This window comes from Neovison vison, chromosome 7, assembly GCF_020171115.1.
Source record: "Neovison vison isolate M4711 chromosome 7, ASM_NN_V1, whole genome shotgun sequence".
Taxonomy (NCBI): Eukaryota; Metazoa; Chordata; class Mammalia; order Carnivora; family Mustelidae; genus Neogale; species Neogale vison.
In genome coordinates this window covers 17,035,369-17,142,705 of record NC_058097.1, presented here as the reverse complement: position 1 = coordinate 17,142,705, position 107,337 = coordinate 17,035,369, and the positions used below count along the sequence as shown (strand labels likewise).

The window sequence follows — 107,337 nt, the reverse complement described above, 5'->3', positions numbered from 1 at the left end:
GTAGAAAATAGAAAGGAGCGCTACCTTGTGAACATACTGCAGATAAATTTGGACATTCAGAAACCTTGATGATGGAGGGGCACCTGGAGGCACTCGGTTAAATATCTGACTCTTGATCTCAGCTCAGGTCTTGATCTCAGGGTCATGAGTTCAAGCCCCAAGTTTGGCTCCATGCTGGATGGGGAGCCTACTTAAAAAAAAAAAAGAAGAAGAAGAAGAAGGAGGGGCACCTGGGTGGCTCAGTCATTAAGCATCTGCCTTCAGCTCAGGTCCTGATCCTAGGGTCCTGGGATCGAGCCCCGCGTCGGGCTCCCTGCCCTGTAGCAAGTCTGCTTCTCCTTCTCCCACACCCCCTGCTGGTGTTCCCTCTCTCACTGTGTCTCTCTCTGTCAAATAAATAAATAAAATCTTAAAAAAAAGAAAAGAAAGAAACCTGAATAATGAAGGTACTTCCCCACTGAACGAACAGTCAGTTGGAGAATAGTACTTTGGGAAAATAGGTCCTTTTTTTTTTTTAAGATTTTACTTATTTATTTAATAGATCACAAGTAGGCAGAGAGGCAGGCGAAGAGAGAGGAGGAAGCGGGCTTACTGCAAAGCAGAGAGCCCAATGCGGGGCTCCATCCCAGGACCCTAAGATCATGACCTGAGCTGAAGGCAGAGGCTTTAACCCACTGAGCCACCCAGGCGCCCCTCCTTTTTTTTTTTTTTTTTTTTTAAACATGTAATGTATTATTTGTTTCAGCGGCACAGGTCTGTGATTCATCAGTCTTAACACAATTCATTGTGCTCAGCATAGCACAGACCCTCCCCAATATCCATCACCCAGCACCCCATCCCTCCCACCCCACCTCACTCTAGCAACCCTCAGTTTGTTTCCTGAGATTAAGAATCTCTTATGGTTTTTCTCCCTCTCTCATTTTATCTTATTTCATTTTTCCCTCCCTATGATCCTCTTGTTTTAGTTCCTCAAATTCTCCATATCAGTGAGATCATATAATTGTCTTTCTCTGATTTATTTCACTTAACATAATACCCTCTAGTTCCATCCACGTTGTTGCAAATGTCAAGATTTCACTTTTTGATGTCTGCATAATATTCCTTTGTGTATATATACCACATTTTTTTATCCATTCATCTGTTGATGGACATCTAGGCTCTTTCCTTAGTTTAGCTATTGTGGACATTGCTGCTATAAACCTTTGGGTGCGTGTGCCCTTTCAGATCACTACATTTATATCTTTGGGATAAATACCCGATAGTGTAATTGCTGGGTTGTAGGGTAGCTCTATTTTCAACTTTTTGAGGAACCTCCGTGTTGTTTTACAGAGTGGCTGCACCAGCTTGCATTCCCACCAGCAGTGTAGGAGGGTTCCCCTTTCTTTGCATCCTCGTCCACACCTGCCGTTTCCTGACTTGCTAATTTTAGCCATTCTGACTGGTGTGAAGTGGTATCTCACTGTGGTTTTGATTTGTATTTCCCTGATGCTGAGTGATGTTGGGCACTTTTTCATATGTCTGTTAGCCATCTGGAGGTCTTCTTTGCAGAAATGTCTGTTCGTGTCTTCTGTCCATTTCTTTTTTTTTTTTTTTTAAGATTTTTTTTATTTATTTGACAGACAGAGATCACAGTAGGCAGAGAGGCAGGCAGAGAGAGAGAGATGGAAGCAGTCTCCCCACTGAGCAGAGACCCCGATGCGGGACTTGATCCCAGGACCGTGGGATCATGACCTGAGCCAAAGGCAGCGGCTTAACCAACTGAGCCACCCAGGCACCTTGTGCTGTTTCTTTAAAGGCTCAGGTGCCCCTCTTCTGTCCATTTCTTGATTAGATTATTTGTTCTTTGGGTGTTGAGTTTGATAAATTCTTTATAGATTTTGGATACTAGCCCTTTATCTGATATGTTGTTTGCAAATATCTTCTCCCATTCTGTCGGTTGTCTTTTGGTTTTGTTGACTTTTTGCTGTGCAAAAAGCTTTTTGGTCTCGATGAAGTCCCAATAGTTCATTTTTGCCCTTGCTTCCCTTGCCTTTGGCGATGTTTCTAGGAAGAAGCTGCTGCTGCTGAGGTTGAAGAGGTTGCTGCCTGTGTTCTCTTCAAGGATTTTGATGGATTCCTGTCTCACATTGAGGTCTTTCATCCATTTTGAGTCTATTTTTGTGTGTGGTGTAAGGAAATGGTCCAGTTTAATTCTTCTGCATGTGGCTGGCCAATTTTCCCAACACCATTTGTTGAAGAGACTTTTTTCCATTGAACATTCTTTCCTGCTTTGTCTAAGATTCGTTGACCACAGACTTGAGGGTCCATTTCTGGGCTCTCTGTTCTGTTCCATTGATCTACGTTTTTGTGCGACTACCATACTGCCTTGATGATTACAGCTTTGTAATAGAGCTTGAAGTCCGGAATTGTGATGCCACTAGCGTTGGTTTCCTTTTTCTTTTTTATAACTATTTTCTTAAGATTTTATTTATTTATTTGAGAGAGCAAGAGAGAACACAAACAGGGGAACAACACGCAGAGGGAAAAGCAGGCTTCCCACTGAGCAAGGAGCCCAACACGGGGCTCAATCCTAGAATCCTGGGATCATGACCCGAACTGAAGGCAGACGCTTAACCCACTGAGCCACCCAAGGTGCCCCTGGTTTCCTTTTTCAATATTCCTCTGGCTATTTGGAGTCTTTTTTTTGGTTCTATACAAGGGGAAATGGGTTCTTAAGAGAATAATAATTCAATTTATAAATATTGTGTATTTGAAAAAATATTGTCTATTTATTAAATTTTTTATTTATTAAATAAATAAGAATCTCTTTAGAGACCAATGAGTAGAAACAGACAGGGCATGCAGTTAGATACTGTCATAGTCAAGGTTCTTCAGAGAAATTGAACTAATTGGATGTGAATATGCATAGAAAGAGATTTCCCTTAAGGAATTGGCTCACACAATAGCAAAGGCTTGTTGACTCCAAAATCTGTTGGGAGAACCAGCTGGCTGGAGACACAGGAAAGATTTGCAGTTCAAGTCCAAAGGCAGTCTGCTGGCAAACCAGGAGGAGCCATTGTTGTGCATGAAATCCAAAGGCAGTCTGATGGCAGAATTTCCTCTTGCTCAGGAGAGGTCAACCATTTGTTTTATTCAGGCCTTTAACTGCTGGGATGAGGGGCACCTAAATTATGGAGAGCAATCTGCTTTACTCAGAGTCCGCTGATTTACAGGTAACGCTCATCCAAAACCATTCTGACAGAAACATCCAGAATAATGTTTGGTCAAATATCTGGGTACTGTCGGCCTAGCCAAGTTAACTCATAAAATCCACCATTACAGATGCCAAGAAAGGTTAATGCCACTGAGAAGCAAAGTCAGAGCTAACAGAGAAGTGACCTCTGGGTGGGCGGCATGGTGGTTGTTGGTTGCCAGAGGGGATTCAATGCAACAGAGAAGTCAACGTTAGCCAGTGCAGAGTGAAGAAAGAAGGAGGAGAGAGGGACTTCCCTGTGGGCAGAAGCTCTTTTGTGAAAGGGAAGCATGCTATGAGCCAGGAGCTCAAGGAAAAAGTGAGGTTGAAGGAGGACTACTTAGTTCACTTTTCCTGATGGGGATACTAGAGTAGTGTGTGTTTCAAAGTGTGGGTTTTGATTCTCTATCAGGTCAATTCAGTGGGTGATGACCAGCACTTAAAGAAGAAGGAAAGAAATAGAACCAAAAAGAAACAATAGAACACATCACACATAATGAGAGTAAGCACTGTTCCGTGAAACTTTTGTATCCTTACTTCTAACACCATAGATTAGTTTTGCCTATACTTAGATTTATGTAAATGGAATCATAAGGCTATGTACCCTTCCGCATCTGGCTTGTGTCACTCAACATTAGGTCTGTGAGATTCATCCATGTTACTACACGGCCTTGTAACCCATTCATCTCGCTGCCCTGCAGTGTTCCACAGACTGACTGAATCTATTGATTTATCCATTCTACTATGGATGCCCTTGAAGAGATGCAGTCTTGGCGGTGGCCCAAAAAATGAATGGAATAATGTGCAGCAGCTGTTACTACCTGAGTCACCAGGCCCTACCCACCTGAGGGTAAAGACAGAGTCTCCAGGATATGTGTGGGATGTAGACTAGAGAGGATTTGGATGAGAGGGGATGAGGACGTGGCCAGGAAGGTGGATGCTTCCTGAAGATCCTATAGTTCCCTGGGATTACCTTTATCCTACTATTTACCATGTATCATAGGAAATGTCTGTTAGGGGCGCCTGGGTGGCTCAGTGGGTTAAGCCTCTGCCTTCGGCTCAGGTCATGATCCCAGGGTCCTGGGATTGAGCCCCACATCGGGCTCTCTCCTTTGCAGGGAGCCTGCTTCCTCCTCTCTCTCTCTGCCTGCCTCTCTGCCTGCCTCTCTGCCTACTTGTGATCTCTCTCTGCAAATAAATAAATAAAATCTTTTTTTTTTTTTAAAGACCCTATTTATTTATTTGTCAGAGAGAGAGGGAGAGAGAGCGAGCACAGGCAGGCAGACAGGCAGGCAGAGGCAGAGGGAGAAGCAGGCTCCCCGCCGAGCAAGGAGCCCGATGTGGGACTCAATCCCAGGACGCTGAGATCATGACCTGAGCCGAAGGCAGCTGCTCAACCAACTGAGCCACCCAGGCGTCCCAATAAATAAAATCTTTAAAAAAAAAAAAAAAGAAAGAAAGAAAGAAAGGAAAGAAAAAGAAAATGGCTGTTGACCCGTCTGACCTCCCTCTAGGTGGTGGAGGAGACTGTGGCTTATTCATTGCTGCATCTCCATCCCTGAGCCAAGCCTGAGCCTGGTGCACAGTGGGCACTAGGGAGATGCCTGCTGAGCCCTCCAGTTTTGGGCCGATTTAGGGAGCCTTTGTTGCCAGGAGTTGGGACTTGATACTCAAGGGCAATGGGAGCTGTAGGTTTCTGAGCATGAACGGGTCATAATCTGAAGAGTGTTTTATTAAAATTAACCTGAGCAGCAGCAGTGAGAAGGAGGATTTTGTTGTTGTTGTTGTTGTTGTTGTTTTTAAAGATTTTATTTATTTATTTGACAGACAGAGATCACAAGTAGGCAGAGAGGCAGGCAGAGAGAGAGAGGAAAAGAAGCAGGCCTCCTGCTGAGCAGAGAGCCCGATGCGGGGCTTGATCCCAGGGATCCCTGGGACCATGACCTGAGCCCAAAGCAGAGGCTTTAACCACTGAGCCACCCAGGCGCCCCAAAGGAGGATGTTTTGAAGAAAGGAAAACTGCAAGTAGGGTTGCAGGCAGGGAGCTGGTTAAGAAGTTTAAGAAGCTGTCACAGAAATGAATAAGGACCTGAATTGGGATCGTGGAGGAGGGAACAGAAAGGAAAAGGACCAGCTTGGGCCACGCCGCTTTTTTAAAAATATGGAATATGATCTCATTTTTATAAAACCATGTATTATCTGTGTGTGTGTTTTAAAAAGATATACAAAGAATCTTATAAATCTCTAAGCTTGACAATAGTCAGTCAGAGAGGCTTCTGGGGAAATGGTGTTGTGTGTGGGCATGTATGTTTTCTTTAAATAACCATGTATTATTTTAACCTTTACAAAAGGCCCTGTAAGGGAGGATATTGCCAGCTTTACTTTATAGGTGAAGAAACTAAGGTTCAGAGAGAGTTGGAATCACTTGCTCAAGGTTATACAACCAGTACTCTTACCACTCCAGTAGTAGGCCTTCCCCAGAAACACTCTGAAGGAATAACTGAGGAGCCTTCATGATTAATTAGATGAGGGAAGGGAGGAAGGGAAAAGACAGGATGGGACTAAAAATGACTAGGACAGGGGCACCTGGGTAGCTCAGTTGGTTAAGTGGCTGCCTTCGGCTCAGGTCATGATTCCAGGGTCCTGGGATTGAGCCCCGTATCAGGGTCCCTGCTTAGCAGAGGGCCTGCTTCTCTCTCTCCCTCTGCCTATTGCTCTGCTTACTTGTGCTCTCTATCTCTCTGTCAAATAAATAAATAAAATCTTTTTTAAAAAAATGACTAGGACACTTTGAGCCTGACCAAGTAGAAAATAATAACTAAGTCAGGAGGCAATACTTGGTTTCTGGGGGAAGGTTTAAGCCAAAGGAATGAATAACTAATGATGGAATTTGGTAAAAAAAAAATATATATATATATATATATATATATATATATGGAATTTGGTACATCAGATCAGAACTTAGAGGAAAGCCCTAAGTATACTTCTTATTAGCTGGTGCTACTACTGAGCACCTGAGCCCCCCTAGGAACTGGGCATTTTCAAGAGAAGAAAAAAAAATTCAGCCCCATACTTCCAGGCAGGCAGTATGTTCCTCTGAGTACTTGGGTCCTTCTGCATCAGCAGCTTGTACTTTCTGTGTCTCTATGTGGCCTGATTGATTGACCAGGCTTAAAAGGCCTGCTGTTGAATTGGAGATCTCAGGCTTCCAACCTCTATAGGTCATCAGCAAAGACCTAAAGGCCTGGCATGAACACGAGGTTATTATTCACCCAAGAAGACATTATAAACCGCAAGAACACAAGCCCAGCAGGCAGGAATGGCCGCCCAGCTCACTGGGCACATTGTGTCCTCATCCATCCGTCCAGCATGATTCATAATTAAATCTGCAGCAGGCAGGAGGCAAACTAGACTTTGTATAAACTGGTGCTGGGGAAGCACTTTGACTACAATTTAACTTCAAAGTTCTAGAGTTCCAGAACTTGAAATGCTTGTGACATTCTAAGTTGAAGCTATTCCTCCCTACTCTTCCCTGGGAACATCCCTTTGCGGGGAGATGACCCAAAGGGGGAAAAATGTTGTCCGGTCGTTTCATTTATTAGTTAAAATTCTCTGGAGAAACATACCCAATAGAATGAGGTGTGTTTTTGTTTTTGTTTTTTGTTTTTTGTTTTTAAGTAGGCTCTATGCTGGGCATGTAGCCCAGTGCAGGGCTTGAACTCATGACCCTGAGAGCAAGCCCTGAGCTGAGCTCAAGAGTCCGATGCTTAACTGACTGAGCCACCCAAGTGCCCCTAGAATGAGATTTATTATGAGGAATTGGCTCATGTATTTATGGAAGCTGAGAAGTCCCATGGTCTGCCGTCTGTACTCTGGGGCTCAGGAAAGCTGGTGATGTGGTTCCAGTTCTGAACCCAAAGGTCTGAGAAGTGGGAAGGGGCAATGGTGTAAGTCCCAGTTTGAGTGCAGAGGCCTGAGAACCAGGAGGGCAGATACCTGAAGGCAGGAGAAGAGGGAGGTCTCCAGCTCAAGTAGAAAGCCAATTCACCCTTTCTCTGTATTTTGCTCTAGTCAGGCCCTCGGTGAATTCCATGATACCCACCAGCACTGGTGGGGACAGTCTTCCTTACTCAGTCTGTTGATTCAAATGCTAATCCCTTCCAGAAACACACTCAGAAACACGTCTAGAAGTAATATTTTACTAGTTCTTCGGACATCCTTCGCCAAGTTGACAAAATTAACCATCACACTGGGTAAGATTTAGATTTGGAAAACTGTGGTACTGGGATGCCACATACTCACGCCCCATGTGTTTCCTGTTAAATATATTGTGAAAAAAGGAAGCCAGGATGTGGGCAAAGTACATGAAGAATTCACAAAAGGAAATGCAAATGGTATGTAACCATATTACACAACTCCAGGGGGCAGCATTCACGAGGAATTCTATTGACAGAGATGCACATTGTGATGGTCTATCAGAGAGGACAGTCAGCCTCTCCCATAAATAAGAGAAATGCCAATTAAAACAACAAGGTACTGGGACGCCTGGGTGGCTCAGTTGGTTGGACGACTGTTTTCAGCTCAGGTCATGATCCTGGAGTCCCGGGATCGAGTCCCACATCGGGCTCCCAGCTCCATGGGGAGTCTGCTTCTCCCTCTGACCTTCTCCTCGCTCATGCTCTCTCTCAAATAAATAAATTTAAAAAATTAAAAACAACAACAACAACAAGGTACTGTTTTTCATGTGTTAGATCGGTAAAGCTCAAAGAGGTAATGGGTTCTCTGTTGCTGGGAGTGAGATACCATGTCCTGTCTACGGAGGGTGTAGTGGATTGGCTCTCCAAATGACTCGTCCACCCACTTCTAGTTGGAGATGTAGGAAAGCGAAACCCTACTCTTCCCAAACTCTCTCTCTCTCTCTCTTTTTTTTTAAAGATCTTATTTATTTGATGGAAAGGGAACACAATGCGGGGAAGCGGGAGAGGGAGAAGCAAGCTTCCCACGGAGCAGGGAGCCTGCTGATGTGGGGGCTCGATCCCAGAATCCTGGGATCATGACCTGAGCCAAAGGCAGACACTTAACGACTAAGCCACCTGCTTGCCAAACTCTTGCAGTCAGGGTTCTATCCTCACGAATGAGACATCCTTCTGTGGCTCCATATCCTTGTCGGCCTTTGGTGTTATCAGCATTCTGCCTGCGGGCCATACTGATAGATGTGTAGTGTTATCTTGTTTTTAATTTGCATTTCCAGGGTACCTGGGTGGCTCAGTCTGTTAAGCATCTGCCTTCAGGTCAGGTCAAAATCCCAGGACCCCAGCTCAGTGACAAGTCTGCTTCTCCCCCTCCCTCTGCCCCTCCCCCCAACTAGTGCTTTCTCTCTCTCAATCTCTCTCTCTCACTGTCAAATAAATAAATAAATTTTTTTAAAGATTTTATTTATTTATTTGACAGACAGAGATTACAAGTAGGCAGAGAGAGAGAGGAGGAAGCAGGCTCCCCAGTGAGCAGAGAGCCCAATGCGGGGCCCGATCCCAGGACCCTGGGATGATGACCTGAGCCAAAGGCAGAGGCTTTAACCCTCTGAGCCACCCAGGCGCCCCGCTTGTACAAATCTTGTACATATTGTGTTAGATTTATATCTAAGTATTTTATTTTGGGGAGGGCTAACTTAAAGAGTATTGTGTTTTTAATTTCAAATTCCACATGTTCATTGCTGATAACATAGGAAAGCAAACTGACTTTTATATGTATATATAATATATATTTATATATCATATATATTTGTATATTATATGTGTGTGTATATATATGTATTTATATATATTATATATGTGTGTGTGTATGTGTGTATATATAATTAACCTTATGTCCTGAGGCTTTGCTATTAATCAGGGGGTTCCCGGAAATTTTTTGTTGATTCTTTCTGATTTTCTCCATAGATAATCATGTCCTTTGCGAATAAACACAGTATTATTTCTCTCTTTCCAACCTGTATCCTTTTTATTTCCTTTTCTCATCTTATTGCATTTGTTAGGACTTTCAGTGTGATGTTGAAAAGCAGTAGTAGAAGGGGAAATCTTGCCTTGTTCCTCGTCTTAGTGGTGAAGCTTTAAGTTTCTTACCACTATGATGTTAGCTGCAGATGTTTTATAAATACTATTTACCCAGTTGAGGAAGTTCCCCCCTATTCCTAGTTTACTGAGAACTTTTTTTTAAGTTTTATTTATTTATTTGACACAGAGAGAGAGAGAGAGAGATCACAAGTAGGCAGAGAAGCAGGCAGAGAGAGGGGGGGAAGCAGGCTCCCTGCTGAGCAGAGCTCCATCACTAGACCTGAGATCGTGACCTGAGCCTAAGGCAGAGGCTTAACCCACTGAGCCACCCAGGTGCCCCAAGAATTTTTATCATTAATGGGTGTTGAATATTTTTTGAAGATTTTATTTATTTATCTGAGAGAGAGAGCACACATGCATACAAGAGAGAGAGCATGAGCAGGGGAAATGGCAGAAGAGGGAGAAGCAGACTCCCCACTGGGCAGGGAGCCCAATGAGGGACTCAATCCCAGGATCCTGGGATCATGACCTGAGCTGATGGCAGACACTTAACCAACTGAGCCACCCAGGTGCAATGAGAGTTGAATTTTGTTAAATGCTTTTTCTGCATTTATTGATGCAACTATGTAATTTTTCTTCTTCAGCCTGTTATGATGGATTACATTAATTGATTCTTGAATTTTTATTTATGATTTTATTTACCTATTTGTCAAAGACAGAGCATAGGCAGGGGGAGTGGCAGGTAGAGGGAGAAGCAGCCTTCTCACGGAGCAGGGAGCCTCATGTGGGGCTTGATACCAGGACCCTAGGATCATGACTTGAGCCAAAGGCAGATGCTTAACTGACTAGCCACCCAGGCGTCCCAATTCTTGAATGTTGAACCAGCTTTGCATACCTGGGATAAATCCCAATTGCTCATGATGTATAATTGTAACACATTGTTGAATTTGACTTCCAAATGTTTTGTTGAGGATTTTGCATCTATGTCCATGAGAGATACTTGTCTTTAGTTTCCTTTTCTTGTATCTTTGTCTGGTTTTGGTATTAATATTGGCTTCACAGAATGAGGTAGGAAGTATTCTCTCTGCTACTGTCTTCCTCTGGAAAAGCTTGTGGTGAATTATTTATTTGACAGACAGAGAGAGATCACAAGTAGGCAGAGAAGCAGGCAGAGAGAGAGAGGAGGAAGCAGGCTCCCCATCGAGCAGAGAGCCCGATTCGGGGCTTGATCCCAGGTGGGATCATGACCTGAGCCGAAGGCAGAGGCTGTAACCCACTGAGCCACCCAGGTGCCCCTAGATTCTTTCTTTTTTTTTTTTTTAAGATTTTATTTATTCATTTGACAGAGAGAGCACAAGGAGGAGGAGCAGCAGGCAGAGGGGGATGGAGAAGCAGGCTCCCCACAGAATGGGGAGCCCTATGGGAGACTTGATCCCAGGACTCTGGGATCATGATCTGGGCACAACGCTGTCACTGAAAAGACTGAGCCACCCAGGTGCTCCTTTAAATTAGAGTCTATCATTATCTCCAACTTATGAGAAAACTGAAACACAAAGCCGTTATTTGCCCAAAGTTACAAAGCTGGGAAGTAATGGAGTCTGTCCCCAGAGTCTATGGTCTTAATTAATATATTAATAAAGCTCATTCATAAAAGCACAGATCCTTTTCTTAAAATATTTTCTTTAACACTTCTTATAGTTTGGGTTGACTGGTGATGAATTCTTTCAACTTTTGTATGCCTGAAAATATTTTTATTTTGCCTTCATTTTTTTCCAGGTACATTCACTAGGTACAGAATTCTGTAATATCAGCTTTTTTTGTTTGTATTCTCCAGTACTTTTTTTTTTTTAAGTTTTAGTGTTTCTTTCCTTCCAAGATTTGTTTAAATTCAAGTTAGTTAACATATAGTATAGTATTGATTTTAGGAGTAGAATTTAGTGATCATGGGGCACTTGAATGGCTCAGTCAGTTGGGTATCCGACTCTTAATTTTGGCTCAGGTCATAATCTTGGGGTTGTGGGTTTGAGCCCTGCATTGGGCTGCACGCTCAGCTCAGAGTCTGTTAGAAATGCTCCCTCTCCTCTGCCTTTCCCTCTCTCAGTCTCATGTGTACTCTCTAAATACATACATACATTCATACATAAAATCTTTTTTTAAAAGCTAGTGATTCATTACTTATGTATAACAGCTAGTATTCATCACAATACATACCATCCTTAATGCCCATCACCCATTTAGTTCAACCCCCCACACCTCTCCTACAGCAACCCTCAGTTTGTTCTCTATAGTTGAGTCTCATGGTTGGCCTTGCTCTCTGTTTTTATCTTTTTTTTTTTTTCTTTCCCTTCTCCTTTGCATCTGTTTTGTTCCTTAAATTCTTTTTTTTTTTTTTACGATTTTTTAAAAATTTATTTATTTGATAGACAGAGATCACAAGTAGGCAGAGAGGCAGGCGGGGGTGGGGAGGGGAAGCAGGCTCCCTGCTGAGCAGAGAGCCAGATGCAGGGCTTGATCCCAGGACCTGAGCCAAAGGCAGAGGCTTAACCCACTGAGCCACCCAGGTGCCCCTTGTTCCTTAAATCCTACATTAGTCTTTCTCTGACTGATATATTTCACTTAGCATAATACACTCATTCCAGTCACTTTATTGCAAATAGCAAGAAAGGGCAGGAGGGGAGGGAGAGGAAGAGAGAGAACCCCAAGCAGATTCCGTGCTGAGTGCAGAGCCCAACACGGGGCTGAGTAATATCCCATTGTGTGTGTGTGTATGTATATATATGTGTATATATATGCATGTTTGAGTGTGTGTATACCACATCTTCATCCATTTATCAGTTCATGGACATTTGGGCTCTTTCCATAATTTGGCTGTTATTGATAGTGCTGCTATAAACATTGGAATGCATGTGCCCCTTTGTATCAGTATTTTTGTATCCTTTGGATAAAATACCTAGTAGTGCAATTACTGGGTTGTAAGGTAGTTCTATTTTAAACTTTTTGAGAACCTCCATGCTGTTTTCCAGAGTGGCTGCACCATCCCTGAACAATTTCTTTGCTCTTATGTCTATTCTGTCTAAAGCTAATATAGCTACTCTTGCTTTCTTTTAATTAGTGTTAGTGTGGTATACAGTTCTCCATCCATTTACTTTTAATCTATATATATCTTTATATTTAATAAAGAGGAGGGTTCTCATAGATGACTATAGTTGCATCTTGTTTTTTTGATCTTCCCAGACAATCTGTCTTTTTTTTTTTTTGACAATCTGTCTTTTAATTGGTACATTTAGACCATTGATGTTCAATGTAATTATTGATGTTGTTGGAATAATATCTGCCATATTTGCTACTGTTTTATATTTTCTCTCCTTGTTCTTATTTTTGTCTTCCACTCTTTTTCTGCCTTTGTGGGTTTTATTGGGCTTTTTATTTATTTATTTATTTATTTTTATAAAAGATTTTATTTATTTATTTGACAGACAGAGATCACAAGTAGGCAGAGAGGCAGACAGAGAGAGAGAGGAGGAAGCAGGCTCCCTGCTGAGCAGAGAGCCCGATGCGGGACTCAATCCTAGGATCTTGAGATCATGACCTGAGCCAAAGGCAGAGGCTTTAACACACTGAGCCACCCGGGCGCCCTATTGGGCTTTTTATATAATTCCATTTTCTTTCCTTTTTTAGCATAATAGTTTTCTTCTTTTTTTTTTAAGATTTTATTTATTTATTGGACAGACAGAGATCACAAGTAGGCAGAGAGGCAGGCAGAGAGAGAGGAGGAAGCAGGCTCCCTGCTGAGCAGAGAGCCCAATGTGGGACTCAATCCTAGGACCTTGAGATCATGACCTGAGCCAAAGGAAGAGGCTTTAACCCACTGAGCCACCCAGGCGCCCTTAGTTTACTTCTTTTTTTTTTTAACCTTTTTTAGTAGTTGCTCTTGAGTTTGCAATACACATTTATACCTAATCCAAGTTTACCGTCAAATAACAGCATACTGCTCTACAGGTTGTGCCTTATAATAATAAAATAATCTTTTTAAAAAATCACTAGTTTTTAATTTTTTTACTTAAAATGTAGGTAGTTAGGGGCACTTGGGTGGCTCAGTGGGTTAAAGCCTCTGCCTTTGGCTCAGGTCATGATCCCAGTGTCCTGGGATCAAGCCCTGCATCTGGCTCTCTGCTTGGCAGGGAGTCTGCTTCCCTTCCTCTCTCCCTTCCTCTCTGCCTACTTGTGATTTGTCAAATAAATAAATAAATAAATTTTTTTTAAATGTAGGTAGTTAATGTGCAGTACAATACTGGTTTCTAGAATAGAATTCAGTGCTTCATCACTTATATACAACACGCAGTGCTCATAACAAGTGCCCTCCTTAACACCCATCACCCATGTAGACCATACCCCATAACAAAATAATCTTAATCTTCCTTCTTGTTCCTTGTGTCACTGATGTGATTTATTTGACATATACATAAGCATACACAATTGAATACATTGTTGTTATTTATTATTTTGAACAAACTCTTATCTGTAGATCAATTAAGAATAAGAAAAACAAAAGTTTTTATTTTACTTTCACTGATTCCTTCTTTGATGTTCTTTCTTTCTTTACATAAATCTGGGCTTCTGACCTATATAATTTTCCTTCCTTACTTAAAATATTTTTTATAGATTTTATTTATTCATGTATAAGAAATAAATCTAAATAAATAGATTTTATTTAATTATATTTATGTATTTATGGAGCCCTGCATCTGGCTCCATGCTCATTGGGGAGTCTGCTTAAGATTCTCTCTCCTTCTCTACTTCTTTGGAGGCTCATGCACGTGCACTCTCTCTCTTTTTTAAAAGATTTTATTTATTTATTTGACAGACAGAGATCACAAGTAGGCAGAGAGGCAGGCAGAGAGAGAGGAGGAAGCAGGCTCCCCACTGAGCAGAGAACCTGATGCAGAGCTCAATCCCAAGACCATGGGATCATGACCTGAGCTGAAGGCTTAACCCACTGAGCCACCCAGACGCCCCTATACTCTCTCTTATTAAGAAAGTGTGTGCATGAGAACAAGTGACAAAAGGGCAGGAGGGGAGGGAGAGGAAGAGAGAGAACCCCAAGCAGATTCCGTGCTGAGTGCAGAGCCCAACACGGGGCTCTCGCTCACGACCGCAAGATAATGACCCAATCCGAAACCGAGTCTGACATGTAATTGACTGAGGCACCCAGGCACACCTATAGTATTCCTTCTCTCTAAAGAAACTCTTTTAACATTTCTTGCAAAGCAGGCTCTACCGGCAGCAAATTCTCAATTTTTGTTTGTCAGAGAAAAACCTTATTTTTCCTTTACTTTTGAAAGATAATTTCAGAGGGTATAGAATTCTACACTGGTGGAGTTTTTCCCTCAACTCTGTAACTATTTCACTACTCTCTTCTTGTTTGAATGGAAATGTTGAGGAAATGTTGAATTTAGTTCTTAACTTTGATCTTGTATAAATAAGGTATTTTTCCCCCCTCTGGCTACTTTTAGAATTTGTCTGCTTATTTTTTAGTTTTTATTCTTTAACTTTGGCTTTCTATAGTTTGAAAATGATATTTCTTGATGTAAACTTTTTGGGGGCATTTATTCTTTGTGGTCTCCTATTAAGACTATACTCAGTAATGCATTACATAGTAGATCATATGCAAAAATGTTCACAATCAGGGCGCCTGGGTGGCTCAGTGGGTTAAGCCGCTGCCTTCAGCTCAGGTCATGATCTCAGGGTCCTGGGATCAAGTCCCACATCGGGCTCTCTGCTCAGCAGGGAGCCTGCTTCCTCCTCTCTCTCTGCCTGCCTCTCTGCCTACTTATGATCTCTCTCTGTCAAATAAATAAATAAAATCTTAAAAAAAAATGTTCACAATCATTCTTCCCATCATTGCACAAATGCCTTTTGCAATATGACATTGTTGCTTTTCCCATCAAGCTGTGTAGTCTGTCCACACCTCTTGAAGCTGGGATGGCCTTGTGATATGCTTTGAGTAATAGAATACAGGAGAAGTGAAGCAGGAGTTCCAAGTCCAGAACTCAAGGAGCCATGTAGCTTCTGCTCTTGGCCTTTCCCATCTAAGCAAGCTCTTACAGGGTGCCTGGGTGACACAGTTGGTTAACCAACCAGCTCTTGGTTTCAGCTGAGGTCATGATCTCAGGTTTGTGATATTGAGCCCTGCATCTGGCTCCGTGCTCATTGGGGAGTCTGCTTAAGATTCTCTCTCCTTCTCCCTCTGCTTCTTTGGAGGCTTGTGCACGTGCACTCTCTCTCAAATAAATTAATTAACTAAGGAAAAAGAAGTCCTGGGGCACCTGGGTGGCTCAGTAGTTAGGGGTCTGCCTTCAACTCAGGTAATGATCCCAGGGTCCTGGGATCAAGGCTTGTGTGGGGCTCCCTGCTTGGCAGGAAGCCTGCTTCTCCCTTTCCCATTCCCCCTGCTTGTGTTCCCTCTCTTGCTGTTTCTCTGTCAAATACATTAATTAATTAAATCTTTTTTTTTTTAAGATTTTATTTATTTATTTGACAGACAGAGATCACAAGTAGGCAGAGAGGCAGGCAGAGAGAGAGAGAGAGGAGGAAGCAGGCTCCCTGCTGAGCAGAGAGCCCAATGTGGGACTCGATCCCAGGACCCTGAGATCATGACCTGAGCCGAAGGCAGCGGCTTAACCCACTGAGCCACCCAGGCGCCCCTAATTAATTAAATCTTAAAGAAAAAAAAAAAAAAAGAAGTTTTTCCATTGCTATGTAAAGAATCCCAGGCCAGCCTTCCTGAAAATTAGAGATCTTTGGGAGAGAGGGTCCCAGCCAATAGCTAGCACCAACCACCAGACATGTGGATGAAGCCATCTTAGGTCCTATAGTTCCTTTCCAGTCACTAAGTAACTGTAACTGCCTGACCAATGCCAGGTGATACTGACAGAAGAATCACCCGGCTGATGGCAGCCTAAATTGCTGTCCCACAGAAGCATAAGTTAATAAAATGATTATTGTTTTAAGAACTGAATTTTGGGAGTGCCTGGGTGGCTCAGTCGATTAAGCATCTGACTCTTGAATCTGGATCAGGTCATGATCTGAAGGTCATAGGATCAAGCCCCATATGGGGTTCCACGCTCAGTGGGGAGTCTTTTTGAGATTCTTTCTCTCTCCCTGTCCCTCTGTCCCTATCCTCCCAACACATTCTCTTCAAATAAATAAATCAATAAATCTTTTAAAAAATCCCTTAATTTGGAGGTGGTTTGTTATAATAACTAATTGATACGTAGCATATACACACAAATGTACTATACACTTCTCTTTTTTATGAGAATCTGGTGAAATAAAATTTATCAGAATGCTTGTGTTTAAATCCCTTGCTATTTGATACAATAGGCAGGCATTGTTGAAAATAACCTAAAACTTGGAACATGCCATTCCTATCACTTCAAAGATTAGTGACTACACAAGCAAAATTCAAAACACCCTGAAATTATTTAGTTTGTATATGAAAGAAATTTAGTAAAGTTGTCCCAAATTGGAAAATCCAAAAATTTACTCATTTTTAATACAAAAGTATTAAAAATTTTTGATATATGAAATAACAAAAATTGACTTATTAAAAATGAGCAGGAAACCTTCTTAAACTGTTAATGATAATTAACAATTTTTGATCAACCATTCTAGAAGAAGACTAAAGTATCTTTCTATTCTCTCAATAGAGAATATTACAAAATGGCCATCATATGAAGAGGTGAATGAAGAGTTTGCAACCAAAAACTGCATGAGAAAAGGTGAGAGAAAGGTGTCAACACCATTAATTAATAAAAATCACATTTTGAGGTGCCTGGGTGGCTCAGCGGGTTAAGCCTCTGCCTTCGGCTCAGGTCATGATCTCAGGGTCCTGGGATCGAGCCCCACATCAGGCTCCCTGCTCATCAGGGAGCCTGCTCCTCCTCTGCCTGCTCTGCCTGCCACTCCCACCTCTTGTGCTCCCTCTCAAATAAGTAAATAAAAATCTTTTTTTAAAAAATTACATTTTCTAAAATGTTGTAATGTTTATGGTATACATTTTTTCTAAGTTTGTGATTGGTAGTGGTTTATTTTCTCATTCTGAATAAATGCAAAGTTAGGTACCTACTTTTGTACTTGTAATTTTGGGGCAATGATTTAAAGAGGAGCTCCCCAGTTATAGATTCTTCAGGCTTCTAAACCCCAGATCTGTCTGTGAATGAATGAATGAACCCAAGTTTTTTGTTTATAGAAATGTATGTGGGAAGAACCCCAGGGCCTCTTCCTCAGAAGGTGGCCCTGGGTATGATAGTTTTACTCTCCCCTGTGCAGTTGGCATGCCCAGAGGGCAGGCAGATGGTAAACACAAATGTGAGACTTCCTGTATGAAAACGTTAAACCATTAAAAGGAGGTTTCAGGCGCTGCCCGCAGGTGGGAAATTAGCCGGTCTGAGAGTGGGGAGCTGAAAACGAAGGACCTGAGAGTGTCCTTAAGACAGGTTTGTATCAGGAGAGAGAAACGGAGGAAAGAGAGCAACCTGGAATGGGCTGATCCCACCAACGGACTTGGTCATTCAGTCAACAGTGCCAGACCTGTTCCAGAGTCTGGGAAAAAAAAAAACACTCAAAAATCTCAGCCTTGACAAACCATAAGTGACTCTTAATCTCACAAAACAATCTGAGGGTTGCTGGGGGGAGGGGGTTTGGGAGAAGGAGGGTGGGATTATGGACATTGGGGAGGGTATGTGCTATGGTGAGTGCTGTGAAGTGTGTAAACCTGGCGATTCACAGACCTGTACCCCCTGGGGATAAAAATATATTATATGTTTATAAAAAATTTAAAAAAAAATCTCAGCCTTCCCTGGGCTGACTTGGCAAGAGTGCAGAGGGCAGAGTGGGAGGAGGGGAAAACAATGAACATAATAAAAGGTAAATGATATTATATTAGCAAGTGAGATGTGCCAAAGAGAAACTAAGGCAGGAAAGTAGCAAATGATGTGATGAGGGCACCGTGTTCAATAGGGAAGTCAAGGAAGTCCTCAGTGGAAGGAAGTCAAAACTTAAAGGATGTCCTCAGAGGAAGGGAGTGTTATGGCTATCTGAAAGAAGAGTGTGACAAGGGGACAGCATGGGCAAAGGCCCTGTGGCAGGGGTATACTCCGCCTTGCTTGAGGAACAGTTCTGAGGCCCATGTATGAAAAGGAGTGAATGAGAAGGAAGTAGAAGAACCCTGACAGATAACAGAGATGAGATCTCATAAGACCTTGTAACCATTGCAAGGATTTGGGCTTTTGCACCAAGGATAGAAGCCATAGGAGGGACTTGAGCAGAGCAGTGACATGATCTGGCCATTGTGGGGAGAACAGACTAGGCATCAGAAACAGGAAGACCGTTGGAGACCATTGTCATAATCCAGGGTGAAAGGGGCTTGACTTCTGGTTGTATTTTGAAGATAGAACCAACAGGATTTGCTTGGATTAGGATGTGAAGGAAAGAAAAGAGGGGAGTGGGAACCACCTCAAGGTTTGTGGCCTGAACAATAGTACTGAATTGCCATTGCTGAGATGGGGAAGACCACAGTGGGAACAGAAACAAGGCTAAATTTGGAACAGCTGGGGTTAGCTACAAGGGCCACTCGAGGTAACTGAAAGATAACTGGGCCGCTGGTGTGCCAGGGGCTGACACAGTCAGGGTATAATCAGTGGAGAATGGGTGACTCCTTGCCCGAGGAAACCATTTCTACCTCAGCCTTCCACTTGTAGTTTGTGAATGAACCCACTGCCAAAACATTTTCCAGCTATTTGTTAAAGGAAATGCTTTTGAACGTTTTTGAATTGTAAAAGGTTGAATTGGACATGGACAAAGATTGTCTTAGAAGAAGTAATGCTTATATACCATATAAAAAATCAAACACAGGTCTGCATTAGGACCTGGTATATAAATACTCATAGCAGCATTATTTTTAATAGCCAAAAACAACCCAAATGTCAATCAACGGATGAATGGGAGAATAAAGGTGGTATATCCATACAATGGAATATGACTTGAAAATAAAAAGAAATAAGAAAGTACTGGTATATGCTACAACATGGGTAATTATGCCTTCAGATGGTATTTAAAGTGAAAGAAGATGGCCTGTAAAGGCCACATGTTGTATGATTCCATTTAGATGAAATATCCAGAAAAGGTGAAATATGAAATATGAAAATATTCCAAAATCAATTATGGTGATGGTTGTTCAAGTCTGTGAATACACAGAAAATTCTGACTTGTGCACTTTAAATTGGGCAATTATATGGTAGATTAATTACATCACAGATAAAGCTGCTATTTCTTAGAAACTTAAAAAGAAAAGCGCATACCATTTTCCCTAAGGGAGCTGTTACAGCAGAACAGCTCACGTGAGCATGTGTCACGTCCTGACAACGAGACCAATCAGACCACAAGTGACTCCAGCCAATCACGCTTGACAATGCTTGGTCAAGCTCTGGTCACACGGAGCTGTTGGTACTTAATACTGATCATGGGAGTTTGGGCTGACGGAACTAATTATGCATAGCATGTACAATAGTGGCTAAAGGCATAGGCTCTGCAATGAGACGAACCTGATTTTGAACCTCGGCTCTGTCTTAACGACCACCAGCAACTCAACCTCTCTCAACCTTCATTTCCTCTTCTGCAAACTAGAGATGATAATACCTCCCCATAGCATGGGTAAGGGGATTAAATGAAATACTATTGTAGAACAATTAAAACGGTGCCTACAGCTGGCTAAAGGTTCAGTAAATGGTAGCTAATGGTAGCATCATTAATAACGTAAATAAATCACAGAGCACAGTGCCTGGCTTATAGGAAGTGCTCAGAATGTAAAATGAGAAAAGTTATACTTTTCACCAGAAAATGTTTATAAGACAGAATAAACTTTACAGATAAGGACAGAGAATTTGAATTCTGCTGCTTAACGACCAAAGTAGGTGACTTTGGAAGGCTGCTTCTTGCTCTGCCCCTGACTTTCATCTGGCTCCTCTGGAAAATACATAGTCTAAAGCCCTGGGCTCTGCCCTGGAGCCTCTCAGCCACCCCCACCACATCACTAATGAGCAAATCCAAGCTTCCGGAAACTTCTAAGAGAACATTTCAACTAAGAAACTGGAATTTTTGATGAGGACGTAGAACAGGAAACAACATTGACCCTCCAAAGCATGATTGGAGACAGGGAGATAGAAAAGGAACTCAGAATAAAAAATAATTGCAATTAGTTGTCCCAGGATTGCAGAAGCCTTTCAAAACAGATAATCTATTAATGTAATACACCACATGGTATGGTTAAAAGAGAAAAATCTGATCACCTCAATAACCCCAGAAAAAAGTAGGTGATAAAATTCAATAGTCATTTATGATTAAGCATTAATAAATCCAAATTAAAGAGAAATTCTTGTGCCTGATAATACACATATCAAACAGCATACATAATAGTGAAATAATAGAATTATTCCCAGAGTAGGAACAAGGCAAGGATGCTGGCTGATACTTGTAATGTTTGATATTGTAATGGTACCCATTGTTGATTTTCAACAATGATTCCAAGACAATCCGATAGGGAAAGAGGAGTCTTTTCAGCAAATGGTATTGGATATCCAAGGAAATGAGGCTGGACACTTACCTCACAACATATTTAAGAACGAACTAAAATTGGATCAAAGACCTACATGTAAGAGCTAAAATTATAAAACTTTTAGAAGAAAACATGGGTGTAACTTTTTATAACCTAGGTTTAAGTAATAATTTCTTGGATATGACACTAAAAGCATGAGCAATCAAAGAAAAAATAGATAAATTGGACTTCATGAAAATAAAAACTTCTGTGTTTTAAAGGATACTGTTGAGAAAGTGAAAAGACAACCCACAAAATGGGAAAAAAAGTATCTGCACATTATATATTTGACTGGGGTCTAATACCCAGAATATAGAAAGAACTCTTACAGGGGCCCCTGGTTGGCTCAGTTGGTTAAGCATCTGCCCTCAGCTCAGAACATGATCCCAGAGTCCTGGGATCGAGCCCCACATCGGGCTCCTTGCTCAGTGGGGAGACTGCTTCTCCCTCTTCCTGCTTCTGCTTCTCCCTTTGCCTCTGCCTGCTGCTCCCCCTGCTTGTGCTCTCTCTCTGTCAAATAAATAAATAAAATTGTAAAGGAAAAAAGAACTCTTAAAATTCAACAATAAAAAGATAACCCATTCTAAAAGTGGACAAAGGATTTCAGTAGAACTTTCTCCAAAGAAGATATGCCAATGGCCAATAAACGCATGAAAAAATGCTCCACATCATTAATCATTAGAGAATGCAAATCCAAATCACAACAAAATATCACTTTACACTCACTAGAATGGCTATGATTTTTTTAATGGAAAATAGCAAGTGTTGGCAAAGATTTGGAGAAATTGAAAACCTCATGAATTGTTGGTAGAAACGTAAAATGGTTCAGCCACTGTGGAAACTAGTTTGGCACTTCCTCAAAAAGTTAAACATAGAATTACTGTATGACCCAGCAATTTTACTCTAAGGTATATATCCCAGAGAAGAGAAAATGTGTGTTTGTACAAAAACTTGTACATGAACATTCATAATAGTATTATTCATAGCAGCTAAAAAGCAGAAACAACATAAATGTCTATCAGCTGATGAATAGATAAACAAATTGTGGTTAATCAATACAGTGGAATATTATTCAGCCATAAAAAAGGAATGAAGTAATGATACATGCTACAATGTAGATGAACCTGAAAACATTATGCCAAGTTTAAGTAGCCAGATACAGAACATCACATATTATATGATTCCATTTATATGAAATGCTCAAAATAGTTAAATCTATAGGTGTTTGCCAGGGGCTAAGGAGGAAGGAAGTGAAGATTGACTACTAATGAGTTAGGAGGTTCCTTTTGGGTCAAAGAAATGTCCTGGAATTAGATAATAGTGATGGTTGCACAACCTAAAAAGTCTTGAATACACCCTTTTAAAATGGTGAATTTTATGATATATGGATTATATTGCAATAAAAAATTTTTTGAGTAACTAAAAATCTCAAGTTGGAAAACCCAATTCTGACAATTCTACTTCTTGGTACACACTTTAGAGACACACACACTGCCTATATACCAGGGGTATATATAAGGATGGTTACTTTAGTAGATTTTTTTTTAAGATTTTATTTATTTATCTGGCAGAGTCACAGCAAGAGAGGGAACACAAGCAGGGGGAGTAGGAGAGGGAGAAGCAGGTTTCCCACTGAGCAAGGAACCTGATGCAGGGCTCAATCTCAGGACCTTGGGATCACAACCTGAGCCGAAGGCAGACCCTTAATGACTGAGCCACCCAGGCGCCCTAACTTTAATAGATTAAAGGTGGCCACAAATTCTTTGCATTCCCTCCCATCTAAGATGGGGTCTGTTTTCCCACCCTTTGAATCGAAGCTGGTTTTGTGACTTTCTTTAACAGAAAGAATGCAGCAGAAGGGGCTGTTGCCAAGACCTTACCGCTTCTGCTCTCACTCTCTTGGAACATTTCCACCACCTTCTGAAGAAGTCCAGCTGGAAGAGAAGGCCAGAAATCCCAGCTGAGGCTCCAATCATATGAATGAAGCCATCGTAGGCCAACCAGCCAAGCTGCCAGCTGACCACAGCTACTGAGTGAGTCCAGGTAAGATCAGAAGAACCATCTTATCAACCCACAGAATCATGAGAAATAACAGTTATTGTTTTAAGCCACTACATTTTGGGGATGGTTTGTTACCAGCAATAGTTAATTTATACAGTACTGGGGCCACTTGCCTGAAACATTAAAGCTTGGAAAGCCACCCAAGGAGAGGCTGGATGGTGCAGTAGAGAGGACTGTGAACTTTGGTCGCAGACTTGGGCCCCAGATCCTACCCTGTCACTTAGCAGCTATGTGACGATGAGAAATTTGATTTATCCCTATGTCCTCCTAGGTGAAGAATTCAAGGGGACTTGTGGACCCTTTCTGAAGACTCGGGATCCTTTCTGGTCGAGAGGCATGCTATTAAGTGTTGGCTCTTGGTACCACATAGCCACCAGCAAAATGTGGTCTATGCATGTGCTGGAGGAGGAGTAAGTTCATGTATATCAAATTGGACAATTCTTAAAAATAAGATTGTATAGAAAAAGCAAGTTGTCATGCTGGTACAATTATGTAAAAGTATTTTTAAATGTAGGGAGGAGCACATAAACCACCTCGGAGCGTTTGCCTCTTTGAAGGTAAAGATAGGAATGGATTTCTAAGTAGAAATCAAGTTTTTTTTTTTTTTTTTTTACTTTTATCACAATGTTCTTATTTCTTATACAAAAACGACACTGGTTGCATCCTTTTGGGAGCAAAAGTTAAAACTCTCAACATTGGTTAATTTGGCTCGGTGGAATGTTTTCTTCTTCCTTGTCTTTTACTTCCACCCCCTACGCCACAAATTCCTGTAATTAATTTAATTACAATGGTTCCAAATTCTTCCTTCCTGCATTCAGCTTGGGGACCTGGCCTTCTCCAGCCAGCCCTGACACCTGTCTGGTCGCAGGCAAGCCCAACTGGGTGTCCACAGCCCCTGGTAGTGCTCTCCAGGGCCTCCCAGCTTGGGCCCACCCATGCCCACAGATGTCTGTATCTTTGCCAGAGTTTCAGATCTCTGACTTTGATCCTCAACTTGCTTGGGGAATATCAACTCATTAGTTGCACTTGTCTGAATATAAAGGGCTTTTCCATTCTACAACTCCTCCTGCAAAAGGTCCTGACACCCTCCTACCAGCAGCTGAGGGTAAACCTCAGGGAGGGGCGTTTGTACAGAAGGTGTCTGGAAGAGGGAAAACAACAGAGGCACAGGCCCCAGGCGATTTCCTTTCGTGACAGATGCCAAATGGAGGACTCTATCAGACTCTTTAAATTTTTAAAGACTTATGGGTGATGTTTTGTCTTGCCGTCCCTGTTTTAGTGAATTGGTTCTGGTGTCCTTAACTATTGTGTATGAGGGTGTGAGAGCAAAGACCCACAAAATACAGATTAGTAGCTAGGGGGAGGCTTGGATTCAGGATACCCACTCCTGGATGCTCCATTTGGACACGTCTGTCTTCTCAGACTAGGGCTTAACATCCAAAGGGAGATCCTGATGTTCTTTCTGGTTTTCATTGATAAGTTCTGGATTAGACACTCTGGAAAATTGGAATTCAGATTAGACTTTTTTTTTCCCCCAAAAGACTTAATTTTTAAGTAATCTCTATCCCTAATGTGGGGTTTAAATTCACAACCCCAAGATCAAGAACCAACTGGACCAGACAGGTGCCCTGGATAGGACTTTTTTTTTTTTTTTAAGATTTTTAAAAATTTACCTGAGAGAGAATGAAAGAACAAGTATGAAGGGGGAAGGTCAAATGGAGAAGCAGACCCCCTGCTGAGATGGGAGGCCCATGTGGGACTTGATCCCTGGGCTCCAGGATCATGACCTGAGCTGAAGGCAGTCGCTCAACTAACGAGCCACCCAGGGGCCCTAGGACTTGGTTTTTTAACTCACAAATAACACATGTTCTTTGTAGAAAACTAATAAGGAAAAAAGAGAGAGTACCTATGACGTACTAGCACTGTGCTAGGCACTAGGAATATTATCTGGGTGGCTCCATGGGTTAAGCATCTGCCTTCAGGGAGGTGGGGACCCTGCTTCTCCTTCTGCCTATTTGTGCATGCTCGCTCTCTCTCTCTCTCTCTCTGACAAATAAATAAATAAAATCTTAAAGGAAGGAAGGAAGGAAGAAAAAGAGAAAGAAAACTCTTGAGCTTAAACTGTGTGATACACTGGTATATACCTATGCAAAAATTATTCGAGCTCTACATTTAAGATTTGCTCACTCAACCAAGCATAAGTTATTTCTCAACGACAAAAAAAAAAAGAAATGTTCTAGGAAGTATTTCTCAGAATATAATCCCAGTATTAGGTGGTTTTAAATCACATGGACCATAACCAAAAAAATGTTTTTTTCTTTGAAATTCCAAATGAGCCATCCAGGCACCCCTAAAATTGGGTAAATTTTAAGTTAATTTTAAGGGGTGCCTGGATGGCTCAGTCGTTAAGCTTCTGCCTTTGGCTCAAGTCATTATCCTAGGATCCAGGGATTGAGCCCCACATCTGGCTTCCTGCACAGTGGGAAGCCTGCTTCTCACTCTCCTACTCCTTGCTTGTGTTCCCTCTCTCGCTGTCTTTCTGTCAAATAAGTAAATAAAATCTTTTTAAAAAATAAGACAAATTTTAAATTTAGAGTACCTGTGGTGTAAGGATGGGGCAGAAACAAAGACTATTCTTCAATGACTGAAGTTTGGAGAACACGACTCTAGTAAATTCTATCTAAAAAAACAAACCCTCACTTGCCTCCACACACACCAGCAGCTACACCCCCGCTGAAGGAAAACTTGAAAATAATTGTCTGTACATGCTTCCTCACCTCTAATTTACTGTTCTGTCTAATCCAATCTGGTTTCTGGCGTGATACTCTCATGAAACTATGCTTCCAACGACCTCAAACAGCCAGATTCAATGGACATATCCCTGACCACACCTTTCATGGCCTCCCAGCATCTTTGATTGAGCTGGTCACCTCCTCTTTTTGGAAACACTTTCTTCTGTGGACTTCAATCTTCTGGTTTTCCTCTAACCTCTCTTAGTCCCTCTTCTGCTCAGTCTTCAAATGTCAGAGCACATCAGGGCTAATCTATCGTGTTTAAGTATCATCTCTTTAGAGATACCCATCCATGGTCCGTGGTAAACCCAGTATCTGTGTCTGCCTAGCTCCAAGTTCACAATCCAGATGGAACTCTTGATTCCTCCTGCACCTGATTCTTCCTCCATAAATAGCACCATCTCCTCCTCCCCTTCATCCAGTTTATCATCCGGTCTTGTCAACTTCACCTGGAAGCTCTATAGGGAATCTGACTACTCGACTCCATCTTCTCCTAAGGTCCCAGCAAGCTTGTCCTCTCTTTTCTGGGCCTAGCACCAGCCTCCTCTCTTGTCCCTTACTTTCATTCCTCCTGTCCCCAATTCATTTTCACACGGGAGCTAGGAGGATTGTTACAAAATATAAATCAGCTCATATTCCTCCTCTGTTCAGTAGCTTTTTTTTTTTTTGGTCATGGACTAGAAGACCAGTTTCTATTGCTGCAGAGCCCTATATGATCTGGCTCTCACCTATTTTCTCCAGTCTTACTTCATCTCTCTCTCCGACTCACTCAACTTCTGCCACACTATCTACTTTGTTCCTGGTTTCTAGAAGGAACAAAGACTGACCAAGACTGTGGTTGGGTTGCTTACCTCAGCAAAGGTATTTGCACATGCTGTTCCTTCTGCCTGGAATACTTTCTCCCAACTTTTCCATGACTGGCTTCTTTTCAACCTTCAGGTCTTAGCTTCAGTGTTGCCTTATTAGAATATCTGTCCTGACCATTCCCCAGAGACTATCTTGTTACTTTATTTCCATCTTAGCTCACTCTTTCATTCTTTCTTAAGGGTTTTATTTCTTTATTTGACAGAGAGATGTAGCAGAGGCAAAGAGAGAAGCATGGAGAAGGGAGCCCGATGCAGGACTCAATCCCAGGACACTGGGATCATGACCTGAGCCAAAGGCCGATGCTTAACTGACTGAGCCACCCAGGCATCCCCATCTAAGCACTCTCAGGAGTCTGTAATTATCTAATTTGTTTATTTATCTACTTTTTTTTTCTATAAACTCCATGAAAGCAAAGACCTCGTTTGATTTACTCCTGCATCCCTAATGTGCAAAATAGTATCTAACATGTGGTTGGTCCTCAGTAAATATTTCTTCAGTGTAATGAATGGAGAGGTAAGTGGGGACTAGACCATGCAGAACCTTGACAGAGCACAGTGGGGAGGTCTTTAGGAATTTTATTTTATTTTATTTTTTTAATTTTTTAAATATATTTTTTAAAGATTTTATTTATTTATTTGACAGACAGATCACAAGTAGGCAGAGAGGCAGGCAGAGAGAGAGGAGGAAGCAGGCTCCCTGCAAAGCAGAGAGCCCGATGCGGGCTCTGCCTAGCTATGTGATCTGATAAGTCACCTTGTCTCTCTGAACTCAGTTTTATTTTCTGTAAAACGAGGACCCTAGTATCTATTCTGTCCATTTTGGGGATCAGGGAATAATGGTACATAAAATATTTTCAAAATGCAAGAAAAAATAGTATTATTATTTCATTCAATAAATATTTATTAAGCTGCTACTGTGTGCCAGGCACTTTCGTTGGTGCTGGGAATATAGCAATGGGGAATGGGGAGGAGACAAAAATCTAACCATTATGGGGTTGGTTATTACAAACTCCATTTAGATTCTGGGCTTTTTGGATTTTGATCATATTTTCCAAATTGTCAGATTACCTTAGGCCCCTGTTAAAAAGTATGAATTCTTGGCCCAACCACAGTCTTGGTCAGAATGGGGAAGGTTAGAATGGAGGCAGGATTAACGAACTTATTCAGAAAGGACTGAAAATAAGACTAAGTGGATGAAACTGCCTCTTTTTTTCTTTTCCAAACACTGATCAGCCACTCAGCAATCCTGCATATGTCTGTTTACACGCTGAATTTTCCAAAACATTTCTAATAATAAGTGGCTTCAGATGGCTCCAGGGAAAACGAGTCCAAACATTAGAAGCCAGCCATGTGACCTTGAAGTTGCTCTCCTTGGCAGTGTTCTTGTCTCCCATAGAGTTCGCTGTGCAACCACGGGCAGGTCACTTTCCCTACCTGGATCTATGCGTCCTCATCACCAAAACAAGGTCAGGGTTCCCTGAATACCAGTTCATGGAGGGGTGCTGGGTTAGTTGCATCAGAATCACCTGGGGAGCTTTTAAATATCCAGATTTCTGGGCCCCAGGGACTGGCAGGTCTGATTCAGTAGGGCTAGGATGGTATCCATCACCTGCTGTAACTTTAATTGGCTTCCTGGACAATTTTTTTTTTCACTGTAGCATTTTTTTTAAAGATTTTATTTATTTATTTGACAGAGATCACAAGTAGGCAGAGAGGCAGGCAGAGAGAGAGGAGGAAGAAGGCTCCCTGCTGAGCAGAGAGCCTAATGTGGGGCTCGATCCCAGGACCCTGGGATCATGACCTGAGCCAAAGGCAGAGGCTTTAACCCACTGAGCCACCCAGGGACCCCATTGTAGCATTTTTAATAATATCCTTAAGTTTAAAGTTACTCAGTCCTAGAGGAGGAAAAGGGTTAACAAATATTGATCTAACAGTAGACATCAGAGATTATATTTATGATGAATATTTTTTTGTTTTTAGATTTTTATTTATTTTTTTGACAAAGAGATAGAGAGCACGAGCAGGCACAGAGGCAGGCAGAGGGGGAAGCAGACTCCCCACTGAGCAGGGAACCTGACACGGGGCTCAATCCCAGGACCCCAGGATCATGACCTGAGCCAAAGGCAGTCGCTTAACTGACTGAGCCACCCAGGTGCCTTATGTTGAATCTTTAGTAACACTAAATATCCTTTTTTTTGTTAAATAAAAAAAGTTAGATATAATAATTTTACAAGTTTTTTTTAAGGTTTTATTTACTTATTTGACAGAGAGAGAGAGAGGCAGTGAGGGAGGGAATATAAGCAGGGGGAGTGGGAGAGGGAGAAGCAGACTCCCCTGCTGAGCAGGGAGCCCAGTGCAGGGCTCGATCCCAGGATCCCGGGATCATGACCTGAGCCAACGGCAGACACTTAACAACTGAGCCACCCAGGTGCCCCTATTTTTATAAGATTTAAAACTATTTTGTTTTACTTAAAATGTTTAATTTTAATTTTGTTTCATATGATTACAATCATAAACTATATAAAAGAAATATGGTACTTTCAAAATGTTACTTTTTTTCTGAGTCATTTTAGGGGAAAAAATGAACTCTTCACAAACATCTTGAAAACAGTGTCTTTTTCCTTGCTAAATGCCATTTTACAAACTGGATCTTTCTTGACATGTATACACACAGAAGAGTATAAAACCATGGATTTATTGCTCCATAAATTTCCTCTAAGTGAGCACAGACATGTATACACCACCCAGAACAAGAAATCAAACATTGGGACGCCTGGGTGGCTCAGTTGGTTAAGCAGCTGCCTTTGGCTCAGGTCATGATCCCAGCATCCTGGGATCGAGTCCCACATCGGGCTCCTTGCTCGGCAGGGAGCCTGTGTCTCTCTCTGCCTCTGCCTGCCTCTCTGTCTACTTGTGCTCAATCTCGCTCCTCTCTCTCTCTGACAAATAAATAAATAAAATCTTAAAAAAAAAAAAAAAGAAATCAAACATTGCTGGCATCTCCTGGGCAATTTCTGATATGCATCCAGATCTGGGATGTTACTTAGAGTAGATCAAACTCTAAGTGCCTCAGTTTTGTAAGATGTAAATGTAAACTATAATCTGTAAAATGTAATCATTCCTCAGATGGTGGAATTGAGTAAATTAATTTATGTAATGTATCTAGAACACTGTCTCACCCATAGCAAGTAGTGTGTTTTAACTCTCCTATCAATCAACATCCAATATGGAAAGCAAAACCACTGTGAGTCTTTGGAGGGAACTTAATGCAGAGGTGACAGAGAGGCTGAGAAGTCAAATAGGAGACAGTGATGCAACCTATAGATTAGGCAGCAAGAAGTCATCCACCACTTAGCAGGAAGAAGAGAGGGGAAAGGTGGTGTTACTAGAACCTGGACCCATAGCTGGAGCTATAGACAAGACACAGCCATTGCCACGACACTGAGGCAGGAGAATAAATACCCTGGCTTTTTCATTGTCCTGCCTCCAGTCTTCCTAGTGCTTCCCTTTGACTGATCCCAGCAGGAAGTCATCTCTCAAGTGAGCCTGGGAAACCTAATCCGAGGGTCATCAGTGCCTCTCAGGGGAAGGATGAAGAATGCCTTTGAGGACAGATTATTGTTATGTTGTAGTTGTTGTTGTTTTCTTCAAGGCCCTTTTCCAGCCCTATAGTACTCAAAGTTTCTAGACCCTAGCCAACCACGGGTCTTCAGGGTTTTGTGAGTGCTTATTGATTAATTGATTCTGTGTGCTCATTGTACACACATATATAAATGCTTGGCTGCTGGTCTTTGGAAACTGACAGCTCAGGCCTTGGCAGAAATTCACTGATGCTAAAGGCAGCACAGCCCCTCCAAAGACTCAAGGAAAGGGAAGGTATATGGATCAGGTTTCTTGCTGGGGTCAGCTGCCTTAGCATCTTGCAGTCTTCAGAAGTGATAGATGGAAGGAGCTAGCCAGTGACATCACCAGACAAAAAGGAGGGTCCCAGAGAAATCAAGAATAAATATAAAGAAGCAAGACTATGGAATCATTTGTGCAGAGCACTGGGCAGTGGAGGGGAGGGACAGGAAATAGGACCCCACCCTGTATTAAGGCTCCTTCCTAGAAAAAGACTGCAAAATACCCGCTTGTCTTTGGGACACATCCCCCTAAGTATGCTGTGTGGGAGGGGAGATCTGGGAATTTTGCTACCAAAAATGGGCAGAAAAGCTTTTTCTAAATGTTTCTTGCAGGACCCAGAATTTAACCTTGAATCAGGGGCAAATATGTTTATTTTAAGAGGTTTTTAAGAGAAAGGATCGGATATTATGGAATTCTTCCTAATGTACCAAAGACCTGCTTCACAAATTCATTCTTCCAGCAAATATTGACCGATAGCAGCTTGGCAACTGGTTCAGACAGTGAGTTTTGGAGTGAGACAGAACTCTGTTACACTGTGGCTTTGCTTCTGCCTTAGTGTGTGGTCTTGGGCAAGGGCCTTAACCTGTTTTCTCATCAGTGAAAAGTAATAATATGAATGACTATGTAGAGTTGTGAGGATTCGAATGAGTTCATGCATGAAAAGTAATTAGTACAGAATCTGAATCTGGTGTGTGCTCAGGAAATGGTAGTAGTTGGCTTTATTATGACTTGTATTATTTGTATGATTCTTTGTTAAATACTTAGCCCTATGTTAGCTCATTGGATCTCTCCTCAGCTCTGTGAGGTGCATCAGGCAACCCACACGAGTTTTGCTTCTACTATGCATCTAGCACCCTGTCAGATGCTTATAAGTTGCATCTTGTTGATTTCATCCATTCAATAAATATTTGAGCATTTTATGCTAGGCTTTTTTTTTTTTTTTTTTAAGATTGATTTTATTTATTTATTTATTTAACAGAGACAGAGATCACAAGTAGGCAGAGAGCCAGGCAGAGGGGGAGGGGGAAGCAGGCTCCTTGCTGAGCAGAGAGACCCATGCGGGGCTAGATCCCAGGATGCTGAGATCACAACCCAAGCCGAAGGCAGAGGCCCAACCCACTGATCCAGACAAGCACCCCTATGCTAGGCTGTTCTATGCACTGTGAACGAAGCAGGCAAAAACTATCTTTCATTGAGGAAATCCTCAATGAAAGGAGAGGGACAATTAATACAATTTAACACTTATGTTTATCATGTTCTAAAGTGTTTTACAAAAATAGTGATATAACCTATGAGGAAGGTGTTACTATATTTATCCTATTTTATAGATGAGAATATTGGAGCACAGAGAGTAGAAAGTCACCTGCCTAAGGTCGCATATACCAGAAGAGCTGGATTCAGGATTTATTTATTAATTTTTTAAAAGATTTTATTTAGGGGCGCCTGGGTGGCTCAGTGGGTTAAGCCGTTGCCTTCGGCTCAGGTCATGATCTCAGGGTCCTGGGATCGAGTCCCGCATCGGGCTCTCTGCTCAGCAGGGAGCCTGCTTCCTCCTCTCTCTCTCTCTGCCTGCCTCTCTGCCTACTTGTGATCTCTCTCTGTCAAATAAATAAATAAAATCTTAAAAAAAAAAGATTTTATTTATTTATTTGGGAGAAATATAGAGCATAAGCAGGGGAGCTGCAGAGGGAGAGGGAGAAGCAGACTTTCTGCTGAGCAGGGACCCTGACACAGGGCTTGATCTCAAGACCCTGAGATCATGACCTGAGCCGAAGTCAGGGGCTTAACTGATTGAGCCACTCAGGTGCCCCCCTCCCTTTTTTTTTTTTTTTTTTTTTAAGTAGGTTCCACACCCAAAATGGAGTCCAGTACAGGGCATGAACTCATGACCCTGGGCACTTCCTTGCAAGGGCAAAGGGACCCCAAGAGTCGATGGTCAGGCCTCTGAAGAGAGTCACATGTGCAGGGTACTAGGAGCATCAGCTCACAGAAGCTGAGAAAGGGGAACTCAGAAAACTTTAAAGGGATCCCAAGGAGGGTCTGAGCAGTACCCTGATAATGTTACTACACACACCTTCCCAAACTCAAGAAATGGCATTGCTATCCTGCTGGTTTCTGAGGCCCCAAAGGCTGGAGTCATCCTTGACCCACTCTTTCTCTCGAACTCATAGCCAGTCCTTTGGGTAATATTATTGTTGGCAATATCTTTATTTTTTTTTTATTTATTTTTTAAAGATTTTTATTTATTTATTTGACAGAGCGAGATCACAAGTAGGTAGAGAGGCAGGCAGAGAGAGAGAGAGAGGGAAGCAGGCTCCCTGCTGAGCAGAGAGCCTGATATGGGGCTCGATCCCAGGACCCTGAGATCATGACCTGAGCCAAAGGCAGTGGCTTAACCCACTGAGCCACTCAGGCGCCCCTTTTTAAAATATTTTTAAAGATTTTATTTATGTATTTATTTGAGAGAAAATGAAAGAGAGAGAGGGAGAGAGAGAGCATGAGAGGAGGAGGGTCAGAGGGAGAAGCAGATTCTCCACCAAGTCAGGAGCCTGATGCGAGACTTGATCCCGGGACTCCAGGATCATGCTTAACCAACTGAGCCATCCAGGTTCCCTAAAAAAAATTTTTTTTAATCCTTCTTTACGCCCAACTTCAGCTCTGTCTCCCAACCCCAAGATCAAGAGCCACATGTTCTAGTCACTGAGCCAGCCGGACACCCTGGCAATAGCTTTAAAATACACCCAGAATCTAATTACTTTTTTAGAAACTTTTTAAAAGTCAGGGTGAAACTCGTATCCAGTTCAGTGGAATTAAGTACATTCACACTGCCACGCAACGATCACCATCATCCTTCCACAGAACTCATTTCATCATGCAAAACTGAAACTCTGTGCCTAGTGAACATTTTGTTTATTCATTCGTCTGTGGATGGACACTTGGATGGCTCCTGCCTCTTGGCTATTGCAAATAATGTTGCTATGAGCATGGATGTTCAAATATCTCTGTGCGTCCCTGCTCTCAATTCTTTTGAGTATGTAACCAGAAGTGGAATTGCTATCTCATATGGAAATTCTATTTTTAATTTTTTTAGTAACCGCCATGCTGTTTCCCATAGTGGCTGCACCATTTTCCATTTCCACCCACAGCGCACAAGCGTTCCAATTTTTTAACATCCTCGCCAACACTTGTTATTTTCTGGGTGCTTTTTAATCTGGTAATTTCTTATCCCTTCTACAGTGTCTACCCTAAACCAAGCTGTTTCTGCTTCTGTGTGGATGATTGCAGTAGGATCCCCGTTGACCTCCCAACTTCTACCCTCATTCCCTGTGGTCTCAAGGCTATGCCTCTGCTTACAGCCTCCAGGGTCTTCCTCCCCTCCCACTCAGTAGGTTTTTACAACGGCCTGTGATGCTCTGTAAGATTTGCTCCCCACCCTCTCAACTCTGACTCATTTCCTACTTGTCACTCTACTCCAGACATTCTTCCTTTTATTATTATTTTTTTAAATTTTTTTCTGTCCCAAGTAATCCACTGCCTCAGGGCCTTTGCTTGGGTTTGTTGGCCTGGAATACTCTTTCTTCAGATATCCTTACTGTAACTTGTTTCTTCACTTCCTTGTATTGTTCAAATGTCCATTTCTCGGGCGCCTGGGTGGCTCAGTGGGTTAAGCCGCTGCCTTCGGCTCAGGTCATGATCTCAGAGTCCTGGGATCAAGTCCCGCATCGGGCTCTCTGCTCAGCAGGGAGTCTGCTTCCCTCTCTCTCTCTGCCTGCCTCTCTGCCTACTTGTGATTTCTCTCTGTCAAATAAATAAATAAAATCTTTTAAAAAAAAAAATGTCCATTTCTCAGTGAGGCCTCTTGGCTTTCCCCATGGCTCGCCCACCCTTCATCCATTTTCTGTTTTCTCCATCCTGCGCTGTGACTGGAGAAATGACCCCTAGAGACCATACCACCTGGGCTCTCCTGCCCACAGGCTTCTGGGTGGGTTAGGCCCATAGGAAGTGCTGCTGGGAGATGAATGGCAAAAGGAGAAAGATGTTGGAGTTTTCTTACATCCTACCTGCTTGCCCTGGCCAGATAGCAGCTGCATTTGGGAGGGGGAGTCCTTCCTCTACTCTCCAGCTCTCCCCAACTCCAAACTTTCAGTGACATCATTTCCTCCCCTTGCCCTTCAGTCCTCAGAGTTCTAAGGCCTCTCTGTTGTTGTTGGTCCCCAGAGCCTCAATATCCCTTTTGATTCTCTGAACCCTGCCCATTCCTCTAGGCCCCTCAGTAAGACTTGAACCCTCCAGGCTTGGATGATTCTGTCTCTTCCTGGATTCTGTTGGAAACACCTTCTGGATCACGTTATGTACAATTTCCAATCCTACCTTCTGTCTCGTGTGTTTTTTGATTTTTGTTTTTTTAAGTCGTCTTTTTACCTATTGCAGGCCTTCAGCTCATGCCCCTGAAGTCAAGAGTTGCAGGCTCAGGACACCTGGGTGGCTCAGATGGTTAAGCCTCTGCCTTAAGCTCTGGTCATGATCTCTGGGATGAGTTCTGGGATAGAGCCCCATGTTGGGCTCCCTGCTCAGCAGGGTGTCTGCTTCTCCCTCTGTCACTCCCTCTGCTTGAGAGAGAGCGCTCTCTCTCTCTCAAATGAATAAATAAAACCTTAAAAAAAAAAAGTCACAGGGTCCCACCAACTGAGCCAACCAGGTGCCCCTACTTTCTGTCTCACAAATTTGCACTTCCCATTTCGTCTTTGTTCATGCACACAGCACGTATGATCTAACATTTACTTACATGGTTTTTTTCCCTCAACCTGGTCCCCCACCCCCGCGCTTGCGCACACACAGTCAGGGATGGACTGTCCAAGGGTGCGGGGGTGGGGGGGGTTGCTTGTTTTGTTCACCATTGTATCTCCAGTGCTTGGCACATAGCAGGCTACCAGCAAGTAATTTGCTGAATGAATGAATGAATGAACGAACGAACGTGCAAGTGAGCGACAAGGGGGAGCCACGGAGGAGACAGCAGCGTGGTCCAAGTTGAAGGCAGAAGAGCCGACTCTCAATTTCTCTTCTCTCTTCTGCCCCTCATTCTGCCCCTCGCCCAGAATGCTGAATGCCCTAGAAGGAGGAGGAAATGAGCGAGTTCAACGGCCCTCCAGCTGGGTGTTTACTTAATTACGGCTTGTATCTCGAGGCTCGGCTGTGTTTAACGGCCCACTTAATAGCTTCATCTAGTTCCGCACCGGCTCAGTGGAACCTGCGAGGCAAGGCTAGGCGGAGCCACTGGGTACCATCTGGGGCCTTCCCTGTCACCATGTGCTCCTGCACGCTTAGCTAACCTCCCCACGGGCAAGAAAAGCGACCCCTGTGGTAGACCGAGGCTAGCGAGGTGCAGAGCTCAGAGAGCTGCCTCTGGCTTTTCCAGTGCATTGTCCCTGGCCAACTCCCAGTGCATTGTCCCTGGCCAACTCCCAGCCGCTGGGACCATAAGCCAGTTAACCGAGCTCTCCCTTAATACCAGATGCCAATACAAAACATCAGCAGTGAAACTGAAGGGTTACATTTCTTAGTTTGGGGAATGCGAGGGTGCTAAGGAGGACAGAAACCACTCACGAGGCAGAGGACTATTAAGCCAAGATCTTAAAGCAATACCAGGCAATGTCTGGCTCTTATTCTGTGCCAGGTACAGAGTTTAGCGTTTTAAATGTATTAATTAATTTAATCCTCGTTTATATGTATTAACTCATTTAATCCTAGTACCTTAGAGATCAGATGTCTTAATGCATGCAGAACTGAGCCTCAAAGAGGTTATTTCACTAGCCTGAGGCCTCAGTACTAATCATGGTGGAACACCGGCTTGAACGCAGGCGGTATGGCCAGTGTTCAGCTGGAGAGAGGACTACCACTGTCCCAGAGCAAACCGTTTTCCTCTTAGCCACAGGCCTAATGGGTGGAAAGACAGGCAAGCCACCAGGTTGTCCCTAAAGGGCCAAAGAATCTATAATTACAGACTCCAGGCTCCTCAAAGCCCGGAATCTGAGCTGGGGAGAAGGAAGGAGAGGAACAAGGAGGTGTCAGCCTGGGTTCTCAGGGCAGGTAGGGAAAGTAGGGAGAGGCTCCAGGGAGAGGCCTCAGGGAACAGGATCTTTGGAAAGCTCAGCTTGGTGGGGAGAGGGTGTGCAGGGTAGAGGGATTGAGTCTCAGGAGGGTTTTTTTTTTTTTTTTTTAAGAGGGTTTCTTTTTTTTAAAGATTTTATTTGTTTGACAGAAACAGCCAGAGAGGGAACACAAGCAAGAGGAGTGGGAGAGGGAGCCTGATGTGGGGCTGGATCCCAGGACCCTGGGATCATGGCCTGAGCCAAAGACAGACGCTTAACTACTGAGCCACCCAGGCGCCCCCAGGAGGGTTTCTGTGTCCGGAGCCCACTTATGTGTCCGGAGCCCACTTGTGTGTCCTGAAGGGGAAAGCATTTCAGGTCTAAAGTAGAGGTACAAGGGGCGCGTGGTGCCTCAGTTGTTAAGCGTCTGCTTTCAGTTCAGGTCATGATCGAATGGAGTCCCACACCAGGCTCCCCCTGCTGAGCAGGGACCCTGCATCTCTCTCTCCCTCTACAGCTTCCCCTCTACTTTTGCTCTCTGTCAAATAAAATCTTTAAAAAAGTTTTTGAAAAATGTTGGGGCGCCTGGGTGGCTCAGTCCGTTGAGTGGCTGCCTGCCGCTTGGGTGGTGATCCCAGGGTTCTGGAATCGAGTCCCGCGTAGGGCTTCCTGCTCAGTGGGGAGCCTGCCTCTCCCTCTCCCTCTGCTGCTCCCCCTGCTTCTGCACTCTCATGATCTCTTTCTCTCTCAAATAAATAAAAATCTTTAAAAAAAAAAAAAAAAGTAGAGGGAGGAATCCTAGCTCCTCCCCCTTTCTTTCAAGAAGGGGGTTTATGTGAGAGGCTCCCGGAAGGCCGCTTGATTAGTACGAAGTTTTCACTTATATTCAGTATTTCAGACCAATAACAGCCTTGTTTAAAAAAAAAAAAAAAAAAGACTTGGGTGCCTGAGTGGCTCAGTGGGTTAAAGCCTCTGCCTTCAGCTCAGGTCAGGATCCCAGGGTGCTGGAATGGAGACCGGCCTCCGACTCTCTGCTCAGCAGGGAGGCTGCTTCCTCCCCCCCCCCCCCCCCCCCACCCCCCCCACCCCCGCCTGCCTCTCTGCCTGCTTGTAATCTCTATCAAATAAATAAATAAAATCTTTTAAAAAAAGACTTTTTAAAAGTATTTACATTTTATATAAAGTTGAGAAAGTGTCATTTGTATTTAATGGGGGGGGGGTCCCTGGAGATGATGACGCTAATAACCGCGGTCTACTCGCCCCCTTTGGCTCCACAACAGCCGCTGAACTCTGGGGCCTTCTTTCCTAGCCTCCAGTTCTTGGGCTGTGCAGTGGAAGTAATGAGTCTTCCGCAAGTTGCTGCAAAGTCAGTAACACGGCCTCTCTGCACCTCACTGCCAGCTTTAAGTCTTACTCCCGTGTCCTCAGCGGCCTTGCATGGGAGTGGAGAGAGAGGCAGGGGGCAGCCCCCGCTGTAGCCAGCTGTGGAGCGTCCACACCCGGCCTCCATCAAAGCTTTGGATAACAGTGCCTTGGGGGAGTATGAATGGGGCGCCTCTGTTTCCAGTCGGGTTCAGAAGCGTCTCCACTTCTTTCTCACTGTAGCTGCAAGGCACAAAAACATTTTTCTTCGAGTGCTGCGGAGACTGAGGAGCTGGGTGGTTTTTGTTCTGTTTTTAACCTCGAACTCAGAATCTGTGGAACACAGCCTGGGTCCATGCGGGTAGCAGTTCCGGAAACGCCCGTGGGCATTTCAGAATTGCTGCATTAACGCGAATACGGGCGTGTATCGTGGGCGTCCCCACCACGCCTGCGGGGGCCCCACCTGCGAAGGGGCGGGACCTGCGGCGCCGGACCAATCAGCACCCACCTGCGCTCACCTGGCCCCCCCCACCCCCACCCCGCTAGCGCCAGCGGGCAGAGGCGCTCAAAGGCACCGGGAAAGCTTGGCGAAGCACTGTCCCGCGGAGGCTGCTGCTTCTTCGTCCTTCGTTCTCCAGCTATGGAGCTCCCTAGTGGGCTTCTCGCATCCCTCCTCCTCGTCCTCCTCTTTAAGGTACTCCACTGCCTTGCCCCAGCCGGAGCGGTCCAGCTGGGCGGGTCCGCACGCGTCGGCGGCGTCGAGGAGAGAGAGTTGCTGGGCTACTTGCAGCCAAGGTGGCGGAGCAGAGCCCCGTGAGGGATATCGGGCCGGGTATGCAGAACCGGGCACGCCTGTGACCCAGCCGTTCCCTTTTCTCCTCTTCCCTCAGGCGCAGGTTTGCTGGCTGCCTTGCGTGGCCTCGGAGCCGTGCCGGGCGGGCTTCGGGGAAGCTGAAGTGACGCTGGTGGCTGGAGGCGCGAAGGTGGATCTGGGCCAGGCGCAGAGCAAAGGTAAGACCTTCCTCGAGGTATCCCGATGGAAACGCGGGGCCGAGGGTCGCACGTGGGCTGCTCCAGTGGTCCGCGCGAGGGGTGCCCAGGTTGGGGCGGGGGGAATTTCTGGCGACGCTGCCTCCGCCTCGGGTTTGGAGAAGGAGCGGAAAGCATCTCGGGGGTTAGCGTGGGGGTGGATGGCGGACAGAGAAGGATGGAGAGCACAGCGCCGTCCGACCTGCAACTCCTCCTTGCCCCGCTGCGGCGGCTTACCTAGACCACCTTCGGGGTGCGGGGCGGCTGAGTTCCTCACCCAGCCCGGACGTGGGAAGCTCTCCCCCCACTGGCCCCCGCAAAGGAATGCGTCGTCCACATTCCTCCCCCAACCCCCGCGCAGGTGTGGGGATGAGCCGTGCCCTGGGCAGCCCCCTTCGCCCCTCTCGGGCCCCCTTTGTGTACCGTGCTTTGTGTCTCCGACGGACAGACCGGGTCTGTTTCTCTTCTTCGTGCTCCCTTCCCCCGCCCCCCCCTTCTTCCCCGGCAGCTGGAATGCACTCTTAACCCTGCCCTTCCCGGAGGGCCTGCGCCCCTGCAGCCTGCGTGGAAACTGGGTCTGGCACACCTGGGCTGGGGCCATCACGCAGTGGGACAGCCCTACCCCCCACCCCCAACTTGGGACTGGAATGTTGGGGGAGTGGGGAGGGGGTCCCAAGCCGGAAGGTCTTGAGCCGAGGGTGCGGTGGATGGGAGATCAAAGAACATTTTTGATCATTTAGTATACTAGTCCCCCCACCCCCACCAAAGTTGAAAATCTTGAGAGCGGGGAGTCATTTTGGTGCGGAGAACCAGTGCGTTATGAGACCTGAGCAGCTGCGGGCTGATGGGGGCCTCTTTTCCCTCCATCCAAGACGGGACAGTGGGGGTTTCTACACCCATCAAACCCAAGTTCTTAAACAGAGGTGTAACCCAGGATCCTTGGGTCGGGGTTCCAGCGGATCCCTAACCTGTGAAAATTGTTTAAGAACTTGTGTGTGCATTTTTCTGGGAAGGGGATCTACAGTTTAGGTGGCTTTCAAAACAATTAAGAACCTTTGCCACCTAGCCTATTTCTAATGCCTTCATCAGCAAACCCCTCACCCCAGGTACAAATTACCAGTTTGAATGTAGAAGTACTAATGCCTAGGGGACAGAATGGCTCTCCTTTGTTCCTTCACTAGAGGACTGGGGTCTGGAGTCTGTGGGAGACTTTTTTTAGCCTTTTCCCAAACAACCTTACAGATTGACAAAACAATTAACACCCTGGCTAGGCCAGGCTCCTTAAACTCCGGGCTGTAGGGAGCCAAGCAAAGGCATTAAGAGGCCATGCCTCATAAACTTTAAATTCTTGCACATGGGTTTATTACTGACTGGCTAACAAACTGCAACTCAGCCAACCTGTAAAAATGTTAACTTGGGCAGGGCCCCAACTCCAATTCCGGCTCCCTGAGGAAGCTTTATTGCTAACCAGACCTCTGCCAAATCTGTACTCCTCCCCCGCATTGTCAAGTTCTCCTGACTTCAGTCTCACGGCTTTTGAGTGTTGATTGTGCCGTATCTTTCTTACCGAAGCAAGAAATATCAGATTAACTGTCACTTCGCTAAGCTTGAGGTTGTTGGGGGGAAGCAGTGATCAGGTTTTCAATTTCACCGTCCGGTTGGCAAGTGTTTCCTGGTGATGTCAGGCATTTTAAACCTTTTGAGAAAATTCTGCTTTCTTGGATGTCTGCTTTATGGTTGTGAAAATGGTGGGTTCATGCCAAGAGCACACCTGGGTTATAAAACAAAGAGTGGGTTAATGTGCTTAGCTAACCTTGAGCCTCCCTGCAACATGACTGGTTCTTACAGTAGTTTTCCTGTGAAGTAGGCTGCTGCCTTCTTTCTTAAGTAAAAGCAGGTTTCTGGGTCCAGTGGTTTCCAATAAACTGACACACCCTAACAAAAAAATACTGATATTTCTCTTCTTAGTTCTCAGCTGCTGACATCTTTCTACCTACCCACCTCCATCCCAGCTCTGTGTCCTCTGTGCACAGGATGGATCCAGCCATGTTGAAAGGGTTATCCTGAGGGTACATACAAACTCTCTCGAGTTTGGCCAAGCAGCCAAGTTTTCTTAGTGCGAAAGAACAATTGCCCCTCTTGTTCGCCCCTGGGTTATGAATATCACAGGTGTCTATGAAGTTGAGCTCAAAGAAATTATCTGATATAATTAATACCTTGTTTGCATGTGCACTTTGCTCTTCAAAGCACTTCCACAACTCTGAGCTTGCTTTGTCCTCCTGATGCTCTCTTGAAGCTGGTAAGGTAACTATTAAACAGCTTGAGCTCTTAATCTCAGAGTTGGTACTTCAGAAAGCCTGTAACCCAGCTCTGCTGGAGGTTTCAAAGGTGGAGACACAGAAGCAGCTTAATGGATTCAATTTTGTAAGCTGAATAGCTCGGGAGCTACCTTGAGGGTCACAAACATGACTTTTCCCTTTGGGTTTAGTTCTGGACCCGATACTTCACAGAACACCCAGAAGGTATTTGCATGAACCCTGACAATCTTGTGAAGGTCTGCCTGTTTTACCCATGAAGCCTGAGTGGTTGTGGCCTCACCAGAGGCATTACTACTGGAACTAGCTGGGACTTGAATAGAAGTTTGTGATTCCTAAGTTCTGTGACTTTTTTCACTACCAGAAAGTGGGAGGTGGAGGAAAGGAAGTGGAGTGTTGGAGCGCCAGATCCCACAGACACCAACAGCAACCCCTGTCCAAAGAGCAATTTGTCATTTATTCATTCTTATCATAAGGTTTTCCAGAAACATTCCTGTAGGGAAACTGGCTTAGATACAGTCTCTCGGTGTCTTAGTGATGGGGCTTGGGTCAAGTGATGCTGGGCTTGCCTCCACCGAGGGCAAGAGGTTAATCAAGGGAGGCAGAGCTGGAATGTTCCCCCCAACAACCACAACTGCACAGTCTGTGGGGCTGCCTTCAAGTGTGGTCTGGAAGCAAAGACAAAGAAGAGGTGGGAGGGGGGAATTTGCATGGTATTAGGACAGTGATTAAAAGTGATTGACCCAACGTGGTCATACATCCTTAATGGTGGACAGTCGGGAGAGGCAGCTTAATTACAGTAAAAAATCCATTACTTCATTATGGGCCCTCAGCAGGTTCAACTCACCCTTAGTCAGTGTTTCAGTAAGATTAAAGCTAACCCACATTAGCTTTGGTAGGTAACTTCAAAGTTTCAGTAATGAATTTGACTGCGCATGAATTAACTTCGACATGAATTTGCCTATTTCAACTTGTGTAAAAATTGCCTTTTGTTTTGGGGCCTCCATTCTGGGCCATTCCCTCTATATTTTATTCTTTCAGTAAACATATATTTAGCATCTGCATGTGTCAGGCAGTGTTCTAGAACTACAGCTAAAGCAATGGACAAAACCAAGTTCCTGCCCTTGGGGAGCTGATAGTCTAGTATTTTTTATGGTTATAATCATCTTGCGAAGGCTCAAACTCAACCTCAAGATCAGGAGTCCTATGCTCTACTGACTGAGCCTCTCAGTTACCCCAAGGCCAGGATTTTAAATCCAGGGGGATTCCTCGGTGCCCAGTAAATCTGCCTCAGTAATGAATATTTGAAAACTGGGGCTAGGGCTTTGAGCCCAGCTGGCTGCCTTCCTGGCTCAGCAGTGGACTAAGGGTTGGTTGCTGAAGGCTGTTGCACATCACCGTTAGCTTGTACCTGGGGAGCAGGTCCCAAACCTCTCGTCTCCCCACCTCCTCACATGGCACTCTGTTCCTAGGTTACCCAGTGCAGGGTGCCCTCACCTCCCTGCCGTGGGTAAGGAAGGCATTGCTTACTGAGTTTCTAGGGCTGGAAACTATAGCTCTGCACAGCATTTGGAGGATAATGGAGGAGGAGGGAGAGGAGGACCTTCCCTGCTCAAATCAGTTGAGGCTTTAGTTCTGAGGCTGAACTGTCTCCATTCAGAGAACCACTGTTATTAAAGAATAACATATATGGAGGAAAGTGCCCAAATCATAAGTGTACAGCTCAGTGATTGCCAGAGATTTGAAATACCCATGTAGCTGTACCTAGATCAAGAAACAGCATTAGTGGGGAACCTATTTGGCTCAGTCAGTTAAGCATCTAACTCTTGATCTCAGCCTATGTCAGGGTCGTGAGTTCAAGTCCCATGTTGGGTTCCATGCTGGGTGTGGAGATTAGTTAAAACAAACAAACAAACAAACAAACAAAACAAAACAGCATTACCAGCACCTCAGATGCCCCTTCCTTCCCATTCCCTGTCCTCCCCACCAAGAAAAGCACTGTCTTGACTTCTCATACCATAGATTAATTTGCCCATATTTGAATTTTATGTAAAAGAATCCTATATCCTCTTGGGTCATTGTACCTTGTAAGATTCTTCCATATATCTGGAGGTATTGTAGATGAGTATCAGTGTCCTGTAGCATTCCATTATGTGATGATTCTTCTATTGATGGGTATTTGAGGAGTTTCAGGTTTTTGGTTATTATGACTAGTGCTGCTTGAAGATTATTGTTCCAGTCTTTTGATGAGGAGTCTTGGTGTACACTGTCTGTTAGGTACATACCTGGGAGCATAATTGCTGGGTTAACTGAGGATTACCTGACAATCTCAGTACTAGGGCTGTGTACTGAGGCGTCAGCTTTTGTCGGTCTTGAAGGAGCAGAGTCTCTTCTGGATTCTACATCCCCTCCTCCAACAGTGTCCTCACCAGACCCCTTCTGGATTCTTGATTTTCAAGAGACAGCAAGTCTTTATTTTGTCTTTGGCTACATCCTTTGTGTTGGGAGAGAAATCCTTCCCCTTTAATTGTCCTTAAGCCAATCCTTATTATTCCCGCCAAATAGAAAGGCAATCTGGAAATGGACCTAAATTTCTTAGGTGAGGTCTTCTTTGTGGGTCATTTTTATCTTGGACAGCGTGTGCGTGGGGAGCAGCCTCCTCAAATGGACACGGTGGTCAAGTCCAGCTCCTCTCTCATTATGGAGGCAATGAGGTGTCTGAGACCCGAGGACAAGTTGACTGGTCACGAAGCCAACAAATGTCAGAGTACCTACTGGGTGTGAGATGTTCAGAGACGACACAGACTCATAGCTCGTTAATGTCAGTGAACTCCCCAACTAGAGGCGGAAGCAGATCAGCCACCAGGAATTTTAATTGGGAATCTGACTTTGTACAGTTATTTACTGAGCACCTACCAAGTGCCAGATACTATTGTTCCAAGTTCTTCGGTTATGTTGGTGAGCAAAACATGCCCAGAACCCAGTCTTCGTGAAGGAAGACAGACAAAATAAGTTGTGTGTGTATGTGTATAATGTAGTATATATAACATAGTATATATAATAAGTGTATAGATACTATATAGTATATATATATATAGTATATGTTCTATGTAATATATAACATGTTATATATTCACATGATCTGAGCGGGAGGTAGAGAGAAAAAAATATGGAGGCACATAGGAGGGCTGCCAACATGTTCTTAGGGAGACTTGAAGGAAGTGATGTCCAAACTGAAGGCTGGGGAAGAATTATGCAAGGGGGTTCAGGCCGGAGAGTTAGCAAAGGGGTATTCCTGGCAGGGGAACAGTATGGGGGCCAGGAACTTAAATATGTTTAGTCTGGTTGGATTATGGAGTATAAGGTGGGAAGAGGCAAAAGGCAGGGTCCGGTCCAGCTTGGAATCTGTCCCACCCCATCAGAGAGGCAGAAGGGTGTTTGGGAAGGGCAGATGGGGCTGAAGTCCCAATTGTGCTCTCCTGGCGGCCAGAGTCTCTGAAGTCTCCTCTGGAACCAGGACCCTGGGCTCCACCTCCAGCCTCCCCCCTTCCTGCCTCCCCTTCCCGGCTTTCCCCAGACCCAAGAATGTTGTAAGTCTCGGTCAAATTTTCCCCCTCATTTCATTTGGTTCCCTGTCATTGCCAGGCAGCGGGGCTACCCGTCAAGGAAGGGCTTCCAAACAAACAACAACAAAGCAACCTAAATACCATTTACCAAGAGCTTACTGAGTTCTAGAGACTACACTATGTACTTTATGTAATAAGCTCTTTTAATCCTCCTAAAAGCCACCCCTCCCCACCGCTGGGGGACGGGTGTTGAATTGGCTTCATTTAACTGAATTGGAAACCCAGGCTTGCAACTCTGCAGCCTATCCTAGGTCACCCAGATAGTAAATTGTGGAATTAGGATTTGAACCCAGGTTGGTCTCCTTAGGTGTGAGATACTAACCACACTCCTAAGTATTAGAGACGGGACCACGTTGTGAGTCCTGGCCACAGTCAAGCTAGAGGAAGATTGGAAATAGTTAACTTCTGACCCAAGGGCTTTGAATTCCTGTTCCCTCCACAGGCCTCTGTTAATCACCAGGAGCTGGAGTTGGGGGGAGGAGGCATTTCTATCCAGGACCCCTGGCCTCCTCTTTAGGATGTGGGGGGATCGGGCTCGTTCAGATACCAGGCCTGATAGCGCTCTCCCTGACAGTTCTCAGCAGAGAATCTGCTTCTGGCTGGTTATCTTCTACTTCTCCGCATCCCCGCCCCCACCTTCCTGCCCCCTCCCCTGCCCTCAAGGACTCCCCCTACCTTGTTCAGAGTGGAGGAGCTTGATACACTCTGCCTTTCTCCCCTCGCCTCAGCCAGATCTGGTCACCCTTCCCGTTTTGGGTCACTAGAGCGTCAGTGGTCTGCAAATTCCTCAAGCTGACGGAATCCTATCCAGGCTATGGCAGCCGTGATCCTGCTAGACTTCCGGGGTGCTGGGGTGCTGCTGTTCTCTCAGTAAACCAAAATGCCTTATCCTGGAAAGAGAGCAGACGGGCATCTTCCTTTTTCCCCATGCCTCACCTTGGAACTCACAACTCTTGACTCTTCTGCTTTCCCTCTCTAGGGAGAGGGCCTCAGAGCCAGGAGGTGGGCAAGCTGGTGACTTCTTCCCCTTCGTGAGCACCTCTGAGGCTACACAGAACCCCAGCGAGGGGAGATCTGTTCTCCACCAGACCCTAAGGGTCTGGATGGGGAGATGGGGCCAAGGAGGCACAGTCCCAGGCTTTCCTTTTTCCTCTTTTCAGCCCCAGAACTCCAGTTTTTGCTTAAGAGCACATAAGATTAGGTCCGTGTCACAGCTCTCTTACCAAGAAAACTTAAACCTGCATAGAAGGCTAGAAGTAGGTTGATCTGGCCCAGAGTTCTGATCTCAGGGTCTCACATCAGCTTGAGGAAGTCTTTGCTCCTCTGGAATTAACTGTGTACAAGATGCATATGTATTTTTCTGAGAAGGTTCTGCCCCCTAATTTGGGAAATGTAGCCTATTCCTCGCTGTCTCCCCAACCCCCTCCCTGTCCCCAGCTCAGGTGCATTTGGTTCTTCAGAGTCTTAACAAACCCAGCGCGGGGCACAGGCCTGATGGCGGACATCTGGGCAGCGGGAAATGGGGTTCTCAGCCTGGTTTCTCAACGCAACCTAGGTAGCCTGAGGCAAGTCACTCTGCTCCCAGCTCCTCAGCAATGAGGCTCTGACTCTGTCCTGTGTGTGAGACGTGCCTTCATGTCCGTGGAGCTACGAGGAGGTGGACTGCTGGTTGGTCACTAACAGGGCAGGACTGGAGCGCTCTGCTCCTCTTCTGGGTGCCTTGCTTAAGGCTGGCTGCCTTCTCACAACGAGTCCCATCTTGTCGTAGCTTCAGGCCGAGAGGAAAGTCAGCTCCTTGTGGGCTCCTCATACACAAGCCAGAACAAGATGCGGGGCCCACACCCTGCCCTCTCCTTGTGGAGTCTGCCCGAGCTGGGGCTTCCCACCAGGGCTGTTGACCTGTAATTTTCTTGTCTTTTATGGTCTTTTTCCGCTTCCAGAATGCTCCTGCATTCCCCAGCGGGGACTCAACTACACTCCAACTGCTTTACTGGTCTTTAGCCCCTGAGTCAGTAGTTTGCAAGCTTGGCTGAGTACCAGGCTTGCCTAGGGAGTTTTTCATTTCTATCACATCCCCCTCCGTAGGTACTACTGATGATTGTTTATGTAGGGTTAAATACATGTTCACTGTAGAAGACCCTGTTTTTCAATAAACTATGTAATGCTTAGTATGTGACAGGTACAGCTCTTAGCGTTTTATATGTATTAGCATGTTTAATCACCATAATACCTCTTGGAGTAGGTAGTATTATTATCCCCATTTTCCAGATGAGAAAAGAGACCAGAGAGGTTAAGTAACTTGCCCAAGATCACACAACTGATAAAAAGCTTGGATTCAGATCTAAGCAACCCAAGCTTTAACCACTGAACTCCACTGCCTCTGAACAGAATCAAATCAGAAACACAGGAAAGTTTTTCTCTTCCTCAGTTCTCCTACCTAAGGATAAGCACATCCAGTGGTTTAATGTGAATCTTTGTGGACCTTTTTCTTGACAAGAAATTTATGTGTGCATTCAGGAATTTTTAGAACAAGAATTGGGCTATCTCAAGCATATAAACATTGTAACTTGCTTTTTTAACTTAATGAATCACAGACATCTTTCTCCATATTGTTAAGAACACATCTATCTTATTTTTAACAGTCTTCTACATGGTGGATATACTATGATTTATTTAGCTAAGCCCTTGTTTTTATCTTTTACAGATGTGGAAGTGGGGAGGAGCTATCATAAAAATTGTAAAGTGTTTGGATTTTTAGAAACGTAACTATCAGGAATCACCTTATTAGGAAAGACTGTTGTAGAAGGATGATCACATGAATTGTTCATCTTAACCCCATTCACATAAATTAAACTTTTCTGTTTGAATAACACCTTTAAGATGACAGGCTTTGCAGTAAAGTTAATAAGGTTACTATGCCATTTAAAAACCATTATTTTGGGGGCGCCTGGGTGGCTCAGTGGGATAAGCGCCAGACTCTTGGTTTCTTTCTGCTCATGTCATGATCTCAGGGTGAGGAATACGGGCCCCATGTGCACCCCCTGCTCAGCAGGGAATCTGTTTCTCGCCTCTTCCTCTCCCTCTCTCTCAAATAAATCTTTAAAAAGCATTCGTTTTTCACGGTAACCATTGTTTGATGACTTAATTATCTGATTGTCTCAGAAGCATTTGAAGTCATCAAAAAATTGAAAAAATGTAAGCTGCTTAACTCATAAGTAAACTGTAAAATCTCAGCGCTTGCATCATTTTCCTTGGGTGTTGAGAGTTTGAAAATGTGACATTCAGTCAAAGCAAAAATGGAAATTTTCTCAGTTTTGTTAGATGTCAAAATCTAGTTAGCAAGCATTTTGCTGAAGAAAAGTTGATTTCCTTTTTTTTTTTTTTTAAGATTTTATTTGTCAGAGAGAGACTCAGCATAAGCAGGGGGAGCAGCAGGCAGATGGGGAGGCAGGCTTCCCACTGGAGCCTGATATGGGACCCCATCCGAGAATCATGGGATTATGACCTGAGCTGAAGACAGACACTTAACTGACTGAGTCACCCAGGTGTCCCAGTTTCCATTTTTAAAAATATATATATATATTTATTTATTAACAGAGACAGGGGGAGAGGGAACACAAGCAGGGAGAGGTAGAGAGGGAAAAACAGGCCTCCTGCTGAGCAGGGAGGCTGACATGGGGCTCCATCCCAGGATCCTGGGATCATGATCTGAGCTTAATGACTGAGCCACCCAGGTACCCCCGGATTTCCATTCTTGAAGAGGATATTCATTTATGATCTTCTTTTCTTCCAAGCAGTGCTTATGGACTTTTTCTTAAACCCAAATAACGCTGTAATAAACAGTATTGTAGAGGGCAGTTGCATGATTTTTTTTTTAAGATTTTATTTATTACAGACAGAGATCACAAGTAGGCAGAGACAGAGAGAGGAGGAAGCAGGCTCCCCGCCGAGCAGAGAACCCGAAGCGGGGCTCGATCCCAGGACCCTGGGATCATGACCTGAGCTGAAGGCAGAGGCTTTAACCCACTGAGCCACCCAGGCGCCCCCAGTTGCATGATTTAAAAGATAAATTCTTGAAAACCTCAAATAATTCATAACTCCCATGATTGAAGACTTATATTCTCATGTGAATATATGTGAACTGTATGTATTTGGGGTAGGGAAGCTAGAGCAGTGCTTATAGTTCACTAGTCTCTACAGTTGTGAAATTATGTGACTTTACATTATTTGGGAGATTTGCACTTCTTCAAACTTTGCATACAAAGTGCACCTTGAATATTTATGGCACCATTTCAAATTTCTACAATTGAAATTTGCATAAGGTACAAGTATGTTCTAATGTGTAGAGTGCCTGAGCTGGAGTTGCAGAGGGCTGGGGTTAAATCTGTCTAACTAGCTGTGGAAACTTGGATAAGCTGCTTAAACTCTGTGCCTCAGTTTCCTTATCTGTAAAATGGGGATAATTATGGGAATCTGATAAGGCTCTAGTGTATATTTAATGCATTAGTATGAAAAAGCCTTTAGTAAATAAATAAATGTTTAGGTGTTAGCGGTGGTAAAGTAGCAGTATTCTTACCATGGTAATAGTTTGTATACGTATTTCTTCAGAATGGAAGCAAAACTGCTGGGTCACAGGACTTTCATATTTGGCTCAACATTATTGAACACCTACTTTGTATCAGGCATGGAGCTAAGTACTGAGATACAGTGATAAGCAAATTCTAACATAGTCTTTGCCTTTGGGCACTATTGAGAGTAGTAAGGGAGATAGACAATTAGATAATAACGAGTAAACATACAATTACAGTTGTAATAAATTTTGTGGCAGTTACATAGAGCTTCCCTGAGAAAGTAACTTGCCTTGGGATCTGAAAGATGTTAGGAGTTAAATGGGTAAATTGGAGCAGGAGTGTAGAGAGACACTGTTTTGGGGGTGGGCAAAGGTCCTGTGGTAAGGGGGTTATGCTGCATTTAAGAAGAGCACTAACGTGGCTAGAGAGTGGAGACAGGGAACTGAGCGCATTAAAGATTTTGTTTTTTATCCTAAGAACAATGGCACACCATTGATGAGTTTCAAACAAGAAAGTTGGTCATCTCATTTTCTCAAATGTATGATTTGTTGCACTTTAAAATATCCTTTTTTTTTTAATGGAGATTTTCAGACTCACTAAAGCTAAATATGATGTGGTATGTACTAAAGAAGTGGGCGTAGAGATGAAGAGGCATGAATCTTGGTGACTGGGAAAGGGAGTCTGGAAGGTGATGTTGCTAGCTGACCATATGCCAGGCACTGTGCAAAGTACCAAGTCATTTAACTGAGTCAGCTATTATTAACATCATTCAGTTTTATAGGTGAGGAAACAAACTTGCTGAAAGTTGGTGATGGAGCCACAGTTTCATTTCAGCCCAGGTAGTTTGAGCTGCTTCTGGGACTCAGATTTTGGGTTTGAGTAGCTGAGCACATGATAATGTCATTCTCTGGGGACCTTGAAAAAGGATCATATTTGGGCCAAGAATAAATATCATAGATTTGCTTTTCAACAAATTGATTTCAAGATATCTTTAAAACATCCAGGGCAGGAGCACCTGGGTGGCTCAGTGGGTTAAAGCCTCTGCCTTCAGTTCGGGTCATGATCTCGGGGTCCTGGGATTGAGCCCCGCATTGGGCTCTCTGCTCAGCAGGGAGCCTGCTTCCTCCTCTCTCTCTCTGCCTGCTCTCTGCCTCCTTGTGATCTCTATCTGTCAAATAAATAAATAAAATCTTTTAAAAAAATAAAAAAAAAATCCAGGGCACCTGGGTGGCTCAGTTAAGCATCTGCCTCCAGCTCAGGTCATGATCCCAGGGTCCTGGAATGGAGCCCCACTTGGGGCACCCAGGACGCCTGCTTCTCCCTGTCTCTCTGATGTTCCCTCTACTTGTGTGCGTGTGCTCTTTCTCTGTGTGTCAAATATAAATAAATCTTAAAAAAAAAAAAAAAAGTCGAGCGGAAATACTGCATAAGCAGACATGACAGATACATGTGTTCAGAAGAAGGATCTGGATATTTGAAATCTTGATAATAATATCTTTTGAAGTGCCCTCAAAAAGCCATTCCAATTTAACTTCTTTGGAGAAATAAATGAGACAACTAGAAACTTTAAAAAACCAGTAAACCGCCTCCCTGAGATCATCTTCAGAAACTGATTCAGAAGTGATGGGTGGGCTGGAAATAGGATATCTGGGTTTTTGAAAAAGTTCTCCAGGTGAATCATTCAGCTATGTTTGGGAACCAGTGCTTTTACCCAACAGACCCTTAATTGCCATCCCAGATATCCCAGGGTGATCACTAGGATCTCTGTTCTGGTCTTGGAGGGTGGGAATCCACAAGCCAAGCAGCACACCTCATGCTGAACTTTGAGTCAGCCCTATTCCAAACTCCCAGGGTGCTGTGGAGTAAGCCCAGCTTGGGTTTTTCCCTGAGGATTTTAAGGGAGGACCCAGCTCCCAAGGGTAAGGAGGAACCTGAGTAATGCAGTTCTTTGCAAAAAGTTTCCAACAGAGAGGCAAAAAGAAATCTCCAGGAAAGAATTGCTTTCTCCTCAACAACATGGGGTTATATAACTTTTCTAGTAAAGGGGGAAGGGGATCTCAACATCTCATTCTGATAGCAGATCGAATATATTTTATGGAAAAACTGGAAGATAGGCAGAATGGAAGCCCACCATCCATAAAGGACCTCTGTCATTTCTTTCTTTTTTTTTTTTTTAAAGATTTTATTTATTTATTTGACAGAGAGAAATCACATGTAGACGGAGAGGCAGGCAGAGAGAGAGAGAGAGAGAGGGAAGCAGGCTCCCTTCTGAGCAGAGAGCCGGATGCGGGACTCGATCCCAGGACCCCGAGATCATGACCTGAGCCGAAGGCAGCGGCTTAACCCACTGAGCCACCCAGGCGCCCCTGTCATTTCTTTCTTTTTTAAGATTTTATTTATTTATTAGAGAAAGAGAGAACGAGCAGGGGGGGAAGAGCAGAGGGGGAGGCAGGCTCCCCATCGAGCAGGGATCCCAACTCAGGACGCCATCCCAGGACCCCTGGGATCATGACCTGAGCTGAAGGCAGACGCTTAACAGACTGAACCACCCAGGCGCCCCCCTCTGACATTTCAAATGAACATTTTCACTAGATCTTTCTGGGCCATTTCCCCTAACCAAGTGTTCCTTGACTGATCTGAGGGGTACGGCCAGAGTTCACTGCTTCAGGGCTCCCCCTCTAGTCCTGCTCTCTTAACAGTCCGGCCTCATGGGCTCCATGCTAAGGGCCCCCTGAAGCCTCGAGGGCTCCCTCTGCTGGAAGCTCCAGGTCCAGGGGGAGCGGTGCTCTGAGCGGGGCCGTGTGGGAGGTAGAGCGACACTCGGCTGCAGTCAGGCTGTGTGAAGCCACTGCTGCACAGCTGGCCACTTACGAATGCCTTCCACCAAGCCTTTGGCTCCAGCACCATGCTTGACTCCACAGCGTGCCCGGAAAAAAGGTGATCTGGTGGTGATGAGTCATTACAAACACCTCCAGGGCAGTGAGTCCGCTAGCTCTGCTCTCAGCTTTGGGAGAACAAGAGTCTGGGTCCTCTGACGACAGCCGTGCAGGGGCCTCAAGAGCCTTATCTCCCAGCAAGGCACTAACTGCCTTCTGGGTCAGTGAACCCCTTGGCTTCCCAGCCTGCCGCGTGGACTCCCCGGGCCCTACCCCTCCCCTCCCCTCGCGCCAGCATCCAGCATCCGTCGCTCCCACTCCCTCTCCCCGGGGAGCGCCTTCCTCCAGGTCTTGCTCACTGTCCATCATCTTGGGTATCTTCTCCCTCTGGGATAGTCGGTTCTAGGGAAAGCTAGGCCTCCTTCCTGGTACCCGGGCTCAGCCCCATTCTCTTTCTGTCTTTGTCTTTTCAACCCCCTTTCCCCTGTTCTCTTTTATAAGTATAAAAATATTAATATTTTATGTTTTGTCTGTAAATGACTGTTTTGTGGGCTGCCTGGCTCAGGCAGAAGAGCGTGCAACTCTTGATCTTGGGGTTGTGAGTTCATTCCCTTGGGTGTAGAGATTACTAAAAATAAACTTTTATAAATAAGTAAATGGCTGTTTTGTGACCTGGCCTTTTTTTTTTTTTTTTTCCTCAGCAGAGCAGAGTTTTTCCTTGATAGATTTTCTTTTTCTTTTTCAAGTATTTATTCATCCAAGTAATCTCTACACACAACATGGAGCTCAGACTCAGGACCCTGAGATCAAGAGTTGCATGTTCTTTGGACTGAGCTAGTCAGGTGCGCCTATAGGTTTTATTTTTCGATATTTATTTGTTTGTTTGTTTGTTTGTTTAAAAGATTTTAGTTATTATTTGACAGAGAGATCACAGGCAGGGAAGGAGGCAGGGTGGGGGGCAGGCTCCCTGCTGCGCAGAGAGCCTGATGTGGGGCTTGACCCCAGGACTCTGAGATCATGACCCGAGCCAAAGGCAGAGGCTTAACTCACTGAACCAACCAGGCAGCCCTCTTTTACGATATTTTATGCTGTATATGATACTTAATGCTGTATATATTTAATGTTTGAGTGACAGTAGCACACGTAATTATTTTTTGAAAGTTAAGTTGTTGTGACTGACTTATTTTTTTATACAGTTTCAGCAATAGTTATGGATATCCTTCCCATTAGGGTTTTGTCCTCTCTGGAATGACTTTCTGGCACAATTCCTAGGTCACATGGCTTGTTTAAGGTTTCTTGATTGTCTGAAAGATGCCAATCATACTCCCCCACCCCTGGCAGTATATAGCAGCACCTGTTTCCAAAGTATTCCTCAACACTCATTCTTTTAATTTGTATTTTAGTGAACTATTTTTCTATATGTAGCTTTACTTGGGAAAATGCCAGAATCTTCTTTTAAGGCAGTTTTGTACACTTACCCAAGCAACTTGTTATCCCAGCCCATTAACAGAAAGTGGTAGTAGTTATAAGCACGCGTTTGTTTGCTTCATGAGCTAGATATATCCCTAAGCCAAGCCAGAACGAGACTTGTTTGTCTCTCTTGCATCCCCCACAAGCTACCTTTTGGCCATAGTACTTTTAAAACTGATAATATTCTTCCCTTCTAGTTTGTTTGTTTGTTTGTTTGTTTTAAATATCTTATTTATTTTATAGAGAGAGACAGCAAGAGAGGGAACACAAGCAGGGGGAGTAGGAGAGGAAGAAGCAGGCTCTCTGCTGAGCAGGGAGCCCCATGTAGTACTGATCCCAGGACCCTGGGATCATGATTTGAGCCAAAGGTAGATGCTTAATGACTGAGCCACCCAGGCACTCCCCTTCCCTTCTAGTTTAAATGCCCAAAGAGCAACAGAGAAACTGGCCAAGACTGATCACTTGAAGGACATTTTATTCCCAGAGAGATGGAGGCTTTATATTTGTCAGAACATCCAGTAAAGTTGGACATTGAGACTGTGTAGTACCTCCGTGTCGTGGCTGAGAAGACAATCTCCTGCCCTTCAAGGGTGTTCCCTTGGCAGTTGGGAGGTGTCTAGGCAATTCCAACCTTAAGGGCAGGACTGGAATGAGTTCTCAGTGCAGTATCCATCAGTTCTTATGCATCTGCTTAAGAAGCTTTCTTTTTTTCAACAGCTGGGGACTTGACTCTTCTCACCCAACTTTTATCATGGTGCCAGTTCCGGATCTGAGGCCAGGCTTGGCTGCACGGTCTTTAGAGAAAGGAGCTTTGAGCACAGGCCATGGACTCCCACTTCCACTGGATGTCTTTTTATGTAATGCAGATACACAGAGCTCTGATTATTATTTCTCTAGAAGCAGTCTCAATTTACTTACTCCCTTCCCCCCAAATATTCTAGGAATTGTGTACTAAGGCTCAGTGCCAAAAGCCGTCAATTTATATTATAGAAATACCTAACTCTCCATCAGTTTCCTTGGCTTTGTGGTTCAGGATCTCTTGAGTCTGAGGCAGTTAGTTAAATGGCTTTAAGGTCCCAGGTGGGTGTGGAAGAACTACGTGTAGGTGTCTTTTCCGGTCTTAAGATCTGAACTGTTGCCCCATGTGCTCATCAGTGCTCACCAACTTGCCCCAGAAAAAGTTTGACACAAGCCCATTCATGCCCCCATGACTTGGCCAAGATGTGTGACCTTGTGGAGCTAGGCTACAGTCAGGAATGGAAATCAGCTGACTTCACTAGCTGTTGGAAGGTGGGGTAGAAGGAGATGAGTGATGATGAGACCTGGTTGCAGATCAAGTTCATTTTGAAACCAGTAGTCCAACCCAGGGGTGCCAGGAAACATCTAGGAGGAGGTTGTCATGATCTGCCCCAGGGCTTACCATGTTATAGCCTCTCCGTGACTCCTGGCTTGCAGAAGAAGCTGCTCGTGTTCCTACAGGTGCCTCAGCAAGTTTTCCTGCACAGTTTAGCTGGTCCGTGTGGGGGCCATCCTCTGCCTCCCCCGTAAACCGTGGAGCATCCCCTATAAAACAGTGCTCTCCTAGCGCAGACTGAGCCAGCTCCCTTTTAGGCTCTGTGGTCCTGTGTATCTCCTTCTGGCTTTGATGCTTCATCCCTCAGGTAAAGCATTTAGCTGTGGCTAACCCCTTGCCCACTTGGAGAGATGGTTTCTCTTTGCTGTAGGGAGAGGACCAGGGTTAGAATCAGAAACCTCACTTAGTTGTGAGTAGGCTAGAGGTGCCTTTCACTGAGGGCTTGCTGTGAGCTAGACCTCATGCTCAGTGTGTGCTAGCTTTATCTTATTTAATCCTCCAAATAATCTTAGGACTTAAGTCATAGTAATTCCATTTTCAGATGAGGAAACGGCTTCCATATGCTCACACAATATAGATTTGAGCCCAAGTCTTTTAGACTTTAAATCCCATGCTCTTCATCATTTACTTGCCTTTAGGATTTGAAATCTGGTCCTACTGCTTCCTATTTAATGGGGCCTCATGTACTTGCCTTCCCTCTCTGAAGCTGCTTTCTGAGGCACTTCAATTCCAGGCAGCCTCTTGTTTTCTGGGTTGTCAGAATGGAGGCAGTAATATTCACCTTGAAGGATATTTTCTAAGAAATTGGATAGGAAAGCACTAAGCTGGGTGTCTCAGGCAGAGCGGGTTAAAGAAAGCCTGTTCCGGGCAGGGCCCTCTGATGCAGCTGGACTACGCAGCCAGAGTACAGGCACGTACACTCGGAGGGCAGGACTACTGACTTCTCCTTGATTGTTGGCACTGTCGTCTCTAATAATAGACGGATAGGCAGCCAACTACAAGTATGTGGAACCATATAATAATGGAAATGTGCCAGCAACGGGACACTGAAATGTCCTGTGCATTTGACAGGGTGAGGCAGCTTTTGTAGAAAACAAGGAGAGGTTTTCTGTGTTCCTGGCAGCTTTTAGAGTTTGAGGGATTAATGCTTCTGATTGGGGAGAGGGGTCAGTCCATTAGCGTCTAGCTCTATAACCTGACAGGAAAGGATTGGAGAACTCCTAGTCTTCTTGTTAAAGGAAACAACTAACAGACTTACCTGGCCCCACCCCACCCCTGCTAGCTGAAGACCTTCCCTTAGGAAGAAGGCTGTTTTGAGAATGGGAGGCAGGACTGTTGATCTTTTTTTTTTTTAATTCTTATTTATTTATTTGTTTATTGTTGGTCTTTAAAATTATTTATTTATTTATTTATTTTAGAGAATACTAGTGGGAGGGGCAGAGGAAGAGGAAAAGAGACACTAAAGCTGACATCGTGCTGAGTGGAGACCCCCGCGTGGGGCTCATTCTCGCAACCCTGGGATCACGACATGAGCTGAAACCAAGAGCCAGACATTTAACTGACCACAACACCCAGGTGCCCTGGGACTTGTTAATTTTTTTTTTTTAACAGTATTTGAATAGCTAATGCATTCAAGCAGGTCAGAATTTAGAAGGATATTCAGTTAAAAAAAAAAAATTTTTTTTTCATCCTTTTTCCCTGTCTGCTGGTTTTTCTACCTGTAAGCCTAGTTTTTTGGGTCACCTCCTGGAGGTATTTTTCAAATTACAATAAAAAAAACAAATGTTAGCTTGTTAACATAGACTATATTGATCTTTGTCTCTTGTTTAAATTAATTGTATGTCTTAGAAATCTTTCCTTATCAATAAATAAATAAAATCTCAAAAAAAAAAAAAAGAAAAGAAAAGAAAAGATGGCTCTGTGAAGTCTAATTTCCATCTTCCAAAGGAGAGAACCTGAATTCCTAATAAGTTGGTTCAGTTTCCCTATCAGTATATTGATGTTTCCAAGTAAGGGCTTTGGGGGAAATAGTTATTTATTTATTTATTTATTTATTTGACAGAGAGATCACAAGTAGGCAGGGAGGCAGGCAGAGAAAGAGGGGGAAGCAGGCTCCCTGATGAGCAGAGAGCCCAGTATGGGGCTCAATCCCAGGACCTTGCGACCATGACCTGAACTGAAGGCAGAGGCTTAACCCACTGAGCCACCCAGGCGCCCCTTTAGGGAACTTTCGTATGCATCCTTAACACACCTTTAAGGTATGCTGAGTCACCTAAGGAGTCTTAGGTATTCCCTTTAAGCTTTTCTTATTCTTACTACATCAAGGAGCAAGTGTGTTTGGTCCTACTAATCTTGAATTACTCTAATAGCATGCATCTCTCCTTTCAAACCAAGGGATAGCAGGCCTCAGGCACAAAACTTGAGCAAACACTTGATTCTGGGACCCACAGAATTCAAGTGCCTTACCCAGGATCACCAAGTAAGTTAATGTCAGTGCCTACAGGGGTCTCTGTGCCCATTAACTGCATCAAAGCAGACCCTGACATGCATTCTGTTCATCAGTCCTTTACTTACACTATCATTTAATCCTCACATCAACCCTGTGAGAGTGTTCTTGTCACTTTCCCAAAGTCTAGTGCTTTCCTCCAAGTACCGCACTGCCTCACTGGCCGTCTAAAAGTCAGACTCTCCATTTCCATAGATGGAGAAGGAGAACAGGAAATGGGAGGTGGGGAAGAGATAAGTAAACAAACTCTTGGGTGTATCAGAGAGACAAAATAACCGTAGTGGTTGAGACAGTGACTCGGGCCGTGGAGGTCTGGGTGCTGCTTTCCAGCTCCTCTGTTGCCTAGCTATGTAAGTAACTTCAGTGAATTCACTTAATCTGTTTCTCACATTCTAGAAAACGGTCTTAAATCTGCTTCATAGGGTGCTTGTTGAAGATTAAATTTAAAAATTACTTAAATATCAGCTGTTAATAGGAATTCAGGAGGGGGAGGGCTTCCTGACTCCTGAGAGTGGTACAGGTTGAATTGGTTTGTTAGGTCTTCTAGAACAAAGTAACCTAGACTCAGGGGCTTAAGGAGCAAAAAATCAGGCCTTAGCAGGCTTGGTTTTGTTTGAAGCCTCTCTCCTTAGATTGTGGATGGCTGTCTTCTCTCCTCCCTCTGTAACTGTGTCCAGATTCCCTCCTCTTAGAAGGACACTAGCCATCCTGGCTGGGGCCCCACCCTAATGGCATCATTTAAACTTAGTCACTTTAAAGGCTTTGTCTCCCCATACAGTCACATTTGGAGGTACTGGGGGTTAGGACTCCAATATACGTGGGGAGAACAGCACAATTCATATTAAGAGAAAACTCTGACAGAAAAAATTATTTATTTATTTATTTTAAGACTTTATTTATTTATTTGACAGATATCACAAGTAGGCAGAGAGGCAAGCAGAGAGAGAGAGGAGGAAGCAGGCTCCCCATGGAGCAGAGAGCCCAATGCGGGGCTCGATCCCAGGACCCTGGGATCATGACCTGAGCCGAAGGCAGAGGCTTTAACCCACTGAGCCACCCAGGCGCCCCCTGACAGAAAAATTTAAAAAAGAAGTTGCTGGTAACCCCACTCATTGGAAATTTTCATTTCCTTCTAGTCTTTTGAAATGTGCATTGTTGCATATATTCCTTTCTACAGTCTGCTTACTGTCTTTCACTTCATAGCATAAGAACTTCCCTAGATAACTTAAAAACTCTGCTATAACTATAATTCTGCATACTTGCATGAATAATCTGGGGAGTAAGCGTTCCATAGATTATCTAACCATTGCCCTATATTAAGGTGATTTAACCTTTGTGATATAGCATTTCTGGTCCTTGTAGCCCTCGGGCAAAGCCAGAATCCTCAGAAGATGGGTCTCTACAGCTGTGTGCAGGCTGTGAACGGCAGGGTCACCCTGGGAGTCTTGCTGCCTCCAGGACCCTCTGGAGCTGATTCTGGCCTAGATCCCTCCTTCCCCTCCTCCTGGCCAAGCATGTCACAGGCCACCACTCTTCAGTGGGGACCTGGTGTCTAAAGTATCTTCTCCTCGTCACAGGCACATTCCAGCTTTCCCCCACCAGATTCTGCTGCTCTCTGTGAGCTATTGGCTTCTAGCGAGCTGGCACTGAGTTCTGTGGAGCTGAAGGCGCTCTCTATGCCTTTAAGCCTCCCTTCTTCCTCCTTCTGTTCACTGCCCCCTTTCTGGAAGGATGACCTGTGTCTTAACTTCACTCACTTAGGTTTGTTGTGCCTATTCTTGAACCTCATGTCAATGCGGTTCTCTCTCACACCAGGGCCCCCCCCATCTCTCTCCCCCCCCCTCTCTTTTTTTTAAAATTTCTTTTCAGCGTAACAGTATGCATTGTTTTTGCACCACACCCAGTGCTCCATGCAATACATGTCCTCCCTAATACCCACCACCTGGTTCCCCCAAATCCCACCCCCAGCCCCTTCAAAACCCTCAGATTGTTTTTCAGAGTCCATAGTCTCTCATGGTTCACCTCCCCTCTCTCTTTTTTTTAAAGATTTTATTTATTTATTTGACAAACAGAGATCACAAGTAGGCAGAGGGCGGTGGGGGTGGGGTGGAAGCAGGCTCCCTACTGAGCAGAGAGTCTGATGCAGGACTCGATCCCAGGACTCTGAGATCATGACCTGAGCTGAGGGCAGAGGCTTAACCTACTGAGCCACGCAGGCACCCCGCAATGGGCATCTCTCATTCAGCTGTAGGATTGTGAGATTCATCCCGATCATCATCTGTCCTTGTGGCTGATTAATTTCATTTTGTGGATGTACCATGGTGTTCCTATCCATTCTGCCTCAATGGACCTTTGGGCTGTTTCCAGCTTTTCACTGTTAGAAGCAGTGCTGCTGTGAACATTGTAACACGTGCCTTCGGGTGAGTGTGTGTGTTGGCTGGGTCTCTACCACGAAGCAGAATTGCTAGGTCTTGGGGGAATGTGCATATTTAGCTGTGGTAAATACTACCCAACAGTTTTCCAAAATGACTGTTCCGTTTTACACGCCCACATCAGACTTCTGCTGTTTTTTCTTATTGAAGTAAAATACACATAACATAAAGCTGACCGTTTTATCCATCTTAGAGTAAATAATTCTGTGGCGCTCAAGCACACTCCCAGTATTTTGCAACCAGCATCATAATCCATCTCCAGAACTTTTTAGTCATCCTGCACAGTAACTCTGTCCCCATGGGACGGTAGCTCCGCATCTTCCCCGTCTTCAGCCCCGGGATCCTCTAGTCTCCTCTCTCTCCGCCGTTCTTGGTACCTCATGTACACGGGATCCTGCCGCGCTTGTCCTTCTCGGACTGGCTTATTTCATGTACCATGACGTTTGCAAGGGTCGTCCATATTGTAGCCCGTGTCAGAACTGTGTTACTTTTGAAAACTGAATCGTATTCTGCTGCGTGGATATACCAGTTTGTTGATCCGTTCATCTCTCGGTGAACACTTGGGTGGTTCGCTCCTCTCAGCCACTGAGAAAAAAGATACTGTGGAAACTGTCATACAGGTACCTGCGTGTGTTCCTGCTTCCCGTTCTTTGGGGTGGGCACCTGGAAAGAGAGCTGCGGGGTCCTGCGGCTGACCGTGGTTATGTTTTGAGGAGCACCAGACTGTTTCACAGGGAAGCTGCCCATTTTCCATTGCCAGTGCCACAGGGTTCCAGTTTCTTCTTCTCTTGCCAGCACTTGTTATTCCCCCCCCCGCCAAAATAGTTTTGGGGCGCCTGGGTGGCTCAGTGGGTTAAAGCCTCTGTCTCTGGCTCAGGTCATGGTCTCAGGGTCCTGGGATCGAACCCCACATCAGGCTCTCTGCTCAGCAGGGAGCCTGCTTCCTCCTCTCTCTCTCTGCCTGCCTCTCTGCCTACTTGTGATCTCTCTGTCAAATAAATAAATAAAATCTTTAAAAAAAAAAATACTTTAAAATCGTTTTCCTAGTGGGTGTGGGGTAGTATCACGTTGAGCTTTATGCTTGCATTTTCCTAATAACTAATGATTCTGAGCATCTTTTCATAGGCTTACTGGCCATTTGTGTATCTTCTTTGGATATTTGTTTTTTGATGTTGGGTTTTAGGAGCTCTTTTTATATTCTGGATATTTATAGCTTAGAATTCTAGTTTTTTAAGGGGCACCTGGGTGGCTCAGTTGGTTAAGTTGTCCAACTCTTGGTTTTGGCTCAGGTCATGACTCAGGATTATGAGTTTAAGCCTTGCATTGGGCTCCCCTCTGGGCGTGAAGCCTACTTAAAAAAAAGTAGAATTTTACTTTTTAATATTATACTCATATACTGTTTGAATACTTCATCGTGTTCACATTACTTTTGTAGTTTTTTTTTTTTTAAAGATTTTATTTATTTATTTGACAGAGAGAAATCACAAGTAGATGGAGAGGCAGGCAGAGAGAGAGAGAGAGAGGGAAGCAGGCTCCCTGCTGAGCAGAGAGCCCGATGCGGGACTTGATCCCAGGACCCTGAGATCATGACCTGAGCTGAAGGCAGCGGCTTAACCCACTGAGCCACCCAGGCGCCCCTACTTTTGTAGTTTTAAAAAAAAAAAAAACTCATCTCTTGGGACACCTGGCTCCTCCAGTCGGTAGACCATGCGACTCTTGGTTTTAGGGTTGTGAGTTTGAGCCCCACGCTGAATGTAGAGATTTCTTAAAAATAAAATTTAAAAGAAAAAAAAATCTGTTATCCTTCCTTATCTGCAGACTCATCTCTGCACCCAACATGGGCCTCGAACTCACAACCCCGAGATCAGGAGTTGCAGCCTCTACCAACTGAGCGAGCCAGGTGCCGCAAGAAAGGATTTTTTTTAAACAATCATCATCGTAGAGGAGGAAAGGAGGGGGAGAAAATAAAGCAATCATCATCATCTGAGACTAAAGGACAATTTTTCATAAAAAGGACGACTGGGAGGCCTCACGCCGACATTTCTGTGGCTGTCCCTGTGGGCCTTGTCATGCTGCAACCTAGTGAAAGGACACATTGGTGTCTGGGCCAGAATCAGGGAACACTCTCTAGTGAATATGTTAGAGTCAGGCTGATGTGGCTTCTGAACCTCAGTTTTCTTATCTTTAAAAATAAAAACTAATACTTACCTTGGTGGTTAAGGTAGTTGTCCGGATGAAATGGATCCAGACTCTGGCTTGGTGAATGGTAGTTAGCACCTCCGAGTGCTTATTTAAAGGGTGGCCAAGCTGAGGGGATTTACAGGGAGCATGATAAACTAAAACATGGTGAATGTGATAAACTGGAACAGCTAGAGGTTGTCCAGAGCCATCTGTGTGGTAGCAGGATGTGTATTGCATGTAGGTAGACTCGTGGTCTTCCAAAATGCTGAAAACCTCCTGCCTCCAGGAGGTTTTACCTTGTGTCTCATTAGGTCATCTGGGGCTGATGGGCTGAATGCCTGTGATCTTGATTCTTCAGGTGTCATGAGGAAAGAAAGGGCCTCGGTTCACAAACCACAAAGTGATTGTCCCTCTCGAGACCAAAGTTGGAAGCCCCATCTGAAATTCACAATTGATCACAATGGAGACAAAAGCCAGTCTCCTTCTGGCTTGGAACAGCCCTTGATACAGTCAGAGGGCTGTTGTCAGGTGTTGCTTCCGCTGGGATAGCTTCCAGAAGCCCCCTCTTTCCTAATACTCTCTTTCTTCCCCACAGTGATTTGCGTGGACTGTCCTGGGGAAGAGTCAGCCCTGCCTGGCACTGATGGTGATTTCACCGGGCAGAATGATAGAACAGTTCAGGTAAAACACCACGTACACTTGCAACACAGGAGAAAGATGTTCTCTGTGCATGCCCAGCTTGCTGCTAGCCAGGAGTTTGAGGTTGCTGAGGCCATTATGAACCATGTTGCCCTTTCAGCAGGGCTGGCCCTTGGTTGCCCACAGCTTACAACCTCCCACTAGGGGCGCTAGAGAGTCAAGCCAGCGGGGCAGAGATCTGCCCTGTGAGCTACGGCCCAGTACCCTTTGCCCCAGGGATTCCCTTTCCATCTCCCTTTCCTTCTTTCTCGTATCATCTGGCTAAACCCCGGGAGGAAGGGATGTCGATCCCATGAGCCTCTGGGAAGACAAACCCGAGGCACTCAGCCACATTTCTCTTTTATTTATTTATTTTTTTAAGATTTATTTATTTATTTATTTGACACAGAGAAAGAGAGAGAGAGAGAGATCACAAGTAGGCAGAGAGAGAGAGAGGAAGGGAAGCAGGCTCCCTGCTGAGCAGAGAGCCCGATGCGGGACTCGATCCCAGGACCCTGAGATCATGACCTGAGCCGGAAGTCAGCAGCTTAACCCACTGAGCCACCCAGGCGCCCTCTCTTTTAATTTTTTAAAGACCTAATATATCCACATGGTTCAAAAAATTAAAAAATAATAAAAAGTTGGGGCACCTGGGTGGCTCAGTGGGTTAAAGGCTCTGCCTTCAGCTCAGGTCATGATCCCAGGGTCCTGGGATCGAGACTTGCGTCTGCTTCCTCCTCTCTCTCTGCCTACTCTGATCTCTGTCTGTCAAATAAATAAAATCTTTTTAAAATAATAATAATAATTAATAAATTCTCAATCTTTTAAAATAATAATAATAATAAAAAGTTACACAATGAATAACCTCCCTTTGTTTCTGTGCATCTACCTAATGCCCTGTCCAAGACACAGATAACCGCTGTTACCAGTTTTTTCCTTCTGAAGTTTCTTTATATATTCTATATTTATTTATATTAAACACATGTTATGTATTTTATATAGAGAGAGATACACAGACCTTTTTTCGTCCTCTCTTTTATGCAAAAGCTAGCATGCTGTTCACATGTCTGTGCCTTCCTTCTTCACTTAAAAATAGATCAGTATACTGCCTGTCCCCTTCTCACAGATAACCCTGTCGTTAGTTTCTTTTGTGTCTGCCCCCATACTTTGTTTATATGTGAGCCACTATGAATACACGGTCTTATTTTCCTACCCTTTCACACAGAAGACGATACATATTAACCATGTGAAGTTGTTAAATAAAATACTAAACCAAATTACAGTTTAGTATAACTTGTTCTTTTTCAGTTAACAGCATATAACAGAGATCTTTCATGTGAGCACATAGACTTCCTCGTTCCTCATTTTTAGAGCTGTAGAGCAGTTCCACTAGATGGAAGTATTATAACGTGCGTTCAGTTGGTTCTCTCCAAATGAACGCTTAGGATTATTTTCAATTTGTCTTTTGCAGTAAACCCCTTTAGGTCTCTTTCCTCACCCTTAATAACTCCTCAAAGTGCGAGGATGTCGGGTGTCTTCCAGCTCTGCGCTGTTTGTGTTAAGGGGTCTCCTCTCCTTGCAGGACAGGAAAGCACTGAAGATCTCCCCATCCAGCCGTGTCCTGCGAAGACACAAGAGAGAATGGGTGGTTCCACCAATATCTGTCGCCGAGAATGGCAAGGGCCCCTTCCCTCAGAGGCTGAATCAGGTATGACTGTGCCTTCTCCCTAGAGTCTTGGGTGGCTGCAGGGACTCTCACCCAAAGGCCTACCAGTGGGGTTTCTTGCTCCTGAAAGCCTTGGTAACGGGATTGGTTTCTGATAAGGCAGTGCCTCTCCAGCCCTCCTCACCTTTGTTGCCATCCTGAGATAGTTGATACTTTGTCAGCTGCCAATTTCTTTTGCTTCCAGCTCAAATCTAATAAGGACAGAGGCACCAAGATTTTCTACAGCATCACGGGGCCTGGAGCAGACAGTCCCCCCGAGGGTATCTTCGCCATAGAGAAGGAAACAGGCTGGTTGTTGTTGAATAAGCCATTGGACCGGGAGAAGATTGCAAAGTATGAGGCAAGTAACCTGTAGCATCCGACAAGAAGCAGGACCCTGTGGGTTGGTGGGGCCAGGCTGACCCTATACCTGTGCACCCACAGCTCTTTGGCCACGCCGTATCGGAGAATGGTGCCTCAGTGGAAGACCCCATGAACATTTCCATCATTGTCACAGACCAGAATGACCACAAGCCCAAGTTCACCCAGGATGTTTTCAGAGGGAGTGTCTTGGAAGGGGTATTACCTGGTAAGAGGACTGGGGAGCGGCAGATAGCTGGGGAGGTCTGCTGGGCCCAGACCTAGCCTTGGGTCAACTTCTGGAACCATCTGGAGGTCAGACCAGGCACCTAAAGCCTGTAAGAACCCTCCTTACCTGATTTCCTCAGCTGTGCATCCGATCACCTGGGATCATCTTAAAAATCTCCAGGCACCTGGGTGCCCTAGTCGTTAAGCATATGCCTTCACTTCAGGTCGTGATCCCAGGGTCCTGGGATCGAGCCCCACATTGGGCTCCCTGCTCAGGGAGAAGCCTGCTTCTCCCTCTCCCGTTCCCCCTGCTTGTGTTCCCTCTCTCACTATCTCTCACTCTGTCAAATATATAAAATGTTTTTAAAATTTCAGATTTTTCTCATTCTATCTCAAGAACCCTGAATAAGAGTGCTCCTAGAGTATAGCCTGGAATCTGTATATTTCCCAGAAGATTCAGATGATCAGTCAGGTTTGGGAACCACTAGCTTTGGAGCTACAAAGATCTTGATTTGAATCTTGATTTGCCTCTTCACCCATGACCTTGGGCAAGTTCTTAATCTCAGAGCCTCATTCTTGGGAAATAGATGGTCTTTGTTCCAGGCAAGCCTGTGCTCAGCTTAACATGATTGAGGTTTTCATTTCTAAGAAAGGAGCAGAGAATGGAAAACAGACCCCAACTAGCAATCTGCCACAAAGTGGAAGATGGGTCCAAGTCAATGAACAGAATGGAGCCTCTCAGAATTCCAGAAGTGGGCAAGGTTGGGAGTAGAGCAGGGAGAGAAGGATGCTCACTCGTGCCTTCTCTCCTCTAGGCACTTCTGTGATGCAGGTGACAGCCACAGATGAGGACGATGCTATCAACACGTACAATGGGGTGGTTGCTTACTCTATCCATAGCCAAGAGCCAAAGGATCCGCATGACAGCATGTTCACTGTCCACCGGAGCACGGGCACCATCAGCGTCATCTCCAGTGGCCTGGACCGGGAGGTGAGTAGCTCCTAGAGAAAGTGCTATCCCTCCAGCCTTGCTTAGGCTGGGCCTAACACGAGAGCAGGAAGCCCCTGTCCATGCCCCATAGCCTAAGGCAGAGCGGCGAGAATCCAAATCAGCTGGGATGGCTACTGCTGTGTTCCCGTGTTGATGTCCCACAGCTCTCTGAAGCCAGCGGCATGGTGCCAGCTGATCTCGTTAAGGTTGAGGAGGCAGCAGAAAATGCAGGCGTTTGATATTTTCTGTAGGTTTTCTCATTTCCTCTTGGAATGGCTCACTTAGCATGCACATTGCCCAGATTTGTCCCTTGTGTGCTACAAAGTAGAATTAGCTCAATGAATGCTAGAGTCGCCTACTGTTTCCTAATTAATACCTTTGCCCAAATCCCCACTCAAAGCTCCCATTCTGCATCAGCCCAGGGTCGGGGGCAGTCCCTAGACTGCATTGCCGGCTAGCCCAGGAGAACCGTGTGGGTCTGCATTTCTCCACCCTTTACCTTTGTTCTTCCCTATGGTGGGTGAGCAGTGGGGCAGGGATTCAAGAGAACAATGGGAGATGGGGAGAGATTCCCTTACCCTCCACATGCACGCAGGGCTGTATTTCTGGGAGCCCAGGATGAGGGGCCCCTTGACCTGAACTCCTTTCCTCTCCAGAGAGTCCCCGAGTACACACTGACCATCCAGGCGACAGACATGGACGGGGATGGTTCTACCACCACTGCAGTGGCCATAATCGAAATCCTTGATGCCAATGACAACGCTCCCGTGTTTGAGCCTCAGAAGGTGAGTGCCTGGTCAGTCCTTCCCTCCGCAGATGATGAAGGGCTCAGGTTTTTCTTTCTAATGAAACTCTGGAACGAGCTCGCTTTGCTTCTGGTCCTGCCCTACCACTTACTAGGGTGTATGACCAGAGACAAACTGCCTAACATCTTTGCGCCCCATTTCCTAATCTGTGAAATGAAGATAATGATATTCCTTGCCTCATTCTCTGTGTTGAAAGGAATAATCTCTGAACAGTTGATAACGCCATTCCCGGTACAGAAGTGCTCGATATGAAAAGCCGTGTTGAGGGGCACCTGGCTGGCTCAGTCATTGGAGCATGTGACTGACCCTTGATCTCTGAGTCATGAGCTCAGGCCCCTTGTTGGGGGTGGAGTTTACTGAAAGGAAGAATAGGCAGAAAGAAAGAAAAGTGTTCATCAGTATGAGCACTTAGAATTGGCCTCACGGCTGTACGTGCCCACCTTCCCCCCGAGAATGCACACCTCCGGTGACAGAGGACTCCGTGCCAATCAACCTACCCCCTTCCGTCATTAGATAACTCTTGCGGGGGAGCGGAGATAACTGGCTCCTAAACATGGTTTAGGTTTGAGTAAAAATTTGCTGCAAGCAGCTGAGCTCCCAGTGTTTGCCACCTCTCCCAGAACTTCCAAAAACGTTCCTGATCCGGGTCATAGAGCCATCAGGCCCCTAGTCCTTCTTGCCACTGTCTTCATACCTTTCTGATCTCAGCTAGGTAGACGCCACACATGGCAGGGTTCAGGGCACCCAGACCCAACGAGCTTGCGGGAGTATTTTGCCCTCAGATGTAGGAGAAACAGGTCCCTGTGGCCTCTCCCAGCGGCGGTGAGGACATGCTGCATCTGTGTGGGTCCTGAAACCATGGGGTGTGGGGTGGGTGGTCCCAGGAAGGTGAGTTGCCCGGAGGATCCACAGCTGGCGAAGAGGGGAACAGGCTCGGGGTGGGCGGTCAGTCTCTGCTCTGATGGTGCTGTGCTTCCCGCGCTGACAGTACGAGGCCCGAGTACCTGAGAATGCGGTGGGCCAGGAGGTGCAGAGGCTGACGGTGACTGACCTGGATGCCCCCAGCTCGCCGGCATGGCGCGCCACCTACCGCATCCTGGACGGCGACAACGGGGGCCATTTTACCATCACCACCCACCCCGAGAGCAACCAGGGCATCCTGACGACCAGAAAGGTGAGTCCGTTCGGGCTTTAGACAAGGGGCAGTCAGTGTACCACCTGCCTTGGGACACCTACTTTGGAACGTTCACCAGGGAGTGCAGCAGGCCCGTGCCTTCTGTCACTTTCCCATCCCTGTCATGTTGAGGAATGAATTTGTTCAAAGTTTATCTTACCGCGGGACTCCATCCATGATACAGGTGAGAGTCACTGCTCTGATGGAGGCAGATTAGTAGAGCCCCTTCTTCCAGATCCGGGCACCCAGAGGCTGCCCACAGTTAGTCTTCTTACACAGAGGGTCTCTGTTTTATCGGAATTCTTGCTAGTTTTGCATTGAATCTATAATATGTATCTAGGTTTTTGCATAGTAAAATGTTTTAAGTTACTTAGTAGTTAGAGATATGCTTGCCTCTCAAAAAGTCTTTGAATAAAATTGATACTTTAAGAAGATGGGCCTAGGGGCGCCTGGGTGGCTCAGTGGGTTAAGCCGCTGCCTTCGGCTCAGGTCATGATCCCAGGGTCCTGGGATCGAGTCCCGCGTCGGGCTCTCTGCTCGGCGGAGAGCCTGCTTTCTCCTCTCTCTCTGCCTGCCTCTCTGCCTCCTTGTGATTTCTGTCTGTCAAATAATAAATAAATAAATCTTTTAAATAAAAAAAAAGTCAGTATATATTAAAACAACACCAAAAACTTAGTTTATATGTAAGACAAATAGTAAACAAGAGTTTTCACACCCATGAATACATGAACATCCAAGGGGCTACTGGCAAGTCACATGGCCTGTGGGACAGTTCTCTGTGTCCCTACCCCAGTCTATCAGTGCCAACAGCATCCCCATCATTATGACAACCAGAAAGGCCTCCACAGGTTTCTACTGCATGCCTTTGCGCCACCCTCTTGGGAGCCAGCTCTAGGGCTTACAGGTTTAGGGGTAGTCTGAAAGGCCCTACCAGCCACTCAGAAAGGTCGGGAGGATGGGGCACTGGGGTGGCTCAGATGGTTAAGTGTCCCAACTCTTGATTTCAGCTCAGGTCATGACCTCAGGGTTGTGAGATCGAGTCCCACTCAGGCTTGGCACCGGGGCGTGGACCCTACTTAAGATTCTCTCTGTCCCTCTCCCTCTCCCCCAACTAAAAAAAAAAAACTTCAAGAAAGGCTTTATGGAAAAGATAGCATTTCTTTTTTAAAGATTTGTTTTAGAGAGAGAGGCAGGGGAGGGGCAGAGGGAGAGAGAAACTCAAGCAGACCCAGCACCGAGCACGGAGCTCAATGCCGGCCTCTCCATGGGGCTGGATTTCACAACCCTGAGATCACATCTGGAGCCAAAACCAAGAGTCAGATGTTTAACCGACTGCACCACCCAGGCGTCCCAGAAAGGACAGTACTGTGGATGCTGGGAGCTTCCAGCTCCTGGCCACAGGCCCTTTCTTTCTGACATCACAGCACTGCGTGGGTCCTCCTCAGACTTTGGTAGCTCAGGTCCTCCTTCCTCTTCTCCCGCAGGGCTTAGACTTCGAGGCCAAAAACCAGCACGTCCTGTACGTTGAAGTGACCAACGAGGCTCCCTTTGTGGTGAAGCTCCCAACCTCCACAGCCACCGTAGTGGTCCACGTGGACGATGTGAATGAGGCACCTGTGTTTGTCCCACCCTCCAAAGTCATTGAGGTCCAGGAGGGCATCTCTGTCGGGGAGCCTGTGTGCACCTACACAGCACAGGATCCTGACCAGGGGGATCAGAAGATCAGGTAACCAGGAGGCGGGCTTGGAAGCATCCAGAAGCACTAGTAGCATCAGTGGGGCTGTTTGCTGTGGTCAGCGCTTGTTCCGATTACCGTCAAGATTGCTACATATTTTGACCATCACCCCTGCACAGTGACTTCCCTTCCTACCCTCCCCAAGGCTGAGGACTCTGAGCAGAGAGCCAGGGGGCAGGTATAGCCACTCTCTATCATGTATCCCTGCTGGGCTGTCTGCCTGTGCTCAGGCTCCCATTTGGCGGCGAGATGCATTTTTCACGTGATCATGCTTGGGAGCCCCAAGTCCCATGACACCGTCTGCCAGTTGGAATGACAACCAGAATTCTAAGTGTACTGGGTATGACTCTTCCCACCTTTTCCATTCCAGCTACCACATCCTGAGAGAGCCAGCAGGGTGGCTAGCAATGGACCCAGACAGTGGGCAGGTCACCGCCACAGGGGTCTTAGACCGTGAGGATGAACAGTTTGTGAAGAACAATGTCTATGAAGTTCTGGTCTTGGCCACAGACGACGGTGAGAGCTTCCTCCCAGCCCGTCCGCTTGGGTGCCCTTGAATCCCACGGCATAGCACATCTCCTCCCCGGACCGAGTAGGGGGTCAGGGAGGGCTACCAGCAAACCAATCTGGAGGGCCACGGGGGACCTGCAGAGGAGACTTTTTAAAGACTAGAACTGGCTATGGGTTTCCGTAAGACCCACGTATTAGGAGAAGGATTTCTTTCATCCCAAGTGTGTGGTTCACTGACACCCGGGTCAGCATGTCAGTTTCCCCTTGTGATTTGATTAGAAGGGGCTGCCTGGAAAGTGGTGTAATTGATGAGTGATGTCACACTGTGACAGAGCTGGGGGTTGTGGCGTGATTTGATGTCTTTGCTTGACGTGATGAAACAAGTGAGAAGCAGGTGAGAATCACGGCAGGACTGTGAAGGGACCTGGCCCCAGAGCTCATCAGCAAACATGGCGTCAGCCCTGAGGTGGCCAGTAGGTTTCCCCTTGGGACAGATGAGTAGTGGCTCTAGCTGCTGTGATCAGTTAGGACAATCGGCTGAGAATGATGCCATGATTGTCCTGGATTTGCCTTCACTGGTTTGATCTATGATGAGACTAGGGCAGGACGTGGAGGGACTTGAAAAGTTACAGCTGGGCTATCAGTGGGGACATCCTGAGACTGATTGGGTAGATCAGAGAGCTTAACATTCATCTGTCACCCCAACCAAGGGCAGATGTTGAAAGGGCTCCTGTGTGTAATTATGAACAGGGAACCCTCCCACCACTGGCACCGGGACCCTCCTGCTAACTCTGATGGACATCAACGACCACGGCCCCATCCCCGAGCCCCGTCACATCACCATCTGCAACCAAAGCCCGGTGGCCCAAGTGCTGAACATCACAGACAAGGACCTGTCCCCCCACACCTCCCCTTTCCAGGCCCAGCTCACACATGACTCGGACATCTACTGGACAGCAGAGGTCAACGAGAAAGGTGGGTGAGTGCTGGCGGTAGGTGGGCGTGTGCCCCAGAACCCCGCATACATTCCCCTGAGTTAAGAACATCAACCAAATGCTGCTTAATTAACTTAGGGTAAGCCTTTAAGAATATTCTAGTCCAACCACTTTCCAGTACAGTTGGAAAAACTGAGGCAGGGGGAGAGAGGGTTTGACTTTCTCAGTCGCACATGATGAAGGAGCCAGGACTCCTGCAGTGATGATAGCCCACTTGGCCGGAGCATGCCTGCTGTGTGCGAGAGAGCACTAAAGACGCTTCATAGACGAGGTGGCTCAGCCCTCACGGCAACCCACATATATACATCAGTGTGTGCCCACTTTACAGATGAGGAAACCAAGGCTTCTAGAAGGTTAAGTATCTTGCCAGAAGCATTCTGGCTAGAAAATGATGCCACAATTTGAATTCACAATTTGAATCTAGGCACTGTGTATTACCACTGATGTTCTGTCGCTTATCATTTATTGACCCCTGACAATACGCAAGGTACCTTTTTGTTCCTTACGTAATGTTTCTACCACCTTCTGTGGGCAGTACTTTTATCTGGAGTTACTGATGATAGTGAGGCTCAGAGAGGTTAAGTAGTGTGCCCAAGGGCACAGAGCGTGTGAGTGTGGACCAGAAGCTGAAGCCACACGTGCTCCCATCCACCTCCCTGTCGTTTCTTTTTCTCATTCCCTCCAGAGCTTCTCAGGCTTTCATGGCTTTTCAGTTGTCACTGGCCTGGGAGGGGTCAAGTGGCATCAAGTGAGTGAGGACTTGGTGTGTGAGAAAGATCCAGCCCCAAAAGCCAGTGAGGCCCCTGGAGAGACACTGTTCACTTTGGTTTAAAATGTCTCCCCTTCCTCTTGGACCCCTCCCTCCACCAGGAGGAAATAGGGAACCAGTGCACACAGGCTCTGCCCCGAAGGAACCCAGTGCCCAGTGTCTGTTGTTCTTGCTGAGCCCAGATACCCACATTGTCTCAATTTTATGATTTCTGTCACCTGGGTAGAAATGCCTGGCACCTTTCCTTTGAGGAACCGAAGCTGGTCTCCTGTCACTCCCTTGTGGCCTAGAAGCCATTTTCCCGCCATTTATTAGTTTTGTGACTATGGACAAGTTACCGAACCTCACTGTTCCTCAGTAAACCCGATCTATAGAATGGTGCCAATAATTGTAACAACTTCCATCCAGTTATCGTGAAGATGAAGGAAGTGATTTCACCAGAGGCCGCTTGTCTGGTACTCCGTGCTCCGTAGAAGTGGGCGAGCACCTTCACCCGCATTCTTCCCAGGCAGCGATCACGGGTCTGGCTCGCTGAGGTGTGAGCATGTGGCCGATGTCCCGTGGTACCGTCACCCGGTGATAGCACTGATACCTGGCTCTGGGGTTTTTTGGTTTTCTTTCTTTCTCTCTCTCTTTCCCTCCCTTCCTCCCTTCCTTCCTTCCTTCCTTCCTTCCTTCCTTCCTTCCTTCCTTCCTTCCTTCCAATATTTTCTTTATTTGAGTGAGAAAACAAGGGGAGGGCTGGGGCATAGGATCAAGCAGACTCCTCTCTGAGCAGGGGAGCCCAGTGTGGGGCTCCATCCCAGGGTCATAACCGGAGCCAAAGTCAGATGCTTTACTGACTGAGCCATCCACGTGACCCTGGTTCTTGGTTTTTAGTTTAGGTTTTTCTCCCTGACCATGTCCTTGTTGTCAGGGGAATTAATCCAAACCTTACCCACGCGTGACCTCAGTCTGGTTACTTAGCCTCCCTAAGCTTCAGTTCCTGCGTTGGTAAAATGAGGCTAGAGGTACCTCCTCCCAAAGCCGCGGTGGAGATGAGAGAAGAGCCTCACTGCCACTCGGTGTCCGCGTAGTCCCCAGCGCCGCCCTCATCCCTTGCGAAATCCGCCCTCCGCGTGGGCCTAGGCTGATGGTAGGGATGTTCCGGGGAAATACCCGAACTTGGCCTCGACTTGTGGACCGGACATTCAGTCCAGAGAGCTCCCTGTCCACCTGCCATTGCTGCATGGGAACAGGGCGGAGTCTCCCTTCAGGCCTTCTTTTTTTTTTTTTAAGATTTATTTATTTATTTATTTATTTGAGACACAGCGATCACACGTAGGCAGAGAGGCAGGCAGGGGTGGGGGTAGCAGGCTCCACACTGAGCAGAAAGCCTGATGTGGGGCTCAATCCCAGGACCCTGAGATCAGGACCTGAGCTGAAGGCAGAGACTTAACCCACTGAGCCACCCAGGCACCCTCCCTTCAGGCTTTCTTACTAATAGGAGCCCAGCAAGTATGCAAAACCTTTGAACAAAACATGGCCTGAGGTCAGTGTTGAAATAGGCCAGCAAGCCTGAGGGTGGGGGAGCTTGCATCATGAGGTGGGTTTGGGTTGCCCCAGTGACTGGGGGACACTGCTAGCATGTAACGGTGAGGACCCTGCATGAGGAGAAGTCATGCTACCCTGGCTAATGGCTCCTTGCATGAGAAACAAGTCCAAACTGAAGGTCCAGGGCGCCTGGGTGACTCAGTTGTTAAGCATCTGCCTTCAGCTCAGGTCACAATCCCAGTGTCTTGAGATCGAGCCCTGCATCGGGCTCCCTGCTCAGCCTGAAGCCTGCTTCTTTCTCTCCCACTCCCCCTGCTTGTGTTCCCTCTCTCACTGTGTCTCTCTCTGTCAAATAAATAAAAGTTAAAAAAAAAATAAATAAACTAAAGCCTTTCTTCAGAGAAGCCCCTGACCCTGTATTTCTCACCCACAAACGTAGCGCTCTTCCCCATTCTCGGACCGCCACACAGCCCCCCCCCAGAGTGGGACCCCTTGTGCACGCCCACTGACACTTGGCTTGGCTTCTGCTTTGAGGTTAACCTGCCACCTGCCCTGGGCCTTGGAAGACAGGTTAGCCCTGGGCCCACTGCAGCCTCGCCACCAGCACCCCCAAACCTCGTGTGCATCACTGATGCTGTGACGGCGCAGCCTGGCACCCTCTCTGACCTGCTCACCAATGTCTGTTACATCACCAGCCATGTGCGTTTGCATTTATTAATAACTGATGCTCTCAGGGCGCCTGTATGGTGCAGTGGGTTGCACATCAGACCCTTGATTTTGGCTCAGGTCATGACCTCGGGTCCTGAGATCGAGCCCCTTGTAAGGCTCTGTGCTCAGTGTGGAGTCTGCTTAAGACGCTCTCTGCCTCTCCCCCTCCCCCTGCACCCTTAGGCTCTATCTCTGAAATAAATAAATCTATGAAAAAAATAATACTTTTGCAGAAATATCGGCGTTTCAGGTACTGAAATTGTATCTGACAGTTGAGGCATAAACATATCTACTATTACAGTGGCAAAATGCTGTAATAATAAAAGGTAGTGAACTTTCAGGTAGGAAAACAGCTGGTCAGTCAGCATGAATGCTAAAAGACAGAGTTAGTTATCGTGGGAAGAATGTACTTCGGTGGGTTCACGTTGAGAACAGTTGAACAGCTAATGGTGCTGAGAAATTATCGGCTCTGCATGACATGGCTTGTTAAAACCTTTATTATTTTAAAGGTACTGTGACTATCGATTTGATTTTAAGAAAATAAGACAGTGGGAGCACCTGGGTGGCTCAGGTGGTTAAGCAACTGCCTCCAGCTCAGGTCATTTTTCTGGAGTCCCGGGATCAGCCCCGTGCTGGGCTCCCTGCTCAGTGGGGAGTCTGCTTCTCCCTTTGACCCATCCTCCTCTTGTGCTCTTTCATTTTCTTTCTTAAGTAAATAAATATCCTTTAAAAAAAAAAAAAAAGAAGAAGAAGAAGAAGGTGATGTGGCCTCTCTGTTGTGGCAAACGTTACCTGTCTCCTCCAGGAAACACAGTGGCCTTGTCCTTGAAGAAGTTCCTCAAGCAAGACATCTACGATGTACACCTTTCTCTGACTGACCGTGGCAACAATGAACAGCTGACGGTGATCAAGGCCACCGTGTGTGACTGCCACGGCCATGTGAATACCTGCCCCGACCCCTGGAAGGGTGGCTTCCTCCTCCCAATCCTGGGGGCTGTCCTGGCTCTCTTGCGTAAGTACCCACACTCTTTCTTGCATAAGTTCCACACTCTGGAACGCGCCAGGCTTTCGGGCAACAGTGGTGAACAGACATGAGCCCTGCTGTGATGTCGTCTAGAGGCTTGAGCAGTTGTTCTGAATGTGCGATCTCCAGACCAATAGTATCAGCAGTGCCAGGAACTTGTTAGAAAGGCCAGTTCTCAGGCCCATCCTGACCTACTGATTCAGAAGCTTAGGGCTAAGACCCAGTAATCTGTGTTTTCACAAGCCCTCCAGGGGTTCCGTTGCATGCTAGGGTTTGAGAGGCCCTGGTCTAGGGGGCAGACGTGCTTAGTTACAAACTGAGTTCTTTAAAGGTAGACCCTTTCCCATTGGCTTTTTCCACTCGATGAATTGGTCCTTACACAGAAACACATGCAGTCCAATAGGAAGTTAACAAGGGCAAGCTTTAATCCACATCCTGCACACCCAGCACTATTTTTGGCACTGGGTGCAGCACTTTATAAAACAGACCTCTTTCCGCCCTCATGGAGCTTACTTTCCAGTGCAGAAAACAGACAAATCAGCTGGCCGAGAAATTGGTGTCGGTATGGACAAAAAGCAAGCACAGAGAGGAGGTCTGCCATCTCAAGTAGGATGGGTAAGAAAGGCTTTTCTGAGAAGGGGTGTTCAAGTAAAGACCTGAAAGAGGTGAGGAAACAAGTCATGAAGATATCTCAGGAATAGCAAGTGCAAAGGCCCTGAGGCAGCACTGTACTTGGTGTGTGGAAACAACAAATGGCTAGAGTGGAAAAAGCAAAAGGGAAAGAAGTAGGAGATGGAGTTAGAGAGGTGATGGCTGTGGTGGAGCATCATGCTGGGTCTGGATGAAGTGTGAAGTCATCGGGGCGCCTGGGTGGCTCAGTTGTTAAGCATCTGCCTTTGGCTCAGGCCATGATACCAGGGTCCTGGAATCAAGCCCCACGTCAGGCTCCCTCCTTGGTGGAGAGCCTGCTTCTCCTTCTGTCTCATGTTTCCCCTCCTTGTGTTCCCTCTGCCAAATAAATCAGAAAGAAAGGAAGGAAGAAAGAAGTCATCAGAAGGTTTATAGCAAAGCAGTGATGTGATTTGACTTGAGTTTTACAGGATTCCTACTAAACAGAATGTGCAGGGGTAAGGGTAGAGACAGGAAGAGCATTAAGGAGCTATTGCTGTAATCTAGGGGTGAGACGACGAGAGATGGTCCTATTTTAAGGCAGAATCCGTTCAGATTCATATGAGAACCATAGACTCCCCAAGAAGACTAGGTCTGTTGTGTTGGGCCAGAGATGGACATCAGTTCTGTCAACAGGCCAAAGTGATAAAGGTAAATAGTGGCCGTATCCTGTCAACTTAACAGCTACAGAGAGGTTCCTGGGGACCCTTCTATACATGGGATTAACTGGAGGCAGTCCTGGCATTAGGGAGAACAGCCGGGCATTTGCTGGCCCATACCCCCGTGTCCCAGTAGCCTGCTGGCCCTCCCAACCATACACCTAGAAGCCAGTCTTCCTCTTGAAACACCAACATAGCATCTGCACCTGTGTTCCCGTTACTGCACCACATCAGACTTGCCCTGTCCTGCTTTTAACTTAACGTCTGTGCCTAATTTAGAGGTCACCTGGGGACTGGGAAAGAGTTCTGTTGGAAAAATAACATCTGGTGGGAGAGTCCCTTGAGGACCAGTATCACCGATAAGGGCAGACTGACAGTAAAGGATACAGACTGTTTTGGGGGGTGGGGAGGACAAGGTCCGATTGCTGCCAAGAGGGAGTGGTACTAGGCTGTAGCTGCGCATGTGCTAAGTGCTCCAGGGGAGGAGCGCCCAGGTGAAGCCCCCCGAAGCCGAAGGTGCTGGGTGCATTTGAGGCACTCCAAGGAAGCCGGTGTGTTAGACCCGCTCACCGGTGTATATGTACGGGCACAGGCAGGGGGCTCTCCTGTACACTTGGATAAAGAGTTAGGGGTTTTCCTAGGTGCAGGGGAGCTATTGAAAGTATTTAAAACAGGGCGCCTGGGTGGCTCAGTGGGTTAAGCCACTGCCTTCGGCTCAGGTCATGATCTCAGGGTCCTGGGATCAAGTCCCGCATCGGGCTCTCTGCTCAGCAGGGAGCCTGCTTCCCTCTCTCTCTCTCTGCCTGCCTCTCTGCCTACTTGTGATTTCTCTCTGTCAAATAAATAAATAAAATCTTTAAAAAAAAAAAAGTATTTAAAACACTGACTACCAAGGAGAGGGATCTAAAGTTAGCTGGGGCTCTGAGGGTTTGGGGGTATTGGCCAACTATGTGATTGTGGAGGGAAATTTTACCCTCCCTAACTCTTTCAGTCCTCCTGCTGGTGCTCCTCTTGTTGGTGAGGAGGAAGAGGAAGGTGAAGGAGCCCCTTCTGCTCCCAGAAGATGACACCCGTGACAATGTCTTCTACTATGGTGAAGAGGGAGGTGGTGAGGAAGACCAGGTGAGGCACTGAGTGGTCTAGGGGTGGGGAGTTGGATGCCTCCAAGGCCACTGGCAGGGGTCATTGTTCCAACCAACTAAACCACATTAGCTGCATTGACCAGACTCTGGCTGAACGCATCGGTCTTCACGCAGGACTGACCTCCTCTACCGAGAGGGTGTCTGGTCCACAGCTGCTGTCGCTTTGATCCTAGTCAGAGTGGCCTCGAGCCGCTGCGGTCGCTTTCATCCTAGTCAGAGTGGCCTCGAGCCTAAGCTTACTTTGGGAGGAAGAGCTATGGAAACAGGGGCTTTCAGAAATGTCTGACAAAGATTGTCTTCTAAGTCCTACCCATGAACCAGGACACCCACGTGGCAGGGGAGTGGGCTACAGCATAAATGGTGGGGGGCGGTGTTCTCAATCCCATGCTCTCCTTCACTTCCATGAAGGACTATGACATCACCCAACTGCACCGGGGTCTGGAGGCCCGTCCTGAGGTGGTTCTCCGCAACGATGTGGCACCAACCTTCATTCCCACACCCATGTACCGTCCACGTCCAGCCAACCCAGATGAGATCGGGAACTTCATCATCGAGGTGAGGCCTGAGGGCCAACTGAGGGCAGCCTGTTATTCAAGCATCAACAGCATGGAAGAAAGAGTGTGGGCTTGGGGTCTTGGCTCTGGGTTCAAATCTTACCTCCCTCATCAACCAGCTGTGGAACCTCTGGCATATTTGAGTAACTTCTGGGCTTCAGCTTTCTCCTTTGTGAAATTCTAAGTTGCAGAGTAGTTAACAATAGGTTAGGAATGATTTATTCATTTTTTTCAACAAATAAAACAGTTGTTAGAAAACTGTGCAGCCAGACTACCTAGGTTTGAATGTTTAAATGTCCCAGGTGACCCCACTGTGGAGCAGAGTTGGGGCCCTCTGTTATAGGTGGCATTTTCTTTTCTTTCCTTTTGTTTCTTTTCATTTCTTTTCTTTCTTTTTCTTAATCTGAGAGAGTGCGGACGAGCAGGGGTAGAGGCAGAGGGAGAACCAGCCTCCTTGCTGAGCACCGAGCCCTAAGCAGCCTGTTCCCAGGACCCTGAGATCATGACCTGACCCAAAGTCAGGTGCTTGGGGTACCTGGGTGCCTCAGTGAGTTAAGCCTCTGCCTTTGGCTCAGGTGATGATCTCAGGGTCCTGGGATTGAGCCCTGCCTCAGGCTCTCTGCTCAGCGGGGTGCCTGCTCCCTCCCCCCTCTCTGCCTACCTGTGATCTGTCTGTCAAATAAACAAATAAAATCTTTTTAAAAAAAGAAAAAAAGACTAAACAAAACAAAGTCAGGTGGTTAATCAGCTGAGCCACCCAAGCTCCCCTATTATAGGTTGCTTTAAAGATTGGATGCACGAGGGGTGCCTGGGTGGCTCAGTGGGTTAAGCCGCTGCCTTCGGCTCAGGTCCTGATCTCAAGGTCCTGGGATCGAGTCCCGCATCGGGCTCTCTGCTCAGCAGGGAGCCTGCTTCCCTCTCTCTCTCTCTCTCTCTCTCTCTGCCTGCCTCTCAGTCTACTTGTGATCTCTGTCTGTCAAATAAACAAAAATCTTTAAAAAAAAAAAAAAAAAAAAAGATTGGATCCACGAGCATCTGGAACAGTGGTTCCCAAATATTGGATTCTCCTGGGGAACTTCAAAAACTACTGATGTCTCTAACTCCTTGCAGAGATTGATACAATTGATCTGGATGTGACCAAAGCTTCAGAATATTTTTTAATTGATTTTATTTATTTATTTGATGAGAGCACAAGCAGGGGGAGCAGCAGAGGGAGAGGGAGAAGCAGGCTTCCTAGAAGCAGGCTCTCTGCTGGGCAGGAGCCTGATGCAGGGCTTGAACCCAGGACCCTGGGATCATGACCGGGGGGGCTGAAGGCAGGTGCTTAACCAACTGAGCCACTCAGGTGCCCTGAGGCTTCAGAATTTTTTAAAAATTCCCTCTCCCTCTGTTCCCCACCCCATGCTCACTTGCTCTTGCTCATTCTCTTTCTCTCAAATAAATAAATAAAACCTTTAAAAAAAAAAAAAAAAACCCAAGTAATTTAAGTCTAGGAACCCCTGACTTGACAAGTAGCATTTACTAGGTAATGATAGTTATTGTTGATAATAGCTGAGTGTCTCCAGTGCTTTTAATCTGGTCGCAGATTTGATTTATCTGAAGGATTTTGAAAAACAGTGATGCCTGGAATGCAGGGATTCATTTGGTTTTCAGGCTCTGGTGTTTTGTTTTGTTTTTAAAGCTCCCCAAGCTGGGACGCCTGGGTGGCTCAGTTGGTTAGGCAACTGCCTTCAGCTCAGGTCATGATCCTGGAGTCCTAGGATCGAGTCCCACATCAGGCTCCCAGCTCCATGGGGAGTCTGCTTCTCCCTCTGACCTCCCTTCTCATGCTCTCTCACTCTGTCTCTCTCTCAAATAAATAAATAAAATTTAAAAAAAAAAAAAAAAAAAAAGCTCCCCAAGCTAAAAATTGAATATACAGCCAGGGTTGTGAGAACCACTGAACTAGGTACACAGGAGATAGATTATAGGTGCCTTCATAGGCTGGTACCTCATTAGCAGTAAACGGAGGGTTTTCTCTCTTTCTCTCTCTCTTTTTTAAAGATTTTATTTATTTATTTGACAGACAGAGACCACAAGTAGGCAGAGAGGCAGGCAGAGAGAGGGGGAAACGGGCTCCCTGCTGAGCAGAGAGCCTGATGTGGGGCTCGATCCCAGGACCCTGGGATCATGACCTGAGCCGAAGGCAGAGGATTTAACCCACTAAGCCACCCAAGCACCCCCCTCTCTTTCTCTCTCTCTCTTTTTTTTTTTTTTTTCTTAATTAAGCTCTACACCTGATGTGGGCCTCGAACATAGACCTCAAGATCATGGGTTGCGGGCGCCTGGGTGGCTCAGTGGGTTAAGCCGCTGCCTTCAGCTCAGGTCATGATCTCGGGGTCCTGGGATCGAGTCCCGCATCGGGCTCCCTGTTTGGCGGGGAGCCTGCTTCCTCCTCTCTCTCTCTGCCTGCCTCTCTGCCTACTTGTGATCTCTGTCTGTCAAATAAATGAATAAAATCTTAAAAAAAAAAAAAAGATCATGGGTTGCATGCTCTGCCGCCCAAGGTGCCCCATAAGTGGAGGTTCTTAATACGAGGAAGGAAGGAAGTCTAGGAGGGAGGGAGAAAAAGATAGGTGGATAGAGAGGGGGGAAAGATAATTTTTTTTTAAAGATTTTATTTATTTATTTGAAATAGAGCTAGAGAGCAAGCATGAGCTGGGAGAGAGCAGTGAGGGAGAGAGAGGCAGACTCCCCACTGAGCAGGGAGCCCGATGCTGGATCCCGGGACTTTGGGATCATGACCTGAGCTGAAGGCAGACGCTTAACAACTGAGCTGCCCAGGTGCCATAGATGGATGGATCTTAGGGAGTGTGAGGAAGCAGCAGGGGCAGAGGGCTTGGTAGGCAGTCAAGATACCTGACCCTGCCTTGAACCTTTCTGCTGGCCTCCTGCCTTCTAGAAGTAGCCTGGTGGTTGGACTCTGTTCTTCAGCAGGAGCGTATCGGAGCGTGCTGCAGATACAAAAGCATCCAGGGAAGGCTGCTCAGAGCAGATGGTTTGAGAAAGTACCATGGAGCTAAATACCTGGAACTTTTCCCTCCAGTCAGATGAAGACCGTTTCCAGAACGTCTCTGGACAGATGTTTAGATAGTTTGCAAATACGGTGTCATTCAGTCCCCACACCAGCTGCGGGGAGGGAATCCTCTTGTTTCCTCATTTTACGAATGAGGAGATCATGTTCGACTGTGTGCCAGGTACTAGTCTAATAAGCACTTTACGTATATTTAACATGTACTTTTCATTCCTCTAAAACCATATGAAGTCTCCCAGTTTAGAGACAAGACAAAAACAGCGCCTGGAGGTTAAGGGGTTTTCCCAAGGTCACAAAACTAGGGTGTGAAGCCTGAGTTCTGACCCAAGCTGTCTGATTTCAGAGTCCCTGCCCTTGACCTCTGGCCTGTCCCACCGTGCACTGGGCATATACTGGGCTCGGTGCTCAGCATTTCTGTGCATTACTTCATTTCCCCTCCCAAAACTTCCTGAAGGGAAGAGATGTCCTCGTGGACGAGACGCAGGCTCTGCAGGGTGGGCTGCCCTCGCCGAGCCCCGCAGCTGCCGGGCGCCGCTCCTAACCGCCTGCTCTTGTCGCCACAGAACCTGAAGGCGGCCAACACAGACCCCACGGCCCCGCCCTACGACTCCCTGTTGGTGTTTGACTACGAGGGCAGCGGCTCTGACGCCGCCTCCCTGAGCTCCCTCACCTCCTCAGCCTCTGACCAGGACCAAGACTATGACTACCTGAACGAGTGGGGCAGCCGCTTCAAGAAGCTGGCAGACATGTACGGCGGCGGCCAGGACGACTAGGCCGCCTGCCCGCACGACCAGGGACTCAAGGCTGGGCCGCAGCGGCTTCTCCGAAGGAGCTTCAGCCTTCCCCTCATCCAAGGACTTGGGAGCCTGTCAAGAAGTGGCCTTAGCGACTCGGAGGAGAGAGGCCCTCACGTCTGACACGAAGGGCTGGTTTCTAAGCCTTTCAGAATGGAGGGATTTGGGTAGTTTGATTTCACCTCCGGAAACCTCTAGACTAGGCCAGGGTTGCCTCCGAGGCCAAATTTCTGGGAGTCTGTCACCTGCCATAAATGTCCGGACCGACTCTGACCATCCCCCATGCCCCCAAACCCTCCAGTGAAGAGGTTCTCTCTGGAATGGACCCTTCTCCTTAGAATGAGTCCTCTTACCGCAACCTGGGTTGTTTTTTTTTAAATGCTGTCCTCAAAGTTAGAGGCGGATTCTCCGCAGTCCCTCGGATTGCCCCGGACGCCCCAGCCGGAGCTGCTCGGCTCCTGTGCCCCCGCGCACTTCTCTCTCCTCTCCAAGCAACAAGATCTATTGGAATGAATTCCTGCGTTTTTATACTGAGCGTGACTATGTTGTCCTTTGTTTTTTATTTTCCCTGTTGAGTGCTGTAGATAAAGGGTGATGACAATCGTGTAAATGTACTACAACTTTTTTATTAAAGGAATTTTTCCCAGAGGTGCCTTGGGGAGTGAACTTCCTTTTATTAGAATTTTATTGCCCTGTGAGTCACCTACCACACCATTCACTTACTTCAGTGCCCAATTCATTGGTTTTTAGAATTATCAAGGAGAGTGAGCATTTTTTAACCCTGCTGGCCTTCTTTATTTATTTACTTGACAGAGAGAGAGATCACAAGTAGGCAGAAAGGCAGGCAGAGGGAGAGGGGGGGAAGTAGGAAGTAGGCTCCCTGCTGAGCAGAGAGCCCTACTAGGCTTGATCCCAGGACCCTGAGATCATGACCTGAGCCGAAGGCAGAGACTTAACCCACTGAGCCACCCAGGTGCCCCCTCAGGATTTGTATACATGCCCATTGGGCCTAATAAGGATAAATCTACCCTCCTCTCTACAATTTTTTTTTTTTTTAAGTAATCTCTACACCCAACATGGGGCTTGAACACACAACCCTGAGATCAAGAATCACAAGCTCTTCTGACTGAGCCAGCCAGACACTCCACTCTACAAATTCTGAGCTGCTGTCGTGTGTGGGAGAGCCATTAACCCCCTCACCCCTGGGCTGAGCCCCACCAGAGCTACTGGCGACTCTCCGCTGGCAGAGTGTGGCTGCATTCTGGTATTGCAGTTTGGGCAGACTTCTGTGGGGTGGAGCTCCGCATGGAAAGGCAGGGAGGGGTCCAAGTCTGCTACGTCTAGCAAGTCCCATTTAACCTCAATTTGCCTCACGTTTTTCATGTATCCCATGGGGAGTTTTTATGGAGATTAAATGACTTCCTATCTGGCCCGCTGTAAGTACTATTTGTGTTCACTGGTAACAGCTACCATTCATTTAATACACTTTAGGGCCAAATAACTTCAATTATTTCCTTTAAACAAATCCTCACAATCATCCTCAGAGGGGATTTTCCTCCCTTAAAGAATGCCTTCACTGTATTTTTTTAAACGATACCTGATCATCATCAAAATCAAGCCAGACAGAAAATTAGAGAACTCGCCTAGGATGTCCATGAAATTGGAACTTTCCGTAAGAATACAGGGATGCAGGAACGGGGCGGTGGGGGATGGTGGTGTGAAGAGACAGCGGGGAAAGAACAGTTCCACATGAGCCTGTGTTAAAGCGAAGTTTAACTTATGTGCAATGAAGTAAGAGAAAAGCATGTGGAAGGAAGCCAAAGGGATGGCTGAACTTGAAATAAAAGTTTTCGTCCCACGACAGTGACTAAAGCAATGGCACTCAAAATGCAGTTCCTGGATGGGCGGCAGCAGCATGGGTGCCCGAAATCAGAGATGTGCAGGTGAGCCCTGAAATGTGACCTAACAGGCCTTCCAGGAAATTCTGATGCACCGTCAAGTTTGGGACCAAGGCTTTGGAGGAAGACACAGAGGGTGTCCTGAAACCTAGGCCCTGGATGGGAAATCAAAGGGGAACTCAACTGGGTGAGAAACCTTCCCACCCGTCCCTGGTGGGCAGCACCTTAGCCTGCAGGTCCGGGCCACCTCCTGCCCCTCCCTCCCGCTGCAGCCTCTGGCTCCGGGGGTCGGATCTCCCTCTACCAGGGCCCTGCTGCTCTTGGCAAATAAAGTGAGAGGATTCGGTGTCTCTGCCAGCAAACACCTGCTGCCCCTTATCTTAAACTCCTCTCTGAAAAACCTGAATGAGGCCTGCAACTCTATCTTCAGCAGAGACTAATAATAAAACCAAACAGCCACTGTGCAGGCTGGCCTTCCCCCCTGGGAGTTTTGGAAGGTGTTGAGGAGGAAAAGTGGCCTTTTCTAGCCAAGCCTGGGCTCTGTTCATGGATCTAGATTCCCCTGGCAATGGAACTCTGAAAGATTTGGAAAAAAACAAACCCAGGCCTGTAATAAGTCAAGATATGTTAAGTCACCAGTGCTAACCAGTCAGAGTTTAACACCCATAAATTATCAGTTTCACTGGCCATACCAGTGGCAACTGCCTGGATGTTTGACTTGACATACCTGGAATGTGGATCCTTCCTATTTTGTGGTGCAACAGTTCGGTATGCATTCTTCCAACGTCTCCCTCCCATGTTTCACATACATTTTGCATTATACCTTTCATAACAGGGCCGAGGAGGCTGCCTTAATGTCTGCAGCATAACCCAGTCGGGATGGGTTAGCATTTATTAGAGCTCACCAGCACGCATGGACGTGAATGATTCTAGTCTTTTTCCTTAACAATGTTGAAACAAACTCTGGAGCACCCAGCCCTGCAAATGCTTCAGAGCCAGTCCTCCCGTGACTAGGGATGGGTGAGAGGGGTCCCCGTAGCCTTGTTTGGGATCAAGGCTGCCCACTTCCAGGTGGAGGGGTCAGTCCAGGATGACAGCTTTCTGTTGAAAGGATCCCCTCAGGCTCACTCTGTTAAGGGATGTCCACCCCAGGCTTAAAATCCAAAGTCACAGATCCCTAGTCCAATAAAGAAAAATGAAATTGTAAGGGTGCCTGAGTTAGTCGGTGGAGCCTGCAACTCTTCATCTTGGGGTCTTGAGTTCAAGCCTCACGCTGGGTGTAGAGATTACTAAAAAAATAAATGTTTTCAATGAACTTGTTGGAAGAAGGCATCAGGTGGCTGAGAGACTTGCCTCTTTGGCCTCATCTTCCTGGTGTTTCTCCTTAACTTCCAAATACAGAGCAGTTTGATAACTGCCCCCCAACCCACCCCTGTCATTTTTCAGATGCAAGAAGAGAAGAGTTTCCAAAAGGAGGCACTCTCCAGGATCCGTCCAGCAGGGCTGAGATGGGCAGAGCCCAGGCCTCGCTTCGTGCATTTTCCCTTGCTGCTAACCTGAGCAGATGGGCTGCAGAGAGGACCGATCTCCCCAGGTGAGCTTTGTCCAGGCCCTTGAGGCAGCTTGAGGGAAATGACTCATCCTTGGAAGGTAGGCAGGTAGCTGAAGCCTCAAATTCATTGCCTCTTGTTCTCAGCACAGACTTTCCTTAACTCTCAGTCCACCAGGGATGCGGCGAGAAGATCTGGGAAAGGAAATGCTGAGGGCTGTCCAGTCAGTAGGGGGCCCTGAGCTTAGCTTGGTGGGTGAGGGCACTCACTATGGAAAGCCCCTTTATCAGCCCACACCGTGTATGTCCACTTCCAAAACAGAGAGCCAACTCCTTTTTGGCTAAATGTAGCGCTATTTCCACTTTCCACTAAAGAAGCATGGTTCAGGGCGCAGGTTCAAATTCCAGCACTGCCAGTGTATGACACCTTAGACAAATCTCTTAACATCTCTGTGCCTCGCTCTTCTCATCTTTAAGATGGAGGACTAAATGCAAGGCCGCCTAAGTGTTATCTCTACTGTGGTAATTGCTGACGGACTGACAGGGCCAGTTACTGCTCCTTTATCTCCACTGAGTGGAAACTGCATGTCCCACCCCGAGGGAGACATTTCCATCTGCACAAAGCCACTTCAGGGGTGAGAGCGGCAGTGGTTTCCCCTCAAGCCCTTCCCCCAAGCGCCCAGCAGAGGGCACTCTTCACCCGAACCTCAGGTTGGCCTTGCACCTTCCAGCATGGACACTGAGGGCAAGGTCTACAGGAAGGGAGTCAGAGGGCAGGGCCATCCCACTGGCTGACTTGCACCTTGCACAGGAGTCCGCGGTGTGCCAGCAACTGCCTTGGACGTTTTGGTGGTGATAATAGAGGCCGTGGCAGCGGCGGCAGTCAGTATCGGGCGGTGTCTGGTCAGTTACCTACATTCTCCCACCAGCAGCCCTGGGAGAGCGTTTTCATGCTTCCCTTTATAAAAGGAAATAGAGGATAAGGAGAGTAAAGGCCATACATAGACAGGAAGTGATAGAGACAGTTTTGGGGTCCAGATCTCCTTGATTCCCAAGTATGAACTCTTTTTACTATTAGGAATAAAAATTCCAGGGGTGCCTGGCTAGCTCAGTCGGTGGAGCCTGAGACTTGATCTTGGGCTGTAAGATCTAAGCCTACCATGGGTGTAGAGATTTCTTAAAAATAAAGTCTTTAAAAAAAAAAAAAAAAAGAATAGGAATGCCTGGGTGGCTCACTCAGTTAAGCGTCTGCCTTTGGCTCAGGTCATGATTCCAGGATCCTGGGATTGAGATCTGCATGGGTCTCTCTACTCGGAGATTGCAGCTATAACAGGGTGTGGGGCAGCGAGGTGGTGGGAGAGGGTCTTCATATATGGCATAGAGGCCCCCACGCAAGGCAGAGTTGACCCCACCTGACCCTGAGACTCTGAGCCTCTGGCATAGAAAACCCACAGCACGTCCAACCATTTCTGGGGCCCCATTTCTGGGGAGTATGTGGGGACATCAGCCCAGGGCTTTTTTGTTCATTCACTTAACTATTTGCCAAGCATGTGTCTGTGCCAGGCACTGGTCTAGGTGCTGGAGATATAGAAATGCAGAAAATATTTGAAATCCCAGCCCTAATATATTGGGGGCTCTGGGCAAAATTGTGTGTAGAGCCCACATACCATACAAGTTGACTAAACTCTTAAATAAAAGATATTATATCTTCCTACTGGAACAAGGATATTTTCACAACCATCTGGAAAGCCAGGTTTTAATCTAGATCTTCAGACCTCTGGAGTACTGGTCCAGAATGTGACAGCTCAGGCAGAGTTAGCCCTCAGCCTAGAAGCAGTGGTCAACCCACTTTTCTTTTCTTTTTTAAGATTTTATTTATTTGACAGACAGAGATCACAAGTAGGCGGAGAGGCAGGCAGAGAGAGAGGTGGGGAAGCAAGCTCCCTGCTGAGCAGAGAGACCGATGTGGGGCTCAATCCCAGGACCCTGGGATCATGACCTGAGTTGAAGGCAGGGGCTTTAACCCACTGAACCACCCAGGCGCCCCTCAACCCACTTTTCTATCCACACCATGAGGTTCCTGTGTGTACACCCCAGACCATGCATCTAAGCTTTGTCCACTGATCCTCATAGACAGCCTTCTATCCCCTGGGCCTAGGAATATGTACCTGGGCTATGCTGGCTATCCTTTGGACAATCCTGGGGAGGGCCTGGAACCATTTGGCAAAGAATGGTGTAGAGGACAGGGAGGGGGACCCAGTTTCTAGCAGTCACAACTTGGCTTCCTGGAAGGGTGGGAGAGCCAGAGCAGGGCCTTCTAAAGCACAATGCAGAGGCCCTTCCTGCCCAGTCTACGGGCCATCCTGCTAATAACATTCACTGGGAGAGAGACCATGAGCAAGACAAAATACATGGAACAGTGAAAGGTGAGGCTCTAGAGGAAGATCAAGTTGGGATAGGGTGCAAGAAGGACAGGATGGGGGCGGGGCTCAGTTCTAGTAGTCAGCGAGACTCACTGAGAAGGTGGCATGTGCCAAAAGACTGGAGGATACTAGAGAGCAAGTATGCAGGTATGTTTGAATAAAAGGAACAAGTGCAAAGGCCCTGAGGCTGGAGTGTGCTTGGTGGGATTCAGCAGGGAGGCCACTGTGGTCAGAGCGGAGAAAGAGCAAGAGTGCTATGGGAGATGAAGTCAGACAGGCAAGGAGGGGGTCCAGGGTGCCCAGGCCTGAGCCGCTGCCCCCACTCCAGGGCTGGAGGCAGAGTCCAAGAAGCCCTGAGAGAAGCCTGGCTCAGCAACCTGGGTTCTATCCTGGAGCTGGCAAAACCTGATTCCCCCTCCACTCCATCCTCATCCACTGAGGAGGCACCAGCCCGGACCTGTCCAGGCCTGCAGGCAGCTGTAAAACTGGCCGGCAGGATCTGAGAATCTTCTCCCTCAGGAGGGGAGCCTGGATGGAAAGGGTCCCCAGAGCTCACTGGGGCGGAGTCCTCATGAGAAGTGCAACCCCTAGAGGTGGCAGAATGGGAGTGACTCACCTGAGCCTTGGTTTCCTAAGACAGCCCCTCTCTCAGAGACCTGGAAAGAGATGGCCGGGAGGGAATACTTGGGAAGCAGGCGGCGCTCTTGCTGCTGCTGCTGGTCCTGAGGCCTCCTCCAAGTTCGGCCCCACCCGCAGCTGCCTCAGCAGATCCTGTGCCCGCTGCCCCGCCAGCCACAGGGGTGTGGAGGGCATGGGTGGGGCAGGAGTGCTGGGGCTGGGCTCCATCCATTCTGTCCCCGCTGCCTTCCAGTAAAGCAGGGCCAGTGGGTAAAGCAGGTGTGTGTGTCACCGTGTGTCCTTCTGGAGCGCGACAGCCAAAGCTCTGTGGGGAGACAATGCTAAGTGATGCCAGGAATTGTTATCATTAGAGCTCCCATGACTTAGGAACCTACTATGCACCAGGCCATATGCTATATTTCACTCCAAATCAGAACCAGAGATATACATTGTCCCCAGGATCCAACCCCTTTGCCCCTGGGACCTCACCTCCTGCTGCCCTTCGTCTTCCCTCAGGCTCTTGTTGTGACTCCATCAGCTGCCTGCTCCTTGGGAAATCGCCCATCTCAGGTCCCACCTCAGGGCCTTTGCATTTGCTGTGCCCTCTGCCTGATGTGCTGTTTCCCCCAAGATATCTGAGGGCTCCCTCACCTCCTTCACACACCATCCAACTGTCAGCCTGTCAGAGATTCTGTCCCTGGAATTCTGTCTTTGGAAGTGGCACCCCTGCCCTCCACCCATCCTGCCTTATTTTTCTACAGCATTTATTATCCCCCCGCCCCGTTCTGTGCTATGTAATTGATCTATTGACCTATCTTGTTTTCCTCCTCCCCCCACCCTTTGAAGCTTAGCTCCACAATAGCAGGATTTTTGTCCCTCTTCTTCACTGCTCCATCCTCAAACCCCCAGAACAGTCGATGGGACATAGTTGGTACTCAGTAAATATTAGCTAAAGGAGCTTCACAACTCTCCAAGGCAGGTTTTATGCATTCCTTTTTGGAAATGAGGAAACTGAGGTCCAGGGAGGCAGGGCAAGTCACCCATGCTCATGGGCAGATGGTAAGCAGCAGGGCTGAGAGAATTCAGAAATAACATCTCATTTAATCCCGACAGCTGTCCAAGGGACAGTCATGAACAGCCCATTTTACAGAGGAGCAAACTGAGGCTAGAGAGGGGCACAGATGGGTGAGGAAGCTGGCTCTGTCTGTTCTGACCAAGCCATTGTTTCCGGCAAGGTGGGCTGGTATTAGGTGATAACATGAGGCAGGAACTGAAGTATTAAATGATCCTAAATCACACAGAAAGAGGTACAGTGTTTTCAATTTTCTTTCAGTCCTTTTGCTTGCATCAAGGAGAGTCCTCTTTGTGCTTAGCAAGTCTGATGACTTAAGACTTACAGTTTTCTCTCTTAACCAGAGAAAGCCTAGAATATAAACAACATTGTTCTATCATTTTATTGATCTGTACTTTTTTTTATTTTTTTAAGATTTTATTTATTTATTTGACAGACAGAGATCACAGTAGGCAGAGAGGCAGGCAGAGAGAGAGGGGGAAGCAGGCTCCCTGCTGAGCAGAGAGCCCAATGCGGGGCTCCATCCCAGGACCCTGGGATCATGAACTGAGCCGAAGGCAGAGGCTTTCACCCACTGAGCCACCCAGGCGCCCCTGATATGTACTTTCTAGTTGTAGCAAATGATACTGGTTTTTCATTTACACTATTGTTAATGTTTTTCTTTTTTTTTTTTTAATTTGAAATACATTTCTTAAAAAAAATTTTTTTTAAATTTTCTTTATTTATTTGACAGAGAGAGGTTACAAGTAGGCAGAAAGGCAGGCAGAGAGAGCAGGGGAAGCAGGCTCCCTGCTGAACAGATAGCCTTATGCGGGGCTTGATCCCAGGACCCTGAGATCATGACCTGAGCTGAAGGCAGAGGCTCAACCCACTGAGTCACCCTAAAATTTTTTAAATTAAAACAATTTTAAAAAATAATAATACATTTCCTTAAGTTTTAAATACTAAACCCATTTAAAGAAACAATATTAAGTAAAGATTAGTAAAGTTAGATCTCAGGCATGCCATAAACAGTGAAGATGGTATTTCAAAAAATAAAGCTGTATAATTGAAATCCACGCTCTACATTTTCTATGTTCTTTCAAAGAATATTCATTTTGCATGGGGGTAACAATTTACACCCAGAAAGTAAGAGAAAAATTATGCTCTAATCTGGGTGTTAAAAATTGCCTAGAGTTCAGGGAAGAGTAGGAGGGAACTTTAGGGGTTGGAGAAATCCAAGAAGTCTTCCTGAAGGAGGAAGCCCTTTGAGTTGGCCTCAAAGGATGTACTGGAGTTAGATAAGGGCTGAAAGAAAGAAGAGTCCCATGCTTTCATGTGCCACCAACCTTTGTAGAGATAAGAAAACTGGTACCCAGACGGTACTATAATAGCAAGGGATAGGAAGCCCAGTCTGACTTCAGTCTTGAGGGAACCCAATGAAGTAGAAAATAAAGTAAGCCAAGAAGGGCGGGACCAGGGTGGCAGGGTAAGGGGGGAACAACAAGGACCAGGGTGGCAATGGGAGTGGGGAAGAGATGACAAGAGAAGTTTGGGGTTTGAGACAGTAAGGAGCCACAGTGGGCTTTGGGAAAGGGGAGAAGCCTATAAGAAGAGCGGACAGTGAGCGTGAGCATGAGCTGTGAAGCCCCACCGCCAGGTACTCTCTGCCGTTCCTGACAAGTTATCAGTTTCTCTATTCATTAAGAAGGGAGTAATGAGGGACGCCTGGGTGGCTCAATTGGTTAAGCAGCTGCCTTCGGCTCAGGTCATGATCCCAGCGTCCTGGGATCGAGTCCCACATCAGGCTCCTTGCTCGGCAGGGAGCCTGCTTCTCCCTCTGCCTCTGCCTGCCTCTCTGTCTGCCTGTGCTCGCTCTCTTTCTGACAAATAAATAAATAAAATCTTTAAAAAAAAAAAAAAAAAAAGAAGGGAGTAATGAGAGTACATTCCTCACACAGTTGCTACAACAACCGGATTAGTTAATGGATGTAACACACTTAGAACAGCACTTACCACATAGCAGATACTCAGTAAATATTAATCCGTATAGTTTTTGTTATTAACTATAGAGTGGGCTGGAAAAAAAAAGAGGTTGGAGTCAAGGATGCTGATTGAAAGGCTGCCACCTCTGTGCCTTAGTTTCCCTTTTGAATCACCTGCTCTCCAGGGGTTCTCCTTTCCAACTCCATGAGGTGTGGGAGCCCACGGAGTACGGGAAAGAACAACTACTAAAACTTGGTGTCTGCTTCATCATTCGGCAAATATGCATAGAGCCTCTGCTAAGTGCCAGGCCCCCGGGATATATGGAAAAACAAGACAACCCCACCCCAGGCCTCCTTCATAAAGCTCTAAACTGAGGGAAGAGACAAGAAGGAACCTGGCAATTACAGTGCAGGCTGATCTTAGCCTGACCTGGTGTGGAGTCAGGGAGGGCTTCCCAGAAGAGGCAATACCCATGGGCTGCCTGGGTGGCTCAGTCAGTTAAATGTCTGTTTTTGGCTCAGTGTGTGATCCCAGGATTCTGGGATCAAGTCCCGCCCTGGGCTCCCTGCTCAGCAGGGAGTCTGCTTCTCCCTCTGCCTGCTGCTCCCCTTGCTTGTGCGCTCTTTCTCTCTCTTCCTGACATAAAGAAATAAAATCTTTAAAAAAAAAAAAAAAAAAAGACAACACCCAAGCGGATACTTGAGGGCTGGAGAAGTTTGTCAGGGGCTCGAAAAGGAGAGCAGGAGGAACAGCGTGTGTTCAGCAGGGTCAGGGCCATGAAGGACTTGGTGCTCTAGAGCCAGCCCTCCAGCGTGTGTCGTCCATACACTTGCGTGTGTGCAAAACTCCAGATGGACAAGGCCACTTAGCCTTGCTGTTGTTCCACTGTCTGTAAGAGCAAGAGGTTGGTAACAACCCCTCGCAACCTTTCCTCTGTGGGGGGGTGGGGGTTGCTTAAATAAACTCTGCCACACTCACGGCATGGTGGGATGGCAATGCCGCCACCGAAAGCAAAGGAGGAAGCTCTTTAGGCACTGCTTGCCGAGTGAAAAAGCAAGTTGGAAAACAGTGTGTAAAGTGTGCTACTTTTTGTGTAAAAAAAAGAGGAGGAAAATGAGACTGTATGATTTTTTTTTTTTTTTAAACATGCAGAGAGAGGGGCACCTGGGTGGCTCAGTGGGTTAAAGCCTCTGCCTTCAGCTCAGGTCATGATCCCAGGGTCCTGGGATTGAGCCCCGCATCAGGCTCTCTGCACAGCAGGGAGCCTGCTTCCTCCTCCCTCTCTCTGCCTGCCTCTCTGCCTACTGGGGCTCCATCCCAGGACCCTGATCCATAGGCAGAGGATTAACCCACTGAGCCACCCAGGTGCCCCTACTTAATTATTGAATTTAAATCTAAATAGCCACACTTGGAGGGACACGGGCAGGAAAAGCGTGCAGCTCCTGATCTTGGGGTCATGAGTTCCAGGCTCACGTTGGGGGTAGAAATTACCTGTAAACGAATGAACGAACAAACCAGTGAACGAACCCCCTAACTTTAAAAAGCCACCTGTGGAAAGGGGAAATGACCAGCTCAGAAGATGATGCTGTCACCCAAGTGGGGGTGAGGATGCGTGGGACGAGGGTGTAGACCGAAGTGGGTAGATGCGGGGATATTTGAGGATTGGATGAGTGATCAGAGGTGGGTTGATCCGTGTGCGAAAGGAAGGAGTTAGAAGGGCGCCTGGCTGGCTTGGTCTGTAGAGCATGTGACTCTCAGTCTTGGGGTTGGCAGTTCAAGCCCCACATTGGGGGGGATTTTACTAAAATAACAATACGTAAATAAATAAAGGAGTTACAGACCAAATGTTCAAGTTTCTGGCCTGAGCAACTGTGGAATAACGGTGCCGTTTTCTGAAATGAAGAAAACAAAACGGACGGGTTGGCGAAGAGCGATGACAGGTCTGGTGTTGGACGTGCCTGTACTTTGAGCGATTCGAGGGGCCTGTGGGACGTGTGAACACAGACGGTCAGGTGCAGGGCAGTCCCAGGGAATGAGGCTGTGGGGAGAGGTCTGGGCTGCCCACAGGCGGGGGACGCTGGCAGGGAGGGGCGCCAGCTTCCCACATCGTCCTGCTTCCCACTAGAGACGGAAGACGGACGTTGGCGCTGGTTAGAGAGGAAGGAATAAAGGAGAAGTGGTGGCCCCGTCAAGGGCTTTACTTCGCAGTTCCCATCTCTGTGGCGCGGTTGCCTGGGGAGACAAGTAAAAGCGGAGGGGTGAGGCCTGAGGACCGGCCGTGGAGGAGAGTGCCTCAGGGACCCAGCTGTGTCATTTCGCGAGGTTCCAGACAGTTGGGAGGCAGCGGAAGCAAGAGCAACAAGACATCCCGTGGAGCCCTGGTGCTTCCTCGCAGGCCGGGGGCTGAGAACACGTGGGGACGGGAAAGGAAGATGTCAGTGGCCCAACCCCTCTGAATCAGTGAGTCTATGAAAGTTTCCACAAGGACAGCTGAAAAGCTGAATCACAATTAGCCAACGAGAAATTCAAAAAGAAATGATAAATAAAGCTATAAGAGTAATAATAAAAATCCCCTTGTCTCAAGAGCTTAAGAAAACTTGGGAAAGCCAGGTAATCTGCAGTGTACTTTCTTTTTCCTTTTATCCCACTCTAAGCAGGTGGTCAGAGCAATCTAATCTTTCTAAGATACAAATTTGGGGCGCCTGGGTGACTCAGTGGGTTAATGTCTGCCTTCAGCTCAGGTTACATCCCAGGGTTCTGGGGTCAGGTCCTGCATGGGGCTCCTTGCTCAGTTGGGGAGCCTGCTTCTTCCTCTGCCTGCTGCTCCCCCTGCTTGTGTTCTCTCTCTCTCTCTTTCTGTCAAATAAATAAAATTTTTAAAGACACAGATTCAATAACATTCATTGTACCGTAGGATAAGGATATTATAACCCCCATTTGACAGGTGAGACTATAGAGAGGGTCACCCAACTGGCCCAGTCAGCGCAGCGTGGGACTCTTGATCTTGGGGTTGTGAATTCAAGCCCACACTGGGGACAGAGATTACTTAAAAATAAAATACCTTAAAAAATAAATATGAAATTTTTTTAAATGGGGATAAGAGGGGTGTCTGGGTGGCTCAGTGGGTTAAGCCTCTGTCTTCGGCTCAGGTCATGGTCTCAGGGTCCTGGGATCGAGCCCCGCATCGGGCTCTCTGCTCAGCAGGGAGCCTGTTCTCCCTCTCCCTCTGCCTACTTGTAATCTCTCTCTCTGTCAAATAAGTAAATAAATAAAATGTTTTTTTTATAAAATGGGGATAAGAAAGGTAGTGAAACAGGAGAGATTTGAACTCAGGACTTCTTAATCCCAAGGTCCTTATACTGCAGCCCATTTCTGGGCCCAGTGCCTCATCCCCCCTTCCCTGGCATTTCTCGCTCCCTCTGCTGTTGGCGGCCTTTGGCCAGTGTCTGTCTGCCCCCCTCCCCCCTACTTCTCCACCCTTCTCCACCCTTCCGTTCTACTCTCCTTCTGTCACCGTCTCAATGGAAATGAAGCCACGATCGTTTCTGGTGGAATGCACTTTATGCTCCTTGAGAAATATTTAAAATGTGGATCTCATGTGTTGTTTCCATTCAGGAAAAAACGATAAAACCAAGTCACTCCATCCTTAGATATCTGATGCTCTCTTTTTTTTTACTTCCCCTAGTAATTCACTTGACCCTCAGTTAAAGAGGAGAAGTTCCCCTAATCCTAATCAACAAGTAGATCAGGTTGCTCATGCTCCTGCTGGCTGGGGTCAGGAACAAGTTTATTTTTCCAGGGGTATTAGCCATCTTGACTCATGAGCCACCAGGGAATAACTTCCGGTTTTTAATTTCAAGTGTTTCAGATGGCTGCTTACAGACACGCTCCCCGGCCCCTCTGTGCCCACCAGATTTCTTGCTTAGACAATTACAGTGGCTTTTGAGTGTTGCTGCCTCCCGAGAACTATCCCTCCCCCCATGTGTGCCAGAATGACCTTTCCAGAACATAGATCTCATCATGTCCCTTCTTTGCTTAAGCATTTCTGTTCCGTTCCCATGACCTACTAGATGAAGTCGAACTAGGCTCTCATGTGAAGCCCTCCAAAAACCCTGACCTAAACTGACCTTCCAGCTGTAATTCCTGCCCACCCATAACATCTTCCTGGGTGCAGGCCCCATAGGTCAACAAGGGACAACTCACTCTTCCGGAACATAGGCTCTCCTGTTACCTCTTCTTTGCCTGTGCTGTTCTCCTACCTTCCTTCTTCACCCTCCCTGAATCTGATAAACTCTTACAAGCATTTCCTCCACAAAGCCTTCCATACTATCCTGGGAGAGTAAGAATTACCTGCTCCCTCGACTTTTTGTTCCTTACTCCAGGAGAGCTCATGAGGGTCTAACTCTAACGTGTTTTACATCCATCTCCCTCTTTAGGTCAAACGCTCACTAAGAGCCTCTGCCTTAACATCCCCAGCTCACTCTTTTTTTTTTTTTTAAGTTTTTTTATTTTGGTGGGCGCCTGGGTGGCTCAGTTGGCTAAGCGGCTGCCTTGGGCTCAGGTTGTGATCTCAGAGTCCTGGGATCGAGACCCCTCTTCCTCCTGCTGTAGGCTCCCTGCTCAGTGGGGAGCCTGCTTCTCCCTCCCTCTGTTTGTGCTCTCTCTCTTGGCTATCTCTCTCACCATCTCTCACTGCCAGATAAATAAATAAATCTCTTTTGAAAGATTTTACATAAAAATAAATAGAGAGTTCTGCTTTTTTTTTTTTTTTTTTTTTAAGTAATCTCTACACCTAACATGGGGCTCAAATTTACAAGCCCGAGATCAAGAGTCACACGTTCCACTGACTGAGCCAGCCAGGTGCCCCTCCAGCCCACCCTCATGCGGCAGCGCCCTGCAGAGGACCTGGGACCCAGGCAGGTGCTGAGAAATGCTCAACTGAAACCCAAGACTGAAAACCTCTGAATCCCATCTTCACATTTCAGTAAAAGGAGTTAATTGCTGGTCTCTCAAGTCTCAATACCACTTTGCCCCTCCTTTAGCCCAAAGGGGACTTGGTTCTTGCCTTCTTGATTCTTTCTTCCAGGAAATCTTTGGGTTTAAAGTCTTTCTCCTATGAGCGTTGCCTTCGCATCTACATTAATGCACTCATCACCCTGAATTATAAATGCCTCTTTACCTACCTATCTCCTCCAGTAGTCTAAGGACATCCCCCACCCCCCAACCAAGGGCAGTAGCTGTGGGTCTCGCCCAGGGCAAGTAACTTGTGATAGTTAATAGAGAGCACTTTCAGCATGCCCAATGTGTTTTGAGCACTTTACATATACTCACATATTTAAAAAAAAATTTTTTTTTAAGTAAACACTTCTCCCAACATGGGGCTTGAACTCATGACCCAGAGATCAGGAGTCGCATGCTTTTCCAATGGAGCCAGCCAGGTGCCCCTGTGTACTAACTCATTTAAATGCTAGAACAACCCCACAAGGTGGGTATTATTGGCCCCATTTCCCAGAAGCGCAAACTGAAGCCAGAGAGATTCTAAACTCGCCCAAAGGCGCACAGCCAGGAGGTGGGGATTTTAGTCCAGGCGGTCTGGCTCCCGGCTGGCTCTTATCCACCGCACCATAGTAACTGCAGAGGTGAGCTGATGGAAGGGGAGCCGGGCACACCCTGGACTCCTGCTCCTCTTCCCCCAGGAGACATAGTCCTGCGCCAGACTGCAGGGAGTGGCCCAAATGCGAGGCCAAGATCTGTGCTAATAAAGCTTCTTGGCGAATAGCATTTTATTTTTTTTTTTTTAAAGATTTTATTTATTTATTTGACAGACAGAGATCACAAGCAGGCAGACAGGCAGGCAGAGAGAGGGAGAGGAGGAAGCAGGCTCCCTGCAGAGCAGAGAGCCCGATGCGGGACTCGATCCCAGGACCCTGAGATCATGACCTGAGCCGAAGGCAGCGGCTTAACCCACTGAGCCACCCAGGCGCCCGCAAATAGCATTTTAATAAAGACTTGTTGTTTTCCTCTGCCAGAGAAGCCACCCCATTTCCTACTGCCCCCGCAGGGACAGCCTGGGCATGGCTAACCTGGCTTTGCTGGAGAATTAACCTCTGGAGTAGCTTCAGGAACAAAAAACCTCGCAGCACTGAGCCTGCTGCCAAAGCTCTTCAAGGCCATCCCCCCTCCCTGCTGGTGGGCACAATGTATGGCTCAAAATCCTGCAAAGAGGCACATTATCTTTGACTCAGTAACTCCCCTTGGAGAAATTTATTCTCAAGACCTACCATACGAGTCATCAAAGGCGTATATATGAAGGGATTCCTCATAACGTTGTTTATAAGAATAAGCACTGGGAAAAAACCCAGGTTTACCCGAAGGCAATTAGTTTAATAAATTATAGGTATCTAAACAGTGGGAAATAATACAACCATTAAAATGCTATTAGGAATCTATGTTTATTGTCAAGGTAGGCTATCCATGAGCAGTTACAGAGTACAAACACAGGTTATTTTATAGAACAGGTAGAATGGGGTAGTTTATTCCTGGAGGATACATGGAGGATGGTAACAGCAGTTGCCTTTGGGGAGGGGAACAAAGGGGCTGGGGGACCAGAAAAGAAGAGTTACTTTTTTTTTTTTTTTTAAGATTTTATTTATTTATTTGATAGAGAGAGACATAGCGAGAGAGGGAGCACAAGCAGGGGGAGTGGGAGAGGGAGAAGCAGGCTTCCCGCAGAGCAGGGAGCCCGACTTGGGGCTCGATCCCAGGATCCTAGGATCAGGACCTGAGCCGAAGGCAGACGCTTAATGACTGAGCTACCCAGGTGCCCTTTAAGAATTCATTTTTGAGTAATCTTTACACCCAACGTGGGTCTTAAAGTCACAACCCTTGGCTTAAGATGTGCACCCTCCTCTGACTGAGTCAGCCAGGCACTCCAAATATACTGCATTTTAAAAAACCGTTCTTGGGGCACCTGGGTGGCTCAGTTGGTTAAGTGTCTGCCTTCAGCTCGAGTCGTGATCTCGGGGGCTTGAAACTGAGTTCCGCATCAGGTTCCCTGTTCAGCGGGGAGCCTGCTTCTCCCTCTGCCTGCTTTTTCCCCTGCTTGTGCTTGCTTGTTCTCTCTGACAAAATAAAATGAAATAGGATTTATAAATAAAAAAATAAATACCCTTTCTCCTGTCAATGGACATCTAGGTTTTTTTTTTAAATTTTTACTCTTATGGTAATACAACCATGGATATTCTTGTATGATTCTCATGCTACACATGTTTTTGGTGATTTCTCTGGTTAAATGCTGAGCAAGGGGCTGGGGTGTAGGCTGGGGTGTAGGGTTTGTAAATGTTCGTTTCACTAGAATCGCTCCAGTTTACACTCCCACCAGCACATGAAAGGATGCTGTTAGTTCATGTTTTTTGCTACCCTGTTTAGTTAGAGTTCTTACCTTTGCCAGCTGAATGAGTGGGAGATTTATTTCTCAACACTTAACATTTCATTCCTTTCAGACTTTGTACCAGGTACCAGGTACATTAGTTACTCAAATATAGATGTATATAATCGTATAGATAGGTTTAACCATATCTATCTATCTTCAATCATATCCATCTATGTATCTGTATTACTTAGTAATAATTATATATCAGTAAATATATATCTGAGCATATCTTAGGTATAACTCAAATGTCAACTGTGGTTAACTTTAGGATAATAGGTGATTTTTATTTTAGTTTTCTTTTCTGTTTATCTCTGCATTAAAATTTTTTTCTTGGGGATGCCTTGGTGGCTCAGTGGTTTAAGCATCTGCCTTTGGCTTGGGTCTTGACCCTAGGGTCCTGGGATGAGTCTCACACGGGGCTCCTTGCTGAGTGGGGAGCCTGCTTCTCCTTCTACCTGCCGTTCCCCCTGGTTGTGCTCTCTCTTTCTCTCTCTCTCTGACAAGTAAATAATTAAAATCCTAAAAAAGGAGACTCACTCTCCTGTCCTTTCTGAGTCTCCTGGACAAATCTATACTCTCTACATCGTCAATAAACTCTGTTCTCACTTCCTCTCAGCTTGTGTTTGATTTCTATCCTGTCTGAAGCCAGGGATCATCTTGGCTGGTCCTGTGGGATCTCACTCTGGGGCCTTAGACCCAACCAGCATCAAAAATGTGGACCTCGGGGGACGCCTGGGTGGCTCAGTTGGTTAAGCAGCTGCCTTCGGCTCAGGTCATGATCCCAGCGTCCTGGGATCGAGTCCCACATCGGGCTCCTTGCTCCGCAGGGAGCCTGCTTCTCCCTCTGACTCTGCCTTCCACTCTGTCTGCTTGTGCTCGCTCTCGCTTGCTCTCTCTCTGACAAATAAATAAATAAAATATTAAAAAAAAAAAAATGTGGACCTCGGGCGCCTGGGTGGCTCAGTGGGTTGGGGCCTCTGCCGTCAGCTTGGGTCATGATCCCTGGGATCGAGCCCCGCATCGGGCTCTCTGCTCAGCAGGGATCCTGCTTCCTCCTCTCTCTCTGCCTGTCTCTCTGCCTACTTGTGATCTCTGTGTGTCAAATAAATAAAAGATCTTTAAAAAAAAAAATGTGGACCTCAAGGGCACCTGATGGCTCGGTCAGATATGCCTCCGATCTTGATTTCAGCTCAGGTCACCATCTCAGGGCAATGAGATTGAGCCCACTGTTGGGCTCCATGCCCAGTAGGGAGACTGCTTGAGATTCTCTCTCTTCCTCTCCCTCTGCCTCTCCCCTTCTCACATGTGTGCACATGCTCGTTCTCTGTCAAAAATAAAATAAAATAATTTTTTTCTTTTTTCTTTCAGATCTATTTATTTATTTATTTTATAGAGAGAGCATGTGTGTGCACACCATTGGTGGAAGGGTGGGGGAGCTGCAGTGGGGGAGGGATAGAGGCAGAGGGAGAGAAGCTCAAGCCGACTCCTCGTCGTGGGGCTTGATCTCATGAGCCTGAGATCATGACCTGAGCTGAAAACGAGTGTCTGACGCTCAACTGACTGAGCCACCTAGACACCCCTAAAATTTTTTTCTACTGTGGATATTTATTACTTGTATAATTTTCTTCTTCTTTTTTTTTTTTTTTTAAGGAGAGGGAAAAGGTGCCTGGGTGGCTCAGTGGGTTAAGCTTCTGCCTTCAGCTCAGGTCATGACCCAGGGTCCTGGGCTCGAGCCCCATGTTCAGCTCCCTGAACTGCTTCTCCCTGCTTCTCCCTCTCCCTTTGCCCCTCCCCCTGCTCATATTCTCTCTCACTCTTGCTCTCTCTCAAATAAATAAAATCTTTAAAAAAATACGTTAAAAAAAGAAAGGGAAAATATATGGTGCTCAGCATTAGTCATTGAGTAAATACAAAGTAAACCAGAATAATATACCACCATACAACTTTTAGAGTGGCTCGAATTTAAAAGACTTTCCATACTTTGGGGTGCCTGGCTGGCTCAGTCAGTAGACCATAGGATTCATGATCGCGGGGCTGTGAGTTCAAGCCCTACGTTGGGTGTAGAGATTATGTACAATCTTTTCTTTTTTTTTTTTTTTTTGAGATTACTTAAAATCTTTAGAAAAGAGAAAGGACCTTGCCTTTTATCTAGTTCAGTTGTTATATATGTTTTTTGTTTTTCCTCTAATTTTAGTTAAAATCCTGCAGTGGCTCCTCATTGCTCTGAGCACACAGGCCCAGCTGCTGACCGTGAGTGCCAGCACCCAGCAGTCTCCTTACCTGCCTGCCTGCATCTCCCTCCTCCAGCTAGACTGAACTGCCTGAAAATGCTGAGCCCTCTTTTCTGGGCTTCTGCCCAGGTGGTGACTTCAGGCACTCTGGCTAACTCCGATGTCACTTCCCACAGGAAGCCTTCCCTGAGCCCCTTACGCCCTCCTATTGTGTGACTTGTTAATCTTGAATCATAACCACCAGCTCTGGTCTCCAAGCTCTAGTCTCTGATATGGCTATTCTAGTTGCTAAGATACTATATTGAAATGTTTCCGTATCATTGGCAATCAGTTGGTTCCCTCAGTCCCTCAAGTGCTCCCCATACCAGGGGGGCTATCTTTCTTACCCCCCAAACATCCCTGTCACCCAGTAATCAAAAGGGTAGGGGCCCGGGGCCCCCTGCTCTGGTGTTAAGGGCTGGTGTTTATTTGGAGTGGCTTGGTGCTGTCGTTCTCGCTTTTCGCCCCCGGTTGTGAATACCTGCTTCCCTTGTCTGTTTATTCCACCAGAGCAAAAGCTCCTTCAGGGCAGAAAGACACTCCCCTCACCAGGAAAACACTTGGCACATGCTAGGTGCCCAATGGGTACTTATCACATGAATGAACAGATGAGTGAGTGAGTGTAAGCAGCCTGAGAAGTTACAGAGTCACTCTGCAAAACGCTGGGCCCCTCCTCACCTCAGTCTGGGCTCCAGAGTTTCTTCTTGCATTGAAAACCTTGCTCTTGGGACACCTGGGTGGCTCAGTTGGTTAAGCAGCTGCCTTCGGCTCAGGTCATGATCCCAGCGTCCTGGGATTGAGTCCCACATCGGGCTCCTTGCTCGGTAGGGAGCCTGCTTCTCCCTCTGCCTCTGCCTGCCTCTCTGTCTGCCTGTGCTCGCTCACTCTCTCTCCCTCTGTCTCTGACAAATAAATTAAAAAAAAAAAATCTTTAAAAAAAAAAGAAAAGAAAACCTTGCTCTTTGCCCAGGTTTTATCACTCGGCTGGTCTACACCCCTGCAGGAGGCTCCCCCCACCTGCCACCACCTGGCTCAGCTTCACCTTCCCCTCCTATGAAACTCGGACTCTTGCGGAGAATTGCCGATCCTCGGAGGACGAGTATCCCTTTCTTCCACAAACCCATGAGCAGACAAGCACACATGTGCACACAGGCACAAGCAAACCCACCCACGCGTTCCCAGGACCGTCAACGTGCCCACTGACTGGTAAGGTGACTGCCTCAGTGGGGTTTACCCTGGGCTTCCCTGGTTTCAACACGGAGGGTCCTACACCCCAGGTACCCCGACTGTCCCTGGCAAACAAGGATGGTCTCTCTAGCACTGGGTTGGTTGGCTCACTCTTCATGGACAGTGGAGGGGTGACAAACTTCAGGATGGGGTTCTGTATTGCTGGTGCTGAGCCCAGGACTTGGCGTATGGTGGGTTTGCCACAGCTCCGCCACTTGTTACCCCTGAAAAATCATTTCACCTCTTGGTATCCTCAAGATAGTGTCTTTCTCACAGAGGTGCTTGAGACAGTAACAGTAAAAGTGCCTGGGACTAGACCCTCGAACACACGGAGGAGTGTTATGTAAATGAGAGCCATTTTTGCTGTTATAATTATATATGTGTGTGGATGAAAGGTTTCTAGAGTTTTCCACTTGTGAAACAAACAAAACCAGTAGGAGGTAGAGGACTACAAAAGTCACCCCTCTGCTAAGCTTGCTCTTAGCAAAACTCTCCTCCCCACTTAAGAAAGAAAACAGCTTAATTCTGACAAAATTCATAAACCACACAGTTTCCCCATTTAAAGCATTCAATTCAGTGGGTTTTAGTTTTTTTTACAAGGTTGTGAGATCATCACCACAATCTTTTTTTTTTTTTTTTTTTTTTCTGTCACCACAATCTAAGTTTAGAACATATGCCTCCCTCTCTAAAGGAACGTTCCATCTCCAGTAGCACTCACTCCCAAAGTCCCTCTCACCCCCAAATCCTGCCCAGCCCTAGGCAACCACTAATCTATTCTCTGTCTCTATGGATTTGCTTCTTCTGGATCTTTCGTAAAAATGGACTTGTACTTGGCTTTCTGTGTCTGGCTTCTTTGACTGAGCATATCATGTTTCCAAGGTTCCTCCAGGTTGTAGTGGGCAGCAAAGCTCCATTCCCTCTCCTAGCCAAGGCCGCACCACCCTCCTTTAATCCGTTTCAGGTGTATCTAGAAAGGGTTAAACACTTAGTGTAGTCAGAACAAGTTTGCATTTGTGGAGGCAGAGACCAAATGCTTTTTTATTTTTGCTCTGTTTCTATCTTATTCATTTTATCTTATATTTTCTCTTGCCCTTCCTCATTGGTTTTACTTTATCTTTTAAATTTTTTTTGTTTGTTTGTTTTAGATTTTATTTGTAAGTTATCTCTACCCCCATGTGGGGCTCTTATAACCCTGAGATTAAGGGTCCCACACTCCCTTGGGGTATCTGGGTGGCTCACTTGACAGGCAGAGATCACAAGTAGGCAAAGAAGCGGGCATTTGGCGGTGGGGGGGGGCGCGGAGAGCCCGATGCGGGGCTCGATCCTAGGACTCTGGGATCATGACCTGAGCAGAAGGCAGAGTCTTAACACCCTGAGCCACCCAGTGCCCCCCCCCCCCGTATTGCTTTTTACTGCTTTTATTTTTTAAAATTTTCCCCAAAGATTTATGTATTTATTTGACAGAGAAAGAGAAAGAGAGCTCAAGCAGAGGGAGAAGCAGGCTCCCAAAGGAGCAGAGAGCCAGAAGCAGGGCTCCATCCCAGGACCCTGGGATCATGATCTGAGCTAAAGGCAGACGCTTATCGGACTGAGCCACCCAGGCTCCCCACCAAAGTCCTACTTTTTAGTGGTGGAAGAAAAAAACTAATGGACCCTCTGGGGTTGAGTCATGTTACAGACAGGATTTCATTGGCGAAGGCTGGAGGGTAGACCTTGTCAAAAGTGAAGGTACGAGAAGGAGGGGCTTTCTCCAGCCATCCCTGTGGATGACGACTTGGGCTCGGGCAGGAGGAGTGGGGTCTTCTCTGGTCCCGGGAGACCGGAAGCCTGGGTGCCCCGCGACCCTGCAGCGCCTTATCTCACATTCTTGAGAAACTATTTTCAAAGCTATCTGTGCACAGAGAGAGCACCCAGCCAGCCACGAAGCGCCCCCTCTTTCAGCAGGTCTAGGAGAGAGTGAGAGGCTGATTGGTGGGAGCCCACGGCTCACGGATCCGGGAAACCCTGATTGCGGCAGGAAGTGTGGAAATAGTTAATGTTTGTCTAGCACTTCCTGGGTGCCCTGTTCCCTTGGGTTCCTCACAACCAGCCAACAACGTAGGTGCTACTGTGATCCCCATCTGTACAGATGAGGAAATTGAGGACCAAAGGGAGTTTAAGTGGCTCATTTAAATACCTAAAACTAGCTGGCGGAAGAGTAGGGCTGAGACTCAGGCAGTGAGCGCCTACGGCTATGCTGGGAACAGTTTTGCCATACTGGTCTTGGAGCTGGGGCACCAGCCTCAAGCCTGCCTCTGCTGGGAGCTGGCCCTTCCCTCTGAGCCTCACTCTCAGCTCCTCGGGAAAATGGGGATAACACGTTCTGCTCTGTAGCAGGTCGGAGAACCACGTGGCTGCGCTGGGGTATGGAATTTCAGGTCAATTTGACAGATTATTTCTTGCTCAATTAAGCAAGGTTTACCTCTCAGTTCGACAGGTACCTGTTAAGTAAAAGCCTGCCCTGACCTTAGCAGTACAGCATGGAGATTAAGAGGCCTTGGAGACCAGGGGCCCTGGGTTCAAATTCCAGTTCTATCCCTTTTACTGGGTAACCCTGGACAAATACTAGGAGCCTCTGCTTCCAAGTGGGGAAAATGGATGCAGTGACAGTACCCAGAGGAAAGCATATAAAGTATGATGAGCTCCAAGGCATGATAGCTATTTTTTTTAATCATACCATATACTGCAGTTCCTTGGATCAAGCACAGTGCCTGGTACAGAGTCAGCATTCAATAAAGAAATGGATGAATGTTGACCTGTCTGCATCCCTCATTACCTTTGAGCTTCTTAGGAGCAGGAAACTTTTTTTTTTAAGAGATTTTCTTTATTTACTTGAGACGAGAGAGAGAAACCACGAGCAGGGGGAGAGGGGCAGAGAGAGAGGAGGAGCGAGAAGCAGACTCCCCAATGAGCAGGGAGCCTGACTCAGGGCTCAATCCCAGAACCCTGAGATCATGACCTGAGCTGAACGCAGATGCTTAACTGACTGAGCCACCCAGGCGCCCCAGGAAATAATTTTTTTAAACTTCGATTATTATTTTTTTTTCTCAGTTCAAGTTTAATAGAAACAACGAAAGATCAAAAGTGGTGCCCCACTGTGCCCATCAGGTGGCCTGGCCAACAGCACAGCTCAGGCCATGCCCCCCAGAGAAAGAAACCCTGGCCTCCCCAGCCCCTGCAGGAAAGGCGTGTCCCGTCCCATACCGCATCTGCATGGAGTCTTGTGTTTTAAGCCTGACACTGGTACAAAAGAGATTTTGTTTTCATGGACACCCACTGCAGCCCAGCCCTAAAATGGCCCACTTCTCACTTCTGTTAAGAGAAATATTTTTTGCTCTTCTGGACATCAGGCTTGATGGTATTGCCCGCCCGGCTTCCAGCCAGCTGGGCACACTTCCCCGTGGTTGTCAGTAAATTGGTTGAACTAGTCTGAGTCTCATCCACAGAGCATCTGACAGGAAGGTCATTTAGACTGAGCGGCCAAAGGATATCCTTCTCCTCACCGATAAAGAGGCCCCTGAATGAGAGGCCTTCATCAGGCTTTAAGTCTCCATCGTCCTAAAAAAAAAGAGAGAAAAAGACTCCATGGTTCTGAGTGATGCTACACTTGGGGGTCCGATACCAAGGGAGGGTTCATGGGTCCCAGTCCTTGTTTCTTGGGTGTGTTGGTCCATATGCCAGGTCACACAAATGAGAATCCACAGAAGCACTCATCGCTCTTGGTGAGGTTTTTAAATTCTTCTGCCCTGTCACTGGAAAGTAATGATCTCCCCGGGGCACACAAAGATAAAATCAAGATGGTCAAACAAGAACACAGTGTATTTGCCTTTGTAGTCAGGTAGTCTGATGTCTTTGAACTGGCCGTTTGGCATAATAGCTGTGGCTTTGAAGTTGGGGACAGGATGCCCAATTTTGGTATTCCTTGAAGATATTTTGCCATGGGCAGCTCTGAGACAGAACACACCAAGGACCGGTTAGGAAAGAGATGTCTTATTTATTTTAAGTCAACTCTGCAGCGCACATGGTCCTCGAACTCACAACCTCACAACCCTGAGATCAAGAGTTGCATGTTCTACTGACTGAGCCAGCCAGGCAGGCTCAGGGCAGGAAACATATTTTGTTTACTTTTGTGTCCATAGTGCTGAGCAGAGTACCTAGCACAGGGGAGTGCTTAATAAATGTTTGTTTTTTGCCCTAATGAGCTAATGGATCTGGTCAGCCATCATTTATGGTGCTAAAACCACAAGGTAAAAGGCTGATAGATAAGTTGCTAATGGGGGATCAGCTGACACTAACTGAATCTTACTATTGTAATAGAGCCAACCAGGCAATTTCTCGTTTCCTGGTATGATGTTGTGGGAAGTTC

At 46.4% G+C, this 107,337-nt stretch overlaps 1 protein-coding gene and 1 pseudogene across 1 annotated transcript; one reads left to right on the top strand and one right to left on the bottom strand.

Moving 5' to 3' along the window:
* The first annotated feature begins 22,785 nt into the window (after positions 1–22,785).
* CDH3 (cadherin 3) lies at positions 22,786–83,131 on the top strand. The gene is made up of 17 exons (XM_044260057.1): positions 22,786–22,894; positions 38,554–38,705; positions 38,902–39,022; positions 62,967–63,052; positions 64,632–64,757; positions 64,960–65,115; positions 65,199–65,343; positions 66,158–66,333; positions 66,990–67,118; positions 68,128–68,313; positions 69,798–70,039; positions 70,419–70,564; positions 71,309–71,533; positions 75,369–75,575; positions 77,907–78,037; positions 78,466–78,612; positions 82,248–83,131. The coding sequence occupies exons 1-17, from the start codon at positions 22,786–22,788 to the stop codon at positions 82,455–82,457; spliced, it is 2,694 nt and encodes an 897-aa protein (XP_044115992.1). The 3' UTR covers positions 82,458–83,131.
* A 23,146-nt stretch (positions 83,132–106,277) lies between these two features.
* LOC122913757 lies at positions 106,278–106,897 on the bottom strand (annotated as a pseudogene).
* Between the last annotated feature and the right edge of the window lie 440 nt (positions 106,898–107,337).

What these genes read in the sequence shown, in the direction of transcription:
- CDH3 (XM_044260057.1), top strand. Translation starts at nt 22,786, where the DNA reads ATGCAGCAGAAGGGGCTGTTGCCAAGACCTTACCGCTTCTGCTCTCAC. An exon ending in AGAATGATAGAACAGTTCAG is followed by an intron (nt 63,053 to 64,631) that starts GTAAAACACCAC and finishes CTCTCCTTGCAG; the next exon opens with GACAGGAAAGCACTGAAGAT. An exon ending in AGAAGATTGCAAAGTATGAG is followed by an intron (nt 65,116 to 65,198) that starts GCAAGTAACCTG and finishes GTGCACCCACAG; the next exon opens with CTCTTTGGCCACGCCGTATC.